Source organism: Trifolium pratense, linkage group LG7 (assembly GCF_020283565.1).
Source record: "Trifolium pratense cultivar HEN17-A07 linkage group LG7, ARS_RC_1.1, whole genome shotgun sequence".
Classification (NCBI taxonomy): Eukaryota; Viridiplantae; Streptophyta; class Magnoliopsida; order Fabales; family Fabaceae; genus Trifolium; species Trifolium pratense.
In genome coordinates, this window is record NC_060065.1 from 57,650,224 (window position 1) to 57,773,167 (window position 122,944).

Consider the following 122,944-nt stretch of genomic DNA (forward strand, 5'->3'; position numbering starts at 1 on the left):
GTGTGCGGCTGTATACATTCAGTCGAAATGAAAAAGATAGCTAAGAAAATATGAAATGAGAGATTGGTGGTGCAAATTTAATATTTGAGGGTGTGCAAAATAGTCCAAAAAGCAGGATTTTAGGAGTAACCTATACAAATCCAGAGGGTGCAAGTGCACACCCTCATGTAGCTATAGATCCGCCCCTGCGTACGTTTTTCATAAAAATCATTTCTTCAATCATTTGATTCAAAAATAAAATACTTTGCCTTGCGGATCTACTCGCTCTGATACTAAATATAAGAGACAATATACTTTTTAGATTCATTGATAATTAATTGTATCTAGCCTATAATATATTCCCTCGGGCCTCAGCTTTTTTAGATTCATTGAAAAATAAATGTATTTAGTCTAAAATATAGACAAAGTACATCATTTTTTCAATGAATCTAAAAAAGTCACTTTTGCTTACGTATGAGGCCGGAGGGAGTAGACCATATACATTAAATTGTCAATTAATCTAAAAATTCGATTTTCTCTTATATTTAGGATCGGATGAAGTATGTTTTATAAGTATATACTTAGCTGTGATTTTCTGGATGAAAAAAATGAAAATGGTTGATGGACAACCAAATATTCAATTGACACTTTTTGAGAGAAAGAAATATTGAGAATGATTTGATCTATGAAGTGAAGATAGAAAGGTGCTCATTAGTGTCCATGCTTAATTCCGATTCGATTAGTAGGTAGGGACATCACATTATATATACAGAGGACGAAATTTTAACTTTGGACACTTCATTATTTCTTATAAGGGTGAAATTTCTAACCACTATACTATTAGATATTTAGAAAATGGTAGTGAGAAACTTTTTTTTCGAATTTAAAATTTCTAAAGTTTTGTAAAGAAACTCTATATATTGTACCGAGTGACCTGCCAAGGGCCCAATTCGCCTAGACCCAATAATTGACCTATTGGGCTCACCGTCCAAAAGAACAGGTCCAACCAACTCCGCCAAATCCTATGACCCAACTCGCCCCACGATCACATGCCGGCCCAAAACATAAAGGAAACATGAATTGGCAGGAACCACGCGGATACGCACGTTCCTCGGCCCCTCTAATTCCATAACTCGAGATCGTGAGTTAGGATGATTCCATCGGTTACTCCAAAGGCCGACATATAGTACCCTTATAAAATTATTCAAATATTAAAGATAATTAAATAATATTTAAACTCTTAAAAAATAGCAGAGACTAAAATTACACCTATAAAAAAAATTAGGTGCCAAAACATGTTATTTTTGTATAGGGACAAAAATAAAATTTAATTTTATATATAAGGACAAAATTTTGAATAATAACATGTGTTACACATTCAACAAGTCCATTTATTTGTATCCAACTTAAATTAAAGTTTGGTGTGATCAATTGGGATCAATGTTTTTAAAAAATGGATGGAATTGACCCGTTCATTTGGTAGTGAACTAGAAACCAATTAGTTCTTCAATTGAGTAGTTTGATTAAAAATATTGCATTATTAAACTCTATCTCTTCCTTATTAAAAAAACTCTACCTCTTAATCCTCTGTTTCTTAAATAAGGATAGGTTTAGATTTAACTTATTTTTAAGGATAGTCATTAAATCATCATATTTTGCTAAACAATTGTTTAAATAATTGTCACTAAATCATCATATTTTGTTTAAATTCTATAATATATTGTTTCTTTATTATGTATTGAGAATTCTATTGTCATGATGTCATATAGATATAGATAAATACCACTCAAAGTTGTACAACATGGTTTTCAGTCATAATTCGTCACATTTTTGCAGAATGATCATAAAAGATAATTGCAGGAAAACTTAATGAAAGTTACAAAGTTGTTACCCTTGAAATTCCTCCTCCGATGTTGTCATTGTGTTCATTAACAGACATTACTGTAATTTTTGTGATCCCAAAAACATGAGAACAAGTCTTCTTTAGCTTCGATTCTCCTATACCCATTGTTCGACCATTCGGTTCCCGTGGAATTTCTTACGGTGTAGTAAGTAACCAAATCATTTTGTATCCATTTTATGCCATAACCTACTATCACCAAAAAGTGTATGTTTGTTTGAACGACGCCATCTTCATTAGTCATCGTGGGGTATTTCACCCCCCGCTCCCCTGTATACAAAATCCTACATAAAAATTTTAAAAAATAATTAAAAACAATAAAAATCCAATATATGTAAATAATATAAATTTTACCTTTCTCAAGTATTCTAACCTCGGCGTCCATTCCATTCTGCAGATCACAAGTTCTGCCTCTCTAAGATGATCAAACATTTCCTCAAAGTAGAGCTTCTTCCATTCATCTACTTTAACTACTACCATCCAATCGCTGGCCGGTCTACACCAAGACTTTCGATACCCACGATGTTGGCTTGGTTTTTTCAAACATTTAAGATATGGACAGTCACGTTCTCGTACACAACCAAATTCTTTCATAAAATCTAACGTAACTGGCATTTTTTACCTGTGATTTCAAATCTTTTCGACAGTACTAAATGATTGTAAGGGTGTTGTTTCGACAATATTATTGGCTCAATACTGTGTTCATTTAACATCACTTCGAGAACGCAACACGCTGCAAAGACATAACAGGAATTGCATGGACCCTGGTCCTCGACGGGGTTACAGTGTATTAGCCATAGAGGAAAATCTCTTTCCCGGCGTCTTTGGCTCTCAGACAGCTTAAAACGTTTAGTTCTGAAAAAGGAATAAAAAAAAAATACACACAAATCGGCAACAAACGACCAATTTCCAAACTATCATAATAAGCAAAATATTCAAAATCGCAATTCCTAAACCAAAATAAAAAACCAAATATCAATCATACTACATTATTCCGAAGGAACAAATCGATAACAAACCACCAATTTCCAAACTATCATAATAAGAAAATTATTCAAAAGCACAATTACTGACATAAAATCAATTTGACAGAATAAAAAACCAAAAATCATGCAAATCAATTGAAAGAAATAAAAAAAAAACAAAATTGACCTGCGTTTGCGTGCCATTCCAAAGAAATTTGAACTTCAATAATCGATCACCTGGTAAAATAACATTTTAAGAATAACTATTCAAACCAAATTTTCATTTGAAACTTTTATAAAAAAAATTTTTACACAAAATTATGTAAAACTACAAGAATCTATTTTTAAAAAAATCTATAACAAACAGGCCCATATATATGATTTTGACCCCACTACTCGAAATTTCTGGATTCGTCCATGTCGAGGGCACTGTTTAGCAATGACCATAAAGTTTTTTTTGACAAATAAAGTTAATTCATATAAAAACATAATAAACATTCAAAAAAATATATAAAAACATAATAAAGTTAATTATTATAAAAAATTTATTATAAAGTTAATTACTATCAAAATTACTAAGTTACCATAAACATTCTTGATAATTTTTTTAATTTAATTGTCGTTATTGTCTTTTTGTTCCACTAAAAATGCAAAATCTTATATTGTTTAAATTTTCGTCAATTTTAGCAACAACTAAATATATATTTTCCTACTCAATTATACTCTATTTTTATTTGTATATCTACTCTTAATAACATAATAAATTTAATTACTATCAAATTTACTGAATTAGCCTAAATATTTCTAGTTAAAATTTCTAATTTAATGCTCTTAAAACGTTACGAGACAATTGTTGATAGTGATACATAATTTTTTTCACTAATATTTTATAAAAAAAAAAAATAAAAAAATTTATTCTTAATTCTAAAAAAAGTTAACTTATTTTTATAGAATAATCTTTTCTCTTTTTGATAATATAGAATAATTTTTTCTAATTTAATAGAATAAAAAATTTAAATATCGGATAAAAATCAATTGACCTGTGCATTCACACGAGTCTCTAAATTTATTTTTCCCCTAAAATTACTGCAGTCAAAAGAATCTACACCATTGAAAATATCAAATGTCCCTCATCATCTATTATGTTTGGTCTAGTGGTGAGGGGTTTGAGTAGTATGTTATATATTCGATTCTCAGCTCGTTGTATGCACTGTCAGTGTTAAGTTTTTTTTATTCATGCGTCAAACGATATACCAATGCATTTTTAAGGCACGAAGTTGTTTCCATGTGTGGAGAGTGAAGAAAAAAAAAAGTCTTCTTAAATGGGCCTGGTCCAAATTTAGTTGATGGGCTTTAGCCCAATAAGAAAGAGATAGGACATTATACTTTGGGGGGTTCGTATAGTATTAGTACGTTTCCACAATGAATTAAAAACACAAGACGCATAACATAACATAAATAACACCATTGTTCTCTTCCCTTCGATAAATATTAATAAACAAAGAAACAAAAGAAAGTGTTGTTAGGGTTTTGATAGTAACTCAGTGAGTGTTGAATCGAATCGAATCGAATCGAATCCATGGAAGCCATAACAGAGGGAGTTAACAACATCAACATTAATAATAACTCAAACTCCGATTCGTATAAGAAGAATCGCATTCAAGTTTCTAACACTAAGAAACCCCTCTTCTTCTATGTTAATCTCGCCAAGGTATCTCTCTCTTAACATACATAATCATTGTGTTTGTTTTGTTTAATTACTGTGTTTTTCTTCTTAATTTTGTTTAATTTGTTGATTTACGTGTTGTTATTATTATTGTTGCAGAGATACATGCAACAACATAATGAGGTCGAACTCTCTGCACTAGGAATGGGTATGTATATTATCCAAATCCCAACCACCTTTTTTTTTTTTTTTAAATATTTTTATTTGCAGTTAATTCAACTTTGAGGGTGTTACTTTTTTAAGAATTTTTTTTTAGGAAATTAATTGAACTTTTAAGAATGCCTCTGTTGGGGATAGATTGTATAGGTTTGTTTTGCTGATGTATAGTATGGTATAGTTAGGGTTGTAACAAATTATTGTAGAAAATCTGATAAAGACAAATTGGATAAACTATTACTTTTGAGCTATGAAGCATGGACTCAGACACGGACACCAAACATGACATGGACACTGACACTCGACACCGATAATAATATGGGGACACTGACACTCGACACCGATAATAATATGAGAATATGGCATAATTAAGTGTGATCATAAGTGTCGGTGTCCGACACGGCCGACATGAGACACTGCTAATTTGAGGATTAGAGGAGTGTCTATGCTTCATAGGTTTGGAGGTAGTGTACTAAGAGATTTATCTTTGATAATTGAACTATTCTGTTTGATTGAAACAGTTGCAACCGTATGCTATAAGTATATTTGCAACGATGAATGCAAGACTAGAAGGAATTAAGTTTTGGGATGTGATTATGCATGTAGAAACACATTTTCTTGAATAGAACTACATTACAAAATACAAACTTAAAATGTGGATGAAAATGCAGCATGTTTTGTGACTTATGTATATAATTTTCTTGTTTATCTCTTTTCCTAAGTAGAATCTTAATATGATTTCTGATTTTGTTTTCTTTGTCTTTGTTACAGCTATTGCGACAGTGGTAACTGTTGCTGAAATTTTGAAAAACAACGGTCTTGCTGTTGAAAAGAGTGAGATACTAGCTTTTTTCTACTTTTTTTCTTTTTATCCCTATAGTGCTCTGGTGGTTGAATTGTTGGATTTGATTAATGATGGAATATTGATGCAGAAATCATGACATCAACCGTCGACATAAAGGATGATTCTAGAGGTAGACCAGTCCAAAAGGCCAAGGTAATAAGGCTGCAAACAGTTTCCTTTTTACTCTATAATATTTGCTTTAGAGCAAGAGACCTGTTTGGCCTTGGTTCGTGCAAGTCATACACTTGCACAATTAAAAGAAGCTTCGCTAAATTTATAGTCAGGCCAAACAGTCTATTTCTTAGATATAGTATTCTTTATTACTTGTTCTAAGTTCTACATTTGATGAATCATGTTTTAGATTGAAATAGTACTTGGGAAGACAGCAAATTTCGATGAGCTGATGGCAGCTGCAGCTGCTGAAGATGGTGAAAATGGAGATGTTGAAGAACAGACCGCATGAAATTAAAGTAAAAAAACTACATCTGAATCGTTTGAAGATATGTAATCTTTAATGATTTGCATTTTTGTTGTTGCGATGTAGAAGACATGTCATTTATAAACCATCCTGCAATATTGAACGACAAAATTCCTTTGTCTCTTTTCAGTATAAAATAGGCTTTTCATTCTTTCTGGATTTAATTTATTGTTTTCTTCATTGCGAGATGAAATTTCTTATGTTCCGAACAATTTGGATGAACTTGAGCTTTTGTTTCCTTCCCTTTCATCCACAATTCCACACCACTTATGAAGATTGTAACCAAAAAAAAAAAAAACCACTTATGAAGATCAGTTTTCTGTGTTTTCTAATAGATATTGAAATTACCCCTTAAACTACCACAAATGAAAGTGCCCCTTATATAATAAATGTATACATTTTAAGGGATAGGGTAAATAAGAATTTAAATTATTTTTTTGTCAGGAATAAGTATTTTAATTTATCCATCCACTTGAAATCCACTTTTGGTAAACCATTTAAGATCTATTTAGTTTAACTGAAAAATCAACTGATGAGTTAATTGAAGTTTTATTGGTAGAGTGGAAGCGCCAAATACATCTTAACGCTTGATTTGAGCTTATTAACGATTTTTGAAATAATAAATGGACAATTTTTATGATGGAATTTTCCATTTTCCATTTCTAAACTTTCATCATAAGTGAACAACAACAAAAAATCTTATCAAAAGGATTTCTGCACAATATCCTTTAGTTTTATGACCTGTTGATGGTAATAAATCCTTTTATCAAAAGGGTTTAATACAAATCAGCTCACATGTCTTCAACAATAGATCATAAATTTCAAGTGGTCCATATAATTTTGTAAAATATTACTAAACGACCAAGTAAAGGTGCTAACGTTTTCAACCAAAAAAAAAAAAAAGAAAAAAAAGATGCTAATGTTTTAAAAACAGAGGGTTTTCTATTTTGCTAGTTCTCTAGTTTGCTACATTACAAAGTACAATAACAAAGAGTGATTTATGCTGCTTTCGCAACAATTCTTTTTTTTTTTTGGTGAAATCTTTCGCAACAATTCTAGCTTGAATACAACATGGTAAAATAAAAATAGATAGCACAGTTGATACTGAAATTGTACCACAAAAAAGTTGTTACTCAAACTATTTCAAAGTTATCTTAAACTTCTAATTAGTAATGCTTAATATACAGAAGAGATGCTTCGTGTTTGGAATCAAAGTAGAATACTTCATCATGTAATCCAACCAAACTTATTGGGATGATCAAGAGCTAACATCTCTACTAATTAACCAAAGCAGACCGACTCTCCCACGCATGCCTTCAAAGGATCCAAGTATTGGCTGGAGCTCAAAGAGTAGCAGACCAACTCTGATTCTCTGCTCTTAGCTCAGTTCTTGCTGTCAAATAACTTGACAGGTCCCTTCTCAGTTAGATTTCCTTATTAGAATGAGAATCGATGCATACCATCCAATTAGCTGCCAAGGCGGAGCTAAATCCAACACCTCTTTTACTAGACTTTGTAGCATATCCCTATTCCATGCTTGGACTGTAAAATTAATTGATGTTGCTGTAGCTGCAACATCTCCTTTGCCATGTGGCGCAGCTGCCAAGATATTAGTATGGGTGTGTCATGTTGAACATAAATAATACAGAGCAGCCCCTCATGCTACCACTCGGAGGAAACTAAAAACTGTAATGCCAGTATCTATGTCTTGCAACTGTGCAATTCATATCAAGTAGCTTTCTCCTGTACTTGGAAGCATTCGGTAAACATTTATGCTTGGCAAAAAGTTGGCATTATCTTCACAAAATGCTTGGCAAAAGATAACATGGATCGTCTCTTCACGCATGCTGTCACCGAGCATAGAAACCTCATTTTGTACTCGATTCATATACGAGGTATATGAGACTGCTGAGTTGATTAACCTTTATCTACGTAGAGTTTCCAAATGAAGTTTGGGAATTTCTTTACTCCGTGCTTTACTGCTAGCTTGTTACTTTTTGATCTTTGTTTTGTTGATCAGAAAGCATGGAGTCTTCAATCAGGGTCTGTAAAATAAACGAAGCCTCCGAAAGCCTTCCCTCATACAGGTATTTGTCTAATTTCAGGGAGTACTTGAAAGCAGTTTGGAATTCGATCTTATTCAGATCACCGGATATAATATTCCTCCATTCTTTTGATTTTCCTGTTTGACATACGCCATGTAGCAGGGCACTGAAACTTACAGAATCCATAAGAAAACCCTTACTCGTCATCTTAGTTTGCAAGGATTGGGCAGTGTCAACCATTCCATGTACACAAAGACAAACAATAATAGAATTATATGCGGCAATCACTTGACTCCATCCTTCTGATATCATCGTTACAAAGAAATCCAAAATCAAGGATCTGTCCTTGTTTTTTCTGATAAGATGTGTACTGTCTGTAATATTTGTTAAACCATTTATGAGGTAATGGAATGTAGTATCATTTGGAAGGCAGTTTCTCATCAGCATTAACTCAAAAAAGGATGCTGCTTTTTCGATTTTACAGGCCTTGCAAAAACCACCGATAAGTGTAGTGTATGTGACAACATTAGGCTCCAAATTAAGAGATTGCATCCCTCTGAAGACTTTTTCAGCTCTGCTCATATCTGCTATCTTGCAGAATCCATTGATCAAGGAGGTGTAGGCAACCACATTTGGTTTGTATTTCTGTTTCATCATCTGTCCAAACATCTTGAGTGCACTATCTAAGTCATGTTGCTTTACATATCCATCTATAACAGTGGAATAAGTGTATTCATCAGGGGAATGATGCACAATTTTCATCTTATTTAAGTATGATACAGCATCAGTCATCTTTCCGAATTTACATAAACCCTTAATCATGACATTATACCCCACAATGCCAGGGTCTATACCCTTACTCATTACGACTTCAAAAAGCTGTGTTGCCTTGTCAAGTTCATTATTTCTAATAAACCCGTCTATCAGGGTAGCATAAACATATTCATCAGGCTGTAAATTTCGGTCAAGCATTTCTGAAACTAGTAGTTTGGCATCAGGAAATTTTCCTTTCTTGCAGAGACCACTCATCAAAACATTGTAAATCTGAGCATCAGGAAATACACCCTTCTCTATCATTTTCTCCCGGACCATCAGTGCAACATCGATTTCCCCAACAGCAATAATTCCATGGATAAAAGCTCCATACGAAACCAAGTCCGGTTTATCTCCTGTTTCAGCAATCTTAAAAAGCATATCTGATGCCCTAACATAATCCCCTTGTTTACAGTAAGCATGCATGAGAGGTGTATAACTATACTTATTAGGCAGCAATCTCCTTTCTTTCACCCTCTCTATGAACTCTTCAGCTTCTTTAATCCTTCCATTACTACATGAAAAATTAATCAGAATATTATAAGTTGTAATATCTGGCTCACAAACCATCTCAGTCATCCTTCTCATCGTCTCAGCAGCTTCTTCAACCAAACCATGCTTGTATTGAGCATCAATAATAATATTAAACACTTGTACATTAACCTTCAATCCCATCACATTCATTTCTTTCAGAAGCTGATCAACTACTTGAAACTTCCCAGCCTTACAAAATCCATCAATCAAAGCACCATAAGTTTCTAATGTCGGCAAAAACCCTCTCAATTTCAGTTCCTCGAAAACTCTCGTAGCACCTTTGAGATTACCCATCTTGCAATACCCATCAATGATGACATTATAAAACACTACATGTGGAACACAACCTCTCCCCCATCTATCATTAATCAATCTCCTACCTTCCTCAACCTTCCCAAGATCACACAAACCCTTCACCACTATAGAAGTACTATAATTATCAACAACAACATCGACACCATCCTCGTCACCCTTCTGAAGCATTTTATCATACAGTTGACATGCAACATCAACTTTCCCATTTTTCACTAAACAATTAAGCAATGAATTATTAGCAACAACACATGGAAAACAATTATACAATTCACAAACCATATGAAAAATCTCAAGTGCTCTATTAACCAACCCATATTCACCATAAACACAAATAACATTATTCAATGCTTCAAGAGTAGGTTTCAAGTTTTGATCTTTCATATTGTTTAACACCATTTCAACCTGTGAAAATACTCTGTACTTTGCCATGAGGTTGAGAAGAGAAGAATAAGCAACACCATTGAGAGGAGTAGAAAAGGGTAATGTGGAAGCCCAGTTAAAGAACTTTAAACCATGTTCAGGGTTGTGGATTCGATCAATGACCAAATGGGCAACGTCGGAAACGATGATATCGGATTCGGCGAAACGGGATTGAAGAGAATCTTGCCATTGATGGGTTTTGAGGATATGGATGACGTCGATGACGAGGTTTTTGATGCGTGGGGGTAAAGAGGAAGATGGTGAAGGTTTTGGGAGGTGATGAGGTTTGATTCGAGAGAGAACGGACTTTGACATTGGGTTTCTGCAAGGTTCAGTGAGACTTGAGAGTGTTAATATTAAACGCGAAGAGTTGAAGTCACATTTTGTCTTGTTAATTCTCTGTTTTGGTGGGAAAGAGGAAAATAACCTCCATGTCCGTGCATGAATGAAGCAGCATAATTTGTAGTAGGGTGTTCGCGGTGCGGTTTGGTTTGAGCATAAAAGTAGTCATACTAACCGCAAGAAAAAAATGTATGTGGTTCGGTTTAGTTTGGTTGGTTTTTAAAATGTTATCTAAACTAAACCAAACCAAACAAATGTGGTTAGAATTAATTCGGTTTGTGAGGTTTATCAAGATATAAAAAATATGACAATATTTTCAACTTGTTACAAAATGAACATAGAAAATTTTAATTTATTTTATTATTTACATGATACAATATGCATATACATAAATTGCATATATATGTAGTAACCTATTTTTAATAACAACAATATAGTTCTAGATCGCGTTTTATGGACTCAATTTGAGTTGATAGAGCTAAGTTAAGTATTACGGTTTGGTTCGGTTTTAAGAAATGAAAACCGCAAACCAAATCAAATCATGCGATTTAGAAGAAAAATGATCTGTGAGGTTAAAACTAAATGCGATTTTTTGTGGTTTCAGTTTGGATTGGTTCGGATTGTGATTTTACTTTTGGATTGGTTCGGATTGTGATTTTACTTTTAGATTGGTTCGAATACGATCACCCCTAATTTGTAGACTTTAAAAACACACCGTCGGTGTAAATTAATTTTACACCAACAAGCAACATGAATGATTTAAAATTTTATTGTCATATTAAACAAGTGGAATGACGTGACAACATACATTCGTCGATAATGTTAAATTATTTTAGAGTGACATTGTATTTTTTTCTTCTCAATTTTGTATTTTATATTGTGCAGAATCATCTTATATTATAAATTTAATATTTTCACTGAAGCGACTTTTCTTTAACCTCTCATGGGAAATTATCGAAAAAATTGCCTGTTGTAATTTTGCACATAGTCGTATATAAGGACCGACCGTCCGATTTCAAACATGCCTGTTGTAATAGAATTAATTTGCACTGTCTAATTTATAATTAATGACCTAAATTTAAAACTGTGTAAAATTTGTGTGAAACTTTACTCTAGCGAATCTCAATCTGGAAATTATTACTCTTCTTAACCTCCGTTGGTTGTGAATCTCAGCCATAATTTTAAAGAATCTGCACATAAATATACATATCTTCTAGTTCTTGCTACTAGTGTATAGACTATAGACTTTGTTTGCCATATGCTCGATTTTTTTGTTGCTTTACTTTGGCTTTATGCCATGGGTGGATGTTCCTCTAGACTTGTTTCGTAATTTCGTAACTAAAGTGCTATCTCCGCATAATGTTTGAAAACATTGTGACACCATAATTTTATTGAAGTTTCAAAATGTAATTTTTGTCAATTCAAACAGGCACAGTTCGTTAAAAGATTGAAGAATTAAACACTCAAATAATATTAAGCAATGCCACATGTTCGAACATATATTTGTCCCTCACACATCCTTTACTTTCATGTTCAAAGAATATAAGAAAGACTTTTAGGAAGAAACTTTGCAGTTTTTTTATAAAATTAATTACACTAATTGTTTTCTTTTATATGATACTCTGAGCTCTTTTGTATTTTGACAAAACTATGACGACATTCTTGGCTGTTCACTATCATATTGTAACTATTTGTCTATTTATTACAATAAATAGTCAAAAATTATAATTGAAAACACGGTAGTTAATGTTGTACTATTTGGATTGGAATCATCAATGACTACCTCTATCCACCCACCCAAGCAATGGCGTTTAGTTCCTTAAATTTGGAATCATCAATGAAGTGTTTTTTCTAGGGGATCATCAATGAAGCTTGAAAGGCACAAAGTATTCCAAATACAGTATGTTGGTTTATTGATAACAAAGACTTCAGTAAACTAAAGCCACTAGGAATAAATCAGGGTGAGAAAAATATAATTTAAATGATAAGAACTTTTGATGATTTTAAAAAATAATTATTAATAAGAATAACGGTTTAAACTTGCCACTATAGGCTTTCCAAAGAGGAATAAAGAATGAAGCTAGGAAAAGAAAAATGTTGGAATCCTTTTTATCAAAATTAAGTGATAGGCAGGCATGTTCCTTACCACTCTATTACACCCAGCAACCTTAATTCCTGTCACATCACCCATATTCTGTCAAAATTCTGGTATTTTTTCCTAGCTCTGAAGCATTACTCTTTCTGTACAATGCTCTTTATCTGCATAGTTGTTCAGTCAAAATTGTTCACGCTGTTAGCAGAGAACGGTGCAAACAATCAACGGGAAAGTCAACACATCATATCCATGTGATGTGAAACAGCAATGTCACCATGGTCATGTACTAAACGTTTCATGCCAATGGATAATCACAAAATTTAAGCTCAATTTTGCCTTCCGATGCAATTATGCTCTCTCCCTTCCCGTTCATTTATTCCCAATACACCCTTTCACAGTAGTTCTGATGCAATTTCTCCAATGCAGTTCAACCAAACTTGGCTCCGCGAACAAACAGATTGCTTCCTTCAACAAGATTTAATGGAAACATAAACATAATAGGATACCTTTAAACAGGGTGCACTTAGCTGTCCACCTTCAATCCTACGCATAAGAAAATAAGATCCATGTCCGAAAGCCGAAACCTGCCTCTGTACTATGTAGAAACGAGTTCCTTTCACAAGTACTTCATTGAACCATGTGCATACCAGTGCCGAAAGAAGCCCTCCAGACAGCCTCAGAATCTGAAAAGGGTGCTCACTGTACATCAAGACATCCGCTCTCCACTACACAAGACCCAAATTGCAAATCAAAGTACTTCAAGTCTTCAAGAAATTCCCAGATCATGACAAGAACGCTTTTCCTTTTCCACTTCAATGAGAAATAGGTATTGAGGGTTAATTCTAATTTAACTTCATATTCTACCAAGGCATAAAACACCAATTGTTAAATCTACACATCATCCAGTAACTAACTTAGATGTTTAATTATTCATACAAATGGGTTTGAACGGTACTAAAGGTGACATATCAAGAATGAGGGAGTAGTGGAGCTACAAGTTAACCTACAGCACATTACCAGAATAAGATAATATAAAAGAACTTAAAACCAGCAGGCATGTCAATAACAAAAATGCAATTTGTCTGGAAAATAGAATATCAAAAGGGATATTAGACTTCATTTATTAAAAATGAGTATTGTGTTCCCGACCATGATTCTGAAATTATTTAGTATACTGTAACTATCTTAAAACAAACAACTATGCCTAAATTGGAATTCATATGATGACATTTATATTCATGCGTGCGTACATAAAAATATTATTTTCCTCCAAAACAAATAAGAACTGATTTGAAAGATATACAAGTGCCTTAAACACTAGAAATCCAAAATCCACTCTAAATTTTCCATTCATTGTAAATGAAATGAATATTTGATTTATTACTATCAATCTCATAAAAGGATCCACGAATAAATCAACAGACAGAAATGCATTTTCTAATGAAAGACATAGAAAACAATTACATGTAGAACTTTCATAAACGGGCAAGATTTGTATGCAATGACAGTAATAAAAGAAAAACAGTGTAATGTGTGTGGAAGAGGTAAGAGTATTTAACAACTTACAAGAGTTTATATGGTATTTGCCTTCTGAAATACCATCTTTGCCGAAATATTATTCAGGGAGGTACAAAGAGCTAACTGAGTGGAAATAAGTAGTGTTTGACAGCTTGTATAAATGAGATGCCATCAAATTTTCAGGCTTGTTACTTAAATATTCAAGATGTACAAATGAATGGAATACAAAGAATATGAGATCCGTTTGGGTCGTTGCCCTACTAAATTCAACCAACTTCCCTAATCCACTAACTTCACTGCCCAGATAACAAGGACTGCATTGAAGCCAAATAGCCAGAATCGAAGGGAGGTTTTTTCCTCTCGGCCAACGCTACAATCACCTTCGCTTTATCAATCTTCCCAAATCTCTTTAGGCCTTCCAGTAGCATAAAGACGGTACCTACATTCGGAAACCAATTTTTTCGCATACTATCTTTACACATGATGTATGCCTGATCAAAATCATCTCTCCTACACAAATAATGAATCATTGTCTGGTAAATATTAGCACTAATCTTATAACCCTTCCTACGCAACCCATAAAAAATCATCACTGCCATATCAGGAAAACCAGCCAGAAAAAAACCCTTGATAACCAAAACTATCGTAATCTCATCAGGCGTAACCCCAATTCTCCGCATCAAACTCATCAAATCATTGGCATCCCAAGCTCGCCTAACCGTAACCAAAAACTGAATCCGAACATTAAAAGTATGAAGATTCGGCATACAACCCTTCAACACCATACGGTTCCACAATCCATTACCAATCTCCCATCTCTTATGCTCATAAAACGCTGACATAAGAGTCGTGTAAGTAACAACATCAGGCTTAACACCCTTATTATTCTCACAATCTAACATAAACAAATAAGCCTCTTGAAGCTTTTCAAGTTCACAAAAAGCCTTAATAGCAATGTTAACAGAATAAACATCTAACCTAATGTTAAAATTTTCCGGAACTTCGTCAATAAACTGAACAGCAGAATCAAAATTCCTCGTCTGAACCAAAACATTAAGAGCAGCATTGAAAGATTTAACCGTTCTAACACATTTAAAATTGTGCATTTGATAAAAAGTATCAAGAGCGTGTTGAATCATACCAGCTTTTCCATATAATGTAATAATCCGAACAACGAAACCTTCGCGGCGCGATTGAGGTAAGGTTTTCTGTTGTTCAAGTAATTGTTCGATGTAATCGAATCGTTTAGCACCGGCGAGTCGTGAAACGGTGTCGTAGAAAGCAAAACGGTTTTCGATGAGAAGACGGTTGGTTGCATTGGATTTGAAGAGATGGAAGAGTTTGTGTGGGTCCCGCTCGGATTTGAGAATTTGGAGAATTGGTGGTTGTGAGGGTTTAAGGGCGGCGGCGGCGGCGGAGGTAGATGAATAGAAGTTTTTGTTGCAGAATCTGCGAGTGGATCGCAGAGAGGGCAGTAGCATGATCAGGGAGAGAGTGAGAGAGGATCATGCTCAATGACGACGACGGTGGTGGTGGTTGTGGTGACGGTGGTTGCGGTGGTTGCGGTGGTTGAAGTGCATTTGATTGGAATAGGGTTTAGGGAATGAATGAATGAACGAAGAAGCGCCACCGTTTGATTGAACTCGGATTTCTTTTCCCCCATTTTCTCATCGCTGGGTTTTCATTTCTTTTTGTTTTACTTATTAAATGACAAGTATGACCCGTAAACCAAATGAATGAAGATATATGAATATGAATATTTATCCGTCAAAAATGAATATGAATATTTAATTTAATATACTTTTTTTAATAAAAAATAAACCAGTGAAATTGGGGATTGATAAATTGATAATGATACTTTGGATATTCAGCATTTTATTAGACCACTTTATTTATTTAATTAGGATTGAAAAGGCTTTTTTTTTTTTTTTAAATAATGTATTCTGGAATTTGTGGAGACTAATTTTTCAATTGAGATCAATTTGAGAGATTAATCTCTTTTAATAATTTTTTTTCTAAGCCACTAGATTTGGTTTAGTGTTGAGGGGTTTGGATAGTATGTTATATGTTCTGAGTTCGATTCTCAGTTCATTGTAAATAAAAAAAAAATAAAAAATTATACGCGCCTGTAAATGAAAACTTACTTTAGTCCCTGCGAAAAAATTAAAACAATTTTTAGTTAAGGAATGAAATAAGGGACAGTTTTTTTGTCTAACAGCCTAGTGGCTTGAAATTACACCTTAAAGGTGAATAAGTGGAGTGTCCGCGGTTCGAACTCCAACTCCTACATAATATATACGATGTTTCTATCAGCTGAGTTAAACTTAGGAGACCGAATGGACAATTTTTTTTTAATGGTTTGTTTGGCGTTGAACTTGAACCAACCAATTACCCTTGAAGAAACTAGGAAAGCACTTTTTAGCATGCAAAACTTTAAGCCACTGGGATAGCCTGATAGGATGATTTGCATCTTTTATTCTTCAATATTTAGTGACATTTAGTTGCATGATCATATAGTACTTACTTTGTTGTTCCGAAATTTGAGATATATCTAACATAGTAATGAGATTATCGTTACTTTGATCACAAGGGCGTGTTTATTTGACTAAAATGACATAAATTTGAGTCATTTCTTTGGATAATGTTGCTTACAAAGTTATGGCAAAAATTATAGTCGAGCATCTCTTATCATTCATTGTGTATCTTCAGATACTCTCGATGTTAATTGGCAAAGTTTTATCATTCATTGAAATGTCTTGGTTATAACATTTAAGATGCGATACGAACCGAAACCCTTTTAAAACGAAAAGAGGAACAACTTCTATTTCACACATGAACTTTGTTGATGTTTCTAGTTGTTGAGGCTTCATCTAGTTGACTTGATTTATTTAGATTTTTTTACTCCTGTATCCCTCTTTTTCTGCTAAATTTGAGTAATACCCCTGTTTTGGAAAAAATTTGCGTAATACCCCTGTTTTGAAAGGAATGTGGGTGGAACAGTGTAAAGCACATGGCGGAATCCAGAAATGTGCCATGTGAGGGCAATGGCGGAAATGGCATCTATGCCATGTGAGGGAGATGGCGCAATTCCCATCTAGGCCATTGACTGCCTCGGTCAGCGCAAGAGTGCAGGGGAATTCTGATCTTTGCCAGTTTTTTTTTTTTTTTTTTTTTTTTTTGTCTTTTGCTGTTTTTTTTTTTCATTTTCATTCAAACAAAAAAAAAACTCTTTTTTTTTTTTTAAATCTTAAAATTATTATTAAAAAAAACTTAATATAATTTAACACAATAAAATATTATGATACAAACTTAATATATATTGCGAAATATTTTTTATTACAATAGTACTAATAATACAAACTAAAACACTATAGGCATCCACCGGTGCCACAAGGGGGACGAGTACGAGCACGAAGTCCAACTCCAAATATTTCTACATCACCGTCGTCCTCGTTTGGATTATTATCTGGAACTCCAAGAAAATTTATACCTTCATTGCGTGGAGCGGGTTGACCGAAAGCCGACGTTGAACCTTGACCTTGAGTCCACGTTGAGTTTAAATAATTGCCTGATAATTCTGTCCACGGTAAATCTTGAGAGACTTGTTGGGTTTGTTGGGTTTGTTGGGGTTGTGTGAATTCACCAGGTGGAAAATAATTTGAGTAATTCTCATTGAATTCTATAGGGTATGCACCAAGCGAGCCTACATTCATGTACTGGCGGCATAAGATTGCGAAAAAAAGTCCAACGGCTTTGGCGTGGGTTGATGATCTCCCGAAACCAAAATGGATGCAAGCATATGATGGAGGTATCCGGTGGGGTCACATGACAAGTAATCTGGCTGAGGCAATGAACTCAGTGTTCAAGGATATCCGCGGGCTACCAATCACAGCTTTGGTCCAAGCAACATATTATAGGATGGCAAAACTTTTTGTAACACGAGGAAAGCAGTCAGCAGCTGTGTTTGCTTCTGGTCAACAGTATACTGAAGCGTGTCAGGAAAGGATTTCAGAGGCAGTGCATAAGTCAAACTCACATGTAGTCAACCAGTTTGATCGGCAAAATTATACATTTATAGTGGAGGAAACTGGGGATCCCCATGAAGGCCGACCAATGGATATTTTTAAAGTAGAGTTGAAAGAAAAAATGTGCGACTGTGGAAAGTTCCAGGCTTTACATTTGCCTTGTTCGCATGTTATTGCTGCTTGTTCTCATGCTAACCTTTCCTATGAACCATTCATTGATGATGTCTACAAAGCTGCCACTGTATTTGCTGTGTATGACAGACCCTTCCCAGCAGTTCGAAACCAGGGTTTGTGGCCTGATTATTTAGGTGACGTTGTTTGCCCCCGCCTCGATATGAAAAGAACTAAGAGAGGACGTCCAAAAAATTCTCGTATTAGAACTGAAATGGACGAGTTCGAAAAAAGAGAGAATCGTTGTGGCTTATGTCGGGTGCCGGGTCATAAGTGTCATGAATGTCCTAATGCAGCCGGACCCTCAAATTAAATGTAATTTTTTTTAATGTAATTTCTTCCGTACGTGTTTCTATTATGTTATCAATAAATTAATATCATATTTTAAATAACACATATTATTGTCCACATTCATACGATATCAAAAAATAAACTAAAATTAGTAAATTTAGGATTACATCATTAATAGAATTACACAAACATAAAACATAAAATATTGACATAATATGAAAAATAAACCAGATACAATAATTTTATATTTTCTTAATCATTTTCAATCATAATAATTTTTATTTTTATAAATTATTATTATTAATTTCTTTTTTAAAAAAAAAAACATTTTTAAGTATTTTTTTTGAATGTAAACGAAAAAAAAAAACAGCAAAAGACAAAAAAAAAAAAACATAAACTGCAGCAAGGACTGACGCGGACTGACGCGCGCGCTGATCTAGGCCGGTCAATGGCGGATTTCCCGTTTCCGCCATCACCCCTGCATGGCACGTTTCCCATTTCCGCCATTACCCCCTGCATGGCACATTTCTGGATTCCGCCATGTGCTTTACACTGTTCCACCCACATTCCTTTCAAAACAGGGGTATTACGCAATTTTTTTTAAAAACAGGGGTATTACTCAAATTTAGCAGAAAAAGAGGGATACAGGAGTAAAAAAATCATTTATTTAACTTCCAGGGTAGAAACTTATTATTTGAGATTTATTAAACCTTCAAATAATCTTACGTTCTTCATAAATTGAACTTTTTGTGAATGATTAACGACTTCATCTAACTAGACAGTCTTGATCCGTTTAAATACAGAAAGTCATCGAAAAATGTGAGAAATACATGAGTAAATTTCATGATAGAAGGATGAAAAACTTATGAGTTTAAAGAGTACGCATCATCAATGTAAATTAATTTCATGAATAATGCTAGCAACACACTCTTTAACAAACACACTCCAACACACTCTTTTTTATTGGTTGAAATTCACATGGGTCCCATAAAAAAATGTGGATCCATATAACTTTTATGAGACCCATATAAATTTTAACCAATAGAAGAGAGTGTGTTAGAGTGTGTTTGTTAAAGAGTGTGTTGCTAGCACTCCTCTTAATTTCACACTAACAACCAATAAGAATGAAACATTCTTCCACATCATTTTAAGAAAGTGGGATTTAGTAGGGTGATGTGGCGGAAAACATGCTAGGTATTGGTTGTCAAAACTGTGCATATTTTTTTTTTATGTTTACAATGGGCTAAAGATCGAACCCAAAACCTACAACATATTACCCAAACCCCTTACCACTAGACCAATAAACCTGTGCATATTCTTTTTTCTCAAAACTTATTTAATTTTTTAAATAAATCATATTTTTTAGTTAAACCCTTGCCTAAAAAAAATAATTAGTTAAACCCTTGTCTAAAAAAAAAAATTACTTAAACCCAAATCAACGAAACTTCATCCCGTCGCCGCCGCACCGGTGAACCCAATCAGCCCTCAGCCACACCTACATGGTTGCACACTGAAAAAGGACGACATAGTTCCCAGAAAACAGCTACCAACCGAAAATACCAACGTAAGCCAAGGATAGCAGCTTCCATAGGTATTGGATCAACCTTTCAATCGTTGAATTTAATTTTCCGTTGAATTTTTCATGCTATGTATTTGTTGAATGAATGTATATATCTCATTGTTCTGTTAATAACCTTTTCTTCAAAAAAATCTATTTGTTGAAGTAGAAGAGCCCTTAAAGTTATATTCCAAAGATGCAGCATGATGAGGTTATATGGCAAGTTATCAGACACAACCATTGCAGTTTCATGACCAAGTAAATAAATACTCCACTTTCCTTTTAACACATTTTTCATATTTTTGTGTAGCAATTTGGGACCCCAAATATCAAATTGCTCTCTGATCTCTCAAATTGTTTAGAGTGATGATGTATCAGTTAAATGACACCATGGTTTGTCCACGTCACATGGAATCGCAGGTGCGGTTAAAACCTTAAATTATTATGAAACTTAAGTTTAGGGTTCCGTGCAATGTGTGACATCAACTTGGACAAGCCACGGTGTCACTTAAAGGTGACACAACAACACCTCTAATAGAGCTACTTGAAGGCTATGAAGCACGGACACAAATATCAATAATAATTTGAAAAAATGACATAATATTATGTGATCATATGTGTTGGTATATGATGCGTGTCCGACATAGGGACACACCTAAACTGAGGAGTGTTTGTTCGTGCTTCATAGCTTGAAGGAGAGAGGATTTTGACAGACGTCTGGCAATTTATGAGAGCAATTACAATTTTCGTTGTTGTTTCAAATGATTTAACACCTTTTTTTTTCTTCTTTTTTGTTTGTAGAATTACGACGGGCAATTTTTGTAGAAACCCTTACAATGTCACTGGAATTTGTAATCGAAGCTCCTGCCCTTTAGCTAATAGTCGCTATGCCACCATCCGTGAAGACAATGGTACTTCTGCTTTCACATCTTTTTTACTGTGTTAGATTTCAGCTAGATATTAAGACATAGTTATGAAATGTTTGTGGCATAAGAAGAAAACTCCATGCTTTTGGTCTCCATGTCGTAGCTCAAGTAGTTTATTTATTCTTTTTGGTAATTATACAGGGCTTAGGCCCCGTAGCTCAAGTAGTTTAGCTCCGACATCCAAAGGAGTTTGAGAAGAAGGTTGCGAGGTCAAGGTTTGACTACATATACTAACAACTAACATTTGTCTTTAAAAAGAACTGCATGCTTTGGTTGAGTCGAGGTTAAAGTTCGGTTATTTGGAGAACTAACGAGAAGAAAATGACATATTGAGGCCCTGTTGGATATTGACTTTGACATTCACTTTATTTATCCATTTTGTATCCTTGTGAATGGAAAATGCAATAGGTGGAGAATTTGTGGTAGAGAATGCAAGTAATGATACAATTGCAATGTGTGTTGTAGGAGTGTTTTACCTTTACATGAAGACTATTGAAAGAGCTCATATGCCAAAGGATTTGTGGGAAAGAGTTAAGCTGCCTAGGAATTACGAGCAGGCACTTGAAGTCATTGACAAACATCTGGTACAGCTTATTTATGTAGTCTTTGCAACATTTATATGTTTGACATTTTACTTGCACGTAATTGTCGAGATTGGTTGCTTGCATTACCTTTCTGCATTAACAGATGTATTGGCCCAAGCTTCTCGTTCACAAGGTAAAACAACGATTGACCAAAATGACCCAGACGCGGATTCGTATGAGGAAACTTGCTTTGAAAAATAGGTTTGAAACTGAATTCTCTCTTGCTTCTTGTTAAGATTTCACTTTTGCATTTGATTTTATATATGATGTTTACGATATCACATTCTGTATATTATGATCCTTTTTTCTACCCGTATACCTACTATTTATGTGTCTGTAATATTGCTTGTGATATTTTAAATTTATCAATTTTTTTGCGTACTCGAATTTTTACACTAATAATCTAATATTATTATAAATTTACATTTGTGTGACAGTTCATCTCCTTGATCTACTATATTTTAGGTGGTTGTCTTTGGTGAAAGTAAGTTCATAGCAGTTTCTCCACAAAAGCAGCCTGATTTATCATGTTTATTGTTGTTTTACAGGGAAATAATAAAAACACTTCCAAGGAAAGAGATAAAGAGAGAAGCTAGAAGAGAAGCGAAGGCTGAAAGAGCGGCTGTGATTGACAAGGTTATAGTTAATCCTAATGTTATCCATGCATATCAAATTATGTGTTGTCTTCGCTTTCCTCACTGTTGCTTTTGAATATGACTTAGGCTATTGAGAACGAGCTAGTGGAACGCCATAAAAATGGACTTTACCAACAACAGAAGGAGGCTGAAAAGGTTATAGTTAATCCTAATGTTACTCATGCATATTAAATTATATGTTATCTTCGCTTTCCTCATTGTTGCTTTTGAATATTACTTAGCTTATCGAGGTAGAGATACTGGAACGCATTCAAAAAGGAGTAGGTGATATATACAACTATCCTGTTGATGCGTACAATAGAGTTCTTGATATGGAGAAACTTCAACCTGCTGATGAAGAGGATGAAGAGGTACATATTTAATAATACGTTTTGCTCTGTTGTGGGATTGTGTTTAAATCAAAATTCTTAGATACTTAACTTGGTAATGTATTGACTCTGATTTATTTTTTCTTCTTCTTTTCTTTTCAAATTGAACAGGAAGCAGAAATAGAATATGTAGAAGGCTACGATGAACTTGAAGAGGAAGATGACATTGAAGATTTTGGTGCATTTTCAATTCACGAGTCACAGGGAAATGACACCGATGATGAAAATGGTAACATTTAGTTTAGAAGCTTTGCAATATGGATGGTTAATTTTTTTTCATGCTAAAAAAATATATGAATGAAAGTGCTTAGTGAAATATTTCTTCACTCATCAAGTAATTTGCTTTGGCATAACTGAAACCAAGATTCAAAGTATTCTGAATAATATATGCATGATATTATGATAGTTAAGTGTGTTATTTGACATCTTTTTCATTTTGCTCGTTCATCATTACCTTGTTTTGTTGGTGAATTTGGATTTTTGTTTTTAAACTTCAAACATTTAAGAAGCAATAACATAATAATGACATCTACTAATGCAGACGGAAGCAGTGAAGATGAAGAAACTAAAGCACTTAATCAAAGGAAAGCCAAAAGGAAATCGACTTTAGCTTCAAAGAAACTTGAAAAGGATGACCTTGATTCTAAATCAAAGAAAACGAGGGTCCTCGTTGAGGTAATTTAGTACTGTTTTTTTCCTGGTATAAACTATAAAAACTATCTGTTCTTTTAAATGCTATTGGGTACGACAACTAGCTGTGAATCCGTTTCTTCTGTGTACGACAACTCAACCACTTCTTTAGGGAATTTTAGTGTATCATAATTGTTATTCTTATATATACAATTGTCAATAGTCTATTATAATTTGAAGGCTCCTGTTACTGATTTGAAATAAATGATGCTACAAACTGGAATTTCATTGCTCTGAATTGTCGAGATATATGTTGGTACTTGGTAGAGTACAGATTTTGTTTTTCTCAGTTTGAAAATAGAGCTGATGCCTCCATTTTTGTATGTTGACCACAAAGTCAATCCCTTTTGACTTCCCTTTCCCTTGCTTGACGTAATATTACATAGTTTTGGCTCTGTGTTTGCTTACCAAAGTTGCATTCTAAAAGTTGTAATAAACAAATATGCCAAACACACTGTTGTAATGTTGTGGTTAGTTTTAAGTGTAACTTTTAAAAAGTAATGCTGATGTAACTGCTTGAGTTCTGTATGGTGTAAAAAATTTAAATGAGTTCCATATTGGAGTAATTTTCTTCATTGTTTGAAAGTTATATGGAGTTCTAAACATGATATCATAATCTTGATTTTTATTATTTTCAGGTGGAATGCGACGATGCTGGCGAAAGACAAAGATTGGTCCAGTAGTTTCATTTTGTGTTAGTTACTGATAGGAGAGGGAAGCTGCTATATGAGAAACTCAATTTTAACTGTCATTTCAAATTAGTTTGTACCTTTGAAGCATTTTAAATTATATACTGCTAATTTTTCAAGTTACTTTCCTTTTGTTTGGAAGAATAACAAATTGTGTCTTGGTTTGTTTGATAGAGCCAGGGCATCTCAATCCTACTTTGTTTGAGGATTGTGATTTTATCAAATTTTGTATTATGTGGATCGTCGAGATTTTGGAATTCATTATAATAGTTATAGTTATTCTTTTTATTCCAAAAGTTAATAACATTTCATGATTTTTCAATTAATTTTACTTACAGATGTTTTATGTTGACACCCTTGCACTTGCACAATTGAATCTAATGATTCAATTGATTGGTAAGGTAAATATGAAGTATTAATTATTTTTTGAACAGCTGAAGTACTAATTATTATTATTGCTTTTAATTGGGATAGGTAAATATCTCAACTGTGTCTAGTATGTTTTATGTCTTGTGATCTGATTATGTGTATCGAAGATGTTTGATTAGTATGAAGATATGAGTGTAATGGTGGTTACGAGTGTGATGAGATTCATGTGGTATGGATTATAAAGGCGCATCAGTTCCCACCTTAGATGCCGATCAGGCTAGAGAAATTGCCATACACGATTTAGAAATTAGATATCTCAATTCTCAACCCAAAGGACGCGAGTTGGGAGATCAATCACTCGCACTAGACTATTATTCATGTCAAAGACATCGTTTTCATTTATAGTCATGAGCATTGCAAACACCATATGGAGAAGAGTTGTGAGGATCACTCTCAATTGTCACTAAAGTGTATATATAGGACATTATTCTGAGTTCTGACCCACAACCACTAGCGCGGCAAAACCATATTCTAGCTTCAAGTTAAAATACATTTAAGAGGCAAAATTGATTCTACTAAAAAACATTCAAACACCAAAACCAGTTCTAACCTCTAGAATCAATTTTGCTTCCTCCTAAAGTGGAACCAAGTATATAGACATAGATACTCAAACTAAGGGGGATTTTCAATCAACCAACAAACAATCATAAGAAATTATAAAATTCACTTTGTATTTAATTCTTAATATTATGCTGTTAATAGTACACAAGGACACCTTCAAGTTCAAAAAAAAGCATGACATTTGCTCATAGTACTCTTGGAGGTCAGACCGTAGTTTGATTTGGATTCACCAGCTACTCTTTTGAAGTTATCACAAGCAACCCCAAAGCGCCAATGAGAATATACTGCAAAGAAGATACAGGTTTAGCACATTTCATACTAGTTTCAATTCAAAGTATAGGATTTAGTTGCTCTAATATAGAGTTGCAGAAAAGTGGAAAATCATAGCCATTGATTTAAAAATCAAAAGACATGACTGTGATATAATACATGCATATGAACAAATTATTATGAAATCATTTAAACTAATCCCTTGATTTTCTCATCAAGGGATGTGACCCCTCACTTCAACTAATGAGAATCTCTCACTTTTAAGGGGTCAAATCCCAAAATCTATGCTATGCACTTTTAAAATGGTCACCATGGTAGTTAAAATCCCGATGTTAATCCTAAAATCTTACGATTTTACGATTATGTTTGCCCTCAGCGATTATGATTACACGTATAATCCTATTTTTATTTTTGTGGAATCAGGTGGAATCCCGATTTGAATAGTAAAATCTTACGATTTTGCGATTATGTTTGGCCTCAACGATTATACGTACACACATAAATCTTGTAGCAATTTAGCGATCATGCTTGCGTTTGGCTCAAAAAAAACTTCTCCCTTGTCGTTCTTCTGTTTCATTTCCAAATGGCTTCAAACTCTCATGCTAATAAATTTAAATTTACATAGTATTCAAATGTGATTTAAGGTTTTCTTTGTCTTATGCAATTTTATATGCACATATATGAATTTATATGCATATATTTGAGTTTTATGAATTTTGTATAATCTTACGATTAATGTTACGATTTACGATTTTACTTCCCCTTTCCGATTTTAGGTAAAATCCTGATTTTAACTACCATGATGGTCACCACTTATCTCATAGTAAAACATCATGATTATCATGTTTCACTATAAACATACACAAAACAACCAATTCAGTTAAATGATAATAAAATTGATCGGTGAAGCAAACAAACCTTGATGATAGGTTTTTCAGTCATGATAATTGTCACCCAACCAACATAAGGTAAGAACCTGCCATCGAAAAATACAAGCAATGGTAACATATTATAAAATAATTTTCAACTGAACATGCATATAGTACCGCAGAATGCAAACTGTAGGATAAACCCTTGGTATATATCATGCTCGAAGGGCCAACAAGTGTATGATATTCCATGAATAGGCATGTAGAGGCATTAGTCATTCATGTATAATAACTTAACTGTCAGTCACAGATCCCATTCTTATTATAGTTTGAGACTTAAAAGCGTATAACCTTAATCTTTATATTTTAATTAACAATATAGGTTGTCACAGCAAGGAAGGAATGACCTTTTCAATATAAGTTTGGAAATCAAGTCTAGAAGAAATGCTATACATACCCAACAGCTCTACCCATAATGTGGTGCCTTTGCAGCCAAAGCTGGCCATGAGCATACAGTAGCCTGTCATCACCGTAATTGTTATCTCCTGCCAAAGACATGACAGAAATACATCACATTAACACACAAACACTGTAAAATGGAAAACTAAACAAAAATTATGAAATATAATATTGGAGAAAAGAATGAAAATCAAAATCACTATTAAAAGATTGGATTTTGTATAATGTAGAACTTAAAATCAGCATTGTCAGTATTTCTGCACTAGCAACTACCTTTTGTGAGAACATCAACCTCCCCAGTATCTCCTCTTTCATGTACCTATAAAATGATCAAGCATTAAGAGTCTCAAACAGGACAAACTTAATTATCATTCAACACATAAAAGATCAAGCCATGTTATATCAATATTCGTGATACTCTCCCGTTTCCACAAGTTGTCACTTGCCAATGACAGGATATTGATGAAAGTAGTTCAATCAACACCAGAGGTATCTGTTATGCAACTTATGTAGTTACAGTTTGAATAGGTATCTCTACACATTCATGAAATGTATTCACCCATCCACCATCATGAACCACTTTTTCCAAATTTTTCTGCCAGAAGACAGCTATGTGTGGATCCTCTCATCTGAGACTCTCACATGAGAAGATACAAAGCACTTCTTCTCAGAGTCACATTCAGTAATGATGCAACTGTTGGAAAGAACATACTTTATTCAACCAAAATATTGAGCTTACCTTAATTACACGATGAACAATCGGAATCTCTCGTCCCTAAATAAAAAAGGTGCATGCCAATAGATTTTGTCAGTAAGGAAAGTATCAAGTCAAATAAAATGAATCAAAAAATGCTGATATATAGATATGAATTGAAGTAAGCAAAACATAGAGGATAAAAATGAGAGGTGAACTTACATCTACATTAAATACAACAATCTCCCCTGTGCGAATTGGATCCTTACTCATGTGTAAGAACAAGATGTCCCCCTGCAAATGCCAACATTCATTAGCAACAGAAAGAAACAGAAAACTTATATGCAGCTTCTTTCTTCTTGATGACACTGGACAATATTAGATACAGAAATACCGAGACTTCCATGCATAAGATTGGCTTACCCGCTTGAATCCCGGTTCCATACTTCCAGAAAGAACAACAACAACAGGAGATTCACTGCCAGTGATGCACATCAATGCCTTCCATATTATCAGTGCAGACGTAACAATCATGCCTGAAGCAAAACACAGAACACCTCACTAAATACAATTTACACAATAGACCAGAAATCCAAGATGTTGACACTACTTGTAGCAAAATCATCATTGCATATACTAAGAAAAAACCAATCAAGAAAAACATTGAAGCACTACTACCAGCATAATGCAATTTATTACTAAACCCATAAACCAGAACAAGAAAAAAAAAAACTTTTATCTATAACATATGAGTGTTACAAAACCCCACATCAAAAAATTGAAAAAAAACTATACCCCATATCATTAAAACTGATTATAATACAAATTCTTGACATAAACCCTAAAGATACAAAAAATTTAAAATTGAAGAATTTACATCTAAAGCTTAAAAATTTAACGGTTTCAACGTCGACCCAGATGAATGTAGCTCCGAAATTGAACTTAGATAACGTAAAGAGAGTTTTTTGTTTGTTGAAATTGATTGAATTGAGATAGAAAGGAACTGACCAAGACTAACACCCTGAGTGAGGACCTGACGGATCTGAAGAGATTTGATAGAATCGACGGTGTCACCGACGAAACCCATTGCTTTGTTTCTTGTGATTCTGAGAGAGTGTTGTTGCTTCTTCTTGTTTATGCTAACACCACCAAGTTGTTGTTGTTCTACCAGTTTTGTTGAGTGAGTGACTCTTCTCTTTGCGTTTTGGTTTTCGCCGGTTAACAAATAGAGAGAGCCAAACACCAAATAAATGCCAATTTTTTACAACAAACAAACGTTTTTTAATTTTTATTTCATTATTATTAGTATATTTTTTTTAAGGAATTCATTATTACAAGATTTCCCATTATTTATTTTTTTGACTCAGATTTTCCATTATCTATATTTTTTTTGGTACAAGATTTTCCATTATTACTGTTTTTTTTTTTAGCAAGATTATTATTTTCTTATTTTTTCCTTGAATAAATAGAAAAAATGATAATAGTCATTACAAAGTCATCCATGCAAGTGAATAACTTGAAATTCTATTATACCTAGAACTATAAAAAATGCCGGGCTATCGGACCGGTCCATTAGCCCTATCATTTTACACGGGCCGGACTTCATAAAAAGGGGGGTCGGGCCTTATCGAGTCAGGCTTTTTCATGGGCCGGCCCACAGGCTTTTGGGCCGGCCCCTTGAAGAATTAAAAAAATTATTTAAAAAAAATGTATAATCTTTTATTGTTATATTTTGGTCCTATTTTTATGCATAAATTCATATATAATTTTTTTAATTATTTTTGTTGTTTTATTGAATATTTGTGTTTTGTTCCTATCTATAATCTGTTTTATTCTTATTTTTAAGCATATCATCTTTTTATTTTTATTTTTAATTTATTTTTGTGCAATTACAACGAAGGATATAAAACTTGGAATATGATTATTTTAACTCTATCATCTTTTTATTGTATTTATTTTATATTCTTTTTTTTTTTTTACTTAAATTACAATGGATGAATGAAAGATATAAAACTTGGAATTTTTTTTGTGGTAATAATAATAATATGACAAAAAACTTATTGGATTAGGATGAGATTATTTGTTAGAGATTTGTTTGTTTGTTTGATGAGGACAAAGAGGAAGATATTGTTGTTTGAGAGATTATGTGAGAAAATATAGGGATACGAATTACCTTATTGAAGATTTAGTTGAGAAATATAACATAAATTTAATATATATTGTTTTTTTTTTCAAAAAAAAAAAACTATGAAAATTAGTGGGTCGGCCCATCAGGTCATGTAGGCTTTTGCTTATCGGGTCAGGCTAAGCGGGCCGGACCATGAAGTTAACGGGCCGGACTGGGGCGGACCCTTTATTTGACCGGGCCCCTTCAGGCCGGACCGGGCCGGCCCCTTTGACAGCTCTAATTATACCGATAAAAAAGAAAACTTGAAATTCTATTATAATTTCAAACCTAATAATTTTAACATTTTTTTTATAAGCAAATTGTTTGTATATTACAAATTTAGAATATTATCACAAAACTTGAATCTTGTACCTCCAAAGTTTAATCAGTTTAGCTACCCGTCCCATATCTTTTAACATTTTTATTAGTTGAGATAGAAAATAAGATTTATTTTCTTACCTAACAAATGAAAAAATTTCTAATTTGTTTCTTAATATTTTTCAGAAGATTTGTTTTTTTTTTTTACGTTGTTTCTTTATTAGTATTTCTCAATAGCTCTGTTTTCCTATTGGATATAATTATGTTAAGAGCGTCAGTGTGACAAATTTTTCCAATATCTAATTTGTCATTGGATATAGATTCGGTTTATGGTGTCACTATCACTGTTACCAACCTATGGTACTTTACTAAAGAAAAGGAATATCTTTGCCAAATACTATTGATTAAATTAAATACTCAAATGAAGTGAATACTTTTGACAAAAAGAAAATGTGATACCTTATACTAAAAATAATGATATATTTTGATGGAAGACTTCTGAAGGAATAATTTTTTTATGGACTAAAAAATAATTTTTAAGAGTAATTAAGTGTGATTGAAGTATCATCATTTATACATTGTTCTTTGAACTGGTTTTTTAAGACAAAATTTTTATGTGTCAAAAAAATATTACGTGAACAAATGAAACTACCGGAGTTCGAATCCCAATATCTATATTATACGTAATGTCTCTACCAATTTAATTATGTTATGAGGACAATAAATGAACTATTTAATCATTGAAATTATAATAATGGTTGCTTAATTTTATTTTAATTTTTTTTTAAGAATTAACATTTTCATCCTTTTAAATTGAATAACATCACTTAATTCCATTAATTTGTATTTAAAATGGTTAATTCTACGACCCGTGAACTTAGCTCAATTGACATGACATTGCATTATATATATAGTGACTGAAGTTTTTAATGGGATAATTTCTAGCCACTATGCAAATATTATTTGGCTTGTACCCATAAAAGAATTACTCTAATTAGAGACTCTTGTGTACATGAGAGTTGGTTCTTGCAATGGTGTATGGGCTTAGCTTTGAACCTTCAATTGGGCAAAATTTATCTCTCAATTGAGTGGAGTTTGAGATGCATTGCAACGAAGTAATCCTTGAAGCCTTATGAGATTTAAATATACTACGGCAAATTCTCTTAAAAATTTTAATACTATTGCATACTCTAAATAAATGATAGAATCCAAGACTCTTTTTTTTCCTTCTTTTTTTTATCACAAGTTTAATTTGGTTTGGGAGTTAGTTATGACATCAAGTAGTTTCAGTCTCCTTCAATTATACTTGCGAGAAATCGAACTGTGGTTCTTCCTATTAAATTTAACTTAATCACCACTAAACCGACTAACGATGAGTTAGAATCCAAAACCTTGAAGAGACCAAACAATCTCATCACTAATCAAAGTTAAACACGATAAATCGAAGGTTGCCATAAATAACCAACCTTGCTGGCTTCTTTGCCACCAATAAAATTGAATTACAGAAAACAATTCATATTTAAAACTGTTACATATTTCATTGAGTTACTCGAAGGTAACAACACTTCAATGGCTCTTCAGCTTCATCTTCCTGCTTGTATTGGGCGCGTGAACTCAGTCACATGCTCACCGCGTGCTCGAAAAGTCAAGACTTTTGCTACTCTATCACAACCCCGAAACGACGCCGTTAACTGGGTGGAAGCAACTTCAAGCTTCTTCGACCAAGACAAACGACCCATCATGTTATTTGACGGTAAAATAAATAATCAAAACTTTTATTTTTCTTCCAATTTTCCATAGAACAAATGTCTCCACGATGCAAGTTTTTGATTAATTTGTTTCTGTTGATTTTGACATATACAGGGGTATGCAATTTGTGTAATGGTGGTGTCAAGTTTGTTCGTGACAATGACCGAAATAAGTAAATTTTCTATCTCCTTTTCATTCTAATCACTATGATGTCATTTGATTGGATTCATGTGTAGATTTTTTTACACTGTCGGTGTATAGCAGTATATGAAGCACAGACACTAACACATCAACACTGATAATCATTTGAGAAAATGACACAATTCAATGTAATTATAAGTGTAATTATAAGTGTCATCGTGTCAGTGCCCGACACCGACACATGTCTGACACAGGACACGCCTAATCCAAGGAGTGTCCATGCTTCATAGATAGTAGTTAATCTATTAAAATTTAAATACATTAGAGTGATAGAGTGAAAGGTAAATAGGTCTTATTAGTTATTTTGTGTTAATTGTAGTAATTAGTTAGTAGTGACATAAAGAACTTGATTAGTTAGGCTTACCTATGAAACACGGACACCACACACTCACACAGTAACATGTCGATACATGTAATAATTTGGAAAAGATGAATTAATTAAATGTAATCACACCTGACACACCTTTGATCAGAGGTGTCGGTGCTACAGAGCTGCTTACTTGGTTTGTTTTATAAGTTGTGTTATTTTGACACATAATTTCGATAACAATTTAGATGGTTGACGCAATTTAAATATACAGTTACTTATGTTTAGTAGATAGTTAATGTATATCGTTACTTGGGATGGGTTTTGACAGGACAATTAGATATGAAGCTCTTCAGAGTGAAGCTGGTAAGATGTTACTTAGAAGATCAGGAAGAGCTCCTGATGATATCTCAAGTGTTGTACTTGTTGAAAATAACAGGTATGTCTATTCAATCATAACTCACAAGTGCTTATGTCTGTCAGTAGATAAGTTCAAATAAGTCAATTCAAATAGACGCATAATATATTTGCGAGGAAAGTAGAAGTTTATGATTGCAAGTTATTAAAATGAAGAGTTAGTACTGAAATGTATGACTTGGTGATATATTCTATAGATCATACATAAAGTCAGAAGCTGTGCTGAAGATAATGGAATACATAGACTTGCCCTTTCCTCAGATAGCGTTTCTTCTTCAGTTCATGCCTCTGTGAGTACTAGTATATCATGTTATTTCATTGCTAAAGAGAAACAAGGTTGATGATATATGCAACGGATTATTGCAGGTTTGTCAGGGATTTTGTTTACGATAATGTTGCAAATAATCGTTACACGGTTTTTGGTCGCTCCGAATCATGTGAAATCTAGCATCATCTCGGAATGAATACTGTAACAACAATAACGTGTTAAGCTTGAGAGTTCAAGTTATGCAAATCTTTGAGTTGAAGTCTCCATGTATATGTACTGTAAAGCATTAGAAGATATAAGCTTTAACTCGATGAAAGGTTAGAACATCATTTTGTAATAATATCTTATATCTTATACATCATTATCTATAGATTATATAAACACATTTTGACTTTATTTAATAAGCGTTTAATTAAGTTGTTTTTTCAAACATGACCCAAATCCTATATGTCGCCAACTTGTAAGAACTTACACGAAATATAAAAGTGTCGAACTAGTGCAGTAAATTTACCAGCTGTGTAGCTACACAAGAAAACATGCCAATAAATTTCTATATTTCTGCATTGACAAATAAATAAATGTAACCAAAGCCTCAACTCTTGTCCCTAGTAGATGAACTATTCATTCTACCGAAAAATGAATAAATATAATATTCTTTGCTGATGGATCTACATAACATTTTTTGAACCAAAAGACTAGGAATTTCCTATATCCATATAAACAGCCAAATAGATACATGTATAGTTGATGATACCATCTTCTGGATATAGTGTACAAACCAGTATTCAGAGAAGCATTCGCGATCATGTGCATGTATTGATCAAAAGAATTGGAGGGTCCTTTATAACATGAAAACTGCAATTTTGGATTGTACATGAAAACTTGAAGATCAGCCTGAATCACTCAACTGGGTTATTTTCCTTAAGAAGGAAAGTATCTCTTCATCTGGATTTCCTATGTAAAGTGTAGTTAAGCCATATGCATATCTGTCAAATGAGCAATTACATCAAAAGTTAAAGTAGATGAAACTATTTAATTCATATACACTGTCATTGTAAATATTTTTTACACTGTCGTCAATCAATTATAATCGTCAAATCATTAACTGTTACTACTTCTAAAGTTACACGTATGAATAGTTGTGATTTATTTGACGGTATAAAACTTTTTACATTAACACTGTATCCAAATTTAACTCAGAAAATTATGAATTACTTACCCGCAAAGTAACACAATGACTGACAAGATCAGGAAGAAATACTGATAGCCTTTATACTTGGATTTTCGTTTTGAATCATGTCCTGGCGGTACATATTTTTTGTTCACATAACCATATTGCGGGCGGATTAAAATAACAAAACCAAGGAAAAACCCTGCAAGGAATCCTCCTATATGAGCTGAATTGTCCACATGAGGCAGAAATCCAACAGCCAAATTTAGGCCAATAATGAGCAGAAGACTTGTAAGAGCTGCACACTGCAGAAGAAAACACGGTTTCAAATCTCTCTCCTCATGGTTTCTTTCTTCTTCTTTCAAAACAGAAAAATGCTACTATATCATTATATAGTACCTTATTTAAATAGATAGTCCAATTGGTTAGAAGCTCGGAAAGCATGGCTCCCAAAAGTCCGAAAAGTGCACCTGATGCGCCAACTGATATGGTATTTGGTACTGTTGCATCTCTCAAATGCAAAATTGATAACAAACTTCCACCAAAACCAGAAAGCAGATATAATATTCCAATTTTGTCTGCAAAGTTAAAGAGATTATACATAAAAAAACAGATAACAAAAGAGTTTCAGCTTGAAAAAATAATATTGAAATTCATTTATATATGCTTACGAAATCCAAATTCGTTCTCAAGGCGAACTCCTATGAATAAAAGACTAAACATATTGGCAAGTACATGTATAACTCCTGCATGAAGAAACATGCAAGTAAAGAACCTCCATGCTTCATTTTCACCCACCACAAGATCCTTTTCAAGTGCTCCTAATAGCCTCAACCTGCAGAAGATGAAACTAATTAACATTTTTGCTTTTCTTTCATTTCTTCTTTTCCTTTCTAATGCATGCATGTATTGTAAGCATTTTCGTTTTATGTCTTATGTTGCTTACCCTACAAGTAATTCAGGATATGCATTCGATATAATCTTAAATGTAAGAGCTATCAAATTACAACGGTTATGTATATTGAATCATAATTATTTCCTCATGCGTTGCACGGGTTAAAATACTATGTATGTGTGATTGTTAAAATGATGATGATGATGATGATGATGATTATGTAGAGAGGAATTGAGAGGGAGAGAAAGATTCTCACGTGCGGACGGAAGGGCCGAGGAGAGGGTTTTCATTGAAAGGTTGAAAAGAGTATCTTCCCAAATATTCATAGAAAAGGCAAACATCTTCATTCAAATAGGCAGGACAATCATTGACATACATACTATACACAAACATAGCAATATTGGCTATAAAAATGAGTGGCACCAACCATGAGAACCATTGCCTTGGCTGTTGCATGTAGAAAGAAGGCGGTGGTGGCGGGGGATAACGAGCCGCCTCAATGTCGGAGGAGAACGGCTTTTTCCCCATGGGAGGTTATGATGATTGTAACAAACATGCACAGACAAAAGACACATAAACAGAAATAGGTTGTTTTGTTGCCAATTGCCAATGCATAGGAATGGAGGAATGAACGAATCCTCCCTTCTTTGGGTTGGATATCAGTTAAATTAGGTAATTCATTTTCTCCCTTATATAATAATTTGTATTTTTTCACTTTTTTGTTTTGTTTTCTATAGCCCCTTTTATAATAATTTATTACATTGTCAAATATAGTAGAGCTTACATACCTAAAGTAATCAACAAACCTATTAGCTTATGGATTACTCCCATTTTATATCATTAATATTAATTAATAAAATTTTCTTATTAATATGTTTAACTAGTATTTCGGGAGTACTGTTTAACATTTTCCATATAATATTGTATTACGATCACAAATTGTGTAAAAAAAATATCACATGGATTGATATATGTTATTGATTTAACAATTCATACTTTCACCTTTATTCATTTAAGATATTATAGTCTTAATGAATTTAATTAACTCAATAGTGTTTGGATCATATGTCATATATCTTTTCAAACTTCTTAATTAAAGTTCTCAAGTTAAATGAGTTTCGACTTTCACCTTCCGAACACATTTATACATTCAACAATTGAGAACTTTACGAGACTGCAATACAATTTCAAAACTCAAAAGTATAGAAACATTAATAATCTCACACAAATTATTATTCAATAATCTCACAATAATTATACGGGGATTATTATTCAATAATCACACATAAAATCTAATAATCAGCAACTAACTAAGATTCCAAAAGAAATAAAAAAAGAAAACAGAAATTCAACTAGATTTGAGGACAAAAAATAAAAACAATTTGATTTTGAAGTCTTCTATTCTTTTTTTTTTCCTTCAACAATTCAAAGGGAAGAGCTATGTAACACCGACACCTTCGACCAATCTGGTATTTGACACGTGTCAACTTCAAACTACTTGAGCAAGCAATTTAGAATTGGTTTGGTGTGTGATGCTCTTCCATGAGCATTATGGCAGAAGGAGAAAACCTTCATCTTAGGAACAGCAGATCTTACATAAACACGATCAAACACAAGGTTGGAACACCCAACATTCTGGTCACAGTTCAAATTTATTGCCTTGTCTGTCAATGATGTTCCACTAATCCCTCTATAAGTTACATCACTAATCTTGATTGCTTTAGTCTACACATAACATTGAATTAAAATAAAATGTTACAATGCAACTTGTATAAATACAATTTAATTTTTGGGAGTTTAACATATATTTAAAAATAATCCAATTGGTGCATTCTCTTGTTTTACCTCGTTTTTGCAGACCATCTGATTAACACAATAAAATTGGTCAATCATAATAGGATTATGGGCTCTAATAAATCTAATATTTTCAAATGTGATCCTCCTAGCAAATCCACCTCCACCCTGTTGTAAAATACAATAATTTACATGTCATTTGATCAAAATTACTACTGGAAAACCATAATAAAAAAAATACTAATAGATTTTGTTATAACTCATATGATAAAAGACTGCAGAAATATTTGATACGCTGAAATGCAGATTTGAATATACAATTCTCCGTTTCTTGACACTTAATTAGTGTGTGAGTTTCACTGCTAAACTCTTTAAAAAAAATTAAAATACTAAGAGTTTCTAACCAATAATGTTAATTATTTGGTGAATTAGTAATTAATTACCTGCTTTGTCTTGATCCTTACTCCAGTTAATGTTTCAGTCAATGTACAATTTTTCACATGCACATCCTCTACAATATCGCTCTCTCCACGTGCCCCCAATGATCCAATGCTACAAAATTAATATATATTTTCATCATTAAGTAAAGTAACTAGCATATTGTGTAACCCAAAAAAAAAAAAAACTAGCACATTTTAATTAAAAATAAAAATTCCAAACTCATTTACATAATTAGTAAAGTTCTATATATACTAACCTTATACCATGTCCTGGACCACATGTTATACCAGTAATTTTGATTACTGATGATCCAGCACTAATAGCAATGCAATCATCACCTACAATTTATTTAGACACAATCAATATATATATATTTTTTTAAATACTATATATTATACTAAAATGATTAAAATATAATATAAATTGAAATTTTGTAAATTAATTATGTACCTGTTCCAATGAAAGAGTTAAGTACTTGAATGTCTCTTGAGGAAGAGATATCGATGCCATCAGTATTAGGACTTTCTCCAGGAGCAATTAGACGAATGTTAGAGATAATGCCTTTTTTGCAGCTTGTTAGAGTTATATGGCTTCTTGCTGGATTAATACTTTTATATCCTTTTATTTGAAACCGATAGCATCTATTCAATGTTATTGCCTGTAATGTATGCACAAAAATTAATAATACTAATTCACTTAATTTTCCTTCATATGGTATCATGGTGTTTGTTCTCAATTTGCAACTATATTTAGTGTTTATGTTCATTCATTTATGTGACTGTTTTTAGATAACAATGTCACTTTAGCAATTTTGGCTAATTAGCAATAGGTTCGAACATATGTTACACCAATACTTCTGATTGAAGACGTGTATGTTGTTCACTTGTCCGTGTTTTATGTATGCATCAAGAATTTAAATTTAGATTCTTTGCGGTCATCAATTACACACATTCATGCAGTCAGCACATTGGTGACGTTCAATGTTGTTTTGATATTTTTTAATCTAAAATACTAAGCTTAAAATCTGGACCATTCGATCTCGACATAACAGTTGCTAATTTGCTAACGGCACGAATGCGTGCATTTGGTGCTGGCAGGGAATCTTAATTTCAAGAACTCATGTCTACTTGACTTCTTCTTTTATAAACATTTCAAAAACCAATTAATTGATTTTTTTTTTTAATTTTTTTTATTATTGTTATGCATATGCATCAAGAAACCATGTAGCTAAAATTTAACTTTGCAAGGATCAATCAGCAAATACTTACTGTTGGTGGACGGCAAGTTGTCCCCTGAAAAGGAAAAATAATTCATAAAAATGAGGCCATTATATTATTTAAGATTTTAAGTAACATTATTAATTGAAGACAAAAAAAATTATATAGATATTTACATACAGGTGATGGATTTCCTATGCAAGGTTGTTTCCACCACATAGAACCTCTACCATCAATTGTTCCTTTTCCATTGATAATTAAACCATTGATAAATGAGAAGCCAATCCATGTGTTTAAATGTGATCCTGAATATTCTGATTTTGTTTGAGGTGCAACAATGTTTCCTGAAAGCTGAGTTCACAAAAGTACACTACTAAATATGTTACTTCAAATATATCTCAAATTAATAAAATAGTACTAGTCAACTAGAGATTGTTCTTTTATTTATTTATTTTAAGATTTCATTGTAAAGTAATACTATACTCCATACTTTTAATTAGCTTTTGACTTTTGTAGTGAAAAGTAAAAATTAGAAACTAAAAAATTGATATAATTTTTTTTTATTTAAAACTAAGATATTTCTAAATGGGGAGACTAATCTTTCAAAATAATTAAAATTTATTTAAAAATTGACATTTTATTTCTGTGTTTTTTTTCATATACCAAAGTCATAAATCCAATAGATATTGAATCCTAAACCAAATAGTTAAAGTTTCAAACATCTATCATTTATGTCACACTATATTTGTTGATATCGCTTATTTTTTGGTAACAAACTATATATATAATTTTTTTACAAAGTATACTTTAAAAAAACTAAATTTAGTACAAAGTAACACATCACAGGTTTTTAGTTTGAGTCTCGTGATGAGAAAAAAATATGGTTGAAAGAGTAGACCCCGTTAAAGTTGGGTCAGTCAGATTTTTCAATTGAGATTAGTAATCAGTAAAATCAATAGATACTTCACACTGATAATATGGTTTAAAATAATAACACATCAATTTTATCAAATATGTATCCATATTTTCAATGCATTTTGGCTGAATTCTTTTATAAGGAATTTTGGTTGAAAGTTGAAACATTACTCAAGTTAATGTTTACTATGCTTATAAGTTTTAAGCCACCGACCAATTGTTCCAAAACTTCACTTATGATAAGGTTCTGTATTGCAAAAATATTCAAAAGAAGTACCTCAATGTAAATATAATTAGATTTACATGGACCACTAAATGTTATTGGCCTCAATAAAAATGTCTTGGCTGCTGGTATGATCAAATGAGATGTGGTTGACTTGCTCTGACACACATCTTTCCATGCTTTTAGAAAGGCCTGTTGAAATATATCAATTTACACAAATAGTATTAGCATATGCCTGTAAAAATTATAACCGATTTATCTAGTCAGGTCTTTGAGATTTTGGGTGCCCTATGCAAGTTATAATTTTGGTAAATCGTTTTTTTATAAGTCATATAATTATAAATATATAATGTGAAAAAAAAGTTAAAGATTGTACTTTCAATTGTTAAAATCTCTCTGATAACTTTTCATTCTTCAAATTGATTTCATTGTCAAGATCATAAGAGTCAAGTCTATTTTCACACACACGGATGCACACACGAGTGCATGCACGCACACGTACACACACTAAGTAAAAAAAATTGGTGTCCTAAAATTTTGATGTGCGGTCGCTCCTCTCGAACACTCTCCGAAACCCTCTTGTATATGGTTTATATTATAGACAAAATACATTAATTATTCAATGAATGTGAATAAAAAATTTGCTTATATATTAGATCGGAGGAAATATGAAACTCTGAACATGAAATTATTCAGATTAGTGTTACACATGCAGCAAAGTATTTTTAGGCAGCTAAAATGGTTAGAGAATAATTAATTTACAGGGGAATCATTGGTTTTTCCATCTCCAACTGCTCCATAATGCAACACATTGAAAGTTGTTGTGATACTCAATCCGAGTTTAAGCATACTCATAATCACTAACAATTTGAAAAAACACTCCTGCATGAAATTAACATTTTATAGTAAGTACTCTTGATTAAAATAATAATTGCAAGTTTGCAAACATAATAATGAAAGTAATGTTTGATTAAAATCTATGAACACCCAACATAACATTGACGTTAATACGCAAACACGGATAATAATTTAAGGAAATCAATTAATTGAATGTAATCACATGTATCAGTGTTGAATCAATCGTACATCAAACATACATTTGATCAGAAATGTAAGTGCTATAGACATTAAAACCAAAATGTGAAAAATGATAAAATGGATACTATGAGAGATCCTAACCATTGTATGAAACATTGTTGTGCTTTTGAATCCAATGACAAATATTTCACACCCTCAAAGACTATGTAACATACTTCACATTGAGCTTCTATTTATAAGGGTGATAGAAGCATTGCATTATTAGGAAGCATATTTTAGAAGTTAAATAATTGGCTTATCTTTATTGATAAAATAAAACAACTTACATATAAAGTTTATTTTCAACAAGATACTAACTTAGTCAGCATAATGTACGTATAGAGACATATTAAAGGGTTGTGGAAAATTAAACTCTACACAAGCTAGTTGGAAAAACACATGGCTTATGGAAATTTAAGTCCTTGTTAAGCACATGAGGAAAATGTACATATCTACGTTATCTTTCTGTATGTATATCTAATTAATTTGCTTCTTAAATTATACTCAATGGTAAACTTTGGTAAATAGATGAAAAGATTGTTAACGTATAGTAAGGATGAAAAAGTTGATTGATCAACTTTGATTCGAAAGCACGTTAATTATCTTATAGAGAGACATTGGAAAGGAAATGATCAATTTGGTCGGCCCTTAATAAGGGAATGAAAGATGCATGACTTCAATGCAATGAGAATTGTTGGCTTTTATATGAAGAAAATATTTTTACTTGTACGGACTAATTGTTATTGTCCTCACTTTCTTATCAAATAAGGTTAATTTCTTAAAATATTCATTTATCACTAATCTATATGCAATATGGCGCACTTAAAATTGGAACATAATACATAAGATGTTTGTATATATTCTTATTTCTTATGGTTACAAGATTTAAGTCCTGGGGGCATTTACACATATACGAAGGAGTTGGGCAACGTCGAACGTGATTGTGTTTTCTTGGTAAGCTTTACTTGGTCGTCTCCCAATGAGAGCAAAATTTGCACATAGGAGCATGATCCAAAGGGGGAGGCCGAATTGTGTGTGTCTTGCTCGTTTGCTTGGGATATGCTTTCGAAGGTTCACCGGTGGTTTGGTAACGCCGGCCGGCAACAATGTCATCACAGTTGGCGTGCTTCCTAACTGTGTATAGGAAAGGAAAGCAAAGTAACAAAGGGTGTGCAATTGATTTGACATTCAGTTATTTGGGTGCTCTGGTGAACACATAAAGAAATAATCTTTTCGGCAAAGACGGTAGAAGCAAATGAAGTATTTTATAAGATTCAATTAGTTTCATGGTGATTGCTGTCAAAAAAGTTTAGTTGGTCATGCTGATTCATGCTTACTTTATCAATGGTGTGTTAATTCAATTGATTGTATAGTTCGATAATATTTGTTGAGTTTGATATTGTATTTTAGAATACCATAAGTTAGTTGGTTTGGCTTATGATTGATTTGAGTACTGCTTGTATTTTTCCTACCGAGGTGGATAAAAATACCTCTAGTACCAATTCTATTTTTGATTATATATACATTTTTGCTATTAAGAAAAAAAAAAAAAAAGCTTTGTAGCATGGTAAAACAGACGTCTTGAAAATAATTATCTTCAATGAAAAAATAAAAACACAAATAGTATTAAAAATAAAAAAAATATTATGTTAAAAACAAACATAGCAGAGAAAGAACACAAATAGTGTCTGCGCAGATAAAACACTAAAAACTACATCCTATAACTAATTATATCCCTAAATCCAAATTAAAGTATGATTATGATTTTGAATTTTATAACCAAAGATCCCATCCGTTATTACAATGCTTGTGAACAATCTTAACATGCCCCGTTAACCGATCTACGGTCACATCACAGTCAGCCTTAATTCTAATCTTCCACGTCTTAATGTATCCTAGTTTGATTTTCACCGGTGCTCTCAGCTTCAAACTTAACGGCACGCTCCGCTTTGTCACGGCATTCACCAACCCCCTTCGATCGGATCTCCTAAGGTCCACATTATTACCCTTCAACACCGTTTGAAAAACTGTCATATTATTTGACGGTTGATAAAACGCCTGCATCACACAGTTACTTAGCATGACGTCTTTGTAAAATATTTCAACGTTGATATCGTTTTCATAGTACATTCCGATTTTGTCGTTACCGTTATCAATCTTAATAGTGAGGCTAAACTCTGGTGAAATCGTAGACAACGATGAAGTGAGGTTCATTCCCTTGATATCAATATGATCAATTGCATAATGAGGTGATTCTGGACGGAAAATCAGGTAAAAAACACCGGCGTAAATGCCAAGGAGCACAACCAGAGTGAATAGGACGCTGATGAGACAACAACACTGGCTCTGGCGACTTTTCTGACGAGTGTAGTTGGTGTAACATTGACCATTCTCTGGACACTGATAGATATGGGCCTGTGGAACATGGATGACATAGGTTCCTGGCGCTGGGAAAGGGTTGTAAGGGTTGGAAGTCGTGGATTCCTCAGACGACGTTGTTTGAGAGTTCAATGCGGATTCCTCAGACGACATCGTTTGTGAGTTGCTTGAGACTGATAAGGTGTTTGGATGAACTTGATCAGCCATTGGTTTGGTGAGTGAAGTGGCTTGGATTGCAAACTTCGTTTGTTAAATAGGGAAGGAAAAAGAAACTTGTGTCCGAAGAAAATCAATGCACGCATATTCTACTTTTAATCTTTACAAAATATATAAACAAAAGATTGAGTTTTTTTTTAACGGGAAAAGATTGAGATTTTGTAGAGAGGACAAATCTCAATTTCACAAGAGATTCAGTCGAAAACAAAATAATTAATAGAAAAGATGCATATTATAAGAAAATATGAATAAAAAATATAATATCATTTATTCATTAAAAAATCATATCTTTATGAATATCTAACCGTAATTTATAATCTAAAAAGATTGATGATAATAGAAATCATATCTTTATGAATATCCAATCATAATTTATCACTTTTTTAAACATAGTACAATTTTTATGTTTTTTAAACCAAGAGTATCATCCGCGTGTAATTGCAGAGCTTAATTCCCCTCTAGGCAACTAAGATCCATTTAAGGGGTTGACCTCTTCCAACATAATACGAAATTTTTAATGTCGTTTGACAGAAATTAATTGATTACTGTTTGACAGTAATTAATCTTTGTTGGAAACTTATAGGAGACAATATAGATTCTCCTATGGCAAACTCGGATCATTTCGAAGGATTCATCGTAGAAAAAAAATCATTAACCACTTGAGTCTAATGCTATTAACAAGACTTTATACATGAACAAAATCAACCAAGTATCTCAAAATATCATATGGCATAATTTAATGTGGAATACAGACAGTAGAAACATATAGAAAACCCCACAGGAAGGGCTTATAGAAGCCCACTAAGCCTAACATATATGGGGGTGGGAAAAGTACTTCCCTTATTTATCAACAAACTAAGAAGGTCCATTAGAGTGCAGCAGAAGTGGTAGTGGATGATAAATAACCACGACAAAAATCAAAACCATACCAAATACCATTAGGGATAAAAGTGTTGTAGTAAAATGTAGCAGGTTGGTAGTTATAGGTATATACTGTCACACTCTCTGGTTTCCAACCATCGTATCCTGTTCTGTATAAATACAGGTAGCATATTGGGTATGTACATGGTCCGTATATATCAAATGTGTCTGTAGAGCAACCCTGAAATGTCCCTGAATATGGATCATCCAATCTTGGAACATAAACCTGTTTCATTATCCAACATATTCATTAAAATTTATTCTATATCAAAATTCAATCAATACCAATTTTATAGTGTAATATTTAGTCAAAATATTTGTTATTGTGTAACATTATTTTCCTTGTCGCATCCTAGTATAGTAGTGTTGAGAACGCGCGGAGAAATGAAGAATCACGTGCTCGAACCCGTGCCCAACAAATCAAACGTCTTTGTAACTATCAATTGAACGGAGAGGATCAGGGACGGAGCTAGCCTTTTTTATGGGGATTCAACTGAACCCCCTTGAACTTAAAATGCAAATATAACTATATATTTTGCATTTTGAACCCCTGGGTTTTTTCCCTCACTGCTACCACAAAAAGCTCAATAACTCAAAAGCTTGAACCTCTAAACTAGGGTCCGGCTTCGCCATTGTACGGGACTATAGTGTACTCCCCCCTTTGGTCACTATTACAAGCAAAATACACCAATTTTCCAATGAATTTAAAAATAATTTTTTTGCTTATAATAGCAATCGGGGGAGTAATATATTTTTTTTGTTTATAGACAAAATGACAAACGCCACTAAACTCACACACAAGGTCCCGAATTCAAATCTGACTGAAGGTGTCCAACCAAACAATTTTGACTTTTTTCAGGTGAGCTGGGACTTATGGTCTATATTCTATAGTGTAACATTTCTAATAACAATAAAATCAAAACATTTCTAATAATGTAAATTGATTAACTTGGTTAATTTAATTTTGGCAGAAATAAAATATTGATAGTATATGTGTTGAAAAATGGAACCTGATAGCCATAAGCATCACCAAATGAAAGACTGATACGATCTCCAGTATATGCGGGGGAATTGCAGCTTGTTTTTATGACCACCGTGTAAGAACAAGTGCTACTACCAACAGCACTCTGCAACAACAACAACATGCATATTCAATTTCAGATTTTACAATAACAAGATCTGAAAATGCTTCTATAGTAGAAACTAATCATAGCAATTAAACCTTAATTTGGAAGCACTAATCCAAATTAAGATATATACTAGTACAATGTTTTACTCTAGTATTTAAGAATTGAAGGGTATTTTCAACTTTATATTCCTGTATTTGGTTAATTAAAATTTGAAAAGTGGAGTAATTAAAAAGTAAAAGGGCTATAAATGGAAATATATATACCTGATGTTGGGTTTGGTTGGGCTTGAAAGATTGATTAGGTTGAGGTTGATGAGTGGTTATTGGTATTGCTTGTGAGAAGACAGCGATTATGTAACATGAGAAGAAGAACAAGAAGAGGATTGACCCAACACCTTTCATGTCGGAGATTACGAAAAATATGAGACTGATTCAGTACTAGGAGTAGTATACTATACTATACTATACTATACCACTGGTTTGGTTTTGTTTTGGTTGGTTTTATTGTAGCCACGGACAAAGGTGGGTAGGTAGGTAAGTCAAATATTTAAGACTTTGTTTAACTGCGTTTAGGGTCCATATCATTTGTAAGTCCTCTTTGAGAAAACAGTTTAACTAAAAGCTTAGTGCATAAGCAAACATCTGGACGATTTGAATTCTTCGATACACATCTTATTTAGATATGTATTGGTATATTGATTGAGATGAACAATTACGATAGGTTCATAAATAATATTTATTAATTTGTTTTAATTAAACACAATTTGTGGACATATTAAAATTTTACTCTAACAAAATTATAGAAAAAAAAAACAATAAAAAGATTATAGAAAGTTTAGAATTGATTACTATTACTTTTACTAATTTGTCATTATTAGTTTTAATAATATTCTAAATTTTATATTTTTCATTATTTCACTCTATTAAAAATATATGTATAAAGACAGGAATAAAGTAAAACAAAAGAGCAATAAAAAATTATATAAAGTTTAGTAAAAAAATATTTATGGAAAAAACAGAAACAATAAAAAGATTATAACAATATATTAACAATAATTGCTACCAAGTCACAAAATTTGTCCCGATCAATTTTAATAATATTTTAGATTTTTTACCCTTAATTATAATTTTACTTGAACAATAATTTTTATTTGTTGATGAAATCTACACATAAAAATATGAAGCATCCAATCTAGTAACACCAAAGAAGTTGATGAAATCTATACATAAAAGTAGAGTCGGTGACTAATCTTTCAAATAAATGAGATATCTTCTACGCACAACTGCGATGATTAATCTTTCGAATCTTGTGGAACTCAAATGGGTAACAATCTCTCTCTAAGAGTTTTAAAGAACTTTTTTTTTGAACCAAAAAATACTTTGATTAATTCAAAAACCATAGGTACAAGGCGATCACTAGGATCCAGCCCAAAGTATCAAAAAAACGACAAACACAACCAGAGAAAGCCTATTTACATCACGAGTTTAGCTAGGTGTGTTCTTAAGTTCCTATTAGTCCAATCTCTATAAACAATAGTATCAATTATGTTCTCTACGGTATGCTTGTTATGGATAGCATTATCAAAGCTGACATCATTCCTATACCTTAAAATCTCATAAACACTTTCAGTAAAAGCCAATTTTAGGATCTTAGCACGACCTCCTTTTCCTTTAGTCTGCTGCATAATCCACTTCACTTCTTGACATCAGCCAAAAGGATAATGATCAAATTGAATCCACTCAAGAACTTTTCTCCAAATACTCCTTGTTTCATTGCAATTAAAGAGAAGGTGTTGCTGCGTTTCATTAGCATTGCAGAAGCAATAATGGGTTGTGTCAATTAAGCCATATTTATGTAATCTGTCACAAGTAGCCAACCTCTCATTACAAACAAGCCAAAGGTTTACAAGAGTTCTAGGACGGGCCACGTTTCCATAGAACAAGGTTCTCCAAGCAACACTTTGAGATCTCTCATGAATAGCCAGGTACATCTTCTTCATACTAAATTTTTGGACATTCATCATCTCTTTCCACACCTGATTCTGGTGGATACACACTCGTTGCTGCATAACAACCTTCATTATCCAGGAGGCAGACTCCGAAATACAAGCCTCCATGATGTGTTGGTTTTTAATGTAGTACGCATGGACCCATTTCTCCCAAAGGCTATCTGATTTGCCACACAGGTTCCAAAGCAGCTTCAGTAAGGAAACACGATTCCAAACCTCAAGATCAATGAAATTCAGACCACCATTACGCAGTGGCGGAACTAGGGGAGGGCTGAGGCGGGCCGCGGCCCTCCCCCAAAAAATAGGAAATTACTAATATACCCTTGGTATTTTCATGAAATTACATATTTGTAATACTTTATATATTTGTGAAGGTAAATAGGAACAGAAGTGGAAGGTTAGCCTAGATGGTAGAGGTTTCAATTCCTAATCCATTTGGAGGTGATGGTCATGGGTTCGAACCATGCCTTACTTGGTTTTGTTTTGTTTTTTTTCTTTCAAAAATCAACTTTAACACACACCCTTGAGGATAAATGTCGTCTTAAACATGTAAAGACATAATTTTGAGATTAATGTTTTTCTTATGATATATCAATTCACAATTTTTATTTTTACCAAAAAAATAAAACACAATTATTTTTAATTTATTTAATCCGTGTCTAATTATTATCTTATATTTATTAATGAATAAATTTCAATCTAATTTTTTTTTATTGTCTAATTAAGCAAACATTAGTTCAAAGTCAATTATTGATGATTTCAAGTCACTTGACATACGCAGTGTATTATTTTCTGGTATGTAATTTAATTTTTTAATTATCAAATTATTGCTTATTATGACTTAAATTTTTATACGCAATATAATTTTTTTTATTTAATTTATATATTATAAATTTTTTTAACGGCCCACCCAAGAAAAAATTCCTGGTTCCGCCACTGCCATTACGCTTAGATTGACAAATAGATTTCCAAGCAATAGGAGACTTACAGCTCTTCTCTAAAAAACATCAATTTTATACTTCTCTTAGGTCTTTACCTCTTGGTTTTTTTATAAAACTATCTTAAAGAACTTGTTAGAAATAAATAAGTTGAAAACAACTTACAACCAAAATTCATAAACTCTCTTGGACAATTTACCAAATACTTATAAACTTTGTTAATCAAGCATGTTAAATTTCGCCAGTTTTTATAAACTCCTGTACATGAGATAACCTGAAATAAAAAGTGAATCACGTGTTGAGAATTGAGAAAGTTCTTTTTTTTCCTATTGACAAAAATATATTATTTTATTTCACCTCGCTAAACTCGTGTGTGTTAAAAGCCCTCCTTGCAAGTCACATTTTTTTTCAGTTTGGTTTTTGTCAGTCCATAACAAAAAGTTAAAGGTTCCGTTTAATTTGGACCAACAACTCTTTTTGTCCATCTTGGACCAATGCATTTGATTACCATGGATATAATATAAATTTATTTGGATGGCTGAGATTAAATGCTTGCTACCTTTTAGGATAAATTTGCAAGGACAGAGGTGCATGTAAAACTACATGATTCTTTCTTTCTTTTTTTTTGTTACCAGATTAGTGGACTGAAACTTAAGAAAGTGGACTGGACCTTAAGAAGGCCATATATACCATGGACCTTAAAATGAATTTTGGGTCAATATAAAAATAAAAAGATGTTTTCTCTTTCGACCCCGTGATTCTTTTATATCCCAATATTCTAATTTTGTCCTTGCAGAAAAATTCAGTTCTCAGAAACCGAATTTTTTCTAATGCAAATTCAGAGTAAATTTCGGTTTTTAGAAATCAAAATTTGTTTTCAAGACAAAAAAAAATTTCGGTTTCTATAAACCGAAGTTTTTTCAAGGGCGAAATTGGAAATTCAGGGGATATAAAAGAAATACGGGGAATCAAGAGAGAAAACATCAAATAAAATTTAGTTTGATACCAAATCTAATCCACTCTTTTTTTTTAATCCAATGGTTGTGATCAATTCCCTTAAAATATCATGTGATTGTATCTCTAGAGAATTAATTCCTAATTATCTGTTTTTTCTCAATAAAATTCCTAATTCATTGTCCTCATAAAAAAAACCCTAATTCACTGTGTTTAGTTTTCATCCAATATTTGTTTGAATCGTTTTTTTAACTTTGTCCATCTTTCCCATGGAATTTCTTCCAGCTCTCACATGTGACCTCTCTTCTCTGGTGTACGGTACAAATTTCAATAAAGTACAAATTTTGCATCAAAATTATGAATTAATTTATTTTAATTTTTTGTATCCATCTTTCTTTTGCACATTTAATCTTCCTAGAGGGTAACAATATAATTCATCGCTCCACCTTGCTGATGATCGATATTTTTTTCTTAAATCAAGAAAGCTAGTAAAAAGCTGGATTCTTCCAAATTGCTTCCACAAAGGAATGAAAAATAAAACTAGCAATCGATCGAACCAAAAAATGACTATATGAATTATTATTGGTACAAGATTCCAATATTTGATATGTGGTAGTTGTGACTTGTGATGATGATCAAAACAAGAGATTCATAAGCATCGTTAAGAGATATTGTTCAAGAAAAAAACAAAGGAAGGGATATGGTCATCGGATTTTTCGGTAACAAATTAATTAAGGAGCAAATCACATAAAGGATATCATGTGAGTTTAGTAAGTGAATGATTTAAGACCTTTGGATTAACTTAAATGGATGGATATATATATATATATATATATATATATATATATATATATATATATATATATATATATTGATTAAATTTATATCTTTTATGAATATGTAGCAGTGTTGTTGTCCTGTATTTGTGTCGTCGTATCTGTGTCGTTTCGCCGTGTCCGTGCTTCATAGATTATTGGCGCGAACTTAATGACTTAAATAATTTTACTTACTCCCTCCGGACACAATTATAAGCAAAAAACCACTTTTTAGATTCATTGAAAAAATAATGTATCCAGTCTATATTATTTACTAGATACATTACTTTTTCAATAAACCTAAAAAGTGTTTTTTTGCTTATAATTGTGTCCGGAGCGACTAATTATTAAGTAAAAAAATACTTTCTTTTTTTTTAGTAAAAAAATAGTTGAATTAGGATTAATCCATTTTTTTAGTAAAAAAATACTTGAATTAGGATCCGTCAATTCGTTGATTCAGTAATTATATAAAGTGAGTTCTTTGATTCTGCTAATTGTAAGTGTGAAATACAATTCCTCAGTCCCCAATTCGTTTTTATTTTTACAATCTAACTTTTGGATTGGTAATGTTTAGAAATCAGAATCTGCTGTTTGAAGGATTAATCGAGAAATGTATTGGTCTTGCAACAGTGGGAGTGGTTCAAGAGATAGCTGGATCAGATACGAAAACATGACAACAATAATTCTAGATTAAATTTTCTGAAAATATAATATACCTTTGGGAGAAATACTATGTAGCCATATCTATTGTAGATGGAATCTTTTGACCGGATCAAAGTAAAGATTCCCAGTATTTTACATGGGTACAAGATGCACAAAATCATGTTTCCCCCAGGCTAAACGGACCCCTTATTCATTAGGAAGAGTGTTAAAGTCAGTCAGAGTTAAGTAAAACTAGATTTACTCATGTCGGTTGGATAAACTACACACAATTGTTCAAGGGTAATCTACGAAATAAAAAAGGCTAACTGTCCAAGGTCAAAATTGTACAAAATAAAATTGTATAATTGAAAAGTTTGGTCTCTTAAGTTTTTACTATTTGCATTAGTTACTCCTTTTCGTTAGTTTTTCAACTAACAACGTTTGAACTATACACGTGTCAAAGTATCAAAGTGTCAACGTGTCTGATCATACATACAAATTGTCTGTCCACATATACAAACCGTCTGTCACATGTGACAAAACTGACGGAAAGTACTAACTAATGCAAACGATGAAAACGTAAAAGACTAAATTGATATTTTTTAGATGTAAAGGGCCAAATCGAAACATAAAATAAACGTAAGGAACCAAATGTTTAGTTAAGGCAAAAATAAAAAAATATGCGTAAGTATTATTTTTCTAGTTATACAAGCAAAAATTAAATAAACAAATATTTTAGAAAAGACCGAAATTAAATCTCCATTGAAAAATATAGAGTCTAATACTTTTTCCTAAATAAATAATAATAGTATTCCTCCCTTAAATAGAAAATAAAATAAAATGCAAAACTAAAGTTGACGAAGCAAAGATTGAGGTATCATAAATAAAACATATTTGATTATTTTTGAGATTCCGATGAGGTTGAGATATTTGTCCTCTTCTTTCCCATAGACTCCTTTATTACTTCATCATCGTAGTACATCTGTAGTGTACGACATCGCTCTGAGCAGAAACCATTGCTCCTGAAACGAACAAAAAATTAAAATAAATATTTCAACAAAAGGTGTGTTAAATATTTTGAGTAAAGCGTATTTGTCAACAAAAAAAAAAGTGTAACTGAGCTCTAATTATTTTACAATATTACATTTTTAGCAAATGAATTATGAAACGCCACAAACCAAAATTAATCTTAAAAATTGGTCCCTAATAAAAAGAAAAGTTCAATTGGATTTCTAATTATTTAAAAATATTTTACTTTATAAGTGAAGCACCAAAAATTCAAAACTAACTTATTACGTCTTGTGTTGTTCATTTGTTTTCACATCAACAACATAATATTTACTCGCATTCATAAATAAAATAAAGTAAATTGAACGGATACCATTGTAAAATAAGAATTGAAAATAAATAAAAAACATTGACTAGAATTGGGTGACAGAGTTAATAATAATTAAATCAAAAGGTGCCCAGAAGAAATTGAGGAAAATAAGATGCATGATATTGCGAATTCAAATTTTGTTCAAACTAACAAGAATAAGGAATGGAAAGAACAAATCGTTGTAGTCTAGTTGGTCAGGATATTTGGCTCTCACCCGAAAAACGTGGGTTCAAGCTCAGCAATATTTTTTTTTCAATAATAATATATTTGTCGTTAAAAAAAGTGGAAACAAATAACGATCGCAATCAACTAATAAATCACTCAAATAATAATAATTCTAACTAAATAAAATTCAATAATTAACTTGTACCTGTACATGTAGATGGTTTTATCATCCATGTTTTTCTTACATACAAAACAAACCCTTAAATCATGCGAAGTCACGTTCAAACTAAATTTCAATTCAAATTTACCACCCTTAAATCTTTGTTCACCATCATTTGATGTGTTTGTTGTTTCTTTTGTTGAACGATGAGGTCTCTTCCCTGACATCTTCTATTTTTTCAAAACGAAAAATCTTGTTTTGTCTTGCCACTACTCAATTGTCTTACCCTGTATATATATATTTATTTTACAAACGTCTTGCCATATTTTGAAAGACAATATTGTGAGAAGATTGTGTTAAAAAATATTCAAATATATCCAATAATAGAAGTAATTTACTTTATAAAGAATCTGGCAAATATTTTTCAAATATTATATTCAATCATAAAGGTATTAGGATTATTTCAAAAAAAAAAAAAACCAAAAGAATCCGAAATATCCTTTCTAAAAAAATATAATCAGATTTTGTGAGTTTTTTTGTTTAAATTTTAAGCAAAAGAAAAGGCAAAACAAATACCACTTGGATACAACTGTATTTTGCTTTTAAAAATAAAAATAAATCTTAAATGGGAGAAATACTATGTAGCCATATCTATTGTAGATGGAATCTTTTGACCGGATCAAAGTAAAGATTCCCAGTATTTTACATGCGTCCAAGATGCACCAAATCATGTTTTTCCCCAGGCTAAACGGACCCAAAGTTAAAACTTCACTCTACTTAGATGTTGCTGCTTGTTGCTTTGTTTTTACAATGGATTGTTCAATATCCCTTCATCAAGATCACAGTTTTTTTTTTAAGTCTATTAGCAGCAACTAGCAAGTACACATGTCGATATCTGCTACAAACATCATCATAGGAACAAAAAGGATCTCATCCAGCAATCATATAAAAACATAGATGTTACAATATAGAATAAAATCCTCATGTTACAACATAAAAAACAATGGTTAAATTTGAGAATGTTAATACAAGTATTCAGTGGCCAGCCAAAATCCTCGCCTGCACCATAGTAGAGAATAAAATATCTGCCTGGCTTTGGTTACATGCCATTCTAAGTCACAAGATGCTCACCACACGACTCAAATTGCTGATTCTATAACGATTGCCTCAGAATTTCTTGTTCAGAACTCGGTAGGAGGCTTCAACCTTATCAATCTCTTGATTCTATCTTTTTCCGTATTTTCCAAATATCCCTTCAAAAGATATACAACGAAAAAGTAAGCACGACATCAAAGAAGAAACCCCTCTTTGTAAATTGTAACAATGTAACACAGGAGTACATACGATGCAAAAAAAAACAAAGATGAAAAAACAAAGTGGTGTGTGTAGTGAACAGAGACAAAAAGTTGAAATAAAAAGACGAGGAAAACCCGTCATTATTTTGTTGCTTCAGTTCACATTTATAAAGATGGAGTATCATAGCAGAATATAATCATAATGTGATGGTCTCATGCAAAATAATTAACATCAAGTAACAAAATTTATAGTAGTAACTAGATAGATACATATGATGGTATACACAATGTGAATGTCACAAAATGAGGTGTCTCTATGGTAAGTAGGATGAATGAGTCTATAAGATAAGTAAAATGAATGGGTTAACCGAGAAAAGTTTCAAAAGTTAGCTGTGATCTTTTACTAAACATTGTCCGGCATGTCTTCTCACCTTCCACACAATTTCATCCAAACACAAGCAAATTCTTCCATACTTATCAAGGAAACGCCGCTCAGTTGGGGGCTTCCCACATACATCCTTTACAGCTGAGGTTATTGTAAAGATCACCTCCGACACTGGAGAAAAACAAAACATTTGGAAATTAGTTTTTTTTTTTTTTTTTTGATAAGCACATTTGGAAATTAGTATTGTCGATGTAAAGTTACAAAAGTACTGGACAGCTTTCAAACATACAAATTTTTCCAAATTCCAAACCTTGGTTAAATAACAATATGCTTGAGTCACTTGTTTTTTTTACTATATATTTATATTTTTCTTTCATTGGAAAGTTGGACAAAATTGTCCACTAAGTTTAGTTTCCAAGTCCCTTCTAGTTCACTTGATTGCTAACTTTTCTCAATACTTCATTATTTAAAATGAAGTGCCATACTTCTGACACCACAAGAGTATCCTTTAATAGCTAGTATATCTTCTATTACTATAGAGAATATGGGGGAAGGTTTCCATCTTCTATTAATAGCTCCTTTGTCTAGGGCGTGTTTCATGGCTAAATGAGAATGGTGGAGCAGATTGAAGGGACACTGCGGAGAGAAGCTTGCAAGAATTCAGACAATAGAAAGAAAAGGAAATGGAACAATGGTTATGGATGGACACTAGTGAAACATATATAGAGGCTATGATACAAGAAATATTGTGCACCCTGGATGAGATTCTTGGGAACACAATTGACAACATAAGGAGAGGCAAAGCGTGGGTGCAAGACACAACAGTAACAGAGAAAAATCAGCCTTGATTGATAAGCCAAGAAAATAATCAACACATTAGAAGGTTGAATAATTGATGTCTCGGAGATGAGGTGGGATAAAAACAATATTCCACTGTTGATGCAGCTACTGAGATAAAAAGGCAAAGCAACTGCTAGATATCAGAGGCCATTATTATCTTTAATATTTATGTCCGTAAACCCTATTTGTACAATATTCAAGCAATCACAAGCAGATAACCTCAAGGACAAGGTTGGACAGGGGAGGGGGGGTGGGGAGTATTGCTAGATGTATGTAAGAACTAAGGACTGTTGCTGCGAGGGTTATTTAGTTGGGTTGAGATCATTAGAAAAAATAAAGCATGTTGCCTGTAAATAAGAGGAGGGGTAGAGAGGGATTGATATCTTGTTATTTAATAAAGAATTGGGGACTTTTGGTATAAGCAGATGCAGGCCCCCCGAAGTTCTGCAGTGTTCTATTTTATCTTTGTAATTTGGGGTTTGTCCCTGTTTTTTTTCTAACAAGATATTGGGTTGTTATAAAACTTCAATCTAAAAAAGTGAGCATATCCACTTTCAAGCATCAACAACTTAGATGATTCATTTCTATGTTTTATTTTACTATCAGTAAGTATGAAATATTGCTGCAGTTTCAAATTAAAGATTGGTTCATAGAATACGTACAAGCAAGTTCATCATACGCGTCCTTCCCCACAACGTATATACTGACATCTCCAAGTATTGTATATACAATATAAACTGACCTGATAAAGATAAAAAATAGAAGTAAAATACTAAATCATCATGTATACTAAAAGGAAATACATTCACACATCACATACACAAGAGAGAAAAGAAGTATACTCACTTGTGGCAAGCAACTAGAAGTTCTTCATTTTTTACACCCTTAAGATTATCAGCTCCTAGTTTGACCAAGAAAGAACGCCAGTGTAGGCGTTCCTCCGCAGGAACTCCATGAAAACTGCCACCATAAATCCATTAAGTTCTCATGATCAATTTAGTTATTATATTACTCTAGAGTATGAAGCTATCTAACAATAATCCGTCCTCAATTTAGCAAGATAACATCAAAAGATTATCAAAATTTCTAAATATCAGTGTTGTTAAAACACGGATACGGTGGTTCTATAGCGTAGCAGAATTTTAAGTCACTATTGTTCCGTGATACCCTATTTAGGCTCTGTTTGGGAAGGCCAATAAGCTAGCTTATAGCTCATAGCTTTTAGCTTATAAGCTAAAACCCCTATTTGGTAACAGTTTTTAAAAAAGAGCTTATAGCTTATAGCTTATTTTTTAAACGCTATTTCAAGTAGCTTATGAGCTTATAACTTATCATTTTTCTTCCAATTTTACCCCTATCAGCTTACTTGAAAAAAATTAAATATTAATTAAACATATATTTTTCATGTCATTTCATACTTATAAGCTAATTCAACCGCTAATTTTACCAAACACTACAAATTCAATCAGCTAGTTTATTTGCTATAAGCAAAAAGCTAGCTTATAAGCTATCCGCTATTTTTACCAAACAGATCAGTCCTCGACTTTGTATGTGGTTAAATATAGGGACCAACTTGACAATTGAATAGAGTCGAGGACCTTTTTGAAATATTCATAAAAGTCGTGCATCTATTTAAGAGTGTTTAGCATTGTTTATAGCAGTCTTGCATATTGAAATTTGAACAAACTGCTATTTTTCAAGATCTGATTAACAACACTATTAAGTATATGATCTAGTAATTTGTTAATTGCTACAGCATTAAAGGGGTTAACCTACGAAAAAATAAGCTAAACAAATATCAAAATTTTCAAAAGCGTATAGATCAAACAAACTGCAGAAAATTATAACAAGACAAGAAAAAATTGAGGAAATTGGTAAGTAGAATATATAGATCAGAAACAGAAAATAGAAATGGAGAGAGAGAGAGAGAGAGAGAGAGAGCGAGTACCGTTCGATGAGGATGTTGCCCTCAGCGTTGGCAAACAGCACCGCGAGTATCATGTTTCTGATCGTTCTGAGAACAAACACCACCGTAGTGCGTCGTTAAATTCCCGTGTCCCAAATTACTTACATACCCTTATATGTGATTTTTTTTTTTTTTTTGAATAAAAACAAATGCCAAATAATACTTCCAATTTTTTTTTTAAGAAAATATTTTCACATGTATTCAAAATAATAAAGTCACTATATTTGGTCAAGTGGTGAGAGATTTGGATAATATGCAGGAGGTTATAGGCAGTGGCGATTCCAGTAATATTAGAGAGCCTAGGCAAAATTTTGGAGGGAATTTTATCAACCAAATTTCTAGATACAATAATATTTAAAAGACAAAGTTGTTTCTGCAATTCAAAAACATATTTAAATTACATTAGTACTTCTCTTTTTATGCAAAAGAAAATATTCTTCACAATATACACTTGTAGTATGCCTATTGTAAGGCTTGGTCAATTATGAAATCAACATAATATAATGTAATTTCCCCTAATGAAAGAAATCCATAACAAACAACTGTGAGAAAGAAACTGATATCTGATCAACGAGACTACATTTCAAACTGAATACAAATATCACAAGACTATCTTATTCTTATTTAATATTGTGTATAAGATCAAACTGAGATCAAGAATACAAGGTTTGTCATCAGCTTATAAAAGAAAGAAAGTGCTTCATCAACAAAGGTGATTTTGATCCATCAAAGTGAACACAACACAAATGTCCACAATTAAACAAAGTTTTAGTTGCAGTTACGATGACAATAATATCACAAAGTAGAAAATCACCAAGTTAGTTTACAACAAGAGGCATCATGAAATCAAATAGTTTTTAGAACAAAAACCCTTCATTCTCACTATTTTAGAACAAAAACACTATTGCAGAACCAACCAAAACTACTTATTTATATAACCAAAACAGCTTATTTATATAATCACTTAACAATCAAAACAGCTTAATAAATTTAAAATTCAAAACAACACCAAATCATCAAACAAAGATTCTAGATTGAGAAGGTTAGGTTGTTAAAAATTAATTGCAGTATGTTAGTTTGCTTACCTGAAACGAGACGAAGAGAAAGAGTGAGTGCGGTGCGGTGTGGTGCGGCGCGGTGAGCTGAGCAGTGGTGCGGCTGCGGCGGAAGATTGAACGGCGTTACGGCGAGGTGAGGGAGAGAGATTGAGAGCAGTGAGAGAGGGATTGAGAGCGGCGGCCGGTGGCGGTGGGTGAGAGAGGAACAGCGATTTTGAGAGAGAGGGATCGAGAAAGAGAAAGCAAATTCTAACTCTTCCTTTTTCTGTTTTTGTTTTCATTTAAAAAAAATAAAAATAAAAATATATATAAGAAGGGCAGCCCAGGCACGTGCCAGGCATGCCCGGCGGTATACTCGCCACAGGTTATAGGTTCGTTCCTCTTACCCACTTACTTGTACACCAGGACATTTGCTGGCCTAAATGTAAATTTTTTTCTCCCATGGGTCGATTAAGAAGTTCATATGCGTCTCTTTTTTTATAGATATTTTTGCGTGCCTATGAAATGCATGCTCCCATTTCGCATTAGAAAAATATTAATGAGCGTAATTAAAAATGTTCAAAACTTCGGCAACATCTTCTCTTTAAACAAAAAAGAAGAAAGTAGAGGGTGAAAATCAAAAAATAAAAAAGTAGAGATTAGTGTTCATTTTCACATAATAACTTAAATGATTTAATTCATTTAAAACAACAAAAAATAAATAGGTATGTATCATTGAACCAATATCAAATTTTCAACCAGGTCAATGTCTTAGCCTTAAAGATGAAGAGGATTATTAGTTTTTTACTTTGATCATTGGTCTATCTTGAAGCACTAATAAAAGTGATACACAGTAGAACTCATCAGAAAAAGATATACTTAAATATATTTTTTGTCTTTATTTTGATTAGGTTGTCTAGTGACTAAAATATCACTCTTGAGGTGGATAAGTGAAATCCCCTATATTTTATTTACTTTAGTCTTTTATTTTTTCCTAATATTGTTGTCTACCCAAAAAAAATTATGTCATGTATCTTCATTGAGACGCTTGCTCTTGCACATAATACAATTTATTCATAACCTTCTTTGCAAACACATCTCTCACCCTTATTTTGTCACTCTTTAGTCTTTAGCATCTTTATATTCCTATCATAATAATGAACAACATAAGTGATTAGTACCTCATTAAAATTCCCTCTTATTGCAAAATATGTATCTAATTTCCATTTATAAATCAATCATATTTGTAGGCAATTGAAACACTTGGTACTTTGACATGATATGTAACATTGGATGATAGAACAACTAATGTTCAACAAATATAAAAGACTAAAATGAATAAATGACTAAAATGTTCACTACCAACTTACATTAACTACTTCATTTTTTTCCTCTTGCTCAATCTCTCATTCTCCAATTCTCAACCTTCATTCCTACTCTTTTTTCACACTATGTAAATTTATATTGATCATCTTTGTTAGTAAGGAGAATAAGAGGGAGATGGAAGAATTATTAATCTAAAAGCAAAGTCTCTTGCTTCACTTCTATTAATCATTTTAGATAACCAAGCAATTAAGCTCCTACCCCTTATGAGCTAAATGACAAATTAGAAATTAGAATTAGAACTTTCAAGAGGAAGCACAAGCTTAAAGTATTCCAAGGATTTAGCCTTATATAGACATATCATTACAACCATTAGATGGTCCTGTCCTCACTTCACTAGTATACTAATGTGTCATAGGGAAGTTCAAGGAAACATCCACATTAGATTAAGATTAATTACACAAGTTAGAAAGATATTATATTTTTTATTTCAATCTTTAAGTCGTTGAATTTATACGTTCTTACATTGTCGTTGCCGCTGTATCAATTGGATAAACTGTCTAACTACTATTGTCTGAAAGACTTTCGACATAAAGAGTCAGACATTTTAGTAACCATCAACTCTAATACTAGATTTAGGGCATGACGGAACCACATTGCACCAATAACGACTACATAAATGAGAGAAACGCCACATATTTCACCCAAAACTTTAAAATATTGAGCATATAAATCATCTCATTTATAAATCATTCAACCTTCATTTTGAGACTTTCAACTCACATACTTTCATCTTCTCATAAAGTACTCTAAGCTTGTTTTCACTCCTCCTACAAATCATTCATTAGCTTCAAATAATTAAATTGCTACATAAGTATCTATATATCTATCTCTTGGACCCAATCATATGGAGAACAACTCATATATAGTTCATATACATCATCACGATGAATTAATATGACAAACCAACTAGCTATGAATTATTAACTGCTTTAACGTGTTTACAGTCCCCACATGAAATCAATTTTAAGCTTTCACTTTCTTGTTAGAAACACAAATGCCCTGGCCTAAAGAACCTATAAATCTCTACCATTGAGGTTTGTTACTACCAAAACTCATTAATTTTCATTCATGAATGGAACATTTTGGTATTACATTCTTTATAGAATAAAATGATTTCATTTTCCATTTCCCTTTTCTAACATCCTATAACGTCATTGATCATCCCATAAATTCAATGTGTGTGACAAAGTTCAATAAAAGTTGAAAAATGTGGGAACCATATTGCCTTGTTTATATTAAGATCAATATGGCTACTCCAACAACGTGGTCTAGGCATATCATAATAATTGAAATTATCACATGCTCACTTATAATAAAAAAACATATATAAATTATTATCAAAATCGAATGACTGAGATTTTCTTGATGTAACTATTTAACCGCATGAAATTCATTTTCGTGTTCAATTGTTTTAGTTCTATTCGAAATATCAAGATATGTAATAGTAATATTTGCAAATTTTTGTGGTTTTGATATTTATTTATTTATTTACAATGGAGCTGGTGATCGAACTCAGGAATTTTAGCATACTACCAAAATCCCTCACCAGTAGACTAAACCTAGTGGTTTTGAATCTTTGATTCACCGGAAAAAGGTAGCTTCCGGGCAAGGAGTTTATGACATAAAGGTTTTTCATTTTTCATACACACTTGTATCATGCTCAGAATTAACCCAAGCAATGAAAAAGTTAAAGTAAACTGAAATTGTGAATGTAACTAATCTAAGTGTTCCAAATCAAGTATTATTTGCTCACAAAAATCAAATGAGTAGTTTTCTTACAAACCGATTCACCTCCACAGCATAATAGAGTGAAGAACAAAAATTGCATATCATTATAGAAACCTAAAAGATAATTTCTAACATGCTTACATCTATAATGAAGTCATGAAACCTTCTTTGTCGTCTTGCTACTTTTACCATTCCTATATGAAAAGATATAAGTTAGCAAGATTTCACACTCATGGTATGTTAGCAAAATGTTCACACTCATAGTATAAAACCTCTAAGCTTTTTTTTGACAATATAAAACCTCTAAGCTTAAATACTAAAATCCAATATACACAATACTCTTTTAATTGTGTTTATGCCAAAAAATCGTACCTTCTTTCAATTTTCTATTGAATGTTAATTATTATTTTTCAAATCGTACCCTCTAATTAATACTATATACTTGCATGATACATACACGATAAGAGTATTTTAGTAAAGTCTTATTTTCTCTATTTTATTTATACAATTTTATAATATGTATGAATTGGCCAACTAGATCAATTATTTTAGGATAGAGGGAGTAGTAAGTGTTGGAGCAATTAGTAACAAAAGAAAAATAACAAATAAACACAAACAATGAACACACGATGTTTGATAACAGAGTTCTTCAAAATTGTGGGTACGTCTCTGATTATTGTAGAGTGTTGCAATTCATTTATATTAGATTGAATGAATTAGGGTTTCAATATTACAATCGTATTTATAATAATAATATTTCGGTCTAGGTAACAATAACAATACCCCTAAACTGTACCGCGGAGAATAGAGGTCTCGCACCCCTTCACTTCGCTCTGCTAACTCAACTCTTGAGCCCGCCCCCAACCCTCTTCCTAATGCATATAAGTCATACTCAATGATAAGCAACACAAATACACAACTAACATATTTTCTAGTTTAAAGTGAGGCGAGGTTAGATGATTTTATGCCTTGTTTGCTGTTAGGTGAGTGCTAAAGCATATTTTACCCCCTCTTTTGGTAGATTTTCTTGGTTTTTATGGGAAATTTGGAGTCCATGTTCTAGTAAGTATCTTGTTTTTTTAGAAATTCAGTATCCAGTTAGTCAAAGACATCAATTTTCCTATCTATTAGCGGAGACTCAATTAAAATTAAAATGAAATTCTATATATATATGAACTAATAAAGAAAGTCAAAATGTTATACTGAAAAAAATCGAACCTAAAACCTAAAGAATAGCGAAATCTGAAAAGTCTATATCAGCCAATCTTAGGGGTTGTTAATGTGAGCTGAACCAATATTAAACATTAGAAAGAGACTTACAAAACCAAATCCACTTTATTCATAATATATGGTACGGTTTTGTTAATGTGTACCCTAAGGGTACATGTTAAGGAATCTAAAAGTAGAATTATATTGTATTGGAAAATACAATACTTTGACTTTTGAAAAGTGAAATACACAACTTTTAAAAAAAATATTTTTATATTAAGTTGTTTATCCTCAGGGCACATTTTAGTTTTTGCCATACTATTGGTATAGGCAGTTACACATGTAAACAGTAAACCACAATAACATCGTCATAACACACTCCTACTTAGGACAAAACAAATAAGCAAACAAAAAGACAACATCATGGGACTTTAAATTAAACTCCTTCAATGAGCCCCACCACACATGAAAGTGAAAGCATAGAATTCAGTTTCTATTGAGAAGTTCTTCTATCATCTGCAAAGCAATTTTCTGTTCTTCATCCAAACCATTTTTACTTAATTCCTCTGCCTTTACTACTTTCTCTGCCTTTGATGAAAATTCTGAATCAGAATCACTTTTTTTCCTTTCCAACTCAACCATCATAATCCAATTTGATTCAGAATGTGGACCTGCACCTTTCTGCCACACTCCAAAGTGTGAATTCTTTGTATCAAGCCTTAGACAAGTGAGTGAAGGTGAAGGAAACTTGCAACACTTTCTTAACTTTGCATTAAGAACTGCAGAAAATGCTTTGGAAGAAGTTGAAGAAGAAGTTGAAATAGAATTGATTTTATTTTCCACATTAATTGGAAAATTAGTTTTTGCATTTCTTCCACTCATCAAAATTGCTGCTTCATCATATGCTTTAGCTGCTTCTTCAGCTGTTTCAAATGTTCCTAACCACACCCTCCTTTTCCTATTCATATCACCATATAAAATATAATAACTCAACTAACACATAAAAAAATATAAATGAAAATTTAGACACATAACCAAAAGTTACGCTTATAGAATTTTAACAAAATTATAGTACATGTTTGAATTGACGGTGAATTTAACAAAATCACGATGTATCAAATAATTATAATAGTGCGCGTCTAAATTGACGGTGAATTTAGCAGAATCATAATATATTATTGTGATATTATAAAAGTTACACTTTAAGCGAGTTGATTTCATCGTGTATTCAAACATGTACGTACTAGTATAATATTTTTTCTAAAGTTTGTGGAGAAGGAAAATAAATTAACAAATAAATAAATGAAATTATGAAAGTGTGATGAGGTTAATACAATAATGGATGACGAATTTCAGAGACCCAAGATCCCCAATGGCGTTGCCTGACACCTCTAAACTTCTTTGATTGTACCATGTTGATTAGAATTATCTTCACTTTCTTGCTAGGTGTGTGAGGGAGAGAGAAAGAGAGAGAGAGTTGTGAGAAATTTGTGAGTTGAAATGTGGAAATGATGGAGCAATTTAAGGGTATTTCATGATGATGTTGTTGTGATAGTATGATAAAGTGACCACATAGTAAATACAAACCAAAATGACCAAATTATATGTTACCTTGTATGTACTTTAGATGTTGACATCCAATGAAATGGCTTTAACATATATAGTAGGGTTAGCTTAGGGGTATGATACAAAGTTAAATAAAACACACTTGCTTCTATGCTTTAATTTCTGTAAAATGTTTGGAGATTATACATAAAAATACAATCTATTGGATTAATATTCCATTCATAGTAGATACCTAAAAATACAATTCATTGGGTTAGTAATATCGTCCTTTTTTTTTCCACCAACCGTTTCCACGACGTTCTTTTGATGTTTCCAAAACACTCTTCAAGAATCGAAACTTTTGTTGAGAAGATGAAGTCGTTCCTAGCTCTTCAAATTAACCACAACATTGCGTGTCACACTGTTATCAATCCCTTATTTGGTTAGAGCGGTGAATTTACAACCTCAACTTTATCGAATGATTTTGAACACATAAAGTCAGCGATACATTTAAAAACATCTTAATAGCTATATAAGCTGGTGTTATAGCTATTACTTATTGGCGGTAGGAATAAATTAAGCTACAAGACCAACTTATATATTTATCTATCTCATGTTTCCCTAATCACTTTAAGCACCCCGTAGGATTTATAGTAATAGTAATAAACGGAAAATGAGATAATTGGTTGTCCATTTCTATGATTTGAAGACTGATTGGGAATGTTAGTCAATTATATGAAGGAGGCAGCCGTTAGCTTCCAAATATGAAAGACTTTTTGTTGTGTACATTATATTAGAAATAAATCAATAAATATTCTACCTCATGCAAATTTCATTAACTAAAAACCAATTTTGTTTATGTATACATATGACAAAGCAACAACAAAACCAATATGATTTATCAACAAAACTGCATAATATTAATTAATTACATCATCATCTAGTGTAAGGAATGAGATATTGCAAGCAAAGTACAGATACAGAACAAATGCTGTACAAAATGCTGTACTATCTTTCTTGAATATTCATCATATTTTATTCCCTTCATCAACAATGAGGTAAATATAGGCGGATTCTAGTGTGGGAGACCATAATAGGTCTCTCACCGATGAGTCATGTGATATGTGGACTGGATTGAATGTGTACATGATATTATGATGTACTGTCAGTATTAAATTATTTTTTTTTTGAAAAAAAAGTTTTTGATATTTTTTCGGGAAAAAATTAGCGATTTTTTTTCGGAAAAAAGTTCCCGATTTTTTAGGGAAAAAGTTTCGATTTCAGATAAATACAATTCCGGAGTTTTTCTGGAAAAAAAAGTTTCCAATCTTTTTTCGGGAAAAAAGTTTTGGATTTTTTCCGAAAAAAAGATTTTGATTTTTCTGAAAAAGTTCTGATGTTTTCCGGAAAAAAGTTCCCGATTTTTTGGGGAAAATAGTTTCGAAATGTTCATCTGAAAAAATTTTGCTGATACAAAAAAGAGTGAAAAAACAGAAAATATTTAAAACTTTTTTTCGAATGAAATATTAGAACTTTTCCAGAAAAATATCGAAATTTTTTTTTCGGAAAATATCCGAAACTTTTTTCCAAATAAAATATCGGAACTTTATTCCCGAAAAAAGAATGGAAACTTTTTTGTTCAGACAAAACCTCTGGAATTGTTTTTATCTAAAATCGAAAATTTTCCCCCGAAAATCGGGAACTTTTTTCCAAAAAAAAATCAAAAAATTTTTCCCCAAAAAAGATCGAAAACATTTTTCCGAAAAAAAATCGAAAATTTTTTCCCCAAAAAAGATCAAAAACTTTTTTCCGAAAAAATTGGAAACTTTTTTTTAAAAATAGAAAATAATATAATACTGACAGTACACCATAATATCACGTACACATTCAATCCAGTCCACAAAACACATGACTCATTGGTGAGAGACCTATCATGGTCTCCCACCCTAGAATCCCCCGTAAATATATAGGAGGTACTCATAACATAATTGTTGTGACTCATGATGTCTTACAATTCCTATATTTCCTCTAACAAATTCAGCAGAAATAAAATGAATCAACATGTATCGGTCGAACTTTTTCGTATCGGTGTTGATTGTTTGGAGCGGACTGCGAGCTGGAGACTTAGCTGTCTTGCCTAGGATTTCATTCTACTGTTGCCCCATTAATTTTTGGCTCGCGAAGCTGCTTTTTGTATTCTGATCAGCCGATCATTTTTGATTCGAGATCGGGAGTTAGAGTCTTAGGGCATTTTTTTGGGTCGGGTTGATGGTCATCTTTGGTGGTCTAGTGACTGTGGAGTGTGTACTAGGTGGTATCTGTTTTTAGCTTTTTCTTTGGTATTCCGCTTATATACGGCGCCTTTGATTTGTAGTTCCGTTTTTCTCAATCACTGTTCGTCTTATGCAGAGACCGGTTATTATTAATACTATTTTGCCGTTAAAAAAAATTGTCATTCTGCTATGTTTACTTCATATGATAGTTACTATGTCATCTAGGCCATTTTTTCATTCAATTGGATTGGGCTCTTGTGTGAACACATTGAGAACAGTGGAGCTCCTCCCCGTTTCCAAGAATTTTTCTCCCCCTAATTTCTATTTTTGTTCTTGAATAAAAACTTCATAACGTATTTTCTGAAGTTTTTTTAGTTCAAATTCGGAAAACATGTTTCGAAGTTTTTATTAAGACAAAAACTTCGAAAAACATGTTTGAAAGTTTTTATTCAAGGTCAAAAATGAAAATTTTTGTTGGTGAGAAAAGAGACATGTGTGGCCTTGTGGATGGGGGTGGGGGGAATTCCATTACCAATAGGACTTGGAATGAATGGGTTTGATTGAGTTGAAGGGCCAGTTTGCATATCAGTGCAATCCTAGGTTAAATTAAAAACTTTTTTTTTGACGTCGTATGAATTTCTCGCACATTATAGTTTTATTCATAAGCATATTATAAAATGAGAAATTAAAAAACACCGCCCGTTACCTATATTTTTTATTGACTCATGGGAAGCAAGTGCCTTAAGAACAATAATCCCAAAATTTTCTCCTCAAATTACTTTCATTGATTAGTCAATTTTTCACATGTCTCTTTCGTGAGTAACTCATAGAAATTAACGGCAGAATGAGCAAAAAAAATGTGAAGCGATTATTCCTTCGTGATATGTTCGTGAAATTTACTTATTTCGCAACATATAGCATTGCTCATTCATATTATAAAAGATCCACATCATCATGACCAATTGTTTGATTGCATTGTTGAAAAGATATTCTTCTAGTTACTTGACAGCGCATGTTTTGGATAGAAATTTTCATTCATTCATGATTTTATTTTATTTTTTTAAAGAATTCATTCATGATTAGTCTTCAGTACACATTTGAAAAAGAGATCCAAAATATTGAAAAAGTATTTTTAAAGTTTAATTCACCCACTTATCTTTGTCGGCATTTCATTAACAAGAGTAACTCAGGACCCCACTCTGGCAGCTACAACTACAATACAAGGCCAAATGGTAAATTCTAATTGCTAAATAGTGCCGTGTTGATTAATGCGATAATTAAATAACCAATGATGGAATGACACTCACAATAAAAAATTGATTTAGCAAAACATGATTAAAATTTTATACTATTAGATTATCCATATAAAATTCTGTATAAAATTAAAATAATTTATATGTTTCTCTCTATTCATCAAGTTTAACGATCCTTTAAAAGAAAAATCAAGTTTAACAATTTTCAATAAGAATATAAATTCCATAAATTTTTAATTTTTTAGTCAATTTTAAATTTATATAATACATAGAGGTATAATAATTTTAAAATATTTATATCATATAACTTATCATCCACATAATAAATCGTTTGCTTACGTACATAAATCTTAATTCAACCGATAATGCTAATATTATTAGGTTGAATGTTCTTATTCATGTTCGAACACTAATATTGCGGTGGACAAAAAGTTGGCCCTTGATTCAAAGAGGGACAATAATCACTATCTTTGTCTAGTCTCTTGACCCTTAGTTTGTCTAGTACCAAGAACAGTTTTAAAATTAAACAAAGTACATATGAAGTTGTCATATTCTATCCATTATTTTTTTAATGAATCAAATACACTATTACAGTAATATTCATTTTAATTCTTCACAATTTTTCGACAACTCAATTCAATCTTTGACAAATATAAAACTTAATTTAATCTTTCATATTTTTATACTTAGAACAATTTAGTTCTAATTTACTAGAATAAATAGACTATTTTTTTTAAGTATATTAGTGACTAGAAATTTCACTCTTAAATTGAATAAATGATATGACGGAGATTCGAACTCCAATCCTACGTATACTTTCTCTGATCATATTTATAGATAGAAAAACTACTTTAAGCAATGCCCTACAAAATATAAAGAGACTAATTTATCTTTAATTAACTAATTTAAACTTTACTTTTGTCAAGAGAATAAATTGAGCGGTAAAATAGTTGCAAAAGTCTAAAATTATCTTGAGTTAATAATTTACCTGACAATCTGACATAACACCTACCCCCTTTCGGAAAGCAATAAATATATCTTGTTCCTATTCATTTCCGTTTTCATTTCATTCACTCACTCACCCACTCTCTTCATTTTCATCTCTCAACTCTCTGGTTAGTCATCTTCTTCGATCTTGTCTTCACAAGTTTGTTAGATCCATTTCAATTCTAATTATCCTTCTTTTAACTAACTATATTTTCTACTTTGTAGGTAATTCATGGCGCAAATTCTGCTTCACGGTACTCTTCATGCTACAATCTATGAAGTTGATAAACTCAAGAATATTGGTGGTGGTAACGTTCTTAGCAAGGTGCAGTGTTCATTCTCTCCTTTTTCTTCTTTTTTTTCGCTTTAATTTTTTTCAACTATAGTATACTGATTTTTTACTTAGCTTAGATGTTAGATTGATTTCTGTTATTTGTTAGTTGAACGGTTAGATTTCTGTTGAAGTAGTAATTTGTTACAATTGATTAGATCTGTGAATCACTGACACCTGACACGATACTGATACGTCGACACTGATTGATAGTAATTTGAGAAAAATTAAATTAATCCAAGTAATCACATGTGTTGGTATTGTGTCGGACATGGATCACGCATTCGATCAGAAATCAGAATGATTAGATAATTGCACAAAATTATTGCACTAGCTGGTTGTTAATAATCTCACTAACTGTGAATCAATAATTCAATTCTCTGTTGCGGATTCCGAAATTTTGTTAGTTTAGAGTTAATTGAAATTTGTAGTCAAGTTTTGCTACTGTTTTAGGATCATCCTTAACCTTCAAATCTCTGATCTGCTTGATGAGATTTGTTATTTCAAAAATGAAGATTGAATTTTCTGTGGTCTTTGACTTGTAGTTGTAGCTTGTTGACTTTTCTCACGCGTTAACAGAAACACTTGAACTGATAAAATAATAATAAATGTTTAAATGGTAGTGATGGACTAGTTAGTAGTTACTAGTTGGAAAGATAAATGATGATTTTTTATTTCATAAATTGGATTATTATTTATTTATTTATTTTGTGAAAAAAGAAAAAGAATTGATTATCAAAATGAAAAAATTGGAAACTTTATGGGGAGGGTGGTTGGGGTTGGTCCATGGATAAGACAGAAGTTCATCAGGGCAATAATTTGCTTCTTATGATTCACATTTAATGTTCTTTATACTATTTTACGACTCAGAATCCTAACTGATATTGTTCTAAATGGTGGTGAAATAATTATTAGAAGAAAAAGATAAGCTAAAAAAGTACTAAATCACTTTAGGCCTTTAGAATATTTTGGGCAAATGATTCATCAGCTTGGCTTTTTCTAATATAGCCAATTGTATGTCATGGCTTCTAATCCTTTAATATTATTATTACTGTTGTTATTAATTCTAATTGGATTGTAGAGTTTTGGATAATGTTTGAGACATAGGCTTATATATTCATTTAGATTATTGGTAAGCACATAATACTTTGCTATTTCAGATACTGAATGTTTGATTTAAAAATAGTGAAGGGAAAGTTATCGCTGAATGTTTGTTAATTAGTTCATATGAATCAATTTGTAGCCTGTCGTCATGCGACTAAAATGATATTTTGTTCATTAAGCTGGTCTTTAACCTCAATAACTTCGAATTCTTTTCATACTTATCATTTATCTTGCATATGCTATATTTTATATTAAGCATAGCTTTGTTGGATTGTGTCAGCAGCTAGACTTCATCGTTATCAAAGCTTCTGATGGGATATTTTTAAAATGGGTTCAAATGCTTTCTTAACAATTTATTCTTTTGGTAATTAACCGTGTTCATTTTTGGGTAGGGCCTTTGCCTGGGTCTCCCTTCATTTTCGCATCAATGCATGCATATCTTTACTGAAAGATTATTCACTCATGTTTACATGCACAAGTACCTGATGAAAACATCACTGTTTCACTTTTCTACCTTTATTGCATGATGGAAAGCCAATTGGTTCACTTTTGTACTTTTATTTTCCATGCACGTTGTTGTTGATTGTTGATTCTTGTGTTGCTAATTACATTCACTTATTCTTTAAAGATAAGACAAAACTTTGAGGAGACAATTGGATTTGGAAAAGGAACTACCAAACTTTATGCAACCATTGATTTAGAGAAAGCACGAGTGGGAAGGACCAGAATCATTGAAAAAGAGCATACTAATCCTAAATGGGAGGAGTCTTTTCACATTTATTGTGCTCACTTGGCATCCGATATCATCTTCACTGTGAAAGATGACAATCCTATTGGAGCAACCTTAATTGGAAGAGCATACGTGCCAGTTGAGGAGGTGTTGGGTGGTGAGGAAATAGATAGATGGCTGGAAATATTGGATACGCATAAAAATCCAATTAATGGAAATTCAAAGATCCATGTGAAGTTGCAATTTTTTGATGTTACAAAAGACCGAAACTGGGCTCTAGGAATTAGAAGTCCTAAATTTCCTGGAGTTCCGTATGCTTATTTCACACAAAGACAAGGATGTAAGGTTTCTCTGTACCAAGATTCTCATGTCCCAGACAATTTTGTCCCCAATATACAACTTGCAGGAGGCCAGACTTACCAGCCTCATAGATGTTGGGAGGATGTTTTTGATGCAATCACAAAAGCAAGGCACTTAATATACATTACAGGATGGTCTGTTTATACTGAGATTTCCTTGGTAAGGGATTCAAGGAGGCCAAAGCCAGGAGGAGACGTAACACTCGGTGAGCTTCTCAAGAAAAAAGCACAAGAAGGCGTTAGGGTATTATTGCTTGTTTGGGATGATAGAACATCAGTTGGTTTGTTAAAGAAAGATGGGTTGATGGCTACTCATGATCAAGAAACTGCGGAATTCTTCCAAGGCTCTGAAGTGCACTGTGTTTTATGCCCTCGCAATCCGGATGATGGTGGAAGCTTTGTTCAGAATATTGAAATTGGCACCATGTTTACTCATCATCAGAAAATTTTGGTGGTGGACAGTGAGTTGCCAAATGAAGCAGGGTTGAACAAGCGAAGAATTGTGAGTTTCGTAGGAGGCATTGATCTCTGTGATGGAAGATATGATACTCAGTTTCATTCACTTTTCCGAACCCTGGATACAGCACACCATGATGATTTTCATCAGCCTAACTTTCCTGGTGCTTCAATACAAAAAGGTGGTCCTAGGGAACCATGGCATGATATCCACTCAAGGCTTGAAGGTCCCATTGCCTGGGATGTTTTGTTTAACTTTGAACAGAGATGGAGGAAGCAAGGTGGAAAGGACTTGCTTGTTCCTCTAAGAGAGCTTGAAGATGTCGTTATTACCCCATCCCCAGTAACATTCCCCGATGATCAAGAGACATGGAACGTTCAGTTATTTAGATCTATTGACGGTGGAGCAGCTTTTGGGTTCCCAGAAACTCCTGAAGATGCTACTAAAGCCGGGCTTATTAGTGGGAAGGATAACATAATAGATCGCAGTATTCAAGATGCTTATATCAATGCTATTCGACGTGCAAAGAATTTCATCTATATTGAAAATCAATATTTCCTTGGAAGTTGTTATGCTTGGAGTGCGGATGGTATTAAGCCTGAAGACATTGGTGCCTTGCATCTGATCCCAAAGGAGCTTTCACTTAAGATTGTTAGCAAGATTGAAGCTGGGGAAAGGTTCACAGTGTATGTTGTGGTTCCCATGTGGCCTGAGGGTGTCCCAGAAAGTGCATCAGTTCAGGCAATATTAGACTGGCAGAGGAGAACAATGGATATGATGTACAAAGATGTTATTGAAGCACTCAATGCTAAGGGAATTCAGGAAGATCCTAGGAACTATTTGACATTCTTCTGCCTTGGCAACCGAGAGGTGGTAAAACAAGGAGAGTACGAGCCTTCTGAAAAACCAGAACCTGATTCAGATTACCAGCGAGCCCAAGAGGCTAGGCGTTTCATGATTTATGTTCATGCTAAGATGTTGATAGGTAAGTAAAAACATTAAGCTCCATATTTTGTATAACATTTTCTTTCCAATACTCATTTGATGATTAGGTAAAGTTCACATGGCTCTCCATTCCTATTTAGTAGGATTCTCTTTTAAAATCATTGAGCCCCGTGTGAATTTTACCCAAACCTCACTCCCTCCTAATTTAGTAGTTGAGAGTGTTGTGTGTGGATAGCGAGCAATCCTGCAAGCTGCACAAATCTCACTCAGAATTTTGATTTTAAAGTTATTTCTAGGAATACTTTATTTTATTCTAATAATTCATTTAGATAAGTTGGTCCATTTCTGGAATAGTCATTGAGGAAAACATTGCCAATACAAAAAAAAATCTTGAGAAGTTTTCTGACTCTTGCAACAAATTTGAGATAATAAAAGAAAGCTGATAAGTATTACAATATCATATCCCTTCTAATTCACAAGAAAATATTCTTTTATGATATAAGTTCATAGAGTGGTAGAACTAATTTTATTTTATTTTTGTTTGCAGTTGATGATGAATACATAATCATCGGATCTGCCAACATCAACCAAAGATCAATGGATGGTGCTAGAGACTCTGAAATAGCAATGGGAGCTTATCAACCCTATCATTTAGCTAATAGGCAGCCTGCAAGGGGTCAAATTCATGGTTTCCGCATGTCGCTGTGGTATGAGCACCTTGGCATGCTTCAGGAATCCTTCCTTCACCCAGAAAGTGAAGAATGCATTAGGAAGGTGAACCAGATTGCTGACAAGTATTGGGATCTCTATTCTAGCGAGTCACTTGAGGGTGACCTCCCCGGTCACCTTCTCCGCTATCCCATTGGGGTTTCTGGGGAAGGAAATGTGACAGAGCTGCCAGGATTTGAATTCTTCCCTGATACCAAGGCTCGTGTTCTTGGCGGAAAAGTTGATTACCTGCCACCCATACTCACTACTTAGTTTCATTTGATATGTTCACAAAATATAGTATTTGTGGTGTTTGTGAGCAATGAATGTAATGGTACAATGGTCCTGTGAAACTGTTTTTCTTTTCGAAACTGCTAATAAGCTTGAGATGATTGAGGACTTTGCTGTTGATTTGTAATGCTAGTATTTTTCTGCTCTTTCTGTGTTTAACTATGATAAATTTTAGTAGGAGGCCTTGACATGTATTCTACCATATTTGTTGTATTTTTTCATCTTCCTTAACCTAAAATATAACTATTGTCTAGTGAAAATTTGAAACTGCTGAGCTCATTCTGTTGGATACCGTAAGTGGAAATCATCTTCACTGATAGAACTAATTTACAATCTACTAACAATGTGTCACAAGTGGTAGTGGTAGAACTAATTTGAAAAAATATTTGTTGGTCAATTTAAAGGATCTCATTTATCTTAAAAAATTAGTCTTTGTAGATGTTGGTCAACCGTTTAAATGGGCTTTAATTATCTCGAAGATTAATCTCTACGGTTATAATTCATTAATTTACCAACAAAAAATAAATTAGTGCAACATGAGTTTTAAAACTTAGTGAATTGGAATATTAGGTTTTTATATGGAATTTAATTTATTTTTACAAAACTTGCTTGAAAGATACAACCTGATAACATATGATTCAACAGATCTTAAATAGAATTCGATACTCTAATAAAACTTGAGTTATGTTTAACTCGACCTCTATAAAACTAACTTTTTTTAAAGATGTTCCGGTAAAAAATAATGAATCGGATTACTTTGAAAAAGAGTTCCGGTATAGGTGAAAACGAGATCTATCTACAGATTTTTGACGTTAGTGACAGTTTTATATGTCACTATAAGTCATAAGTCAAATTTCTTGTATTTAAATAAGCAGAAATTCTAAAGAAGGTGTTCCGGAAGAAATAATGAATTGGATTACTTTAAAAAGGTGTTCCGGTAGAGGTGAAAACAAGATATATTTACAGATTTTTTAGTTTTAATGATAGGTTTGTCTGTCTAAGTCAAATTTCCTTTAGATTAAAATAATAAAGAGCAAAATTATTTTAACAAAAAAAAACAGTAAAATTGAAAAACAAATTGATTAAGATGAGGTATGAGATGAACCACCTACAATGTTGGTCCACCTAATATTTTTTAGGTTGATAAATTAACGGAAGGGACTAATGTAGCAAACAATTATATCTTTAAATGATCAAAGCGGAATTTTATTCAATAAGAGATAATGTAAAACTATTTTTTTTTAGGAAAATGTTAAATAGTGCACCAGGTGCACTAGTTAAACACATAAATGAGAAAATTTTGTCTTGAAACTCGTGCATTCAATGCATTGAAAGTGTAATTTTTTTTTTTATATAAACCTTTGGTTCCTATCGGAAAGGGGCTCTAGTAGTCCAGAGTTCAGCCACGAGGTAAGTAAAGTCTGACCAAGAAATTGAAAGTGTAAAAAATTGTTTTTATTAACGTTAATTTTATGTTTTTTTTTTTTTGTATGCTTAACAAATGCACCGGGTACACTATTTTTTTTTGAATAAGTGCACCCGGATGCACTGTTTAACATGACTTTTTTAATACCAAAATACTAATTAAGCCTAAAAGAATTAAATATATACATTTGACAAAGTAAAAGGATTTTGGATTTTTTTTTTTTTTGAGTTTATGAAAATAGGTTACGCAAATAAATAAAATTTTATATTAATTCATAAAGTTTTCACTAACAAAAATTATATCCATATACATTATTTTCTCATAAGCTACCTTAAAAATCTTATAATAATCTAAAAATTTATTTATTTACCTAAGTTTTTTTTGCATAAATTCAAAAATATTTAAATCAACTAAATAGATACATTTGATTTTAAAAACTAGTTAGGACTTGGGGGAATAATACTCCAAAATACAACTAACCAGTAACCAGCAGCATCGTATTCCAACACTTTCCAACTTCTTCTCAAATTACCAAAGCAAAAGCCAAACTAAATACATCATCATCCATCCATAATTCCATACACACCGACCCACCAACCCCTCAAATCTCTTCTTCTCCTTTTCATCCCCAAAATCAATCAGAGAAATCTAGAAACTCACACATAAACATCAACCACCAATTATCTACTGCCATTATTTTTCTTCTATATCCCACCACCACACTTCACATTTTATTATTCTTTATACAATATCCTAATCCATTCTTTTCTCTTTTTCATTATTAATAATAATATTAATTCTATATTTCACTTTCACATTACAATCTCATTCTCATCATCCACCTCTTCTTCTCTAGTCAAGTCAAACTCAATCCACCTTCTTCTTTTTCTTCAACAAAAAAATGACTACTTTTTCAAAGAGTCTTGTTTTCACCACAACTATGCTTGTTTCAACTACTGTCCTTTATCTAGCTTTTTCAAGAAAAGTTATCACCCCAACAATTCAAATTCATGGAAATCACATTCCTATCAACTCTAACACAAGAATTCTGCGTTCTTGTTTGTATACAGGTAAATCACCACAACCCCTTTTTTAATTCATCTTATTTTCTCAAACTTTTATCTGTGTCAATATTTGTGTCGTGTCTATGTTCGTGCTTCATAGGTTTTGGTTCTTACTATATGATGTGTTTCTTTAGAGGAGATGAAGAGGGAGAGGAAGATGAACCCAAAGACGAATAAAAAGAAAGTTAGATTTGAAGAAGATGTGAAAGAAACAAGAGAAAAGAGTGAGGTGATGATGAAAGAAAAACAGAGGAACCAAAACAGAGTAAATAGCAACTGTGGAAACGAAACGCAGAAAAACTGTGGAATGCCGGCGAATAGAATCAATCTTTACAATGGGATTTTGAGGGAACGTGTTTATAGGATGGAAAGTTGTCACTGATTCTGTTTGGATGAAGATTGGAACAGAAGAAATTATATGAAACCGTATATTTCATTTCTCTTGCTCTGTGTTTCCTCTGTTTTTTTGTTTTGTTTTGGTAGTTCTAATATTTAGAAGTTTTGTAGTTTTGTGGTGAGGGTATTAACACATATGCAACTGTTGTGTGGCTGTGGAGATATGTTGACCAGTGACCACAACTCAATTTGATCTGCTGATCCAACTCAGCACTAGTTATTTGAGATTGGATTTTTTTTTAGCAAGATATTGGATTTTTTTTGTTAGGTAAACATCTTAGATATTGGATTTGATTCAATAATATTTAGATTATATTACAATTTTAATGAAAACATTATTAGTATTGTTTTAGGAGTTTAAAGACTATGCAGAGTGTAGATTAATTTTATACTGACAACCAACAAGAACCAATAAGAATGAAACATTCTTTCACATCGTATAAAGAAAGTGGGGTTTAGTGGGGTGATTTGACAGAAAACATGGTTGGTATTGATTGTCAGTACATATCCTTTTTCTCTTGTTTTAAACTTTGTGTTGACGGTTTTTAAGTAAAATTTTTTATAATGTAACTTCGATCCAAAATCTAACTAATTATTTTACGGGTAAAATGCTTTCCTCCCGCAATTTTAGCGAGATTTAATTTTCTATATTTTTTTTATTACTCTTATTGAGTTTAGGATGGGATAAACTGAAATTCGTAAACATTATAGGAGACAAGAAATTTTAGGTCAACATATTCATATTCAATATTAGAAGATACACTACCATGTTTTATTTTACCCAACATATTCATATTCATATTTTAGGTCAACATATTCATATTCAACCGAGTCATGTTGATGATGTTTCAATTTGCTAATATGTCAAGAGGTGTGTTCCTTGTTTTTTTTTTTGACGAACTGCCATTCTAAGGGAAATGGATCCTCTCCCGTGTGATTTTCATGGAGAGATTTATGTGAAAATCTTGACCATCCATTCCATTTTTTATACTATAGTTATTTTGCAAAAAAAAAAAAAAAAACTTAGGGCTAGGATTTCACTATTTTCACTTTACAATGGAGAGGATCCTCTCCCCATTCTAAGAGATGGTCTCACGCTAGCCCAACAACCACGCAAAGATGTGTTTCAATGTCGTTCAAAGCTTACCATTTCCCCGCTTTCATATACACCGTAAGCCATGACAAACTTACAAGTGTTTTGTTGCGTCAAAGATTCTTGAAGCTAAAAAAACATAGTAACAAAACCATGTTGATTCCTTAGCAGAAAAAATAACTACGTTAATTCTAACTCTATATTTATTTGACAATTACACATGTTAACATGTATCCTAAAAATACAAGATAATGATAATTAACTGAATATAAATTAAAAACATTTTTCTTAAAAGTAAGGGTGCACATTAACAAAAACTCATATAAGATAGATTGAACTAGGAACATATACCGGTCTAAGAAGCATCCTACAAAAACCGGAGGTCATATTTAACCGGGTGAAAACCGGTAGATTTTCTGAACCGGTCCCGGTTTTGGCTTTTCATTTGTTCTTCATTCTTCAAAAACTAAAAACTCGTCTCCTCTCTCACTCTCCGTCGTGCGATTGCCACCGTCACGCCCTTCCCGGCCGGCCAAGCCACACCCTTTCAGTGCTCCCTTGACCCCGTACGTACGTCCTCCCACGCCACTCCCGATCTGCTTCATACGTTCAGGTATGTGTACTGAACCTTCTGCTTCTCGATTGTTATTTTGTTCATCGCTTGAACCTTACTTTATGTCTTTGCAATTTGTGATTCTTAGCATGAATTATGATCTTTCTGTTAGTTAATTTGTTTTTTCTGTTTGTTAGTGAAACTTCTGTTTTTACCATAAGATTTAAGTTTTTGATTCTGCTAATTGTAACTTCAAATTGAAATTCAGAGCTGTCAAAACAGGCTACCCGGTGTGTCGTCCTAACGGGCTTCGTACTGGTTAGAAATAATATAAAACCATTGATGTGACTCTATCGGGATAATCGGTTATTTGACATGGTATCAGAGCATCTATGACTAAGTGGTCTAGAGTTCGATCCCCGCTCCCCTCACTTTCTAATTAAAAAGTGGAATTTAAGCATATGGTAGGTGGGTCTATGCATTATCCACGTTTCAAGCCCAAGTGGGCTCTTGCGTGATGGGGGGTGTTAGAAATAATATAAAACCATTGATGTGGCTCTATCCCAACAGTTTAAGCTTTTGGGATAATCGGTTATTTGATAGTACTTCATTGAGCCGGGTCAAAAAGGGCTATTTAAAAATTGACGCTGAAGTACTACTCGAGCCCGGCTCTATACAGTTGCCGATTAAACGGGCAGGCCCTTATGTTTTGTGAAAAGAGGATACAAGTTTCTTATAAAAATTATGAAAAAAATCTACAAAACCATATAACAACCGATTTGTTACAGTAAGCAAATGATGATGCAAATAAGAATGGAGCATTATAGCTTAGCATGCTCATTTGTTAGACTTATAGTATCTTATTTGTTTGTGTAGTGAGAGAGGCGTGTTGTTGGTCTGGAAAATTAAAAGCTCGCTGTGAAACGCTGTGGAGTTGGTTGGTCGCTCTAGGAACTAAAGCCGCCATAAAAAATCTTGTGGCGTTGATGTATGTGTAGCTCCAAGTTAAAATCTTGAAACTGTCTCTGATGGAAAACGGCAATGGCTGCTGCTTCTCTAGTGTATCTTCAATTGCTACCCTTTCAAGTGTCGCTGTTGTTGTCATCTTGATCTTGATTCGTGTCCTTCATGTTATATATTGTAGTGGTAGGCCGTTGAGCAAAAGAGCTTCAAAACCTGTTAGTACCCTTATTATTCTAGGATCAGGTGGTCATACGGCTGAGATGCTTAATCTATTAGCAGTGTTACAGAAAGATAGGTTTAATCCGAGATACTACATTGCTGCTGCTACTGATAATATGAGTCTTCAAAAAGCTATGATGTTGGAGAACTCTCTGGCATCTGAGAGTGGAATAAAAGTTGCTGATACTGCACAGTTTATGAAGATTTATCGAAGTAGGGAAGTGGGTCAATCATATATAACCTCGGTTTGGACTACTTTAATTGCAACGGTGCATGCGCTATGGTTGATGATTAAAATTAGACCTGAAGTGATACTTTGCAATGGACCTGGAACTTGCATTCCCCTTTGTGTTATTGCATTTATATTTAAGGTATTGGGAATCAGATGGTCATCAATTTTCTATGTCGAGAGTATTGCAAGAGTGCGAAGGCTCTCCTTGAGTGGCTTGCTCTTATACAAGTTGTGGATGGCTGATCAACTTTTTGTTCAATGGCCACAGTTGCAACAACAATATCCCCGAGCTACGTATGTTGGCAGACTCATGTGATCATCGATAAATTTGTATACTGCAATCAACAAATTTCAAATTTTGCTTATGATATTTCTATAAAGCAAGCTATTCAGTGCTTTGTTTAATTGGTTAAGTTCATGCAAGTGAACTTTTTAGTCTTTTTACATTTTCAATTTTATTCTTCTTCTTTCTGATACTTGTAAGCACAACAACTTTTAACATTTACAAGATTTTCTTTAACTATAGAAAAGAGAGGTGTGCTGTGTTGTATATGTTTTTTGTTTGGAATGGATGCATGCTTGTATTTTATAATAAAATAAATATCGGCACTTGTTCAATTAGATCAGGAAATTGTATAATAAATTAATAATAAGCACTTGAAGATGATGAAAATATAATTAAAGAAGGAGGATATATCATATATGCATTCTTAAATTCTCAAGTTATTGGATATTTTATCCTGTGATTGTTTCTTTTCTTTTTGTATTCTTTTGAAGTAGGGAAACAAGATTTGTGCTACTTCATTGTCTTCTTCGTCCCAATTTTTTTTAATAAATAAATAAGCTCATTTTATACACAGGTCTCTGCTGATTCCAGGTTTAAGCCATTGTTGCATTAATTCTTTATTATCTCATAAACTTATAGGCATTAAGGATCTACTCATTTCATTGTCACCACCTTTATGTTACAAGGTTAGTTAGCTTTTATCTTTGATCTCAATTGAGATAGTGTATACATAATTTTCAAAACTTTTTGTTGTTTCTCTGCGTCACTGTTTCGTTACTTGCATTGTTGCATCTTGTTCTTGATCATGGTTCTAATGTGATTGATAATTGCATGTTTTGTGGACTTAAAAGGAGGAAAGAAGGTGACGAGTGGTAAATTTTAAGAATACATTAATAATTAAGATCGTGAGGAAACTGTAAGTTTTGAATCAGTTTGGTATAGTTTACAGAGTGTTCAAAGCTTTTGACATACCTTTGGTATTTGGTTTCAGTCCGCGCTTTTCAATTTCCATTCATTTCTTACTGTGATACTTTTGGGAATATGCGCATGCACTTACTTCAAGTTGCAATTTCCAGCAATTCTTGAACAGAGAACCGGGTATATACTATCGAAATACTCTCATGTCTTATGGTTTCTTCCTTGGTTTACCTTAAATATTTCTTGTGTTGTCAAATAGCGGTTATAGCGCTAAAGTGTAGCTAGAATTTGAACAAATCGCCATTGTTCCGTGATACACTGTTTAGTACAAACTGTTATCAAATAGTGCCTATGCTATTAGCATTGTAGCGTAACAGAATTTGAACAAACCGCTATTTCATGTGATCTGTGATTGACAATATTAAATCTTTCTCTTGTTTGAACAATCGGGTATGTATATTTTGCACTAGTGTTTTCATTTTATGTAACAGATTTTTAGAACAAACAGAATTGATGACATGTGTTTTCCGAACAGATTTTGTGGTTTCTTCTGGAAGGTGGAGAGAATAGGTAGATGTCTCCTATTTGATTTGCTACTGCATCAATTATAATTTTTATGTCTATTTTTATATGAACTTTTAAAATTTATTTATGTTTTAATTCAAACTTTGGAAAAGAGATTGGAGTGGAAAGAAGGAGGGGGGAGAAGGTGGTGGGGGGTTGAAAGGAGTCGCAATCTGGGTCTAGGTTACCGTGAAAAGGTGCCGGATTTGTTTCAAAAAAGATATTTATGCTCACGCACGGTAGGTAACTATAATTTCACTTTTGATATCAATTCATTTTCTTTAAGAATGTGTGTAGAAAATGACAGTTTACCAATGGAGTTTGCTTTTACACTAGCAGTATTTTTGATCTAGCAGGTACTAAATTCTGTAATTATAACTCTTCATTCTGTTATTGAAAGTATGTTTTAAAACTAAGCTTCATGAAGAACTCAGATTTTTATTCTGTTATGGCGTATTTGTGTATTTTGTCGTAGGATTTCCTTCCACGACGAGGAGTGTAATTTATGCCATCATTCAGGTTCTTATTTTTAACTTAACCAATAGTTCTTGGAAAATCCAATTTTGTTTCCCTCAAACCAACTCAATCATGTTTGGAATTACCTTAATTTAATGGAATTACAACAGTTTCTACTTATTTCATTGTTGAATTTTTTTCAATTTTGTTAGCTTAGTAGAGTATTGGTCAACATGTTGTCAAGTATGAATCTGATGATGCCGCTTTGGAGTAAACTTCCCCTTTAGTGCCTCTGTGCGCGCACGTGTACTTGCGTGTACGCGTGCACCGAGTCCCCATTATTTGCTCCAATGTCTGACATTGCAATCAAAATCGGTCAGGTCTTAGTCAATACAATTGGTGAAAACCCCACCCTGTGTCGGATTTCCGATACTATCTCGGTACAAAACGAGATAGAAAGGCTAATTGAAGTCGCTACTGAGAGGTGTATTAGCAAAAAATATACTAGTAAATGACAATAGCATCATTCATCTGTGAATGAATACTGACAGAGATTAAGAATGTTGACCAAAATAGAAACAAAGAAAAAAGTGATGAGAGTGAGTAAATAGAGAATAAACATAGCAGTAAATTACCAAAAAAGAAGAGGAATTTTAGCAATTAGCATATGGGAACTCACAATGTGAGGGGGACAAAGACAAGACAATGAGAAGACTAGTGAGTGACAAAGGTACGGAAATGATGTCACCTTAATGATCTTAACAGTTGTTAGTACTTAGTAGTAATAATGCCAAAACCAACTGAGTGAGGAGGCAATTGTCTTATCATGCAGAGATACTCTTTAGTCAATACCTACCGTTCGATTCAAAAATAGAAACTTTTGGATGCATTTGATAAAGTAATGTCTTCCAGGTCCCTACTGTGCTTTCAGGTGCTTCTGTGATCGCCCCTACACTCTCTGCTCCTCTTCTTTCGGCTGGTGCTATAGTAGTAATAATGCTACAATAACTGTTCTTCTCAAATTACTAGTGTACTTTCTTCTTTATTACTAGTAACTACTGCTTCGGATAAAACTGATGAAATCTATAAATCAAACAAAATATTATCTGATGTTGTTTAGTTGGTTCAAAAACTGAATTGAAGAAAATCGAACTAATTCGACTCTCACTTTTAATTTTGAAATTCAATGAACTGATAGGCTAATTCAATATACACTAATACGAAATCACTCACATCCACAGGTCCAATACAACCTAAAAGTTTGTATTTGAAATTTATTTGTTTTGTATTTTGAATGTATTAAATTCACGTGAACTTTAATTTGATATTTAAAGTCGTGTCTGCTAAAACCAAACTAAATTGAACTGATGTGAATTGTCTGCTCGAATATATATATTTTTTTATTGAAAATTGAACCAAATTGAACCGTTACACCCCTAAAAATGCAATAATGCCTATTAGACCAAAACAGAGAAGACTTTAGAGATCAAATATCATTTATAAAGGAGTATTTACATTTCTATGAACATAACTTTTTATTTACCACTTCTACATACATGTTCTATTTCAAAGTTTTATATATGTATGTTGAGTTGAGTACTATATTATTTGAGCAAACCTTACCTTTCTACATAAATAAAAGTACATACTACAAGAAAAAATGGAGAATGACAGCTATATATGTTGGGAAATTTGACATGGTGATGTGGACACTACACAAGTCTACAGCAGTTTCATATTTGTACACTATACAACTGTTTCTTTATTCGGAAAAAGAGATTATTGTTGTTTCCAAACAGTTGTTGATTTTCTTTTTGATTAATCTGTTCAGATAAGATACAGAAAGTTCAAAAGAGGCTATTAGTATATGAAGCTTATTATGTATGGGGTAAAAAGTGAAGGCAAATGGTAAAAAGTGAAATCGAATTTAACCCCCCCTTGATTGATGCTTCTTTCTCCATTTCTTCTATATAATGCCAAATTAATCTGCTACAAACCTGAAAAGCTTCTCCTGTTAGAATCATCAGTGAATCTCTCTACTCTCTGCCACTCTAGAAAGACATTGTATTAGCAAATTACTGTTAGGTTAGTTAAGTACTGCAATTGCATACTAATACTATTGTTTTGTTTTAAGAGTAACAGAATGATGAATCATGGATTTTAATTGAAGTTTATTTTCATTTTAGTCCTTGCTTACTTGGACTATGTTTTTGGAACATATGGTCAATTAGTCAATAAAAAATAAATGATTTTGTGACTTGAGATAATGTTAGAGACAATTTTGACTAACGGAATGTTGAATCAGGTACTTCAAATGTTTTTTGCGTATTCAGAAACGGTTATGACAACGAGTGACACTTTTCAGGATAAAAATGACTGTTTTCACTTTGGAGAGAGTATTTATTGGGTCAATCCTACCATTAATTTTCTGAATTGGAGCAATTAATCAAAGGGTAGCAAGGTAATTTGAAGATTATAACACAAAAAAACAAAATGATCTTCCCAAAGGTAGGAGGGTAGATTTTGTTTCACACACACGCACTGGCCAATAGCCATGTCAGTCAATCACTATTCACTAACAATCCAAAGTCAGTTTAACAATTTCCCAAAAATAAGCAAACAACACACATTTACACTGTGTTAATCCTATTTTCATTGGTGAATAAGCCATAGAACCAGATAATTGTCTCGCCCAAAGGAAACATCCCTAAACTTTTATCTAACACATTTATTTCAAACTCTTGTTTTTATTTTTCACATCAAATAATTTCAACCACTATATGCATGCTACCTCACCATTCTCCCATTCCTCTCTCAAACACAAACTCCTTCATCATGTCTATATTCAAAGTTGCAATCACTGTCTCTTTCATTCTTTCTCTCATTGTTCTACTCCCCAAATCAGGTATAGTGTATGTTTGGTTTCAATTCTGGAGCATCCAGAATTGATTCTGGACGTGTAGAATTGATTCTGACTTGTTTGGTTTCTCAAAAGTAGAATTGATTCTGCCTCCAGAATTGATTCTACTTGAAGCTAGAAATCGTAGCTTCTGATTCTAGAATTGATTTTTACACTCAAATTTTTTGTTCAACTCACTTTTTCATGAATATATCCAAACATAAACCACTTCAGCTTAAAATCAATTTTGGCCAGAATCAATTTTACAGAATCAATTCTGCCAAAATCAATTCTCTCCGCCGCAGAACCAAACACACGCATAAAAACAGAGAAAAAAAAGACACTCATTGTTTTGTTCTTCATAACCTATCTAGTTACATATTTTGATTTCCCGATGAGTCTGATCAAATCACCGTGGCATACTGAGATACTTCAAAACTCATCAATCAAAAAACATGTATTCATTATTTTGTCTGGTCCTTTTTGTAAGAAATGACTCAATTTTTAGATTCATTAAATAACTGATGTATTTGGTTCACATACATCAGTTATTCAATGAGCCTCTAAAAAGTTGACCGTTTCTCATAAAAAAAAATTGAAGAAAGTACTTAATACACATTTTTTGATTGACTAGTTTAGAAGTATCTCAGTATGCCACCGTGATTTCAACAGACTTGCTGGGCAATCAAAATATGTAATATATTGTTTTTTTTTTTTTTTTTTTAATGTTTATGATTGTTTGTTATGTGGTTGAGCATGCAGGGGGAAGTGTGTTGTGTGATAAGAATGATTTGGAGGAAAGGAAAGTGGTGATAGGGTCAAAACCACCATTATGTGTAAACAAATGCAAGAAGTGTAGGCCATGCATGGCTACTGTGGTTGTTAATGATCATGATCATCAAAGGCAAAAGCAAAAGAAGAAGGATTTCAAATTTGTTTCCTCTGATCATGAGGAAGATAGCTATTATCTCCTTTCATGGAAATGCAGATGTGGTAATAAGTTTTTTCAACCATGATTTAAATTCTATCCAAACTACACAGTTGGATCATGATCTATTATTTCTTTCTCGGTTATGGAAGGGGGGTTAACTTGTACTCTATGATCTGATGTAGATATACATGTTAATTAGGTTACTTAGCTTATAATATGCCAGCCTTATTATCATTTTTTTTATCAAGTTATTTACAATCTTTTTAGTATTGCTATCATTAAATTAATTATGTGCTTTCTATCCATAAATCATAGTTCAACTGGTAGAAATACCGTTGATTGGACGTCATGATTAAAGTTTGAACTTCGATTCATCCAATTTGTGTGTGTGTGAGTTTTCTATTTGTCATTTCATCAATGTACGAAAAAAATTATGTGCTTCTAGTCTTTTTTTTTTTACAGTTTTAATGTACTTCTAGCTTGTCAATAACTACTTGAGTTACTCCAATTTACCTAGTTGCATTTTTTTTTGTTTCTCTAGCCAATTTTGGTCATAAATATGTAGAGAAATTTTTTCCACCCAATATCACTTCATAAATATATATTCACAAAAAGTATATAATTTTTGTGTCTCCAAAAGTACATTTATATATGGACAGAAAAGGTTACTCTACAAAAGTATATACTAATTTTAGTGTCTCCAAAAGTACAATTATGGATACAAAAGGTTACTCTCCAATCCAAAAGTATATAATTTTTGTGTACTTTCAAAACTATATATAGATGTGATTTTTTTTTTAAAAAAAGTATGGAGTAGAAAAGTTACTTCAATCCTCAAATACTTGAATTTATGAATAGAACAAATTTAATGAAATTAACCTTATTAGGATGATTTAATTTCAATGTAAGTATTTGATGCACATGCACTTATTAGCATGAGACAGAGTTAGGCAAAGTACACATGAGTTGTGTCCGTAATATTAAATTGGGGTCCGGGGGGGGGGGGGGGGGGGGGGGGGTTCATATAATAGGAGACCAAAATGTTTGGAACTCAAGAGAAGATTTTACTTGATTTGACTGCAAACCAATTTTTTTCAATGCTATGAAAACAGTTTCACCCAAATGTCAGCTTCTAACAAGCTAAGCATAGGTAGGTAGGTAGTACAACATTGATTTATGGTAGGAAAAATAATTTGGATAGATAGTTTATATTTGTTTGTAATTAGAATTCTTTTAAGGAAAATGGTATGTTCTATATTTTGAAGAGGGAGTACTATCTTTTTTTTGTAAATCTAATTTAATTTTTTGTTAAAAATGTTAAACTTTTGTAATATGATCTTTGTGATTTTTGTATATATGTATATGATCCTTGTTCTTCCCCTTGACAAACTTGAAATCCTTAGCATAATGATTCCATTTTTCATAGTTGTAACATTGAATCTTCTTTTTGTCTTGACTCTTCTTATGATGTTTATGATTTGATAACCTCCTTATTTTGGATTTCTATAAATTGGACTCTTCTTGTTTTTGCCCTCGTCTTTCTTTCTTGCCTTTGAATCTATCATTTGCACCACATTTCTTGAATATTTGAGCTTGCAATGCCTTAAGGGAATCTTTAATGCATTTTTTGTCAACAAGCCTCAATTCATGAGCTTTCGAGGACTCTTGAAGATCTTCAATCTTTAATGAACGAAAAGCACTAGATTCCTCAATTGCCATCACTATGTGATCAAATTGAGGTCTCAATGTATGCATGAGCTTCTTGATGATCATCCGATTCGAAATGGTTTCACCACATGTCTTCATCGAACGAACCAAGCTTCACCACATGTTTTTATTGAATGCACCAACATCATACCGCTGTGCTTATGTTGGATTGACGTACACCCAATTCTTGAACATCGTATGCTCAGACCACTTCAAGAACATCTTGAAAGCGCCAAACAATATTTTCATTTGAATCTTCCATAATTCTTGCCATCATAAATTGGAAATTCTCAAGGAATCCATGCCCCCCTACCATCTTCACACGAAGAAGAATGAAATTGGTTTAGAACTGAATTGTTTCACGCAAAATTGATCAAACCCAACAATGTTGGACACCAATTTTGTTAAGCGTACTTGCACACCTTAAGAAAGGGAAAAAAAAGAAAGGAAAAAAAAAAGAGACAAAGTATATGACCAAAAGTGAAAGGAGAATGTGAAAGTTTTATTCAAATGATTGAGATTATCATGCATATATAATACTCCTTAACTTGTTGCACAAGTTAACTAACTACTTGGTTATCTCGCTAACTAACAACTAATCAATCTCTAACTAACTAAGGTTGAATTATACTTCAACAGAGCTTACGTGTCATACAGGACTCACCTCTCCCAATCAATAGATCATTAAAATTCTTGCTTTAGGACTCTTAAAATAATAAAATTCCATAATATTGATGATAACTTTTTTAAAAAAGTTCATCGTATTAACAAAATAATTCAACTTAAAGCCTCTAATAGTATTACTGACTATGAAGATTGTTCAACTTAAAACCCTCGTACTTAAAGGAATAATTTTTTCTCAGCGTTTGTTTTTAGACCTCCTTTTGCCGTTGGTATATGAGAAAATGTCTAGTCGTGTGGGTCTTGGGCCGGTTACAATGAATAGATTTTGATGAGATTTTTATTTTGACATGCTACACAATTTCTAATAACTACGACGTGAACCCTAGATTTAATTTGTTAATTTATACAAATAAATAAGTCTTTAATGTATTATTCATAAGCTCGTCAAGGTAATTTATAAAAAATAGCTTATAAAGATACAATTTTCATAGTGAGAACTTATGAATTAACAAAAAAACTTATTTATTTGCATAAACTATTTTTCATAAGTCCAAAAATAAGTCAATACAAACGGATCTAATAAGAATACTTTAATAAAATTGTTATTGTATTGATTCATGCTTGTTCTTTTCTTCATATTCATTTAGAAAAAGAGGAAAAAGTAAAAATAGTATAAAAGACTCCATAAATTTGATATGCTGGACCGCAAACTCGAACTTGCAATTATCCACAAATTTTCAATACTTAACTAGGGTATGTAACCTTTTACTGTTGAATTTAAAAGATAAAAAAGTCGAAAACAGACTAAATTAATAACTAAATATTTTTTCGTCTCAAATTATTTGTCACTTTTAAAATAGTAAAGGAACATTTATCAACCGTTTTCAATATTATATTCCCATTAGTTCATCTAACCACTTCATTTCAACTGCTCCAACTAATAAGAAATTTTATTTTCACATACTCCATCTATTTTTTTTAAATGTCGTTTTGGTTAAAGAATTGCATTTCTATTTATTTCCCGCTTTCAAAGTCCAATGTAATGACACTAAGGTACTAATCATTTTACTCTGAAAATTAATACATAATCCTTAAAATATGTACAAAGGACACTTATGATAAAATGGAGGGTGTAATAATCAATCTTGAGTTACGCCTTTTCTAGAACGAACCTAACTTATTACTAGTAGAAGATTAAAGACATTAGCTGATGTATGACTTTGAAGTGATATTTTCATATAGACTTTTGTGGTGATGGGAGTGACTAAATATAGCTAGGAATTAAGGGGATGTTAGCTACCGTCCATTCTCATTGGTATCAATTATTATGACCAATTTTGAATGCGACATTTTTGTTGTTCGTTAGAAGTCTCACATTGGCTAGAGATATGACATAGATAGTCTTTATAAGTGTAGTGCAAACCTTAACTTTCAAGCTAGTTTTTGTGGTTGAATATAGGCCTCCCAAATTCTAATATGATATCAGAGCCTATCCTAAGTCCATTTGTTGTTTGTTGTGGAGACATCCCATATTTGGGCCACCTGTTGTTGTTGATTCCACGTTCCAGCTTGTTCAGTTCTGGACGTGAGGGGGCGTGTTAGAAGTCCCACATTGGCTAGAGATATGACATAGATAGCCTTTATAAGTGTAGTGCAAACCTCAACCTTCAAGCTAGCTTTTGTGATTGAGTATAGACCTCGCAAATTCTAATATTGTTTATCAACTGTACACTTTTGGGTCACAACTCACAATAGTAGTAAAAGCAACAAATTATGTTTTCTGTAATTTTTCTGATTTAGAATGCAGAGTGTTTCCATATTAACAACATAAGACTAATTTCTGATCATTTAAAAATTAAGTGTGGATAAACAAATATTTTAACTTGGTGAAAATCGAACCTAAAAGCACTAGGTCACCCGAGTCCCACAAAAGATTACTCTATTGGAATAAAGGGTGTTAGTTTTAATTTTGGTGAACTTCGATCATACAAGTTCATATTTTTCTTGATTTCGGTTTTTCTCAATGTAATATTTCTTTTTCATCTCTAATTAGCTAGTGGGATGCCATGCCACTTCCACCATCTATTTCAAGTATATAATTCTATTCAAAAAGAAAACCTTTGGGGCCATTAGACAAAATTTGTACAAGTAACATTATGTTTTTTAAAGGAAACAAGTAACATTATTTAAGTAGTATATAAGTGGATTGTTTAATTTCACGCCTAGCTAGTGAATAGTGCCAAGATATCAATAAGATTTATGCATATCTTGACTCAAATTATCTTATGAATTATGATAAGTGATAACATTGCACTACTTCACCCATATCTTGACTTAAAATATCTATGCAAGTGTGTGTATAAACTAACAACCATAGTGACTAAAGTTTTGTGTTATAAAATGACCAATTATAAGGCAACGCCGTATAGCAACAAAGTATGTGATTAGTTCACCCAATTAAGTGGTGACGCATGGTTAGTCTCTTATTGGCAAATGCTATAGATAGTGATGTTACATACAAAATAAATTCTAGGCCGTTCAATTTTGCAACTAATAGAATATAGAAACATAGGCATGGTATGGGTCCCCAACCCATTCTATAATGTCACCAACGTGTCTATGAATAAGAAGCTCGTTAGGAATATTAAATGGGTGAGTGAGGGGTTAATGCCCGCAAAATTACAATATACCTAGGATATTTTGTGGAGAAAATATCTGAAAAAAAAAATGAGATACAAATGTATGTCATGGGTGAGAATAGGTCATTAAAAAGTCATGTAAAACTTCTCCATTATAAATAGATAAGATTAACACATTTTTAAAAGTTTATTTAGTTGACAAGATCACACTCTCTCTCAACCTTTATGTTCTGAACATAATTTAAATTTATCCGAAGAGATAAAAGGGAATGTTAAGAATTTACGGTGGTGAACTGGTAGAAGAATTCTCCGAGTTGGATAACGGAATTCGAGCGTTGAATATGACCGACGATGGAAAAAAGAGGGGTACCTGCAAAAGACACTTTGACGCCCAAGTCCATATAGGTTTGAGGTGGAGTAGATGTTAGAGTAATGCATATCTTGAGAGGTGGTGAATGGTTATATATTTAGGCCAATTGATGTGACATTGGGCTTGCGTGAAGTGTATGTTTTAGAGAGTAAGGATAGAATACCCGATCCTACCACGTGAGAATGTTTATATAGTCATCAGTGCGGAGCCAAAACCATTGATATGAGGACAGATACGTCGCCCTTGTCAATAATGGCCAATAATCTACTGTAAATATCAATCATTTCGATTGATGTTGGCCGTTACAAAAAGCTGACTTCTATGACCGTTGAACAGTGGAAGGCGACTTTGGTCCTCGGTGATTGGGCCCAGTCCAGAACACCTTATTTAATACTTGTATACTCATCGATAAAAATACGTTAAAAACTTACTTCCACAAATATTAATACTATTATATATATAATTTTAAATGTGAGACGTAAGTTACTATTAATGATTATTTCGACTAAAAGTTATGGTTAATTAGACTACAATTAAAAATTCATTAATCACTTGGAGCACCGATGGAGATTGAGGATTAAACCATCATATTGGTCTCTGTCTCTGTAATTCGCTCTCAAATAGGTCTGTCACTCTTTTATATTTCAAATTAGTCCATATCCCTGCAAAGGTTTTTTGATTTGGTTCCTCCGTGAACATTTGTTTTAGTTACTGTCAAATAAATCTCTCTCTCTCTATCTTCGTCCACTTTCTATCAAAATAGTTTTTGACGCCTCCAACTTACCGTCAAATTAATCTATAATTTTACCAATTTTCATCAAATAATCTTTATTTTAAATTGACCGTTGACTTGCTAACACTTAAACTGTGTGATGTTATAGTTCACGTGACACTTAACACTCCACTTCAACGCATTTAACGCTGACATGTTAGAAAACTGATGTCAACAGAGAGACCATATTGAGAAACATTTACAGAGATAAGAACTAATTTGAGATATTGAAAGAGTCAATGACCTATTTGAGAGTCGATTACAAAGAGGACTAATTTAGTGGTTTACTCGGAGATTGAGTCTTACAAAAATACCGCGAATCAATGAACAAATCTTGAATGATTGATTTAAATTCCCTATTTTGAATAAATACGCGGTTACACAGTTATTTTTTATCTCAAGCATTAATATATGAGTTCACACAATTCGAATTACATAATAACAAATTTCGTTTAAAACTATCCAAGAGCTCATAGATCATGGGCGGATCTACAGCCCGACCACTTGCCCAGGTTCTGGTAAAAAATTTGGTACTTTAGGGAATAAAGGGCAAAACTGAGATTTTTAGGGGTTAATTTAAGGCAAAACTGAATTTTTTTGTTCAAAACTGAGATTTTGCCCAAACTTTATAATTTTTCTGGCTCCGCCACTGACTTAAATGAGATGATACAAGTCTCTTCTAGCTTAACCAAGGACCTGAGTTCGATCCCTAAATTGGGCATGTATGAATTTATGAAGAGTTTTCCATTCAATCCATTTAGATTACACAAAGATTCGAAGGATTAGTTTCTACAGTTAAGCGTAGAAAATACCCGATTTACGATGAAGAAAAGTCTGTATAAAACTTATGGTCCTTAATCTGAGATAGTTTAGATTGAAAAGTGCTTGATGTTGTTATTGTAGCAAATCCAAATCATGAGTGAGTGGTATCCAATATCCATTAATAATTTCTCATATGTCTTAATCTTAAACTTGTATTTTCATGATCATATACTACTAATGCCGCCATATATACACCGCTTCATGAATAAAATATAGTCACGTCTCACCCTTTTCTTTCCTTCTCTATAGACCTACCTTCAATTCTCTTCTCTTCTCTTCTTTCAATATTCATTCACTCACTCTCTATATCACTCACTTTCTATTCTATCACCTTTCATTCTTAGTGCTTCAACACTTTTTCACTCCCTAGCCACCACTTCTTTCAACTTTTCCAAAAAACCATGTTACTAAGAAGCTATAGTGCACCAATTCCAAGTTCTTTCCTTCCTCATTCAATGGAATCTTCTTCTGAACAAGAACTCAATCGCCAACCTAGAACCCTTGCAAGTCGAAGACATAAAAACAAAAACTCTGCACCACGTAGTAACCTTGTTAAGAATCATCATCATCAAGAAGAAACAGAACAAAAAATTTACAAGAAAAAAACAACACCTTCTATTAGAGAAATGTTTTCAAGCTCTAGTTTAGATAAGCATAAGCAAGTATTGGATCATGAAGAAGGTGGTAAAAAAGTTGGAAAATTGCAAACTTTAGTAATGGGTGATGGTGATATGGGATGTGATGGTGGCAGGACTAATGGTAGTGGAAGAGGCTCTGGTGGTGGTGGAAGAAATGGAAATGGGTGGGAAAGTGATTATGGTAGAGATGAAATTGATGCTTATTATCAGAACATGATTGAAGCAAACCCAAATAATTCTCTTTTACTTGGAAATTATGCTAAGTTTTTAAAGGAGGTAATTAATTATTTTGGTTTATTTTACTGAGAGTGGCTATACTTGTGCTTGATCATGTTGTTAATCCCAACATTCACGTGGTCGGTACATTGGTGGTCGCTGGATCAAGATCATACGCCTCCAAATTTAGTACATAATTTTATTTTTTAAAAAATAAAAAATGCTGAACTAGTATTCGATCTTCATATATTAGTCACTTAATTATGTGCCGACCATGGTCGGTATATGGTAGTCGCTGGATCAAGATTATGCGCTCTAAAATTTAATACAAATTTTTATTTTTAAAATTAAAATGCTGAACTTGAATATGTATCAGCTGATCTTCGTTTATTAGTTATTTATGTGACGACGGCAGACCATATGAATTAAAAAACTATGAACAAAAAGAAGAGTAATGTGATTAAAATATATGGTATTTGTGACATGAAATTTGTTGTTTTTGTGATATATTAAATTTTGAAAAGTAGGTACGTGGAGATTATGGTAAAGCAGAGGAGTATGTTGAAAGAGCAATTTTGGTTAACCCTGGTTATGGTGATGCTTTATCACTATATGCTGATTTAATATGGCAAACAGAAAAGAATGCTGATAGAGCTGAAGACTATTTTGATCGAGCTGTTAAAAGTGATCCAAATGATTGGTAAGATCATCTTAATAAATCTTATGTATTTTTTTATTGTTCAAAAAAAAAATTATAAAAAAAAAAGATTGCAGGCTGTGGGGTTCGAACCCACGCGCACTCAGTGCAGTAGGTCTTAAGTCTACCCCCTTAGACCACTCGGGCAAGCCTGCTTTGTGTTAGTCTCTTGCTTTTTTATATATATTACTTTAAGTTATGTCTGAGCTCTATTATTTGAACATTTGTTATGTGAATAATTCTTAGGTTAACTGAAATATTTGGTCACAAAAAAAAAAAAGAATAAAAAGTAATATTTAAATAATATATATTTTTAAAATAATTACATGATGTATAAGTTTTTTTGTGTGAGGGATCCAAAAATATGTTTAAGTTCATGTGTCGACATTAGCTGATTCAAAAAAAAAAAAGTTCATGTGTCGACACACAAATTGCTCTTGTTCTCTCTTCTCAATTGACCACGCGGAGGTAGACTGCGGTGGTGGTCGGTGTTCTAGCATAGAAGTTAGGGTTCAAACCTCAGACACTTTCATTTTAAGATGAAATTATAACTATTTACTTGACAACAATAAAAAAATTGATTGTTTTTTAATCCATGCGTTCAAAATGGAGGGAGTAGTCAATACTCATTAGCAAAATTGTTATCCTAGAAAAATTCTATAGATGTTTTGTTTTATTTTCTGGCTTTATTTCCAAAGGGTTTGTTTGCTTCCTCATTTTGCTTCAAAGTTATTACATATAAAAACTAATATGCAAATTAATATCCTCTTAATATTATTATGACATCAGCTACGTCCTGGCTTCATATGCAAAATTTCTATGGGATGTTGAAGAAGATGAAGATAATGACTGCCAACATAAAACTGATAAGAACCATACATATTCACCTGATCTCTTTCAAGGAGCTAATGGTCGTTCTCATGTTACTGCAGCCTCTAAAATCTAACCTCTATGTTGATTTAGCATATATCACTTTTTCTTGTAGATAAGTAGGATGACCGGTATTCGAACTCCGACTTCTAGTATATAGAATGTAATGTCTGTGTCAATTGAGCTAAGCTTACGAGACAACATATATCACTTTTTAGTTGTAAATGGCTAATGGTATGGCCATAAATAAGCGAAGAGAAGTAATATTTTGACGCACAATTTGACATTAAAATACGACAATAATTTAAATGGTCTTTTTTCCACACAATTTATTGACTATATATCCAATCAACACAATTTGAACATCTAAAAATCATACATATTTGAACACAATTTGGATGTTTAAAAGTAGTGGTTAATTGTATTATGTGGATGGTTCATGAGTTGCAACACCTTATTATATTCATTAACCATCTGTTGAACGTAATTACCACATATTTAAATTGGATTGACCATTTAAGTTACTGTCAAATTTTGATATCAAATTTGTGTGTCAAACTAGCAAACTCATAAGAGAATGTAGTATTGTTTGCTAGTGAGGATTTCACTGTTGTATCATTTGAAAATATATGAAATTTTGGTAGAAATTAAATAAATGAATATTGAAGTCTTTTTCTAGTTCTAAAATAGGTGGTTTTTATTTAGATTCTAAATCGTGCTCTCTTTTTCTTATTTTTCATCACCTACTCAATATTTGACATATAAAATCATATTTTAATTGCATTCACTAAACTTATATAATAATAATTTTCCTAAAGACATATGTTTTTGCAACAAACTTACATAACAATCTCCTCAAGTTTTTTAGTCAAAAAAATCTCCTCAAGTTGGTGAGTATTAGGATGTAGTATATTGAAGTAGAAATGGTGATGTAGGTTTCAGGCTTGAATCATGCAGGCAGCTGATTTGTTTATAGCGTATGTTGTTTGGTTAATTTTTTTTATTTTTTTAAAATAATTATAATGGGATTAATTTCGATACATGATTAACGTAGAATTATTTATACAGTAACAAAGAAAATGGATAAAAAAAAAAAAAGGGCATCCCCAACCCTTGAAAATGATAGGAAAGCTTTGAAATGTGTAATGAACTAAAATGTAAATTCCATTATTTTTTTTTGTAAATAATTTTTAAATACACGACATGAATTGAAATAGTTGAGAACATTGAAGTGACCCATTAATTCATAAAACATTTTTATGACTTAGGATGTGTAGAGTGTACAATTTTGAACTGATAATACATCGAATTCACGCATAATTTGAACATCATATTAAACTCAAGCAAGATTCTCAGAACAAAACAGAAATAAGTTGAATTTCAACTTAATTTCAATAACTTAAATGAACTTCATAGTAGTTGAATTTCAACTTAGTTTCAATAACTTAAATGAACTTCGTAGTAGTTCTAAATCCAAACACAGTGCATATTTTATAGACATAAAAAAAATGTGCATGCATAATTCATCTACATCTAATCATTATCTTATCTTGGTCCTGATAACTGAACACAAGACAAAGGCACATTACTATAAAAACTAGCTTGTCCTGATGAACTAGCTTCTCCACTACTCATTTTCAAATAAGCTGAATAGGCACTTGATTGTAACAAAGGTGGATCATTCACTTGACACAAACCTTCAAGCATTTGAACAACATTACTCATGGAAGGTCTCAAATTCATGTCATCTTGTATACACCAAAGAGCAACTTTAAGAGCAGTCACAACACGTTCATCGTTCTCGTCAATATCTATCTTTTGATCAATAACTTCTCTTATTTTTCCTTCCTCCATCATTCTTGATACATAAGAAGGAAAATGTGCTTTCTCCGAACCTTCCCATTGATCATAGTTTTTCCTTCCACCAATAATCTCAAGCAAAAGCATTCCATAGCTAAACACGTCACTCTTCTCCGAAATCGCGTAGTTAGTTATCCATTCTGGTGCTAAATAACCTCTTGTTCCTCTAAGAGTTGTGAAAACATGGCTTTGTTCTCTGCTCATTAGTTTCGCCAATCCAAAATCTGAAACCTTAGCCATGAAATTATCATCAAGAAGAACATTTTGTGGTTTGATATCACAATGAATGATCCTAACTTCACACTCCTCATGAAGATAGGCCAATCCTTTTGCAGTTCCTATTGCAATGTTGTACCTTGTTTCCCAAGTTAACAACAAAGTGTTTTCGCTGTTTTTGAAGATCCATTTATCCAACGAACCTCTTGCCATATACTCATACACAAGAAGGCGATGAGGACCTTCGGCACAAAACCCTTTAAGCTTCACAAGATGAACATGGTGAATACTTCCAATTATCGATACTTCTGCTTTGAACTCTTTTGCTCCTTGTCCAACTCCTTCCAATTTTTTCACTGCTAATTGTGTGTCATCTTCAAGTAATCCTAGATACACTGAGCCAAATCCTCCTTCCCCAATTTTCGTGGAGAAGTCCTTAGTTGCTCTAGCAAGAGCAGTATAAGTAAATCGCGCTGGCATACTAGAGAGACCATCAAAGAAATCATCTTCCTCTAAAGTATCTTGAGGATACTTATCGAAATTCTTCTTCTTTGTCTTGTAGTAGCACCAAAATCCAGTCATAAGACCAAAAATAGCCAAAACTGTGAGAATCCCTATGACAGAAACAATCACCATGTCCTTTCTTCCATTATTATCGCGGACAATGCCACCACGGTCAGTTGAGACCTTCATATATGAAACAAAACCGCCACTGTTCCCTTTAAATCGTTGGAAGCTTCCGGTTTGATCAAAATGAAAGCATCTACCAGTACTGTTTTCATGGAAAAGTACAAGACAAGAACAGTTTCTTACACAAGCATCTTTGCACGAATTCAATGTTGATTTTAAAACAGGAGCATCGTACTTAAGCGCAAAATAATCAAGATCTTCACCAACATATAGAAGTTCTGTTGAAGTACTCCTAGGTGAACAAGCTGAGATGTTAGGAGGTTTGCAATTGAAACGCGATCGAAGAAGCGTAGGACATTCACACCAATTCTCAAAGAAACAAACATAGTAAGGATCACAAGGCTCAGGAATTCCACAAGGGTCTTGTGGTACTTTAAACACCTCAGGATTAGTAGCTTTTCCTTTGTTAAGATCATAAAAAGATATTGCACCATTCGGATCCAAAATAGCCGCATAGAATGACTTAGGATCTGAATGATCAGAAAATACAATTTTCCAAACCAAAGCACCACTTTTATCATAAAAGTTCCATGAATTAGAAACCAAAGAAGCATAGTGAACCTTATTATTCTTACTTGTTACATTCTTCGAACTTCTATTACTAACTTCTTCCATTAAAGACCAATACAATTGCGGCGTTTCAAAACCTGCATATAGAACCAAATCACCTTCTATATAACTAAAATAATGAAACAAGTTCATTCGATTCGGAAAACTTTTAAGACTCATTCCATCAACAAAGGATTGACCAGGCAAAAGTGTATCAGTAGGATGACTAAAACTTTGCCAAATAACTTTCTTATTTTCACCAAACATAACCAAATTTCCTGAATCCAACAATTCCATGTCCCTAACTGTCTGTCCTGTTGTGTTTGTTTCCCAAACAAAACTATTTCCACTTTCTAAATAAGCATTTCCACTATGATCAAACACAAATTTGTCAGAATTTCTAACAAGTAAACCTCTATTTGCAGTCCAAACAACTTTGTAGCTACTCAAATGAATGACTACTAAAACAAACAATGAAACATCAAGAGTTGTGAAGAATCCAAAAGCAAAAGCTGAGTTGTTAGATAGTAAGAAAAAACCATTATGATCGTTCCAATCTAAACGTGATGCACTGAATCCGGGATATATTTGATGAATGTGTTGATCATTGGCTTGGCAGATTCTTAACAGAAGGAGCATCAACACATGCAAAATCAAGATTCCATTTTTCACTAAGCCCATGATTTTATAGCTGCATTTAAATATTGGGTTTTAGTTTAACTACATAATAATTCAAAAAAATGCTGACTTTAGAAAGATCTGTCAAAATTATTAATACGATAATTGTAGTTCGATATTTTTCGGTCTTAAACCTCTAGTTCCTAGGGAAGTGGTCATGATAATTCAGAGTTCAACCGAGAAGTAAGTAAATAAAATCTGATAAAAAATGTTCTAGCTATATTTCGGACCCGAGTTTGCCGAATGATTTGTCCTTAAATAAGTTTGATATGGTAAGCAAAAACATATAAAATTGTAAATTACAACATGAGAGAAACTAAACTAGCATAAATTAAGGGAGAAATGTTACATACCGATGACAGCAAATCCGTTTTCCAAAGAGAAACTATGGAGTCATGTTATCTTGTTTGACTAAAGAAAGCATATGAAGAATTGTATGGAAGATTGTGGCTAGATGAAGCCATGGAAATTTTGAGGCCAAATGTTCAAGTTCATGAGAAGAATGAGTTGAAGTTTTGTTGAGCTACCACTTTATGTGTTTATTTATGATGGTAGTTGAATTGTCGTACGGCAACATTATTGTCCCCATTTTTGAGGTAATTGTCACGTTGTGATATTGAGTGAGTGAGTGAATAAGGTTCTTTGTATAATACTATAATCTCGTTGCTCTTGTTAATTGACACATAATTGTCACATAATACTACTAATTTATTACGTACTTTGAATAGTATCCTTGCAAATTGACATCTAAACGTAATTAAGGACCACAAAAAAAATTCAAATGCTTATTTCTAATTCTTGTACTAATCCAATTTGATAAATAGAACTTGGAAAACACTATTGTATATTGAAGTAATTCCAAAAATAAAAGCTGTTCCTTGGTGATTTTTCATTTCTAAATTTCTAGTTTAATTTGAGCCTTGAGGAATATTAATTTATTATGCTCTCAAGAAATAACTTGTGCTTTGTTAGTTTGGGATTGATAATAACTCTCACATTGAGATTCATAAGAGTTTATAAGTAAAAGGTAATTCTCACCTTACAAACAAGTTTTGTAGGGTTAAATTAGGTTCAACACCCAATTTTAAGATGGTATCAGAGTTTCTTCATGATTTGTTGAGTTACCCTATTTTATTATAATTCAACCATTACAAAAAACGACTTATAAGGTGGAAACTGTTTTCACTTATACAGTTATTTTTTATTTAGATATCATCTCATATAATATGACACACGTCACACGCGTTCATGCTCCAAATGTTAATGGTTCAAAATTATGTTATCATTTTAGAATTTGAGTTAAATCTAACTTAACCTTTACTAAATTGACTTAAAGTAAATTAAAAAATGGGCTTGCTCTTAAACTCATTTCTAAACATTATCTTATCCAATGTAGTACTATTTAAAGCGGATAGGAGACAAAATACAAGTCCAAACGTGAACTAATATGGAACAAATTTTTAATTAGAGTGCTAATAATTTGTTTTTCATGGCTTCTATAGCAAGGGGGTTCCCCTTCTCTTTTATAAAATTTGAGTAGTTTGTTGTGTTTGACAATTGAATCCAATACAATGAATGCTCCTTTGTGTAACACATGAATAGATTTAAAATCAGCAAAAGTTACTTTAAAAAATCAGGATCTTGAATGTGAATGCCATAAAAAAGGCAATGAAGGTCAAAATTAGTTTTGTAAGGTGGATGATTTTTGACTTGTGTGTTTAAATTTAAGATAAGTTTTGAAAAATCACAATGTCATCATAATTTATTGGCTAAAAATTATACCATTAAGATGGATAAGTGGGATGTTCTGAGTTCGAATCTCGGCTCCTTACATATATAATGCAATGCCTCTGCCAACTAATCTAAGCTCACGAGACAATGTCATCGTAATTTTAACTTGTGTTATAGTATAATTTAAAATTTCAACAAAATCATTTTTACCATGTCAAAAAAATGATTTTCTCTGGTGTGGTGGTATTGGCTTGAGACCTGGGAGTGTGCTCCTCCTTAATGTCTCAGGTTCGATTCTCTCTGATGTCAATTTGGGTGGGCTAATTTAGCTTCTTAAACAAAAACATATCAAAAAATAAATAAATATAGTATACACAGTTGAGAGAAAAGATTTCATATTTTTCAACAAAAACTGGTTATCGTTAAAGATTAGTCATCCTTCCAGCTGTTAGCTACAACGTTGGGATAAAAGAATTCAACTTGCTTAATAAAGATTTCTATACAATAGTAAAAAAAAAATAATAACTATATATAACATGATAATATTAATTATAAAAGAAGGGTGAATTTGTGAAATGTTGTAAAATAAAAAATCAAAATGAGCCCAAATATCGTTGGCTTGTGGGTTTCAAGATAGTGATTGTTCGGTTCGGTTGAACAGTCGGAGCAAGGAATTTTTTTTTTCTACCCCAACAATCTTCATTCTACCCCAACATATTTTTCAAAATACCCGGTATACCCTTATAAAAAATTAGTATATTTTAATAATTTTTTTTTGTCGTCTTATACTGTTCCGGTAGACTGTTTCATCCTCCCAAAAATCTGTTCCGGTAAGTATTTATCTATACCGGTATGTTAATTTTACCGGTACACTTTTTAAAAAGTGTTCCGGTATGTTAATTTTACCGGTACACCTTTTAATAAGTGTTCCGGTGTTGATTTTACCGGTACACTTGGTTTTAATAAGTGTTCCGGTATGTTTAATAAGTGTTCCGGTAAAAATTAACTACTCTCTTTCAAATAGATCCACTTTTGTTTAGAACCTTATGGCCTCTCCTTCAAATATAACTACTCTCTTTCAATATTCCCCAAGCCAACTTCCCATTTTCTATGGTGAAAACTATGAATATTGGAGTGATCAACTGAAGACTTTCTTCATTTCCCGAGATCTTTGGGACATTGTAGAAAAAGGATATAGAAAACAGCCACAACCAGTGGCTTTGCAAGGGAACCATTTGAAGCAATATAAAGAAATTGTAAAGAAAGATGCAACTTCCCTTCTCTACATGATTGATCAAAGGCATTTATTCAAGAATTGTAGGTGTTAATAAGGCAAAAGAAGCACAGGATATTCAGCAAAATGAATATAAAGGCAGTGAGAAATTCATTTCTATAAAGCTTCAAAATCTTTGATCCATAAACAACTTCAATCGCCCAAGCCAGAGGTAACTGCTGAAAATAATCCATCTACATCCACTTCTCAAATTTCTAACGCTTTTGACCTTAATCCTTATGACTTACCAATAGCTTTGAGAAAAGACAAAAGGTCTTGTGCCAAGTACCCTATTTCTCAATTTGTCTCTTCTAAACGTTTTCCCTTGCAGCACCAGAGTTTTATTACAGTTGCTGACTCTTTGAGAAATCTGACATCTGTCAAGAGGCACTAAAGGATGAAAGTTTGGTCCCAGTTATGGATGAGGAGCTGAAAGCACTTGAAAATGATGAAACTTGGGAGATTTTTGAGAGATCATGAGGCAAGAAAATTGTTAATCATGTGGATCTATACAGTTAAGCACAAATTAGATGACACTTATGATCGATACAGGGCAAAACTAATGACAAAAGGATACACTCAAATTAAACCTATTTTCCCCAATGGAAAAGATGAACATTGTTCATCTTGTACTCTCTCTTGTAGCCCACTATGTATGAGAACTATACCAGTTCGATGTCAAAAATGTTTGCTTGCATGGAGACTTAGAGGAGGTGTAAACGGAGATTTCCCGATGATTTGGTCCCACAGTATATAAATGGTGTGTCTTGGGATACAAAGCAAAGCCAAGAAAATCAATACCGGAACACTTATTAAAAAGTGTACCGGTAAGATTACCGGAACACTTTTTAAAAAGTGTACTGGTAAAATTAACATACCGGTATAGATAAATACTTACCGGAACAGTTTTTTGGGATGATGAAACAGTCTACCGGAACAGTATAATACGACAAAAAAAAAATTAAAATATACTAATTTTTTTATAAGGGTATATTGGGTATTTTGAAAAATATGTTGGGGTAGAGTGAAGATCGTTGGGGTAGAAAAAAAAAATTCCGTCGGAGCAATTATGGCCAAGAAAATGGTCCGTGTCGTGTCCATGTAGCAAGCTGGAGTATATTTATGTTTAGCAAAAAAAAGGGGGGGTTAATAGGGGTTTTAAAAACCGAAAAAAAAAATTACATTAAATGTTGTGAGAAAATATATGATTCGCGTTAACTTTTTTAAGTTATCTAGCGAAAAAATATTGTGAGCTTCTAAAATATTCAAATCCTCATTAAATTTTGTGAGAAAATTATCTCAAAATAGTTAATGAAAAATTAACAATGTTAATAAGGAAATAAGGTATTTGTCTATGTTTTTTTGTATTAACCCATCTGACTTATTGGAGAAGAGGCTTTCGATAAATTAGAGTTCGGCTATAAGATAAGTAAATCATAACTAAAAATTATTTTCATAAAAAACTAAACCGGAGTACTCCTTAAAAACTTAAAGAGACTAGTGTATGTTTTAAAATATAAATTAATTTTGCATTGACATCTAATAAAAATCAAACATTCTATCATGTCATTATATTAATCAAAGTAGAATAATTTAGCCGAATATATGTTCATTATTAAATGACAATGTAAAATTATTTTTAATGCATCTGTATCATATTTTTGTCATAAACCATAAATTTATTAAAATAACTTTTAACTTTTTAAATTTAGATTACTTTATTCCCTTCAAAGATCCATATGAAACAAGGCTGGTCGACCTTTAGATCATCTCATGTTGGTACGTGGGGTACAAAATCAAAAGGCGTCCACTTATTACTTAATTATTACATAAAAGGTAGTACGAGTAAGGTTGGACTCTATATTATAGATCATCTATGTGTTCAAAATAGGTCTACATTAGGATTGCATTGTCATTTTATTGATCTTGTCTGACAGCAATTGCAAATTTGCAATATAGAGATCACTTTTTTTTTCAATAGTTCGAGTACTCCTTTTATCTCTAGTTATAGTAGTTATATGACTTTTTTATTAAATTTTTTAAAAGGCAAATGATAATTTCGCATAATAGTGCTTTTTTTTTTCACCACCAGTTTAATCTGGTTCGAAGGTTAGTTCTGACATCAAGTGATCCTCCCTACCAAGTTCAGCGTCAATCACCACTGAATCAACTAATAATTGATATAATGTATATATTTTTGAAAAGCCTAAACCTGCCTGGAATGTTAAGTCAAAATTTTATAAAAAATATGAAGGATATTAAATAAAAAGTATCGTAGATAATTATTCCCTAATGAATTAGATTAAATTAACGAATGTCTCTTGATTTAGAATAGAATAATCTTTTCTCTGGGTATTATTATATAAGCATTCTCTCAATCGTAAAGGAAAAAGGTTCCCTAAAAATAATATTTTGCTATGAAATTAAAAATAATAATTATGGGCTTCGGCCCCTTTGTATAAAAAATTTAATAATTATTATATTTTTTAGTGATTATAGGCTCATACATTTTAAATTTAAAGAAATGAAAAAATTTAAATTCAAATTTTCACTAATATATATTAGCGTCCCATGCAGCTACTAACTAAATAGGATGGATGGAGGGTTCACTTTTTATGTTTCTATGTTGTAGTTATGTCTTTGAGAATTTATGATAAAATAAAGTTAAAGAGTGGATTGAATTGAGACTCTAAGATATGATTCTGTTGAAAAAAATGAAATCTTGAAAGATTTTATAAGATTATGTAAAAATGTATTAACCTTCAAGAAAAATGTAAAGACTTTTTAGAGTAATCGGTTAATTTAGTCTCAAAACTATCACTCTTTTACCAACTCAGTCCATAAACTATTAAAACTAACTAAAAGGTCCCTAAACTATTTTCGATCCACCAATTTAGTCCTCTGTTATATTTTCCGTTAATTGTTCTTTAAAACCCTAAAACCCAAAAGGCTACGTTTTTTTTCTTCAACCCACTTCATTTGCATCTTCTTATCTCTCTCTTCTTGATCAACTCTCTCAAATCATCTCAATCTGAAAATGCTAGCGCCGCCTTTACGCTCCAATTCCGATTGCCACAGACCTCATCTCTCTAGTCGTCGCTGTTTTAAGGTACGTTTTTCACTGTTTTTCGTTCTAATTGTTTTTGGGATGAATTTCACCTTAGGTGATTAACTATGGATTGCGATTTAGTTAGTTATTTTGATGGATTGTGGATTTGTTGACTCATATAATGAATTTAATGGATTATGGTTTAGTTGACTTATGTAATGAATGAATGGTTTATGGTTTAAATATAATTATGGTTAAGTTTGTTTTTTGGTTTATGTTGATTTAGCGGTGTTGTTTCATTTGGTTTAAATTTGATTTAGCAGTAATGAATTTGATGGATTATGATTTAGTCATACTAGCTGTGTTGTTAAGGATGATTTTGTAATTTTTTTATCATAGTTTAGGGACTATTTTGTTGTTTTTTAAGATAGTTTAAGGACTAAATTGAAGTATTTTTATAGGTAGGGATTATTAATGGTCACTTAACGGAAAAGTTAACTGAGAAACTAAATTGAAGGATGTGAATATAGTTTAAAGACCTTTTAGTTATTTTTAATAGTTTAGGGACTAAGTTGGTGACAGAGTGATAGTTTAAAGACTAAATGTCTGATTTCTCGACTTTTTATAATCAATTTTTTTTAAAAAAATGCATATCAGATCTTCAAATATATTAAAATATTGACGGTGACTTAGACCACTCACATAAAAGTGCTATTTGATGCATGCAGAGTTTATGTTACTGTAATTTTTAAGTTTAAAACATTTTTTGCATTAACCTTTAAGAAAAATGTAAAGACTTTTTATAATCAATTTTTAAAAGAAAAATGCTTATCAGATCTTCAAATACTATTACAATATTGAAAGTGACTAGACCACTCACTTAAAAGTGCTATTTGATACATGCAGAATAGATAACCCCAAATTTTATGTTATTTTTTAAGTTTAGATAAACTCAACTTTAGATATGTGTATTTTTATGAAATAAAATAAAAATTTACATAGGAAACTGAAAAAGCTTTTCTTCCAATGGCATGAACCAGAAAAGAAGGGCGGTGATTCCCTTCGTGAGGGACACTCCAAAGGTTAGTGGGTTAAATTAAACAAATCCCCAATCATAGCTAAGCAATGCAATGTACTTTGTTTAACTTCTTAATTAATCTTCTGTAGTAGGGTGTACCGTAGGCTCCATAGTTGCATCATCATCAAGGGAATTATTACCACTGATTTGATCAAGTACAAGAACAAATCCCATTGCAAAAGCAGCATCAAAACCAGGCTTAACGCAAAGAGTTAACACTTCTTTCCCAAGCATAACACCTGTGGTGGGGTCCACTTTACGATGAATCTCAGCCACTGTTTCCTTCATCGTGTTAAAAACGGTGCAACAACGCTGTGAGAAGCACCCTTCGATATGGTACTCCTCATTAGAGTTGTTGTACACCTCTACTGTTACTCCTGAATGTGATCGTCCGATCATCGATGATCTTTTTATGCTGAAGGTTGGTTTATCACCGTCTATTCTTTCACCTTTAAAACCTTCCCACCGTTGATGCAAACTCGGCCTCTACTTCAAAAAATGTTAAAGTTCAATTATTAATCGATTAGAAAAGAAGGGCAGTTCTATCATGCACAACCGAAATAAAGACCATATAAGATACGATAAGACTTATCAATAAATGGTAGACAAAAAAGTTGGAATAATACACCACTATTTTACTTGTCTACTATAGAATTGGATTGAAATCATTCCCTTTCCGAAACACAAAGTACACATGTATGCTCGAATTCACAACATATTTAAAAGATTCACAACGAGTTTGATAAAATCACAAAATTTAACTTTTCAAAAACCAGTATGGTTTACGCATCAAAGAATTAAACCGCACTTAGACAAAAATATCACACTTTATTTCCAAATTAGACTATCTTTTGTGAGACTATTAGCGCATAACGCATTCAAGACAACTATACCAATTGATTAAGATCAGATAATTCAAATTTTAATTTTTTATAAGTAAAACGACATTGAAAGAGTTTAAATTATGAGATTGCAGATCTCCATACAACAACCACAATTGTCACAATATGAACATAAAACAAAAATATAATCCATTTCATCCCACAGAATCGTACATACCTGATTTTATTGTCTTTTTTTATTATTATTATTATTATTATTTTTAATAATATACTCAATGAAATTTAAAAGAAAGTTCTATAATATATCAATTTATCATTTTATGTTCAAATTTACAAATTACTGCAATCAAACTGTTACTCATAATGTAAATTGATCGGGAGTTAGTATTCGGGGACAACTTTTTGGGTTGAGGCTCATGTTGATGTTTTCTCCGGTGATCTGGAGACCGTTTCTATGCATGTATATACGGCACCTCTCTTGTAGTTTCTTTTTCATCGGTCTTTGTTTGTCTTAAACAGAGACCTGATTAATAACATATTTGTGATTAAAAAAACTCATAATGTAAATCACTCAGTGAGTGGACTCAGTTTATAAGAAAGAGAGTACAAAAGGTAGAAGGTGGTGGCGGCGTACCTTCCGGCGAACAGTGAGGAGACAACGGCCATCTGGATCCATAAGAACAAGCTCATCTAGGTTGCGAGAATCAGGTCCATATGAGTCAACTCGGAAAACGAGTTGACCATGACAATCATAGGCGGTGAAACCATCGCCGGAGAAGAAGAGAGAGGTTTTGAGAACTGTGTAATGGATCTCTTCTTTGAAGACGTAATTACCATCTTGCACCACTGATATCTCTTTCATTTTTTCTGCGGTAGATTCAGAATCCATACAAAGGGTCATGAATATTGAAATTGGAAAGTTAGACCTAATTAAGCTTTTGGAGTAGTATAGTATGAAAGAATGTGAATTATGAATGTGGGACTCGTATATTATTGGTAATGTTAAGGAAAAAAAAGTGTTCTCACTAATCTTTAACGATACTTTGTGTCTTGCAATTTATAGTATACTTTAGTTTATTTATTTTTTTGGTAGAATAGTAGTAGTACTTTTAATTATTAATTAATTAGGAGAATTGTTTATTGGTCAAAACTACAGTATCTAGAGTTTTTTAATTTATTATTAAAAAAATATCTAGATAGTTTTAATTTTTTTAAATTAAAAGTTTAAGTCCATAGTACCGGACCATCCTATCTTGCACCATTTTCAACACGTTGAAAATCGATCGAGTTTAAATGGATCGAGCTATTTTCGATATTTAGCAAGTGTTTGTAGGTCATTTTCAATGAAGTAGAAAAATTAATTTATAAAATTTTAAGGCGTTGAATGTTCATTCTTAAGATAAAATTTCTCTTTTGTCAAAAAAATAAAAAAAATTTCTCTTTGAAGCATCTAAACCGTGGGGTATAGAAATTGATACATGCATTTCCCTTATTTATGATGTAGGGTATATAAATTGATACATGCATGGGATGGTATGGTATGGTCATCAATACTTCAAAATGTCAGGAGTCAAAATACTATGTGCTATGCGACGGGAATTTTTGAGGTAAAGTTTCAAACTATATAATTTTTTTGGATATCGATAACCATCAGGATTGCTTGAAGATATACATGTTGAAAATTTTCACATTATTTAAATTTGTAAAAATTACTTTAACTAAAATTTGTTCCCAAAGACTTATACTACTTCATTCCCTAATTATAAGACCTTATTTGATCGCAGCACGTACGCCAATGCACAATTTTGATCGCTAATATCTTTAATTTCCTATTAGTAAAAATTATAAAAATTTAATATTTTAAAAATACTCATCAAAATAAATTAAACAATATCTTATATGTTAATATTTATATTTATATATTATTAAAAAAATACGGTCAAAACAAGGTAAATGAATAGTACATTTTTGTCAATCATGGTCTTATAATTAAGGACGGAGATAGTATATTTTTTTAATTAAGTAGTCTAATGGCTGAAAATTCCACCTTAAGATAGATAAGTGGAGTGTCCGGGATTCGAATTTCGGTCCCTACATATATAATGCAATGTCCCTACCAACTTAGAGACAAGATTTATATTTTCTATAAGATTCGATTAATGTTGGTACATTATTAATCTCTAGCGAGATGACATTGAAGTAGAAACAATATAAAATTAAGTACCAAAAAAAAAATTATGATACTTCAATTACCATATGATACATTATTAAAGAACAATAAACATCTCCTTAAATTCTAACTCAACTGATATAAATATTGAAATTGCAAGGTCGGATGCTATGTATGAGTTTCTAATAACTTGACATTTCATTTATCTAAAAAAAAAAACATAATTTGTAAGATAATTCACGGACAATATTTGGTTAAAATATAAAATTTAATTAACAATGTCGAAATTATTAAACTTAACATTTTTATATGTTCAAATTCAAAATCTTCTATTTATACATGAGTTTTTAAATTATATTTCTCACCACATCTACTAAAATAGTAAACACATGAATAAAGTAAAGTAAAGGGTGAATTATAGTTTTTTTTTTTTGGATTAAAATGTATTGTAATTTTGGTGGTCGAATCCTACTGGTTGTATGTGCATTTAATAATTGGTTGTTAGTGTGCGGAGATGGGATGGTAGTGTTTGGGTGAATATCAATCTTCTATGCTCATGATCTTGGTGCGAAGAAATTGTTATATTATTTTTCTTAAAAAATCAGACTATTTTGTGGCATGATTTGAGATTCTTTAATGTTATTCTTTGGCTTCTTAAAAAAAAAATTATAATTTTGATGGAATGAATTTACTAATTCACAAAAATAAGGTGTTATTTTATCCATTAATTCTTATAATTTCGATTACTAACTTATATACATTCACTCAATTTTATTCTCAAAATATTTAAGCCACTACAAAAATTGTGGACATTATACAACATCCAATCACAGACGACATACTCAAAAATATAACTTGAACGCCAACACACATATATACCTCAAACTCTGTTTTTTCTTTCTTCCTTTTTGACGTATATATACAACCCAAACTATGTTGATTATACATGCGTGGCTGAGTTCATTGACTTGATTTTATTTTTGTCTAATTTGGTTCCACTTGTTGCTTGTCCTTGCTAGTCACTTCTAGTTTCAAGAAAAAACGAGGATGGGAAAAATACCAATCTAGCAAAATTAAATTTTGTATAATTGGACATATTTATGGTTGATGTATGTTCTATACACTAGAAATGAATTTATTATTTTTTTTTTATGTAAACCAGATATTCTCTGCGTGAAATTGTAGAGATTAATTTCTCGAGCCTTGTGAGACTCAAATCGATGGCAAACTCTCCCTAAGAGTTTTAACACTGCTGCATGCCCAAGTCAGAGATTGAACCCAGAACCTTGGTTAAGTTAGAAGAGATCCGCGTCATCTCATCTAAGTACTCTTGGGTAGAAATGAATTTATTATCATAATTAATTTTATTGATTATAACTATTCATGTTGAATGGGCCGGTCACTACAAGGCCAAAATTTGGAAAGCAGGGGCCCACGGTCTGCAGATGCAGACACTGAAATTTTACTTGTACTAACCTTATATTTTTGCCCTTTTTACCCTCATTCTTAGTATTACTATTACCTTTTCACCTGCTGTATTTTTATTACCTACTATGTGTCTGAACTCTGACCCACTGCGTTGAACTCTTGTCAATAGAATTAAAAACTACTTCTGTACCAAAAAAAAAAAAAAAGAATTAAAAACTACTTCAACTGATTGTAATTTATATTTTTATATGATACATTTTTTAATATTCTTTTAGTTCTTATATGGTCTGTAGAATAAATTAAATTTATTAATTATTCAAAAAATCTGAAAAATTATTATTTCTTTTTTTTTATATTTAAAATTAAAAGGAGTAGCTTTTTTTAACTTTTTGTCTCCACCATATTTTTTTTAATGCAAAACTCATACCAAAGAAGAGGTACAATGGTTCTACACATGCAAGTCGGATCGGAAGTGGTGTTTTCAGTGACGGACGGGTGGGAAATTCCTATAAAATTAAAATAAATTAAGAAGTTATTGTAATAATGCTACTAAGACTATGTAAATACATTTTATTTGTGTTATTATAATAATATTAGTCTTTACAAAAATGACCATATAATTCATTTAAAGGTATGTATTGTATACCAGTTACTTAACCAAGAAATTAGTGTTAAGTTTTTTCTAGCATAAATTGAACTTGGAGCTAGCAAGGAACAAGAATATCTACTACCCAACCCTCTTCATTGTCCCTACCACGTACCCTAGACTATAGCTACTCTCCCCAAAACCACTTCTTCGGTCACAAATTGCTCAAAGTCGTAATATTTAACTAATCATGCACACAAATTATTAGTACTACATGAGTTGAACTATAAACAGTCCCATAATAGAAATGAGATGGAAAATCCAGTTGTTTGATTATTCGTCGCCATTTATTTTACTGTCGTGCTTTGATTTAGTTTGGATTTGGCTATAAATGGCCTTTTACTCGTTGTTGTCATGAGTTGTCGGTTGGTGTGTACTGTGTATGTTACCGTGTTGGCGTTCAGATTCTCTCACCGTTTCTTAACCCTTCTCTGGTTTATTTGTTTTGATGCTTGCGACATTTTACTCGTCATTTTTTTTGCAATATGGTTCGGATCCCGTGTTGGGCTTGATGGGTTGTGATGTTGGTTTGTATTTGTTTGCTTCACTTTTTTGTCTTGTGTCTTTTATACCACTTTGGTGTAGGTTGTTTACCGTTGTAATTCTCTTTTGGGTTGATTGATACACTCTTATGTGGTTGTTAATTGGGTGTTAAGTTTTGGCCCCTCAGTTTTTCTTTACTCCTTTTTATTTATTTATTTATTGGTCAAGTACTACTTTTTATTTAATATATTTTCCATTGATTATAAAAAAAATACTAATAAATTTATTCTAAAATGTAGATGAGTTGACTTCATTATACGTTTGAGCTTGCCACGGTTTTGCCTCTAGAATCATAACAGATGCAATTAAATGTATGTAGACAAAATTTTATATTAATAATATATAAAGTAATTATTTCTAAAAAATATGTATATAAATTAATTAAATATTTTCTTTCTAATATAGCTTTACGTTACCCATGCATAAATCAAGTTGATGTAAATTGAGCGAAATAATTAGAGGTTAATATTGATTTGTTGACCCACTTTGGCCGACCTAGCTAGTCTTGACTCTTGGCAATGTTTTTTTTTTTTTTAATTATTTTCACCGGTTTAAGCTATTTCGGGTCAGTTCTGACATCAAGTGGTTTCAACACTCTCCCGAACGCAGTTATGGGGGATCGAACCATGGTCCTCCCTACCAAGTTCAGCGTCAATCATCACTGGACCAACTAACATTATGACAATTTCTAATATGAAATAGTGGTTCGAGTGGTGTATCGTGTACATAATAACATTATAACGAATGCAAATTTTACAAAATCTATCATTGGATTCTAAGTTTATATCATATTGATTATTTATAAAAAATTTAAAGAAAATGAAAATTATTTGGTATATTATTGAGACACGTTAAGATTAATGAGATTCAACAAAAATTCATAAATCATTTATGGATTATCTATAAGATAAAAAATTTCAATCTAACGATGAATTTTGTAAAAAAATTTAGAATGTTATTTATCACTTATGCATGCCACTTAAACTACACTTTCATGTTATACAAAACCGGTTGTTATATTATGAACATTATTAGTGTTATTTAGACTCATGAAACCGTTTGTTATACAAAACCGTTTGTTTATATTAGATTTTGTGCAAAATAACATTTATCTGTCATGCATTATGAATGAACTAGATTGCAAGTATCAACCTCAGTCGATTTTTTATTTCATGTAGCAAAATATTTTTCATTTGTCAATTAGTTAACAAATCTCTTTTACAAATAGTTTGTTAATAGAAAAATATGTAATTCACACTATTTGCCCGATCACGTACACCACAACACGAGACATATTAAATAAAGAAAAAACCTCATGAATTAAGCTTTATATTTTAGTAGTTGTGTCTTGCATATTACATTCATAATTAACCCATCTTAAATTTGAAAGGTTGACAATAATAGTTGTAGATGCTTAAAAAAGTAATAGCATGTAGATAAAATAACATAATGCAATTAAATCATAGAGAATTGAAGAAAACAATTTTTCATTCAAATTTTGAAACGACAAGGTTGGACCTCTGACCTCTCATGCATATGTTGGTGCTTGTGGGGTACAAAATCAAAAGGCATCCACTTATTACTTAATTATTGCGTCAAAAGTACAAGTAAGGTTGGACACTCTAAATAGGTCTACACTTTAAGATTGCATATCGTGGTTTTATTGATCTTGTCGATCACACAACAATATTATTGCAATATGTAGAGATGATTTTTTTTAACATATATTTATGATGATATTTTGTATATACTAGTACTTCTAGAATATATTCTAACGACTTTGATTAAGGAAAAATGTCAATGCTCTTGAAGTACTTTTTAAGGACTTTAAATAATAAGTTTTTATGAAAATGTGTAAAATTAATGGATTATAAATAAATAATATTTTTAATTAAACACATGACACTCGGTTTAGAATAAGCACTGCCAAAGGGAATTACTGAATAAATTATTAGAATTGATATGACGGATATGGATGGTCCGATACTGAATAAACAAATATCTCTTTTAGATGGAATAAAATTCTCTTTGAATAGTATTTTTGTTTCGTCTGCTAGAGCTTGAAGAATTCCAAAAGGACCGGCGTATTCGGGTCCAATACGTTGTTGTATCCCTGCAGATATTTCTCTTTCTAACCATACAATTGCTAGTACACTTATCGTGATTCCTAATACAAGAATCAAAATCGGTACAAGTATCCATAGAATTCCGTAGACCTCTTTGAAAGATTCCAACCCGGAAAAAGAATTTATATCTTGGACTTTCGTTGTATCAATTATCATTTCACCGATCAACTTCTCTCATAATGATATCTATGCTACCTACTATTGTCATAATATCAGCCAATTTCATTCTTTTAACTAATTGAGGAAGAATTTGCAAATTGATAAAACCGGGTGGACGAATTTTCCATCTCCAAGGAAAACCGTTATGATCGCCTATTAGAAAAATTCCTAATTCTTCATTGGGAATCACGATAAGTGTAATAGCAATTGTATGGTTAGAAAGAGAAATATCTGCAGGGATACAACAGCGTATTGGACCCGAATACGCCGGTCCTTTTGAAATTCTTCAAGCTCTAGCAGACGGAACAAAACTACTATTCAAAGAGAATCTTATTCCATGTAGGGGAGATATTCGTTTATTCAGTATCGGACCATCCATATCCGTCATATCAATTCTAATAAGTTATTCAGTAATTCCCTTTGGCTATAACTTTGTTTTATCTGATTTCAATATCAGTGTTTTTTTATGGATTGCTATTTCGAGTATTGCTCCCATTGAACTTCTTATGTCGGGATATGGGTCAAATAATAAATATTCCTTTTTGGGTGGTCTACGAGCTGCTGCTCAGTGATTAGTTATAAGATACCATTAACTCTATGTTTCTTATCAATATCTCTACGTGCGATTCGTTGAAACAGAAAAATCTATTCCTAATTCATAAAAAAATTTTATGTTCGCTATAATTTAAGTCTAGATTGAATATACTATAATATATATTCAGTTTTAAAAGTCTAAAAAAATTTATTTGAATACTACTAAATTTACTAAAATTAATATTCACCAAAAAAAAAAATTACTAAAATTAAATAAAGTGTTGAATGAATATACAAGAGTTTTTAATATAAGCCTTAATCATTTTTTTTACATAGACAAAATGATAAAGATATCATAAATTTATACACATAAATGAGAGAGTTGAACTTTGGACTCCGGTCATTTCAAATCTCTATTTAAATACATCTCTTTATACTTTTTTTTGTTAACTATCTGATTCTTCTGAAAATGGTGCTTTGATAATTTAAAATTCGACCACACATATCAAATCTATACTTATACCATGCAGATCGGATCTTCATATATACACCCTATATGATCCTTATTATTAAAAAAACATTTACTTTTTAAATTCATAGAATATTAATTTGATGTATTTAGTAAATAATATGTACCAGATACATCTAATATTCTGTAAATTCAAAAAATAATTTTTTTATAATAAGGATCGAAGAAATTATTAATTAGAATATTAAAAGTTGAAAGTGACTGTACTATAAAAGTGTTAATTGATGCATGCAGAATAGACAACCACAAATTTTATTTTATTTGTAAATTAAGTTTAGACAGCCTCCACTTTTGATATGATAATTTTGTGAATAAAATAAAATTTACATAGGAAATTGAAAACGATTTTCTCAATGGCATGACCCATAAAACTAAGGGAAAGAGACCGATCCCTTTGTGACAGACACGCCAAAGATTAGTTGGTTAAATTAAACAAAACCACAATGCATTGCACTTTGGTTTATTTATTTATCTTCGTAATCTTCTACAGTAGGGTGTACCGTAGGCTCTGAAGTTGCATCATCATTAATGGAATCATCACCGCTGATATGATCAAGTACAAGCACGAATCCCATTGCAAAAGCAGCGTCAAAACCAGGCTTAACACAAAGAGAGAACACTTCCTTCCCAAGCAAATTACCAGTGGTGGGGTCCACTTTGCGATAAATTTCAGCCATTGTTTCCTTCTTTGCGTTAAATACCGTGCAACAACGCTGAGAGAAGCACCCTTCGATATGGTACTCCTCATGTTGGTTATCGTATACTTCCACTGTCACTCCTGCACGTTGTCGTCCGATCATCATTGATCTCTTTACGCTGAAGGTTGGTTTATCACCGTCTATTCTTTCACCTTTAAACCCTTCCCACCGTTGATGCATACTCGGCCTCTGCTTGTTTTGCAAAATGTTAAAGTTCAATTAATCGATCGATAAAGGAAGACTAGTTCTATCGCATGCACAAATAAAATAGCTGATTTATCATACTTAATTTTGTTGCTACCAATTGATTAATAAATTTCATTATTAAATCAAATGAGATATAATGCAAGACTTGTTGATTCGATACCAAAAGAAATGTGTGAATCATATAATACTATTTTACATGTGCATCACATAATTATTTTACATTGACACATAATAAACCAAAGTTTAAGCAAAAATAATATAATTATTGTTGGACCGTAAAAGAGATAATTTTTTTTTTGTTTGATAGATAAGTGAGCTAAGTTCATGGGAAAGTAAAGGAAAGAGTTTTACCGGGTTAAATTATTATATTGGTCGGATTAAGAGCAACTATATAAATAGGCAAATTCTATGGTACATATGATAATTCTTAATGTATCGGTACATCAGGTAACTAAATTAATATGTAAATGAATATTTTTTAAAGGAAATCATTTTTCTTATCATTAAAATGATTATAGTAACTAAATATTATTCATCAAAATTGTCAAAAATATTAAATTTGATATTTTTTGATTTTTTATTCATCATTATAGTCAATATTGAATTTTTTTCTTAGAAAATATTAGAAAAATTAGTATCATGCTTATAAACAATATATTGTGTTTTTTCTTGTGATATTATTATTTTTAAAATATAATAATCGGTTAATAATTTTTTAATTCATAAAAATAATCGTTAATTTATCAATTTACTTACTTGATGTACCGGTACATTCAAATTATTCGAATGTACCGTAGAAGCTCCCATATAAATAAGGTTGAATATTACATTTTCATCTAAAATATTAAAACATTGTATTTTTTATTTTATTTTGAGTAAAAAACATTGTAAAATCGTCTTACTTATATGTTTTTCGCCATCAATTTTTTTATTCAATGTGTGAATCTTTAATTTACACTTAATACACCGCAACAATTATTTGTATAGTCAATCATGCATATCGTGTTATTCACGGGTGAGAGTTGACCTGTGAAAATTTATATAACATACAATATAATTAATATAACTTATTGATAAATATACAAAATATATAAATTTAGGTTCACTCATTTGTTAGTGATATAAATTGACAAGGACATCAAATTTCATTTCACATAATTGTACAAACCTGTTTTTATTATTTATTTTTATTTTTAATATACATTAAATATAGAAGAAAATAATCTCTAGTCAATTTATCATGCTATGTTCTAATTACCCAATCAAGCAATTAAATAACATTTATAAAAATAAATGGAATTGATTTTATCCATGGCAATTATCTCAAGTTTTTTCAATAGTTAAATCTCTCCACCATTAAACATTAGAGAAAGAAAATATGAGATTGAGTTTGGAGTGAATTTTAATTGGGAGGATATACTTCTATAAATCACATATATTAGGTATATATATAAGAAAGAAATGGAAAACTCATTAGATCATGGGTTCAATCCTCAAGACTTGTAAATCCAAGAAAAAAAATAAAAAAGAATAGTAGGCGGCGGCATACCTTCCGGCGAACAGTGAGGAGGCAACAGCCTTGGGGATTCATGAGAATGAGTTCATCTACGCCACGAGAATCGGGTCCATATGAATCAACTCGGAAGACGACTTGACCATGGCAATCATAGACGGTGAAACCATCACCGGAGAAGAAGAGAGAGGTTTTAAGCACGGTGTAATGAATCTCTTCTTTGAAAACATAATTACCATCTTGCACAACTATCCCCTCTTTCATCTTTTCTGTGGCGGAGTTAGAATCCATACAAAGTGTCATGAATTTGTTGGAAATATGAAGCTAAGTTTTTGGCATGTGAATGTGGATATTTATGATGTGGGTCTCGTATTATTTTGTAATGTTAAGGAAAAAAAATGTTTTATTTATGGAAAATTCTTTGCTTTTTTTTTAACTCATATACGCCACTTTAATAATTATTTATGAAGTGGGGTATAGAAAATGATACGTGCATGATATTGGCATGGCTATCTCCTGTTAAATGTCGGGGGCAAAAAGATGCGACAGGAATGTTTAAGGCAAAGTTTCAAACTATAGTTTCCTTTAATTGAGATTGGATTTCCTGCAGTCTTAAAATCCTGCAGTTTGGTGCATTAGCACCTATTAAATCAGTATTTTTAGCAACTGGCTTAGAAGATAAAGAATATGAATTGGATAATAAGTCCAAATAGAAAGTTAATTCGTAGCCCGATTAGCTTTTTTCCAAACCTAGCCAAACTTAATCTTTACAAAATGCAGATTAGATGGTTTAGAGATATAGAAAATTTCTATAAAAATATAGATGAACAACTGTCTAAAGGATATAGACAAATGGTTAAACTATTCCAGAAAAACCTCAAATTTATGGCAAGATGAGTGGAGATAGTGTAACACTTAGATTGCAGAAAATTCTGGATAACTTTTCTGACCTTCAGAGTAGGGTAGAAAAACAAACATCCTATTTAGAAAGACAATTTAAAGAAGATAAACCCCATGACACATGGAGTTTTAGTAACGAAGGTTTCACCTGCTATGAAGAAGATGAAAGTCATAAATACCCTCACCTTTTTCATACAAGAAATCCACAACTCAACAACATAGCATGTATGATAACTTACATGATAAAAAAACTTTGTCAAGAGAAACTTGTTGAAGAAATTCAACCTGTTAAGCTAGAATGGTATCAAAGGGTAGATATGATTCTAGAAGAACAAAGAAAGAGTCAAGAAAGGATAGAAGACCTTTTAGAACTTTTAGAAAAAAGATATCTAACTCAGGATGAGTTAACTCAAATTCTTAAGAGGGGGGAAGATAGGGGAAAAGCAATAGTTATCCCGGAACCAGAAATTCAAACCCAACCTAAAGAAAAAACTTCTGAATCCAAACAATTAAGTATTAGACCACCTTCTACTTACTTTTAATGGAAGATACAGAAGAAACCCTTAATAGGCAACTAGAAAACCTAGAAAGACTTATGGTCTCTTTAGATATAAGTGGAAAAAATCAGGAGATCCCTGATAACAAATCTGAAGATAACAATCAGATCATTTATGATTTTAGCTCAGAAGAAGCTAGTGAAAACGAAAATGAGAATCCTCATTTCGTAAAAATAGAAGAACATGGAGAAACTTCAGGTACCAAAAGACCTGCAGATTTTGAAAAGGAATTTACCAAACAAAAATTCCAAAAAATACCTCATTACTATGAGCCTTCACAAAACCCTTTTCAAGGACAAGGTGTTTTAGACATAGATTGTAGTTTAGACACTGCAAAGGATCTTAGAGATTGGTACAATACAAATAATGTATTAATCCATCTGAATGAAGATCTAAGAAATTTAGGATCAGCTGATATTTTCAACTACCTACAATATAAAACTAGAGGAAATGCATTCAAATACATTTCAAATCTACCACCACAAGTTATAGGAACTATGCCTTTAATAGGATCCTTAGTTACAGACTGGGTATATAGTTTACTAGTCAAAGAATTCAAAGGATGGAAGGATACCGTCCAATCAAAAGCAGCATTTTCCGATCAAAATCTTTGGAAAATAACTAATTTAAAAATTTGTAATATGTGTTACATTGATAACTTTATTTGTGAATTTCAGAGTTATTATTATAACATAGACAATGAAACAAGACTATCAAGAGGATTGTTAGATCTCCTCTATGATAAGCTTCCAGGAGGAGTGTCAACTCAAGTCAAACTATACTTTACCTCAATATCATCAGAAGGAAAGGTAGATGATACTCTAGGAGGAAGAATAACTGTTTTAAAACAGTGGCTCACAGATAAATGTAGCGAAAAGATAGCTAAAAGAGAAGCTAAAGTATCACTTTGCTGTGATAAGTTACAAAATAAAGTAGGAAACTATAGGTGTAACTCTAGAAATCCTAAAAAGAAATCTAGAAGAAATATAAGGTCTTATAAGAAAAAGAAATTCAGAAAAATCCCTTTTAAGAAATTTAGAAAAGGAGATAAGAAATTCTTTAGGAAAAAACCACCTTATCCTAAAAGAAAAACATGTCCGCAAAATAAGAAATCATGCACATGTTGGTTATGTCATGAAGAAGGACACTATGCCAATGAGTGCCCTAAAAAAGATAACCCTAAGAAAAATGTCTTACAAGCCATATACGCAATAGGATATGAACCTATAGAATCAGATGTAGAATCTGATGAGGAAATTTATGAATACTGCACAGAGACAGATTCAGAGATAGACTTAGATGTCGAAGAAAGTACTTGGTAAAGGAAATCCAAGTGCAACATTTATAAAAATAGTGCTAGAAAATAAAAACCTTTTAGCCTATATAGATACAGGTGCAACCCTTTGTTTTGGAAGAAAATCAATCTCTAGGAACTGGGATAGATTAGAAAAGCCAAAAGAAATAGTTGTTGCAGACAAGTCAAAACATCAAATATGGTTTAGCCTTAAGGATGTATCTATAGAAATTGAAGGATATAAGTTTTTTATCCCTACAATTTATTTACATGATTCAGGTCTTGATCTAATCATTGGAAACAATTTTCTAAAATTATATGAACCCTTTATTCAAAGGAGTAATACAATTTCTCTTCGATGGAAAAATCTTGGAAATCCAGACGAAAAGAAAATGATTACTACAAAAATAATTACTAGAAATGAAATTCTAAAAATGATTTCTGGCAATTTGAAAAAACTTAGTTCTATTTGGGAAGAGTATAAATTTTTTTTCAACTTTAGAAGAAAGACTCGATGAAGTTTGTTCTGATGATCCATTAGATAATCAGAAAAATACTAATCATGAATTAATAGTAATTCGACTTAAAAACCCAAATGAAGAAGTCAACGTTCCTAATAGAATTCCATATACTATTAAGGATGTTGAAGAATTCAAAACTGAGTGTAAAGATTTACTTGAAAAAGGACTAATAAGACCTTCTTCAAGCCCACATTCAGCTCCAGCTTTTTATGTCGAAAATCATAACGAGATAAAAAGAGGGAAAAGAAGAATGGTGATTAACTATAAGAAACTCAATCTTGCAACCATTGGAGATTCTTATGGATTACCTAGAAAAGATTTTATTTTTGAAAAAATTAAAGGTTGTAACTATTTTTCATCCCTTGATGCAAAATCAGGATATTATCAGCTAAGACTTTCTGATGAAACAAAACCTTTAACGGCATTTTCATGTCCGCCACAAAAACATTTTGAATGGAATGTTTTACCCTTTGGGTTAAAACAAGCACCTTCAATATATCAAAGATTTATGGATAATTCTTTACAAGGATTAGACCATATATGCCTTGCATATATTGACGATATACTTATTTTTACAAAAGGAACAAAAGAGCAACATATCAAGGATGTTGAAATAGTTCTTTTAAGAATTAAAGAAAAAGGAATTGTTATTTCAAAAAAGAAATCACAACTTTGTAAAACTGAAATTGAGTATCTCGGAGTAATCATAAAAGATAATGGAGAACTCAATTTAGCGCCACATACCCAGGAAAAGATTTCCGCTTTCCCTGATGTATTAGTGGATAGAAAACAAATTCAAAGATTCTTAGGATGTTTGAATTATATTGCCAATGAAGGATTTTTTAAAGACTTGGCAAAAGAAAGAAAAATTTTACAAAAGAAAATTTCTGAAAAAATTCCTTGGTTATGGACAGATGAAGATACTAAGATTGTGAAAACAATTAAGAGTAAAATTCAAGTCCTACCAAAGCTTTACAATCCCACAATAAATGACTTTCTAGTTGTCGAAATTGATGCATCCAAAGATACATGGGCAGGATGTATGAGAGCTTTCCCTAACGGAAAAGCAACACTAAAACTCAATGAGTTTGGTGAAAATCTGAGCGTAACCTCAGATATACAATCTGATTTAATTTCGAAAGAAAGAAAAACAGATAAAAAACAAAATTTAGTAGATTACTCTGCTAAATTTAATATAAAAGAAAAAGAGTTATTACTCTGTAAATACATATCGGGAACTTTTTCTGATACAGAAACAAGATATCCGATAGCTGAGTTAGAAACACTTGCATGTGTTCGAGTATTAGAAAAATGGAGAGTAGAACTTCTACCCTCTAGGTTTCTTTTGCGAACAGATTCAAAATATCTAACAGGATTCTGGAGATATAATATAAAAGCAGATTATAAAAGTGGACGATTAATTCGTTGGCAGATGAAATTACAACAATTTCAACCATACATTCAGTATATAAAATCTGAAAACAACAGTTTTGCAGATACTCTTACACGGGAATGGAGCAAGCAATAAAGATCTTGCAACATAATCTGAAACAAAAAGACGAGCAGATTGAAGCAACTCAACAGCGTCTTACAAAACTCTCTTCTGAGAGGGGGGAGATAATTACAACATTACAAAATTTGCAACAATATACAGCAAATACAAACATCAGTGAACCAACTGAAGAAAAAAGCAGCAGCAACACCAAAGAAAATTGGGACTGGCTTGGACAAGATTCTGGAAAATACAACTACTATGTAAAGTATTCAGCTCCAAAAAGCTCGAAGATTCCAATTGAAGCAATAGCACCAAGTGATTGGAAAAAGGAACAAGAATCTTCAGAAACAACTTCAGACAGCAAGAAATCATGGGCTGATGAAGTAGAAGAAGAAGATGAAGCAAGAAAAAATGGTTTGTCAACAACTATCCAAACAAACGATCTCGTAGACAATGAAATGGGAAAGTTCGAAGCTTATGTCATTTTCGATGGTCCAATGAAAGGGATCTACAGAAAATGGGCAATAGCAAAACAGCACATCATCGGAAAAAATGTACGCCACAAAGGCTACAAAACCATTAAAGAAGCAGAACAAGCTCTTTACGGTCCTTACAAGGAAATTACAGCAGCAAAAGATATCCAAAGATCTTCAACAATGGAGTCAAAAAAGAAGCTGTCAATTGATAAAATCCGCCAGCTAGAACATCAAAAAACATTCCACTTAGCAGACCCAACTTTCACAGAGTTTAGTCTTAGATGGAAATGGATAAATAACTATATAGAAGAATTCTCTACAGATTGCTTCTACCCAACAAACAAGTATGGATGTTCAAAAACGGTCCTACTTCCAGGAATAGACAATCAGCTTTGTCTATCATTCTTTCAAAATGGATTGATCAGCACAATCTATCTCGAAGAAAAAGAACAAAGAAGTTTTGGAGAACTCAAATACTTTCCAGAAGAACTTCAAAACCTAGTACAAAAATTCAACAATCTCTTTGCCAAAGGAAAAGAAATATTCCTTCAAATTGATTCAACATATCCATGGTACGATGAAATTACTCTGGATTTAACTATAAAACCACAATATCTCATCAAAATAGGGATATCAAACAAGACATATCCAACTATGTCGAAAGAAAAAAATGAATGGCACCCAGCCAGTTACATTGCACAGATAAAACACTTCAGACAAAAGGTTACCAGGTTAACCCAGCAAACAAACTACAGGGTTGTT

General features: G+C 32.3%; 20 protein-coding genes, 1 long non-coding RNA gene and 1 other non-coding gene across 23 annotated transcripts; 8 read left to right on the forward strand and 14 right to left on the reverse strand.

Moving 5' to 3' along the window:
- Positions 1–1,907: 1,907 nt before the first annotated feature.
- Positions 1,908–2,494, reverse strand: LOC123896697. The gene is made up of 2 exons (XM_045947055.1): positions 2,253–2,494; positions 1,908–2,163 (listed from the first exon to the last, which is right to left on the reverse strand). Exons 1-2 carry the CDS (start codon positions 2,492–2,494, stop codon positions 1,908–1,910), a joined length of 498 nt encoding a protein of 165 aa, XP_045803011.1.
- Positions 2,495–4,301: 1,807 nt separating this feature from the next.
- On the forward strand, positions 4,302–6,290 carry LOC123898341 (uncharacterized protein At2g34160-like). The gene is made up of 5 exons (XM_045949271.1): positions 4,302–4,555; positions 4,670–4,718; positions 5,498–5,560; positions 5,659–5,723; positions 5,932–6,290. Exons 1-5 carry the CDS (start codon positions 4,424–4,426, stop codon positions 6,031–6,033), a joined length of 411 nt encoding a protein of 136 aa, XP_045805227.1. The 5' UTR covers positions 4,302–4,423; the 3' UTR covers positions 6,034–6,290.
- Positions 6,291–6,878: 588 nt separating this feature from the next.
- Positions 6,879–10,676, reverse strand: LOC123899562 (pentatricopeptide repeat-containing protein At1g52620). Its single transcript, XM_045950728.1, has one exon. It carries the CDS (start codon positions 10,488–10,490, stop codon positions 8,031–8,033), a length of 2,460 nt encoding a protein of 819 aa, XP_045806684.1. The 5' UTR covers positions 10,491–10,676; the 3' UTR covers positions 6,879–8,030.
- Positions 10,677–14,287: 3,611 nt separating this feature from the next.
- LOC123898800 (pentatricopeptide repeat-containing protein At1g80150, mitochondrial) lies at positions 14,288–15,858 on the reverse strand. Its single transcript, XM_045949816.1, has one exon. It carries the CDS (start codon positions 15,609–15,611, stop codon positions 14,424–14,426), a length of 1,188 nt encoding a protein of 395 aa, XP_045805772.1. The 5' UTR covers positions 15,612–15,858; the 3' UTR covers positions 14,288–14,423.
- Positions 15,859–20,036: 4,178 nt separating this feature from the next.
- On the forward strand, positions 20,037–24,376 carry LOC123898565 (protein MAK16 homolog B-like). Of its 2 annotated transcripts, none has more exons than XM_045949551.1 (11): positions 20,037–20,208; positions 20,345–20,433; positions 20,977–21,086; positions 21,567–21,685; positions 21,789–21,886; positions 22,234–22,321; positions 22,408–22,476; positions 22,563–22,691; positions 22,821–22,938; positions 23,251–23,384; positions 24,038–24,376. In XM_045949551.1, exons 2-11 carry the CDS (start codon positions 20,372–20,374, stop codon positions 24,080–24,082), a joined length of 972 nt encoding a protein of 323 aa, XP_045805507.1. In that variant the 5' UTR covers positions 20,037–20,208; positions 20,345–20,371; the 3' UTR covers positions 24,083–24,376. The 2 variants fall into 2 exon arrangements, with proteins under 2 accessions (XP_045805507.1, XP_045805506.1); XM_045949550.1 differs by having other exon boundaries at positions 20,342–20,433; positions 24,038–24,330.
- A 788-nt stretch (positions 24,377–25,164) lies between these two features.
- LOC123899134 (signal peptidase complex catalytic subunit SEC11A) lies at positions 25,165–28,636 on the reverse strand. The gene is made up of 8 exons (XM_045950197.1): positions 28,379–28,636; positions 27,794–27,906; positions 27,593–27,664; positions 27,416–27,451; positions 26,950–26,995; positions 26,675–26,762; positions 26,267–26,324; positions 25,165–25,362 (listed from the first exon to the last, which is right to left on the reverse strand). The coding sequence occupies exons 1-8, from the start codon at positions 28,455–28,457 to the stop codon at positions 25,312–25,314; spliced, it is 543 nt and encodes a 180-aa protein (XP_045806153.1). The 5' UTR covers positions 28,458–28,636; the 3' UTR covers positions 25,165–25,311.
- A 2,688-nt stretch (positions 28,637–31,324) lies between these two features.
- LOC123899032 (DCC family protein At1g52590, chloroplastic) lies at positions 31,325–33,193 on the forward strand. Its single transcript, XM_045950086.1, has 5 exons — positions 31,325–31,608; positions 31,719–31,776; positions 32,444–32,551; positions 32,727–32,819; positions 32,896–33,193. Exons 1-5 carry the CDS (start codon positions 31,425–31,427, stop codon positions 32,975–32,977), a joined length of 525 nt encoding a protein of 174 aa, XP_045806042.1. The 5' UTR covers positions 31,325–31,424; the 3' UTR covers positions 32,978–33,193.
- Positions 33,194–33,326: 133 nt separating this feature from the next.
- Positions 33,327–35,534, reverse strand: LOC123899031 (RHOMBOID-like protein 5). Its single transcript, XM_045950085.1, has 5 exons — positions 35,120–35,534; positions 34,640–34,803; positions 34,368–34,546; positions 34,017–34,303; positions 33,327–33,783 (listed from the first exon to the last, which is right to left on the reverse strand). Exons 1-5 carry the CDS (start codon positions 35,389–35,391, stop codon positions 33,687–33,689), a joined length of 999 nt encoding a protein of 332 aa, XP_045806041.1. The 5' UTR covers positions 35,392–35,534; the 3' UTR covers positions 33,327–33,686.
- A 723-nt stretch (positions 35,535–36,257) lies between these two features.
- On the reverse strand, positions 36,258–40,699 carry LOC123899033 (probable polygalacturonase At1g80170). The gene is made up of 10 exons (XM_045950088.1): positions 40,633–40,699; positions 40,216–40,335; positions 39,508–39,645; positions 38,496–38,666; positions 38,367–38,390; positions 37,549–37,756; positions 37,355–37,436; positions 37,101–37,209; positions 36,709–36,825; positions 36,258–36,588 (listed from the first exon to the last, which is right to left on the reverse strand). Exons 1-10 carry the CDS (start codon positions 40,645–40,647, stop codon positions 36,358–36,360), a joined length of 1,215 nt encoding a protein of 404 aa, XP_045806044.1. The 5' UTR covers positions 40,648–40,699; the 3' UTR covers positions 36,258–36,357.
- A 1,604-nt stretch (positions 40,700–42,303) lies between these two features.
- LOC123896698 (NDR1/HIN1-like protein 13) lies at positions 42,304–43,062 on the reverse strand. The gene has a single exon (XM_045947057.1). The coding sequence runs from the start codon at positions 43,060–43,062 to the stop codon at positions 42,304–42,306; it is 759 nt and encodes a 252-aa protein (XP_045803013.1).
- A 711-nt stretch (positions 43,063–43,773) lies between these two features.
- LOC123899977 (embryo-specific protein ATS3A-like) lies at positions 43,774–45,727 on the reverse strand. The gene is made up of 3 exons (XM_045951251.1): positions 45,440–45,727; positions 45,057–45,173; positions 43,774–44,272 (listed from the first exon to the last, which is right to left on the reverse strand). Exons 1-3 carry the CDS (start codon positions 45,575–45,577, stop codon positions 43,994–43,996), a joined length of 534 nt encoding a protein of 177 aa, XP_045807207.1. The 5' UTR covers positions 45,578–45,727; the 3' UTR covers positions 43,774–43,993.
- Positions 45,728–53,149: 7,422 nt separating this feature from the next.
- Positions 53,150–58,073, reverse strand: LOC123898761 (TSET complex member tstD-like). The gene is made up of 6 exons (XM_045949775.1): positions 57,808–58,073; positions 56,705–56,770; positions 55,603–55,716; positions 55,419–55,498; positions 53,963–54,087; positions 53,150–53,489 (listed from the first exon to the last, which is right to left on the reverse strand). The coding sequence occupies exons 1-6, from the start codon at positions 58,059–58,061 to the stop codon at positions 53,418–53,420; spliced, it is 711 nt and encodes a 236-aa protein (XP_045805731.1). The 5' UTR covers positions 58,062–58,073; the 3' UTR covers positions 53,150–53,417.
- Positions 58,074–62,368: 4,295 nt separating this feature from the next.
- LOC123898617 (ethylene-responsive transcription factor WIN1-like) lies at positions 62,369–63,641 on the reverse strand. The gene is made up of 2 exons (XM_045949625.1): positions 63,417–63,641; positions 62,369–63,040 (listed from the first exon to the last, which is right to left on the reverse strand). Exons 1-2 carry the CDS (start codon positions 63,494–63,496, stop codon positions 62,569–62,571), a joined length of 552 nt encoding a protein of 183 aa, XP_045805581.1. The 5' UTR covers positions 63,497–63,641; the 3' UTR covers positions 62,369–62,568.
- A 4,386-nt stretch (positions 63,642–68,027) lies between these two features.
- On the forward strand, positions 68,028–73,278 carry LOC123899774 (phospholipase D alpha 1-like). The gene is made up of 4 exons (XM_045950992.1): positions 68,028–68,268; positions 68,366–68,465; positions 70,204–72,106; positions 72,614–73,278. The coding sequence occupies exons 2-4, from the start codon at positions 68,373–68,375 to the stop codon at positions 73,045–73,047; spliced, it is 2,430 nt and encodes an 809-aa protein (XP_045806948.1). The 5' UTR covers positions 68,028–68,268; positions 68,366–68,372; the 3' UTR covers positions 73,048–73,278.
- Positions 73,279–74,987: 1,709 nt separating this feature from the next.
- Positions 74,988–76,269, forward strand: LOC123899776. Its single transcript, XM_045950993.1, has 2 exons — positions 74,988–75,561; positions 75,690–76,269. The coding sequence occupies exons 1-2, from the start codon at positions 75,393–75,395 to the stop codon at positions 75,935–75,937; spliced, it is 417 nt and encodes a 138-aa protein (XP_045806949.1). The 5' UTR covers positions 74,988–75,392; the 3' UTR covers positions 75,938–76,269.
- A 1,073-nt stretch (positions 76,270–77,342) lies between these two features.
- LOC123899777 (UDP-N-acetylglucosamine transferase subunit ALG14 homolog) lies at positions 77,343–79,563 on the forward strand. The gene is made up of 2 exons (XM_045950994.1): positions 77,343–77,657; positions 78,474–79,563. The coding sequence occupies exon 2, from the start codon at positions 78,626–78,628 to the stop codon at positions 79,325–79,327; it is 702 nt and encodes a 233-aa protein (XP_045806950.1). The 5' UTR covers positions 77,343–77,657; positions 78,474–78,625; the 3' UTR covers positions 79,328–79,563.
- A 1,437-nt stretch (positions 79,564–81,000) lies between these two features.
- LOC123899778 lies at positions 81,001–85,280 on the forward strand. Its single transcript, XR_006805737.1, has 5 exons — positions 81,001–81,018; positions 81,119–81,135; positions 81,255–81,298; positions 83,067–84,140; positions 84,897–85,280. It is a non-coding gene; the product is annotated as an uncharacterized LOC123899778 (long non-coding RNA).
- Positions 85,281–92,048: 6,768 nt separating this feature from the next.
- On the forward strand, positions 92,049–95,097 carry LOC123899780. Its single transcript, XM_045950998.1, has 3 exons — positions 92,049–92,913; positions 93,381–93,553; positions 94,340–95,097. Exons 1-3 carry the CDS (start codon positions 92,401–92,403, stop codon positions 94,494–94,496), a joined length of 843 nt encoding a protein of 280 aa, XP_045806954.1. The 5' UTR covers positions 92,049–92,400; the 3' UTR covers positions 94,497–95,097.
- Positions 93,623–93,705, reverse strand: TRNAL-UAA. Its single transcript has one exon. It is a non-coding gene; the product is annotated as a tRNA-Leu (tRNA).
- A 740-nt stretch (positions 95,098–95,837) lies between the features above and the next one.
- On the reverse strand, positions 95,838–99,057 carry LOC123899779 (G-type lectin S-receptor-like serine/threonine-protein kinase SD2-5). The gene is made up of 2 exons (XM_045950995.1): positions 98,767–99,057; positions 95,838–98,426 (listed from the first exon to the last, which is right to left on the reverse strand). The coding sequence occupies exon 2, from the start codon at positions 98,414–98,416 to the stop codon at positions 95,966–95,968; it is 2,451 nt and encodes an 816-aa protein (XP_045806951.1). The 5' UTR covers positions 98,417–98,426; positions 98,767–99,057; the 3' UTR covers positions 95,838–95,965.
- A 6,356-nt stretch (positions 99,058–105,413) lies between these two features.
- On the reverse strand, positions 105,414–107,429 carry LOC123899781 (protein LURP-one-related 12-like). The gene is made up of 2 exons (XM_045950999.1): positions 107,021–107,429; positions 105,414–106,030 (listed from the first exon to the last, which is right to left on the reverse strand). Exons 1-2 carry the CDS (start codon positions 107,285–107,287, stop codon positions 105,620–105,622), a joined length of 678 nt encoding a protein of 225 aa, XP_045806955.1. The 5' UTR covers positions 107,288–107,429; the 3' UTR covers positions 105,414–105,619.
- A 7,328-nt stretch (positions 107,430–114,757) lies between these two features.
- LOC123899782 (protein LURP-one-related 12-like) lies at positions 114,758–117,345 on the reverse strand. Its single transcript, XM_045951000.1, has 2 exons — positions 116,976–117,345; positions 114,758–115,408 (listed from the first exon to the last, which is right to left on the reverse strand). The coding sequence occupies exons 1-2, from the start codon at positions 117,240–117,242 to the stop codon at positions 114,986–114,988; spliced, it is 690 nt and encodes a 229-aa protein (XP_045806956.1). The 5' UTR covers positions 117,243–117,345; the 3' UTR covers positions 114,758–114,985.
- Between the last annotated feature and the right edge of the window lie 5,599 nt (positions 117,346–122,944).

Bases quoted from the DNA above. Each gene is read 5' to 3' on its own strand.
- LOC123898341 (XM_045949271.1), top strand. From the start codon at position 4,424: ATGGAAGCCATAACAGAGGGAGTTAACAACATCAACATTAATAATAAC. The intron at 5,561-5,658 runs GTGAGATACTAG...ATATTGATGCAG, and splicing joins CGGTCTTGCTGTTGAAAAGA to AAATCATGACATCAACCGTC. The intron at 5,724-5,931 runs GTAATAAGGCTG...ATCATGTTTTAG, and splicing joins GACCAGTCCAAAAGGCCAAG to ATTGAAATAGTACTTGGGAA.
- LOC123899031 (XM_045950085.1), bottom strand. From the start codon at position 35,391: ATGGGGAAAAAGCCGTTCTCCTCCGACATTGAGGCGGCTCGTTATCCC. The intron at 34,304-34,367 runs GTACTATATAAT...AACCATGAGGAG, and splicing joins GGACTATCTATTTAAATAAG to AGAGATTTGAAACCGTGTTT. The intron at 33,784-34,016 runs GTAAGTAATTCA...CTCATTTGACAG, and splicing joins GTCATTGTGTTACTTTGCGG to ATATGCATATGGCTTAACTA.
- LOC123898617 (XM_045949625.1), bottom strand. From the start codon at position 63,496: ATGGTACAATCAAAGAAGTTTAGAGGTGTCAGGCAACGCCATTGGGGA. The intron at 63,041-63,416 runs GTATTAACCTCA...TGATATGAATAG, and splicing joins GAAATTCGTCATCCATTATT to GAAAAGGAGGGTGTGGTTAG.
- LOC123898800 (XM_045949816.1), bottom strand. From the start codon at position 15,611: ATGCTACTGCCCTCTCTGCGATCCACTCGCAGATTCTGCAACAAAAAC.
- LOC123899032 (XM_045950086.1), top strand. From the start codon at position 31,425: ATGGCTCTTCAGCTTCATCTTCCTGCTTGTATTGGGCGCGTGAACTCA. The intron at 31,777-32,443 runs GTAAATTTTCTA...GGGTTTTGACAG, and splicing joins CGTGACAATGACCGAAATAA to GACAATTAGATATGAAGCTC. The intron at 32,820-32,895 runs GTGAGTACTAGT...GGATTATTGCAG, and splicing joins CTTCTTCAGTTCATGCCTCT to GTTTGTCAGGGATTTTGTTT.
- LOC123899562 (XM_045950728.1), bottom strand. From the start codon at position 10,490: ATGTCAAAGTCCGTTCTCTCTCGAATCAAACCTCATCACCTCCCAAAA.
- LOC123899134 (XM_045950197.1), bottom strand. From the start codon at position 28,457: ATGGGTTTCGTCGGTGACACCGTCGATTCTATCAAATCTCTTCAGATC. The intron at 27,665-27,793 runs GTAAGCCAATCT...TGGCATTTGCAG, and splicing joins TGGAACCGGGATTCAAGCGG to GGGGACATCTTGTTCTTACA. The intron at 26,996-27,415 runs GTAAGCTCAATA...ATCATTTTATAG, and splicing joins TTGTTCATCGTGTAATTAAG to GTACATGAAAGAGGAGATAC.
- LOC123898565 (XM_045949551.1), top strand. From the start codon at position 20,372: ATGCAGCATGATGAGGTTATATGGCAAGTTATCAGACACAACCATTGC. The intron at 22,692-22,820 runs GTACATATTTAA...CAAATTGAACAG, and splicing joins CTGATGAAGAGGATGAAGAG to GAAGCAGAAATAGAATATGT. The intron at 23,385-24,037 runs GTAATTTAGTAC...TATTATTTTCAG, and splicing joins AAACGAGGGTCCTCGTTGAG to GTGGAATGCGACGATGCTGG.
- LOC123899033 (XM_045950088.1), bottom strand. The intron at 39,646-40,215 runs GTAAATTAATTA...ATATTTCAACAG, and splicing joins GAAAAACCAATGATTCCCCT to GCCTTTCTAAAAGCATGGAA. The intron at 37,210-37,354 runs GTTAGTATATAT...TTAATTTTGTAG, and splicing joins GGTCCAGGACATGGTATAAG to CATTGGATCATTGGGGGCAC.
- LOC123899977 (XM_045951251.1), bottom strand. From the start codon at position 45,577: ATGAAAGGTGTTGGGTCAATCCTCTTCTTGTTCTTCTTCTCATGTTAC. The intron at 45,174-45,439 runs GTATATATATTT...TTGTTGTTGCAG, and splicing joins CCAACCAAACCCAACATCAG to AGTGCTGTTGGTAGTAGCAC. The intron at 44,273-45,056 runs GTTCCATTTTTC...ATAATGAAACAG, and splicing joins GTGATGCTTATGGCTATCAG to GTTTATGTTCCAAGATTGGA.
- LOC123899781 (XM_045950999.1), bottom strand. From the start codon at position 107,287: ATGACCCTTTGTATGGATTCTGAATCTACCGCAGAAAAAATGAAAGAG. The intron at 106,031-107,020 runs GTACGCCGCCAC...TTTTTGAAGTAG, and splicing joins TCCTCACTGTTCGCCGGAAG to AGGCCGAGTTTGCATCAACG.
- LOC123899777 (XM_045950994.1), top strand. From the start codon at position 78,626: ATGGAAAACGGCAATGGCTGCTGCTTCTCTAGTGTATCTTCAATTGCT.
- LOC123899774 (XM_045950992.1), top strand. From the start codon at position 68,373: ATGGCGCAAATTCTGCTTCACGGTACTCTTCATGCTACAATCTATGAA. The intron at 68,466-70,203 runs GTGCAGTGTTCA...TATTCTTTAAAG, and splicing joins GTGGTAACGTTCTTAGCAAG to ATAAGACAAAACTTTGAGGA. The intron at 72,107-72,613 runs GTAAGTAAAAAC...TTTTGTTTGCAG, and splicing joins TCATGCTAAGATGTTGATAG to TTGATGATGAATACATAATC.
- LOC123896698 (XM_045947057.1), bottom strand. From the start codon at position 43,062: ATGTCGTCTGAGGAATCCGCATTGAACTCTCAAACAACGTCGTCTGAG.
- LOC123899779 (XM_045950995.1), bottom strand. From the start codon at position 98,416: ATGGGCTTAGTGAAAAATGGAATCTTGATTTTGCATGTGTTGATGCTC.
- LOC123898761 (XM_045949775.1), bottom strand. From the start codon at position 58,061: ATGAAAACAAAAACAGAAAAAGGAAGAGTTAGAATTTGCTTTCTCTTT. The intron at 56,771-57,807 runs GTAAGCAAACTA...GTTTGTTCTCAG, and splicing joins TTCTCTTCGTCTCGTTTCAG to AACGATCAGAAACATGATAC. The intron at 55,499-55,602 runs GTGAGTATACTT...TATCTTTATCAG, and splicing joins CTTCTAGTTGCTTGCCACAA to GTCAGTTTATATTGTATATA.
- LOC123899782 (XM_045951000.1), bottom strand. From the start codon at position 117,242: ATGACACTTTGTATGGATTCTAACTCCGCCACAGAAAAGATGAAAGAG. The intron at 115,409-116,975 runs GTATGCCGCCGC...CAAAACAAGCAG, and splicing joins TCCTCACTGTTCGCCGGAAG to AGGCCGAGTATGCATCAACG.
- LOC123899776 (XM_045950993.1), top strand. From the start codon at position 75,393: ATGACTACTTTTTCAAAGAGTCTTGTTTTCACCACAACTATGCTTGTT. The intron at 75,562-75,689 runs GTAAATCACCAC...GTGTTTCTTTAG, and splicing joins GCGTTCTTGTTTGTATACAG to AGGAGATGAAGAGGGAGAGG.
- LOC123896697 (XM_045947055.1), bottom strand. From the start codon at position 2,494: ATGCCAGTTACGTTAGATTTTATGAAAGAATTTGGTTGTGTACGAGAA. The intron at 2,164-2,252 runs GTTAGAATACTT...ATTTTTATGTAG, and splicing joins AGAATGGAATGGACGCCGAG to GATTTTGTATACAGGGGAGC.
- LOC123899780 (XM_045950998.1), top strand. From the start codon at position 92,401: ATGTTACTAAGAAGCTATAGTGCACCAATTCCAAGTTCTTTCCTTCCT. The intron at 92,914-93,380 runs GTAATTAATTAT...TTTGAAAAGTAG, and splicing joins ATGCTAAGTTTTTAAAGGAG to GTACGTGGAGATTATGGTAA. The intron at 93,554-94,339 runs GTAAGATCATCT...TTATGACATCAG, and splicing joins AAAAGTGATCCAAATGATTG to CTACGTCCTGGCTTCATATG.